Here is a 144,179-nt window from a genome sequence, read left to right on the forward strand (position 1 = left end):
GTGCTTTAAATTGCACACACAAATTTGGGCACAGCTATATGTTGAGGCCTTTATATAGGAATAGCTTGCTGTGGTTTTCAAAACATGAATACTACTACTACTACTACTATTTAGCATTTCTATAGCGCTACAAGGCGTACGCAGCGCTGCACAAACATAGAAGAAAGACAATCCCTGCTCAAAGAGCATACAATCTAATAGACAAAAAAATAAAGTAAGCAAATCAAATCAATTAATGTGTACAGGAAGGAGGAGAGGAGGGTAGGTGGATAGCAGGGTTTTTTTTGTTTGCAGCTGGTTTGTAATGGATGTTATGTTAGCTTGTTTTTTTGTTTTGTATGTTTTTATTATATGTGATTGTTTCTGTAAATCATCTAGGTAATAGATGATGTATACATTTTTAAAATAAATAAATACTAAAAACTTGAATAACAAGCCAATTAGCGCCGTTAATTGGCCCTAACAATTATTGGTGCTAATTAGCATTAATTGACATTTACGTGTGCATATTTATGCACCCAGATCCACCTGTATATTTTACATGTGGCTCTAAAAAGGGAATGTGGCCATGGGAGGGTCATGAGTGGATCAGGGGCATTTCCACAATTTATACGCACTGTTAGAAAATAAGAGGGATCTGTGCCTAATTTTGGTGCAAAATTAGGCTCACACCTAAAAGTAGTCATGGATCCCCCTAAAAGAAGAAGTGGATCCTGGCGCTAAGTAATATTCTACGAACAGCACCTAATTTTGAGTGCCATTTATAGAATAGCACTAAACACTATTTTTTTTCAGCACCATTCATAGAATTTGGTCCTTGGTGCCAATTTATAGATTCCTATTATACCACTGAGACCTAAATGGGATACTGTCATAGCAGGGTGCAAATTACATTGCAGTAATAGGTTGGATCAAATTGGTGGAGGGGTAGTGTTTTATATTAAAGAGGGCAGCTGGTTCAGGAACCAACAAAAGGGAGAACAATTCTAGACCTAGTCCTTTTTGGAGCGCATGAGGCAACAGTGCTGGGACAACAGTGATCATAATATGGTTGGATTTGATTTAATAACTGGATAATAACACAGGAAATTCAATATGTGGAGGGGCATTTTGCAAATGTCCCGCCAAAAACACGCCTCCTTGAGATTTAAATGAACTGCGTTGAAAAACATCTTAAAAATGAGTTTCAAAAATAGTGATTTGGATGTTTTTCCAGAAAAATAAATTCCAGCTACAGCAAGCAGGCTTATTTTCGAAAGAGAAGGGAGCCCATCTTTCGACACAAATCGGAAGATGGCCGTCCTTCTCACAAGTTCGCCTAAATCAGCATAATCGAAAGCCGATTTTGGGTGTCCTCAACTACTTTCCTTCACGAGGATGACCAAAGTTCATGGGGGCGTGTCGGAGGTGTAGCGAAGGCGGGACTGGGGCGTGCTAACACCGGGCGTCCTCGACGATAATGGAAAAAGAAGGGTGTCCCTGACTAACACTTGGATAACTATACCTGGTCCTTTTCTTCTTATGACCAAGCCACAAAAATGTGCCCTAAATTGCCAGATGACCACCAGAGGGAATCGGGGATGACTTCCCATTACTCCCCCAGTGGTCACCAACCCCCTCCCCACCCTCAAAAAAAAATTAAAATATTTTTCCAGCCTCTATGCCAGCCTCAAATATCATACCCAGCTCCATGACAGCAGTATGCAGGTCCCTGGAGCAGTTTTAGTGGGTGCAGTGCACTTCAGGCAGGCGGACCCAGGCCCATCCCCCCCTACCTGTTACACTTGTGGTGGTAAATGTGAGCCCTTCAAAACCCACCCGAAACCCACTGTACCCACATGTAGGTGCCCCCCTTCACCCCTTAGGGCTATGGTGGTGGTGTACAGTTGTGGGGAGTGGGTTTTGGGGGGAGGGGTTGGGAGGCTCAGCACACAAGGTAAGGGAGCTATGCACCTGGGAGCAATTTGTGAAGTCCACTGCAGTGCCCCCTAGGGTACCAGGTTGGTGTCCTGGCATACCAGGGGGACCAGTGCACTACGAATGCTGGCTCCTCCATGACCAAATGGCTTGGAATTTGGTCGTATCTGAGATGGGCGTCCTCGGTTTCCCATTATCGGTGAAAATCGGGGACGACCATCTCTAAGGACGACCATCTCTAAGGTTCAACCTAAATTTCATGATTTGGGGTTCCCCAACTGTATTATCAAAACGAAGATGGACGCCCATCTTGGTTTCGATAATTCAGGTTTCCCCGCCCCTTCGCCAGGACATCCTGTGAGGACGTCCTCAGGAAAATTTGGGCGCCCCTTTCGATTATGCCCCTCTTTGTGCCATTTTTTGGATATTTTTCTGTTTTGAAAATGAGTCTGATTAGTATTTAACTTTCTAAAAGGAAACTATGATAAAGTGAGAATGGTTAAAAAGAAACCCAACAACTTAGAGAGGCAGCTGCAAAGGTCAAAAATTTACACCAGGCATGGATATTGTTAAAAAAAAATTTTTGGAAGCACAGACCAAATATATGCCACGTAATAAAAAAGGTGGAAGGAAGGACAAACAACAGCTGGCATGGTGAAAAAGTGAGGCAAAGGAAACTGTTAGACCTAAAAGAACATCTTTCAGAAAATGGAAAAAGGATCCGACTGAAGATGATAGAAAACAGCATAAGGAATAGCAAATCAAATGCAAAGTGCTGATAAGGAAGACAAAGAGAGACTTTGAAAAGAAGATTGTCTTGGAGGCAAAAACATATAGTAAAAACCTTTTTTAGGTATATTAGAAGCTAGAAGCTGATAAAAGAATCCATTGGACCACTAGAATACCAAGGGGTAAAACGGGAACTAAGGGAAGACAAGGCCATAGTGGAGAGACTATGGGGGTCTTTTACTTAGACGCAATGGTGTTTTTAGCGGACGTTAAAATAGGCACGTGCTAAATGCTAAAGATGCCCATAGGAATACATTGGCATCTTTAGCATTTAGCGCTTGCCTATTTTTAGCGTACGCTAAAAACTCCAGCGCGATTTAGTAAAAGACCCCCTCTATGAATTCTTTGCTTTGGGCTTCATCGAGGAAGATGTAGGGGAGATACTAGTGCCAGAAATGATATTTTATGGTGATGAGTCGAAGAAACTGAAACAAATTTCTGTAAAGTTGGAAGAAGCAATGGGGCAATTTGACAAACTGAAGAGCAGCAAATTGCCTGGACTAGATGGTATACATACAAAGCTTTTATTAGTATTATGTAATTTATCTTTAAAATCAAGTGTGGTACTGCAAGATTGGAGGGTGGCCAATGTAATGCCAGTTTTTAAAAAGGGCTCTACAGGTGACCCGGAAAATTATAGACCAGTGATCCTGATGTTGGTGCTTGGCATAATAAAAGAACAAAATTACTGAGCACATACTTAGGCATGGATTAATTGGGACAAAGCCAGCATGGATTTAGTCCAGGGACCACTAGACAACCGAGGAACACAGGTACAGGCATGAGTGTATGGTGGGGGGAATTATGGAGGTTGGGGGCTTCATTGTGGGTTTGGGACATTCATCAGGAGGGTTGGGGGCTTGGATGAGGGGTGGGGATGTGTTTGGACAGGAGAGAAGCTCAGTGAACAGTCTCCAGCCCCAAAGCATCAGATCACAGATTGTAGTCTGAAGCTCCAGGCCGCTGGAATAATGCTGCTTGCAAAGTGGCTCATAAGCAAAATATTCTAAAATGCATTACAAATTTTATTAAAATGAATGTGTAAAATGAACTGAAGAGATACCTAAAAATCAGGAAAAATAAAAATCCAACCAAAACCAAAACATTTTTGCTCTGTATGCATCTCTGGGAGGTAGGAAGATAGAGCTAAGCAATTTTGGTTTAAGGAATTCTTTCAGTGTTGTCTGAAACCCACTCTTCATCTCCGTGGGCACGGGTCCCCCGGAGGTCTAGAGAGGGGCAATTAAAACATGTCTTAAAAATAAAATGATTTCATAACTATTTCAGCTGCTTGATGTAAATAAATATGTAGACAATTTAGCTGGAATCTATATGAAAGAGGTTAACTCAGCGACTAAACAAACGCTTTGCTTGCAATCACTTAATACATCATATCAGTGAATTGCACCGATTGCTGAGCTTCAGGGTATTAGCAGTTCTTCAGCAAGTCTAAGCTATTAAAACAAGTGCATATTTAATACAGGCTAAACTAGCAGTTCATTAACAGTGATTTTGCAAAGCAAATGGTATGTTCTTAGCATTTTTGCACATGTATGCAAAAAGTAATTGCTATCAAAAAGCCATATCCGTAGATGAAAGTTAGCTGCTTTAGTGAAACAAAATGAGAAAATGAAGCTGTCTGAAGTACATCTGCCTTTCAACAAATTTTTACTTGGTTTATGTTATACTAATTTCTAAATGGGAACTGCAGCTTGCAGGTAGCCCAGTACCTTATACACATTCTGATAAAAAAAAATAATAGGGCAATTTCATTTGGATGCTTCATAGACTTTGTAATGCTGAAGTTTTTGTGCTTAATTTAGGATTGCTATTTGGGTTTTTGATGTGCATACACTGGCTTTTAGATATTAAGGAGCCCTGTGCTAGCAGTGGTGGCTGTTTTTGTCGCACACTGAGGTCCCTTTTACCGCAGCAGGTAAAAAGGCTGAAAAAAAGAAATGACCATGTGGTAAGATTGAGCTTATTGTGTGGCCATGCCGGGGGAGGGGGGAGTACTTACTGCCACCCTCTGAGGTGGTGGTAAGGGCTCCCACATTAACCCTGCAGTAACTGGGCTGCACATGGCACTGCCTGATTACTGCTGGGTAACCCGCTGTGGAAATATATTTCAAATATTTCCACTAGCACCGGATATGACACGCACTGGGGGTGGAACTATCCACATTGGGCCAGCAGTAGTTCTGGACTGGGACATGGAAAGCCCTTGGGCTTTCTGCCATTAATGGGTCCTTTTACTAAGGTATGCTTAAAAATGGCTTGTGGTAGTGAAGGCACGGGATTTGGGTGCATGCCGATCTGTTTTTCAGCACGCCTGTATAAAAAAGGCCTTTTTAACATTTTTGCCAAAATTGGAAGTGCGGCAAAATCAAAATTGCTGTGCATTCATTTTGGGTTTGCGACCTTACCGCCAGCCATTGACCTGGTGGTAAAGACTCACGCAGTAACCGGGCGGTAATGACCTACGTGTGTCAAATGTCACTTGGTACGCGTCCAATGTGAACATTCGAAAATAATTATTTTTCAGATGCGCATATTGGACGCACGCCATAAATGAAAATACCGCAAGAGCCACATGGTAGCCAGGTGGTAACACCATTTGGGCGCGTGTTGGGCGTGCGTAGACGCTTACACGGCTTAGTAAAAGGGCCCCTTATACTGCATAAATGTCTAAATCCAAATTTTACATAGTTGGGATATACATGGTGAAAAAAACGTGCATCTGTTAAGGTAGCATGGTCTGGGTGTGTTACGGGTGGGATGAGGGAAGGCCTAAAAACTATTCCCCCATTTCAGAAGAGGAATGCATGTACATGTCTGAAATGATCATCCTTGGGATTTACACCTGATACCTGAGACATTTAGGTTTCATAAGAGTACTAGTGCTAAACACTATTTTTGTTGGTACCATTTTTTTGCCACCATTTATAGAACTTAGGGGTCCTTTTTACTAAGCTGCGGGAAAAAGGTGTGCATGGGAGAGATACTGGGCCACATTGTAGCCAGTGACTCGCAGTAGAATCCAAACCAGTCACGTTTTTGAGTGCTGTTTCCAATATTACTTCTAGCTTATTCTTGCAGTGGGGGGGTCAGAGTGAATTCCAGGGAGGGGTTGGGGATTTAGGAGCATTGAAAATTGTTTATAGATATGTTGCATTGTCAATGGATACACACTGTTCTTTTTATTGTTTTTGAGTTTGTTCTACAGTAGTGATTTTGTTGATCTGCTAATAAATATGGTTGAAACATAATTTGTTTCTCCATACATTTCGAAAAATTGTGCAGATAGTACTAGGCCTTTTAGATCGCTAAAAAGTCAGATACTATCCGTATAATTATAGGCTGAGTTAGGGACGGGCTGGGGGGCAGCTGTAAAAATGATCCATTTAGCGGTGATTTTCAGCCATGAAACATTTAAGGTATCTGTTTAGATTAAGCCTGCCAAATTGCAGGCCTCTACTAAATAGACATTGCTGGCATGGTCACCCTATTACACATGCATTCATTGCTATTATATATATAGATGATGATTTTACGTATTACTTTAAATGCCAGCACTGGCTCTTAAAGTCATATAGAGGGAGATTTCTATAAATGGCAAACAAAGTTAGGCTGAAAAGGTGGAGTAGTATGGTCAACAGAACACTTCCAGAAGAAAAACACGTGGACGATAATGATGTATCAACACAAGTTTATTACATGAATGGACTCGACGCTGCTAATGTGCCTGCCCTGTCAGTACGACTTACAGAACTTAGATTGCTCCTATTCCAAAGAGTCTTTTTAAAGACTTTTATTTACTAGACGTTCAGAACCACAAGGTTGTTTACCATCTACGATCCAATAAGACTCCTGATGCTAGCACATTAGCTGAAACACAATGCCGTGGCGAGTCTATTCATGCAATAAACTTGTGTTGATACATCATTATCATCCATATGTCTTCTTCTGGAAGTGTTCTGTTGACCACACTATTCTGCCTTTTCAGAATCCTTTCTTCGTAGTATTCTACGTTCCTCCACTTTGTGGTAGCTTTTCAAGTATTCCTTTGGAACAAAGTTAGGCACCAGGAAGATCCACGCTACAACAGTATTCTGTACAGGGTGCTCCCTGCAGCGTGCACTTTGCAGTATAATATTTTAGCACAGATCTCACATCTAACTTTGAGTGTGGCACTTACGCCTGCTAAAACCTGGTGTAAATACTGGTGCCAACTCATGGCAGTTGGGCATGTAAATGACTCTATTATATAACTGCACCTAATTTCTGGGAACAACCCTGACCTGCCCATGCCCCTCCCATGGCCACACCCCCTTTTAAGCTATGCATTATAAAATTTAGGTGCACATTTTACAGAATAGGGAGCAGGGCAGATCTGCGCATAAACCCAAATGAGTCCCAATTAAAACCAATTATTGATTGCTAAAGGCTTATTAACTAATTAGTTTATATGCAAACCTTGGATCATACCCAAATTTGCTCACTCAACTTTGGGTGGCCTATATGGAATCCAGGTGACTGTACTGTATTAATATGTTGTGTTCTTTATTTAACATTCATTCAAAAGTCAGCTTTAAAAGCCTTATATTGGCATTTCAAAACCATTTATCTGAATAACATTTCAAAGCATAAATGAAAAACATCAAACTCAAGCTTTGTACTGTAAACCTGACACTGCTGTGATTTAAAATATACCTGCAGGAGACATGCCACAATTTGCAATTAATGTTGGGAACTATAGCTATGCAGTGGGTTTTATGTTGAAAATTGTAAGTATTTCATGTGTTTTTGTCCAGGTAATTAACAGTGGTATGATAATAAAGCAGAACTCTCTCTGTAGTGATGAACAGTTCTGTTTATTAAAAGCCATCCCATGAAATGCTGCCTTCATATTATAGTCAAACATCGTGAAAGCTTTCTTTTGCCGAGGTGCACAGAAATACTTTCATATCTTCAAAAGTCCTTTAAATGATGCCAGGGAAAATTATTACATGGTTTTCCTTCTTAACCTTATTATATTATTACTACTTTGGGATAAATATAGAATGCAAAAGAAACCACTGCATAGTTTTTATTTAAAGAAAAAAAAAGGTTCAAGCAATTTTGTTGTGGTGTGTTTAATCTTCTTCACTTTTCCCAGCTTGGCTCTCACTGTTATTAACTACAATTAAACATCAGAAAATTCCAGATAGGCATTAGGGGTTGTCATTAAATTTTCTCTCCCTCTCATCATTAGAATAGCTTTACTGTCAATTTACTGTGAGAATGTCTTCCTTTCTCCGTTTGTGGCAATTAGGTTTCAAAGAGATGAGTTTTAATGAAAACCAGTTGCTAGATTGAAAAGAATATGGTAAACCATAAATATCTGCAGTTTGCAGGGTATTTTTCTCAGCAATTATGGCTTTGGTTATATTATAATAGTTTCTTCAGAAACGCTATGAGAGATTTGTTTCTGTGTTTTACTTCTGATAAAATTTCAGAAGGGATATGCTTTATTTTTAAAGATTTTAAGAAGCTAATTCAAACACGGACATAACATTTTTATAATGAGATGTGAACAATATCCAACCCTACACTAACAGCAGTTTTCAGCGCCCTCTCACATAACTTAGAAAATCTAATATGAACATTACTGCAGTCATTCATAACGTTCTTTTGCACCTGTGTATGAATCAGATAAAGCAGATCTGTTTCATGTCACTTCAAATAAAGTGGTGTGGTAGCCGCATTAGTCCACTTTTACAAGGTAATAAATAGAAATAAAACAAAGCATAGAAAAGAAAATCAGATGATGTTAGTCCAATAAAAAGGTAACACATTTTTTTATTAGCTTTCGAAGGTAACTCTTCTTCTTCAGATCAGAAATAAGCAAATATTGACATATGTCAGAATATATAAGTGAAACACAAAAGTGAATTTTCTATAATCAAAAACCTATTTATATATTTAGAAATAGAAGGGCCCTTTTACTAAAAAGCATTAAGAATTGGACTTAGGGGTCCTTTTATTAAGGTGTGCCAAAATGTGGCCTGTGTTGGTGTAGACGCATGTATTGGATGTGCGCAGGTCCATTTTTCAGCGCACCTGCAAAAAAGGCAGAGGTTTTTGGCTGAAAATGGCAGTGCGACAAAATTAAAATTGGTGCTTATCCATTTTGGGCCTGAGACTTTACCACCACCCACTGACCTAGCGGTAAAGTCTCATGCATTAACTGTGTGGTAATGGTCTACGTGCATACAATGCCAATTACCGCCTGGTTAGCGCCACACACTGGAATCTAAAATATATTTTCTGGCATGCTTAGTGGACGCGCGTAAAAAATGAAATTACCGACCTGGCCACGTGGTAGCAGGATGATAGTTCAAAATTGACGCACATAGGATGCTTAGTAAAAGGGCCCCTTAGCTTGTTTTAGCTTGGGGCTTTCTTGCACACTAACCCCCGGATTTAATATATGGTGACTAAAGTTGCACACACAAATTTGGCAGTGCATCCAAATTGCACAGGCAACTTGTTTAACAAGCCAATCAGTGCCGATAATTGGCCAAAACCAAGCAATTGTCAGCACTAATTGGCACTAATTAGAATTTACGCATGCAGATTTATGTGATCTGTAAAGTGGCGCACGAACATTCTAATGTGCAGATCTCAAAAGGGGGCATGGCCATAGGAAGGGTATGGGTGGGTTGTGGGCATGTCTAGAAATTAGACGCACTGTTACAGAATACACCTGATCTATGCCTAAGTTAGACAGGGGCATTTATACCAGGCTTTACTTGGCACAAATGATCGTGCCTAAATTTAGTCACGGGTCTGGGCACTACACGTATTCTGTAAACCATGCCTAACGTTAGATGTGGATTATAGAATAGCTGTAAGCATATTTTTTTTTCACGTCGATTTTTTTGGTACCATTTATAGAATCTAGTCTTAAGCCTATTTATAACGCAGTCCAAAAATAGGGTTTTCTTCTTTTTTTATTTTTTTGCAGGTCTCATGCTAACTTTTCTATTAGTATGCGAGACCTGCAAAAATATTATTGCAGGAGCACTTACCGCAAATTATCATAAAATGTTTTAATGCGTTTTGCATTAAGGGGTCCTACTAGTGGTGTACGGTTGGGAGTAGTGGGTTTTGGGTAGGTTTTGGAGGGCTCAGAGGACAAGGAAGCAATGGTGAGATGTGTATCTGGGAGCATTAATATGACATCTACAGCAGTGCCCCTTAGGGTGCCCCATTGCTCTCCTGGGATGTTTGGGAGACCAGTCTGCTAAAAATGCTGGCCCCTCCTACATCCCAACGGCTTGATTTTCTATGTTTTTCACTTGTACTTTTTTTTTTCAAAATGGCCAGAAAAGATAAATGCACAGAGCACAAAACCTTGTTATAAATGGTATTTTCGGGGGGAAAAAAAGATAGATGTTTTGTGGTTTTGACATGGTCATGTTTTCTATTCATATTTGGGACGTTTAGTGGAAAATATCCAAAGTCCGACTTAGACATCATATCAAAAATGCCCCTCTATAAATCTGGCAATTGCCTTTTTTGTGAGTAAAAGTGCAACATGGATTTACCCTCAGCAACCTTTTACAGATAATCTGTTCTAACCAGATTTAAAAAAAAAAATCCTCTGAAGACTGAAAGGAGAATAAATACAGTGAGTATAAGATACTTTTTTTTTTTTTTTTTTTGCTATTATGATTCTTCCTTTTTTTTATATATAACCACAAAGGTCTTTATTTAAATGTTCTATGTTTAAAGAAGAAGAAACAAGAAGATTCACTTTACATCTTTACATGGCCTGCTGCAGTGTTATATCAACAAATGTCTTCTAGGTTCAGTCTTTCTCTCTGCTGCCATCTATTGTGCATTCAGAAACACTGAGCAAATTGTGGAGAGAACTTTGCATAAGTTAGAGAATTTTTAAAAAGTGCTATAAAGACTTTTAATTCATTGTTGTATTGTGACATAAGTACATAAATATTGCCATACTGGGACAGACCAACGGTCCATTAAGCCCAGCATCCTGTTTCCAACAGTGGCCAATCCAAGTCACAAATACCTGGCAAGATCCCAAAAAAGTACAAAACATTTTATACTGCTTATCCCAGAAATACTGGATTTTTCCCAAGTCCAATTTAATAATGGTCGATGGACTTTTCCTTTAGGAAGCCACCCAAACCTTTTTTAAACTCTGCTAAGCTAACCGCCTTTACCACATTCTCTGGCAACGAATTCCAGAGTTTAATTATACGTTGACCTATCAGGAAATACTTGTTTAATAATTTTCTTTCTTTTTACTTTAATTCATTCCATAAATCTCTATTCACTAGCTTTTCCTTGAATTTCACCACTGTTGTAGGCTTGTAAAAGAAGCCTTGTGTAGTTTGTCTAGGAGGTTTCTTAGGGGGTCCTTTTACAAAGACACGGTAAAAAGTGGCTTGTGGTCGTGCTGGTGCGTCTTTTGGGTACGCACTGGGCCACATTTTACCACAACTGGAAAAAAGGCCATTTTTAATGGGCCGGGAAATGGGCGTGCTCAAAAACTAAAACTAGTGCGTGCCTATTTACGGCCTGAGCCCTTACTGCCAGCCATTGACTTACTGGTAAGGGCTCATGCGGTAACCACGAGCATGTGCCAATGTGGCTGCACTGCTGATTACCACCCGGAATGCCCCTATGGTAAAAAATAGAAAAATATTTTCTACTGCAGGATTCGGCGCGTGCCAAACTCAGAATTACTGCCAGGCGCATGCACTACAACAATGGTAGTGCCGATTTGGCGCAAGCTACCCACGCGTTAGCCCTGCTGTGGCTTTGTAAAAAGGCCTCTTAGTTTACTGCAAAATGTTTCTTGCTTTTTAACAAAGAACAGCTAGAAGACGTTAATTAGTAGACTGAAGAGGTGACGAGTTCATGATTTCTACTTTATGGATGCAAAATCGAGATTTGTTTATGTTGGATATTTTTCTTCCATTTGATATTTTTGGGCTTCTGGTTATCCATTATACTCCCTTGGTTTTTGTTTTTGTTTTGTTTTGTTGTGGTTTTCCTCATTGTTTTTTTCATATTGATCTCTTTGTGAGAAACCTATTCTGCCTTCTACATTTTTCTTCTTTATCCTACTCATAATCTTTCATTCTCCTCTCCGCTCTCTCTCATATTCCCCTCTCCTCTCCTCCCCATACACACCTCTCCTGTCCCAGCACTCACCCTTCTCTACTTCACATACTCTTCTCCTTCTGCTCCCATCCCATATCGTTTACCTCTTTCCCTTACCTCTCTCCGTACCGTTCCTCCAACATTCACCACCCTTCTTCTCTCTTTATCTCTTCTTATCCTCCCTCTTTTGCCATACCTCTACCCCCTATCTCCATCCTCCCCATCACACTCTCAGATATATTTTCCCCCACCTTCAATCTCCCTCATCTTTTTGCCTTTTCTCCTCCATCGTCTCTCCCTTCTTCCTCCTGCACCCTTTCCCATGTTCTCCTTTTCCATTTCTTCCTCTCTCACCTTTATAGCTCACCCTCATTGCTCCTTCTTTATTGATTCTCCTCCCTCATCTGCCTCCCCCAACCCTTTCATCTCTATCTAATCCATCCCCGCCCCATCCCACATTTCTCCCTTTCATACCTTGCACACTTATCCTTGGTCCCTTATTTCTTGTGTCTGCACTCCTCAGCAACATCCCGAGTCTTTCTCCCCCTGATGCTCTTACTGCTTGCTAACCTATCCTCATTCAGCCCCCATGATGCTATGGCCAGCCTTCATACGACATTCTGCATATTTCATGCTCCATGTCTCCCTTCCCGCAAAGCCATCAGGAGGAACGACACCTCATACAGCATCGGTTTACTGAGGCACATGGAGTCAGTCTTGCAATATCATATAATATCTATGTTATTTGTATATTCTTCCATGCTGTCTATTATGGTATTGTTTGTACTGACATCATATTTCCAAGTTTACTTCATGTATTATATTATGTTTATATTTGGTCATTTTACTATTGTTATGATGTTAACAAAATTTTATGTTAAACGAGACCTGCTGTACACCACCTTGGGTGAATCTGTTCATAAAAGATGGTTAATACATTCTAACATATAAATAAATATTGTGTGAATGTGCTCGGCTGTACAAGGGAAGTTAGTGTCCACTTATTATTCTTGATGGAGGAATGGGTCATGGCAATTTGCTGCCTGAGGCAAAGGAAGAGATGAATCCTGCCCCCAAAGTATTCAAAAAAAAGGGATTGGGTCTCTTCAGGAAGCAAAGGGGACCCCTCATCCAGAATAACATAGGACCCCTGCTACTCATGTTAGCATGCCCATAGTAGCAGTTTACTTATGTATGAATTCTAATCTAAAAAAATATTGACCTCAGACAGAGCACACTGGACCATCATGCTGGTAATGCACCTATATATTCTGCATCCACAAAAAAACCCATAGCCCCTCCCCCATGAATGGGTGCAAAGCAGAAAAAAGATATTCCCCAGATAATTCACTATTTTAAAAACAAATCTGAGTTTGATGTAATCTCAGTAACAAAAATATAAATCCTCTCCGTTACCAGGTACATTGTGAAGTACCTTTAATACAAAACCCTACAGAAATCACTCAGGACCTAATGAGCAAACCTACTATACCACAACACCATTAACTTACAGAAATAAATCAACAAAATCCTACCTAGGAAATGCAGCACCATAAATATAGCAGTGGGGCCTAAAATATCAATATGCATGTGAGAGGCTGAACAAACTGGATTACTACAGATCCTTACATAGAAACTTCATGCTAACAGAATACCTGACCTCAGTCAAAATGCTAAATACAAATAGACCCCTGTCAAGTACAAAATATGCGACCACAAACTTAAAATATGAATATGTAGACAAAAATTAAACTTAAACCCCAAGAAGGAACTCTTTGCATGCTGTGTAACACTGGAGAAATAGAAACAGTGAGGTATTTCTCTAAGCTCTCTGCAAATTTTGAAGAAAGCATATACAAATTCTTACTGTACAACTGACATTTTCCATTCAGTAAAGTAAAAAATATATAAATATAAGTACATAAGTACATAAGTAATGCCATACTGGGAAAAGACCAAAGGTCCATCGAGCCCAGCATCCTGTCCCCGACAGCGGCCAATCCAGGTCAAGGGCATCTGGCAAGCTACCCAAACAATACAAGTTATTCCCGAAATTGTGGATTTTTCCCAAGTCCATTTAGTAGCGGTCTATGGACTTGTCCTTTAGGAAATCGTCCAACCCCTTTTAAAACTCTGCCAAGCTAACCGCCTTCACTACTTTCTCCGGCAACAAATTCCAGAGTTTAATTATGCGTTGGGTGAAGAAACATTTTCTCCTATTTGTTTTAAATTTACTACACTGTAGTTTCATCGCATGCCCCTAGTCCTAGTATTTTTGGAAAGCGTGAACAGACACTTCACATCCACCTGTTCCACTCCACTCATTATTTTATATACCTCTATCATGTCTCCCCCCAGCTGTCTCTTCTCCAAGCTGAAAAGCCCTAGCCTCCTTAGTCTTTCTTCATAGGGAAGTCGTCCCATCCCCGCTATCATTTTTGTAGCCCTTCGCTGCACCTTTTCCAGTTCTACTTTATCTTTCTTGAGATGCGGCGACTAGAACTGAACACAATACTCAAGGTGCGGTCGCACCATGGAGCGATACAACGGCATTATAACATCCTCACATCTGTTCTCCATACATATTTGTTTTCCTTTCTATCTCTGTCGTCCTGTCATTTTGTTTTTCTAATCAGCTCAAAAGACCCTATAGAGTTCATAGTATATATCCAGCACTGTTCTTTATTAAGGAAATATTCAACTTCCACCCTCCCATCCCATCTTTATCACATCAAGAATCTTCCAATGTAAATTTGCTATTGTGTGTTTTTTTCAATCCAATGTTGTACTAAGGGTGCCATCAATACTTGACCATTGAACATTTCCTTAATTATAAGGAACAGCACTGGATATATCTGTTAAACTCTATAGTGCCTTTTGGGTCGAATCTTGAAATCGAATGGATGTTGCTGATTTAACAATTAGGAATATGTTTTACATCAGCTGATTGGATCTGAAAGGGTCACATGAAGTTGTTTGACAAAGGGGTCCTTTTACTAAGAATGCACTAACAGATTTAGCATGCGCTAATCATTAGCATGTGCTAAATCTGTTAGCGCACCTTAATTAAAGGACCTCAAAGTTTTTACACACAATTGCCATTTTGAAGTGCACATTTTGAGAAAGCTGAAACAATGTTCTTTAAAGGATTGATAAATGTTTTGTTGTCTGTTGTTTTGCATTTTTTTTATAGGGTGAAGATATGGTTTTGTTGTAGGAGACCAACTTCCCTGTTGAAGTATCAGCGAAACATGACTCGTTTCGGCAGCTGATCCCCTGTTTCCATCAAACATAAGTTTGCTTGTTTAGAAGAAAAATAATTACTATGTTATGTATTATGAATAAAGTATTAACATTTGAAAGATTTCAAAAGCTAAAAGGAATGATGAGGAAGAGTGGTTGGTTTTGAACCAGTGTTCGCGCTCATTAAAAAAAAGTCACTTCTGATGGGCCATTAAAATGTTTTAAATTTGCTGGGATTAGAATGGATAAATAGCAGCAGACAAGTATAATTATTATTGTTTGTATTGGAATTTTTATATTGTGGATATATTGATCAAATAATATGATCTAAAAAAAACATATCAATCTTATAATATGTTACAAGTACCACAATGCTCACGCCACAGAAAAATACATGTGTAATTCTTATGGGTTAAACCTCCAGTTAATTAAGAATTAGAAGTGAGAAAATCCACTGTGTATGGCAGTGGGGGTTCTGTGCTTAATTTGTCAACAGCTGCAGCTTTGTTCACTTCGTCTACCGAAGCTGTTTTGGTTTCATATCTATTAATATCAATAACACCGCAGGACAACTGTGAAACATACTGATTAGCATAAGTTATGAAACTATACCAGGAGAAGATCTTTTTCTACAATGATTTTTGGGTGTACATGGTTCTTAGTTGGTTGAGCCATGTGTAACCCCCTTTGGTGTATGTAGCTAGGCGGATGCCTAGTGTAAGCCTTGTAGAATAGGGGGAAGGGTACAAAAATCACAATTCATGGTTGAGGGACAGGGCCAGGACTGGTTACACCAGCAGGCTGAATAAGCAGATCAGCTCCACACAATGACTCAGCCAACTAAATGTCTCTTATCTGAACCAGAACCTTAACTGAAAACTTGCAAGTTCACAGTATTAGTACTACTACTACTACTACTACTTAACATTTCTAAAGCGCTACTAGGGTTATGCAGCGCTGTACAATTTAACATGGAAGGACAGTCCCTGCTCAAGGAGCTTACAACAAAAGTAACTCGTTCCACAACAGGATATTTCAACTGGAGTTCAACCTTTATACAAAACATTCCTTCCTCCCAAATGGTATTAAGTAGTTACATTTGTATTCATGCAGCTCTCTCATGGGTAGATGATCAAATTCCCCGTGCTGTTCTGAACAGCGCTCTAAAATTAGCACTGGAACACTGCAGGAAAATAAAGCCCTGATGATCAAAACTAATAGCATGCAAATTTACATGCGCTTTTAGTTTTGATCATCAGGGGACTTGTGCGGAAGGATTGTGCCTGGGCATGCACCCAAGGCACAATCGTGCCACAGAAGTTGTTTGACAGATCCAGGCTGTCAAACAGAGTAATACAAGGGGCTGGAGGTCCAGTGGATTTCCAGACCCTCCGCACACAAGGGGCTGGAGGTCCGGGGGACATCCAGCACCCCACTCGGATACAAGGTGCTGGGGGGTCCGGTGGACCTCCAGACCCCCATGTAAAATAGTTTTCCTGGTGGCCCAGTGGGCACCACCCCACCTGCCCTGGAGTTCTTGTGCCCCCCAAACTCCCCTGTACCTTTTGAAGCAGGAGGAGGGAGTAGCATTCCCTCCTCCTGTGAGTGCCGCCTTCAAAATGGTGGCACCCTGCCCTGCTCGGTACATCCTAAGATGCACTGGATGGGGCTTCAGTACTATATAAGGGAGTTTCTCACTTATATGATATTAAAGCCCCACTCTGCGCATCACAGAATGCACCGGGTAGGCAGGGCACTGCCATTTTGAAGGGGGTATCACAGGAGGAGGGAGTGCTACTCCCTCCTCCTGCTTCAAAAGGTACAGGGGAGTTCGGAGGGCACTGCCTGGTTACCACCGGGTTAGCACGGGAGCCCTTACTGCCACCTCCATGGGTGGCAGTAAGTGCTCCTCCCGAAATGGCCATCCGGTAACTGGTTCATTACACACGGCCATTCTTTTTGAAAAAAAAAAAGATTAGCCTTTTACCCACTGCGGTAAAAGGGGGCCTCATCGCATGTCAAAAACATGCACTGATGCTAGCGCAGGCCCCCTTTTTTCTGCAGCTTAGTAGAACCCCTATAGGAGTTAGGCACTCTGCCATATAGAAAACGCACAGCCAGATGCTCATGCAATGTTAATGACTGCCAATTAGCATCAATAATTGGTTGTTGGCACCTAGGATTACCATATGTGCTCTTTTTGGACTTCTTCAGATATGTCCTCTAGGATTTTTAATTTTTAGGGAAATGTCCTCTCTATGACCAACACAGCTATCCACATAATGAGAGAAACCACCTCTGGCCTATAAGTCAAAGGGGGTGCTAACGAGAAGGAAAGGCATTGCTGATTTCCTTCCTGTTTCCCTGCTGGTTGAATCTGTCAAAGGAATTTTGTTTGTGCAGCACAACTTTAAGTATATGTCATGCAAAAGCCAACCAAAATTGTTGAGGGATACGCGCTCTTCTGATAATTATGCATGGGCTCAGACTCAGTCAAACTAAATCCGGAAGTTCTTGAAAAGTACATTGTCTACTGCTGTACTGTAAGTAAGTCACTGTTTGATGTGTGCTCATTAACTAAAGGCTACAATTAAATATTTCTCTAGCAAAGGTAGCAACCGTTTTTATTTTTTCTGTTCTTTTTTTTGTCTCTGCAAATATGGTAACCCTATTGGCACTCAATTCAAAGGTGTAGCTAGGTGGGTCGCCAGGGGAGCAGTTGCTCCTCCGAACGTACTTCCGCCGGCGCCTATCTTTATGCAATCTGTTGCATTTAAAACATAAACTGGCGTTGTCGGCGGTCCACTCTCTGCTCCCCCACATGCTTAAAACAAATTAAAACGTGATACTGCAGGACGCACTAAGGTGTGAATCAATTGTTTACTCTTTCTAAAAATACTAGGACTAGGGAGCACGCAATGACGCTACAAAGTAGTAAATTTAAAACGAATCAGAAAAAAGTTTTCTTCGCTCAACGTGTAATTAAACTCTGGAATTTCTTGCCAGAGAATGTAGTAAAAGCAGTTACCTTAGCAGGGTTTTAAAAAAGAGGTTTGGATGGCTTCCTAAAGGAAAAGTCCATGGACCGTTATTAAAATGGACTTAGGGAAAATCCACTTCTTATGTCTAGGATAAGCAGCATAAAATGTATTCTGATTTTTTGGGATCTTGCCAGATACTTGTAACCTGGATTGGTCACTGTTGGAAACAGGATGCTGGGCTTGATTGACATTCGGTCTGTCCCGGTATGGCAATACTTATGTATTTACATACTTACGTGTCCTGTGGTAAGTTCCAAATTTGCACATGCTATCTGCACACTAAAAAATATTGTTTATTTTTATTGGAAGAAGCATGTCTGGGGATAGAGAGGGGTTGCTCCTGTGCTAACCAGTTAGCATGTACACATCACTACACACTAACCCCTGGATTCTATATAGTGTTACTCAAGTTGTGCGTGCAAATCCAGTCATATTCTGGATTTGCACTCACAACTTAGTTAGCAAGCTAATCAGCGCCAATAATTGACACTTAATTTACGCACAGAATTGTCTAAGAGTATTCTATAATATGACATGTGTAAATTCTAAGTTGCATAGTTGAAAAGGGGGTGTGGCCATGGGTAGCTAATGGGTGTTTCTAAAATCTATGCGCATGGTTATAGAATACACCCGGTCTGAATGTAATTTAGGCGTCAGCATTTACACCAAGTTTTACTTGATGTAACTGCCCGTGACTAAATTTAGTCGCACAGATGGGCGCTCAGTATCCTACTAAATAAATGAGCTGTGACTGATGTGGCACACATGCGTCACTTCACAGGTCTCTCCCGAGCCACCCAGCGATTCTCCCCTCTCCCCCGATTACCTCCGTCGAAGCAGTCGCGTCATTGAAAGCCCTGCCCGTCTCCAGCCTTCCCTTCGAGTTCGTTCCCTCAGAGTCCTGCCTTCTGACATTATTTCCTCTTTCTGCAAGGGCGGAACTCTGAGGGAACGAACTCGAAGGGAAGGCTAGAGACGGGCAGTACTTTCAATAACGCGGCCGCTTCGATGGAGGTAATCAGGGGAGCGAGGAGAATCGCTGGGTGGCTGGGGGGGGGGGGCATGGGAGAGAGGAGAATCACACACACTCTCTCTCACACAGACACACTCGCACCCAGTCTCTCGATCTGTCACACACACACACTCGCACATTCACTCTCTCTCTCTCTCACACAGTCATTCTCACACATACTGTCTCAAACATACACACTCCGAGGAAAACCTTGCTAGTGCCCGTTTCATTTAACGGGCCTTTTTTACTAGTATTCTATAAACCACATGAAAATTTAGTGTATTTCGTTTCGGAGCTGACTTTTTTACGCATGATATGTAGAATCTAGTTCTAACTGGTTAGTGCAAGATTACTGCACGAGTGCTTACTGCCTACAAAGTAGTTGTAAGTGCTCCCGCAGTAATTCATTTTAATGCTCATATGTTAATGGCAACATATCACATGGCCATTAATAGAAAAATGGGAAATCAGCCATTTTCCAGCTGCAGTAGAAATGACCTTAGTGCACAGGAAAAACCCACGTAAGGGTGTGCTAAGGCCATTTTTTACCCTAGCTTAGTAAAAGGACTCAAAAGGTTATTAATAAATCTCAAATAAATAAATTGCTTCATAGCCCATACAGATTTAGGAGGATAAAGCATAACTGTGCCATTCCCTGTACTTTTTTATGCAGGTAAATTTTGTGCTAAAAGTTACTAGCTGAACAGGTTGGAATATTCAAAACCTTGAGGTTTGTCTGGAAACTTTTAAAGTTAAACCTGACAAGCCCTTGGTACATCAACCTCCGTTTTTCCAGGAAATCATTTTAGCAATGCATTGAGGAGAAAACAGTAGAATAGTAACAGTGTTTAATAGTGTAGGCATACACAGAAATTGAGAATTTAGTGCTTTTTTGCTGCCAAACATTCTGTAACCCGATGCATTAAATTATGCTAAATGAAATATATTGTTCCCACAAGCAATGACTTTTCATCCTTTTAAAGTTACAGCATGTCAATCATGAAATATTTTGGGCAAGTTAGAATTATTATACAGTGTATCGCTTTATTTATAATGACAGTGCAATAAATTTTGAAGCTGACAACTACTATATTACTCTCTATATCAATTGGCAATTTTTTTAGGGATGAAGTTTAGCAAACCTAGGGGTCCTTTTTCAAAGGTGCGCTGAAAAATGGCTTGCAGTGGTGTAGGCGTGGGTTTTGGGCACCTGCCAATCCATTTTTCAGTGCACCTGTGAAAAAGACCTTTTCATTTATTTTTGCTGAAAATGGATGTGCGGCAAAATGAAAATTGCTGTGTGTCCATTTTGGGTCTGAGACCTACCACCAGCCATTGACCTAGTGGTAAAGACTCACGTGGTAACCGAGTGGTAATTACCTACGCTCGCCAAATGCCACTTGGCACGCGTCCGTTATGTGCACCCGAAAATAAAAAACATTTTTCAGACGCACACCAAAAATGAAATTACCTCAAGAGCCACGCAATAGTCAAGCGGTAACTCCATTTTGGCACGCGTAGTCGCTTACGCGACTTAGTAAAAGGACCCCCTAATTTTCTTTCCTCAATAAAGGGCTGGCTTATAGACAAGGCTGTCACCTAGTAAGGCAACTGCAGTGCTGCCAAGTAACCCACTTCCAAAAGGGAGACATTTTAGGCCAGTCCTAGATTTTAGGCAACTTTCTCCTGAAGTGATAAGGGAGCTGCAGCATTGATTTTACAGAGGAGAATCAAGGACTACAAAATATCACACTACTATGGCATGGCCAAAAAGGCTCCCACCTGAGATTAGGTAACTTTGAAGCTCTGCAACAGCTGGCCGGGAGGGGGAGGGTAGGGTAGGGGGAAATAAAGAGCAGTTGCATTACAGGGACTCTTTTACTAAGGCACGTAGGCACCTGCACGCGTCCAACGCATGTCAATTTGGAAATACCGCCCAACTTCCACATGCCCCGGGCAGTAATTCCATTAACAGAGGCGTGGCCAGACAGCAAATTTTGGGTGGGCCTAGGCAAGAAGTGGGTGGGAAACAAGTGTTCTCCCCCTCCCCTCAAAAAATATCTAAGCTGGTGGGAAAATGCTTCTCTCCACCTTGGCAGTCTGCAGCAGGCATGCGCTAAAACAGAGCATTCGCAGGTGCCAGTATCATGGAGCACACCATTTTCATTACCATTAGGGGGAAGTCTTCAGCTGGTAGAGCTTGGAATCCCCATCAGCTACTGCTAAACATGTGTTACTGTTGGGTGGGCCTGAGCCCTAACACCCAGGCCCACCTGTGGCTACGTCACTGGTCTGATATACACAGCTGAAAATATTTTTTATTTTCTACCACGTGTCGCTAACCAGGCAGTAATCAGCAGTGCACACTGACAATTACCGCCCGGTTAACGTGTGAGACCTTACCACTAAGTCAATGGATGGCAGTAAGGTCTCAGGCCCAAAATGGACGCGTGCCAATTTTTATTTTGCCGCACGTCCATTTTCAGGCAAAAAAGAAGCGCGCTGAAAAATGGACCTGCACACATCCAATACACACGCCGGCAACAGCACAGACCATTTTTCAGCGCATCTTAGTAAAAGGACCCCACAGTTACACAAACTGAATAAACCATCAGCTGCACTTTTAGGTTTAGGAAAGGTGGGTAGTTTTCAAATACTCTATTTACCCAAGGTAATTGGCTTTTGAGCAAATCTTTTTGAACAGACCCCCAACACAGACCCTCCCCCGGCCCTGACTCCCTCGGGGTTTACCAGGAGGTCTCCCTGTTAGTCTAGTGGCCCAAACATGAACTGTCCCTGAAAACGGTTAAATCAAGTCTCAAACCTCATCTATGCATTGAGGCCTTTAATTGACTCAGGGCCTCCCCTGCCTGAACTTTGGCCTGATGCTGCTGCTCGCTACAAGGATGTATAACTGTTTCTTGTGCGATTGGTTTGCTTTCCTATGAACAAAAGTGGAGCTCTTTTCCTCAGCTTAATTTTTATTGTACATTGCCTTGAATTATTTGGTAAAAAAGGCAATTCAACAAATCTGAATAAATCATAAACCATAACCCACATAAGGAATTATTCTCCTTGTATGGAAGGATGTCCTCTAGCAGAAATACTACTACTACTACTACTATTAAACATTTCTATAGTGCTACTAGACTTACGCAGCGCTGTACAAATTAACATGAAAAGACAGAAATACCTTAAGACTAAACCTGATGAAGTTCCAGGGAAGAAGAAGAGGGGCAACTGCTTTTGCCTTGGGCCACTAGGCTACCAAATACATGCCCAGGTAAGCCCCATGTGGATCAGGGGAGGTGGGGGATGGGGAAAGGTCTATGCTGGGGATTCAGATCAGGAGGTAAGTATGTGCTGGGGGCATTGGATCATAGGCTTGGGTATGTGCTGGGGGAATCAGATTAGAGGGAGTGGGCATGTGCCACCACTAATTTCCACCTGTCAAACTGGGTAGCAACCTTGCTACTGGACTGCTGGTAGCATGGCTACTGCTACTCGCAGTCATGACAGCTAGTGCATGGTAGCAACTGATGTGCCAGCTCTCACAGCTGGCCTTTCTTCTGGCCTACCCTTGTCATGTCCATAACCTGCCCTTACCCACACTAACCCGCTAGCGTGGCTTTTTTTTACCACGTTAGCTGTTTTTAATGTGCGGTAGCTGTTAGTGAGGATCACTAGGTAACACTCACACTAGCTACTTAAAGTAGCTTAGTAATCAGGCTCCTGGTTTGAATTCTGACCATCTTCTGTGTTCTTTAAGTTTAGATTTGTGTACAGGAAGTTTAAAAAAAATTATTGCAATACCATTTTATAAAATGGATAGCATGTGGCTTTTGTTTCTTGGCTGCAGCAACCTAAAGGTCCAGGCCATTATAATTAATTTGTGCATGGTATAAAAACTGAGTTCCCCAGATGGCAATTTGGTCTTCTATACCAATGTGCACTAAAAAGAAGACAGACGGGCTGTTTAAGAGTCTAGGTAAATCACAGCAGTATCCTCACTACTGATCAACAAACAAATCCACTGTGGACATTTGTCAGTCAGTTTTTTTCAATTCCATTCCATTGTGCTTATTCATTTGCTATACCAATCTGTGCATAGCAATAAAGTAGTACACAAATACAAACAAGTACAAATATGGCAAGGATTTTGCATAATTATTTGTGTTGTATATTATTGTAAGTTACATATTTTTATTGTAATTCTTGATTGTGATGTCTATTTTATATATAATTGTAAAGCATGATGGATATTTTATATATAATTTGAGGTATAATAGAAGTCTATATAAGTAAACTAATAGTCTTTGTCATGTTGCTCAAGGGATCTGTGGCCCTGGAGCTTCACAAAAACCCTTTTCTCCACAGTTCAAATCTCTACAACAATCTACACCAGGATTTTCTTCTCCCCAGCAAGTCCCATTTGAAAACCAACTCCCCCCCCCCCCCCAACAAAACCTCCTTTATCTCAATGTCTTTGAAAAAAATGTAGAAGCTAAAAACGTTTCCTAGAGGGCAGTATAATCCCACATATGAATAGCCATACTGGATCAGACCAATGGTCCATCTAGCAGAGAGCTGTCATCTCTTTCTAAAGCAAGTCGCTTCCACACAGGTCGCCAGCAACAGCTGCAATTCTCACACACTGCCTGCTGCTAACCCGAAAGCCTCTACATAGGGGTGGAGGGAAGGGAGAAATGTTAGGCATTAGGGTGGAGGGAAGGGAGAAATGTTGGAGATAATGGTAGAGGGGAGGAAGGGAGAACTGCTGAATTGGAGGGGGAGAAAGATGGTAGACCTGGACCACAAGGGAGGAGGAGAGAGGCAGAATTGTTGGGCATGGCGGTGGAAGGGAGGAAGGAAGAAGAATCCTGTAAGGGGGAAGGGGAAGATATGTTGGACCCACTGCACAAGAGAGGGAGAGAGAGAGAGGGGGGGGGATGGTGGACAATGGGAGAGAGGGGGAGATGTTGGACATTGGGGTGGATGAGACTGAGGGAGAGTTACACAGGAGGTGGAGATGGGAGAAAGAGGGAGATGGTGGATCCAGGAGAGTGATGGAGAGATGCCAGACAATGGGAGTGAGGGAAGAGAGAGCGGAAAATGCTGGACTATGGGGGAGAGGGCAGGAGGGAAGAGAGAAGTGATGGGGAGATGTCAGGCTATGAGGGTGGGGTGGGGAGGAAAGGAAGAAGAATCCGATGCTGGGCTATAAGGGTGGTGGGAGGAATACAATGGGAATGGTGGAACCCTATGGGAGATGCCAGGAGGGGTGGCAAGGAAATGAATAAGAGGATAGTGATTACAGAGAGTAGAAATATGGTAATGGGGAGTAGATTAAAGATGAAAGGGAATGTAAGGCTGGGGGAGGAGTGAAATGGAGAATGGGAGAGCTAATTGGTGAAAGAAGAAGATGGAAATTTGATAGGTAGTTGAAAAGTAAAAAGGAGGAGAAGGATGAGAGAGAGGCAGTAAAGAGCTAAAAAGGAATGATCAATATGTCAGAGGCAGGTGTAGTGAGGGAATAGACAGGAGAAAGGAGAAAAGACATGGACTGCAGCTGCTTGAAGGAGAATTAGTAGATGACAGAGAGGAAAGCATAAAAGAGAAACTGGAACCAGCAAGATGGAAACATAAAATGTCCAGACAACAAAGGTAGAAACAAAGCATTTTATTTTGAATGTTTTAAATGGAATATGTTAGCTTTGCTTTGTCTTTGCATTGTGTTCAGTAGAAAAGGAAATGCATTTCCAGTGCTGCAGTAATGCCAAGTTTAACTTCTTGGGGCTCCCAGTTCAATTTTTGTCTAAATATTTTTATTTCTAGTTTGTGATCCCTTGTTCTATATTTAGTGAGGGTCTGTTAGTGTGATAGTAATGGCAGGTGGGGAAATCAGAGGGGAGGCAGAGAGGAGAGGGAATCGAGGAGGGGAGGCCCTCCTTTATTTTCTGACCTGGGCCCAAGCAGGTCTAACACCAGTCCTGACCCTTGCTGTATATCTGGTGGGGATCCCCAAGCATCCCCAACTAAGGACTTCCTCCAAAGATGGCCAAGACTCCTTTCTACCAAGCTTTGCAGTCGGCACCAGTTGAGCCACCAAGTATGCATGGGATGCCGGCATTGGTGGCTTAGGTAAGAGGGAGTTCTGGCCACCTTTGGAGGAAGTGTTCAGCTGACAGAGCTTGAGGATCCTCATTAGCTAAAAAGTATTTATATTTTGAGGTAGGGGTACGGTTGGGCAGAGAAAATTTTGTGCACACAGCATTGTCATGGGCTGTGTGTGCATCACATCATTAAATAAGAAGGTTCTGAGGTCTTGCTTACATTTCATAAGCAAGCCTTTGGTTCGCAGAGGGGAAGGTAGGGCATTCCATAGGGCGGGACCAATAACACTAAATATTCGGCAACGACCAAAGTTGTTACAGATAGCACAGAGGGAGGGAACAGTGGAGAGATTTTCTGTTGTGGAACAAAGCAGTCCTGCTGGTGAGTACGAAAGCAGCAAGCAGAAGAGGTATAGGGGGCACTGAAGATATGAACCTTAAGAACTAATGTGAGAAGTTTGTAAGTAAACCTGTGAAAGACTGGTGTATATCTACTGTATATAGTTGGCCATCTATTTTGAAATGTTGGAAGCTGTACCCTCATCAACTGATGACAGTAAAAGTTCTGGTTTCAACAACAAACCTAGTGTGGTTTCCATCATAGTTAATCCTAGTCCTGGCTCTAGTCCCAATCAATAAATAATAGTATCACCCCTCTTGTCCAACTATCCTGGGCATAGTCTTGGCGGCTGTCTAGATTACCTTAAGCAAAGGATTATGTAATTACTGTATAACTCTTATTTCATATGTTCATACAAATTGCTTAGAAGTGGCTACTCAAGCCTTCCTTGGATTTGAAAATAGAAACGGCAGAACTCTGGAACAATCTGTGTTTGGTTATCCCAATTATTGTAGGACCCTTAGATGACATTATGCCAAGGATGGACAAATTTCTACAAAACCTTGACATTTCAGATTTAACAAGAATGAATTTACAAAGAACAGTTTTGCTGGGTTCAAGCTATATTTTGTGATGATACTTAGATAATTCCTAAGCCTCCGGGTGAAGCATGAATTCTCCAGTGATACCAGATAAATATCTATGTTATCATTATTATGATTATAGTTATTATTATAATACATGGTGCATAATACCATAAATACATCATAAAATCAATCAAAGAAAGCATAAAAATGCAGCTACATGTGGGTCTCATAAAAATACACACCTTTCCGTAGTGTGTATTTTATCCAAGGCTTTTTCTGCATACAAAACAAGTGTTCATGAATTTCTCCCCCACCCCCCAAAAATGTATAATCTAGGATTTAGCAACAGGAAAAAGAAAAACATGATAAAGGAAAGTGTTTTGGATAACAGAATTGGACCCAGAAGTAAAAAAGTTGAAGGATGCAGAACAAAGCTGAGGAGTAAGGTTAGGATCAGGGTTGATAAAGAGAAAAAAAAAATAAAAAAGCAGAAAGAAACAAAATTGATGGAAGAAAATATACTAAAACGGGAAAGTTTAGTTAAAAGATGAAATGAGGGAGCTGGTGAACCTGTGAGCTGAGATGGAGTCAGGCACTGCAGAGACACATGTGTGTGAAACCCCTACTGATGTCAGCTGGGGGTCCACACCAGAACAGCTAAAGAGCAGCAGCATCCTAGAGTGGGTTGGAGCTGGTGAATGGTTCACCAACTCCAACCCACTCCAGGACGCTGCTGCTCTTTAGCTGTTCCAGTATGGATCCCCCGCTGATGTCAGGGGGGGTCCCACATGCAGGTGTCTGACACCTGTATGTGGGACCCCCCCTGACATCAGCAGGGGGTCCATACTGGAACAGCTAAAGCTCAGTAGTGCAGGTGCACAGCTACAGGGGTGTGGACCAAAGGAGTGTGACCTAAGGGGCATGCCTCTTTGGAGCTTGGAAGAGCCGCAGATTCTCCTTGTGTGTTTTTCTTCAATACCGTGAGTACTTCATTGTTTGAAGTAATTATGGGTAGAAAGTGCAAGGTGAAGAAAAACTGTTCCCACTCTTAAAAATAAGACTCTCATTGGTCCTATGAATAAACATTAACTTGCGCAAGTTTTGCCTCATAGTTCAACAGCCTTTACTTCCACTCCATTGTCTTCCTCTGGAGCCTCACCACCCATTGACTTAGTAATGTCTCACGCATTAATTGTGCAATAATCATCTATGCCTGTAGAATGACAATTGCCGCACGGTTTCAGCCGCGTGCTGGAAAATAAAAGTTATTTTCCAGCATGTGTAGCGGATGTGCGTAAAAAATGAAATTACCATCTGGGCCACACAGTAACCGAGCAGTTACTCCAAACTGATGCATGTTGAATGCTCATGGAAGCCTCTGTGGCTTAGTAAAAACCAATGTTTCCATTAATGTGGGCTTGAATTTACCAATATTGCTTGATAAGGATGCCTTGATTTTATGTAAAATTTCTTGTTTCTTTATTGAAACTGATAAATAAAGAATATAATAATAGTTAAAAAAAATGAAATGAAAGTGGAAGTTGTGACTGGACATAGAAGTGTCAAGTATAGAGAAGACAGAAGGTATTGAAAAATAGAGATGATGGTTCTGGTTCAAAATAAATTAAAGAATTATGGGAAACAGTAAAGCAATCCGTACATGTTAACAAAAATAAAAAAGTATTTTCTGTCTGTTTTTAGTAATTTATGAGGGATATATATCAATTTTTCTTCAGATTTTTTGGCATGCAGAAGGCTGGAGGCATTCAGACTAATCACTTAGAAACCACAAGACTGAATGCTACCTCCTTCTAATTTTCTTTTTAATATCAAGACACCATGCCCGAAGCTTTTACATTTCCAACCAGACAGAAAATCATAAGAACATAAAAATTGCCATACTGGGTCAGACCAAGAGTCCGTCAAGCCCAGTATCCTGATTCTAACAGTGGTTAAGGCAGGCCACAAGAACCTGACAGGATCCCAAAAAGGGATTCATCATTGTAAGGACTTGTGATATTTCTCTATTGTTCAAGTTCTGTTGCCCACAATTGTCCTTGAACTAGGGCAATGTCATGCAATATTCGAAATTATTTTTGTCCTGAAATTATCATCTGTTATCCATGCCTAAAATGTCTAATAGTTTCAGCAAATAGAATATAAAGATTTACCCTATTGCTTACAAATTTTTAGGGCTTCTATTCATAGCTGTGTTTGTCAAACATGTCAGTGCCAAAAGGTTAATCTGAAATGGTTTAAACCTTTAAGAATAATTGACTCTGCTCTAAAAATGAATTCCCTCTCTCTTTTCTTTTCTTTTCTTTCTATCCTTAACGCTAGAAGTAACTATGGGTACAGGTGGGAATGGAATGGATCTTAGCGGGTACTGGTGGGGATGGGATAGATTCCAGTGGGGACAGGTGGGGATGGTTGATATTTCTGTTCCCATGCAACTCTTTAGTGTGTGCTTGACCAGAGACTGTTCAGGAAATACACAGTTAGCCTACAGGAACCCTTCATCATTATTCTGTGTGCATTAGAGGAGACTAGTGGAGGAGAATTTGATATTTAGCCACATACACCAACAAATGACATGTGTACCCACCCCTGGAGTTACCCTCAGCCCTTACAAATTAATAGTAAATTTCAAATTGTTTTTGCCTGTAACTACCAGTTACTTATAAACCTTCTGGAAAACCAGTGTACAATTTCATAGCTACCAGTGCTGAGATAATAATCTTGTTCAAAAATAATTATGGGAAGCAAAACCATGTGTTTCGCAAACCCTTGATCTAGTCCCAAGAATTTTGGCAAGAGACCATGTTTTACAATTAACCTATTGCAAGGAAAAAGATATGTTTATGTTTGTTTTATGATGAACAGTGGCCCATTCTGCAACATAGAAATATAGTAGAAATTGACTCATCCAGTCTTCCCAATTATAAATGTCCACACTGCTAAGGATATATCCTAGTTGCCTGCTACAGGTTGATCATTTGTAGGCTACAGCTCCTTATGTAAGTCAGTTTATACTGTCTTTCTTATTGGTTTCTACCATCCTTAATACAACACTTAGGGGTCCTTTTACTAAGGTGCACCAAAAAATGGCCTACGCTGGTGTAGACACATGTATTGGGCGTGTGCAGGTCCATTTTTTAGCGTGCCTGCAAAACAGGCCCTTTTTTGGGGGGCCAAAAATGGATGTGCGGCAAAATGAAAATTGGCGCGCATCCATTTTAGGCCTGAGACCTTTCCACCAACCACTGACCTAGCGATAAGGTCTCATGCATTAACCGGGTGGTAATCATCAGCACACATACGATGCCGATTACCACCCAGTTAGCACCACACGCCAGAAAATGAAAAATATTTTCCGGCACACGTAGCAGACACGCATCAAAAATGAAATTACCACCTAGGCCACACGGTAGCTTGGCGGTAGTTCAAAATTGACATGCATAGGACACATGCACGCATCTACATGGCTTAGTAAAAGGGCCCCTTAAAGGGTAATTCTGTAACTTGGTACCTACACTTACATGCTTAAATTTTCACCTGATACATTCACAGGTACCATAGAAGTAGTGGTTCCCTGAAGGTAGTCAGACTCTGCCTCATGCTCTATCCCTTGCTCTTCTGCATTACTGTCTCCAAAAGCAATTCCTCAAACCTGAGGAGGGGTCCTATCTGGCAGGTGATTTTTCTGGGTGGTGCTATCTTGTCCATGAAAGTGAGTGTACCGAGCAGCATTGACCATTCCTGTAGATAGACATGAACTCTCAGATTCTGTATAGGTTGCCCAGATTTGGGCATGGATCACAGATCTGCGCTTAAACTAATTAATCAATTAGATGTTAATCAATAATTGGTGTTAACAAGCACTTAATTGGGAGTCACACGTGGATCTGCCCTATGCCCTACATTCCCAGAATTTAAGCACGATATTATAGAAAAGAAGTATAGCCAGACCTCATAATGGGGGGGGGGGGGGGGTCCAGAGCCCAAAGTGAGGGGGCACATTTTGGCCCACCGCTCCCTCCCCTGCCGCAACACCACAAACCTTGGCTGGCGGGGGTCCCCAGCCCCCACCAGCTGAAGCGTTTCTCCAGCGATGCTCTCCTTATATTGCCTGCCCTGCTTCCCCTCACTTTGTGCATGTTCAATTTTAACAAAATTGAGCATGTGCGAAGTGTCACATGTGCTCAGTTTCACTAAAACTGAACATGCACACAATGAGAGGGAAGGAAGACAGGCAATGTAAGGACAGCAGCGCTGGAGAACTGCTTCAGTTGGTGGGGGTTGGGGACCCCCACCAGCCAAAACCATTTTGAGGGACCCAGGCCCCCGTGGCCCCCCATAGCTACACCACTGTTATAGAATACCTGCATTTGTGAACCTAACTACCATCAGTTGGACACAAGCATTTACACCAGCTTTGGCAGGCGTAAATGCTTGCACCCAAAGTTATATTCATATACTAGAACCAGGACGATCAGCTGTAACATAGGCATCAATCGCACAATCCAACTGTCTTCTGAAATTCAATATTAACTATATGTTCTTTAATATTTTAAAGATTTTAAAGAGTGCCCTAAGACAAATAACCACTTTTTCAGGCAATACTGGTTTATGCCAAGTGGTATAGCACTTCTTTCATCGTGCTACTCTTAAAATTTGTTTATATATATAAAGTGCTATTGCCTATATAATGAGTACTAATTGTGCATTAAATAAATCAAAACGTGAACTTAGCTTTAAAGGTGATATCATTAAAAGGCTTCACTCTTCAATGAAAGACTTCACTGTTCACAGGTCTCTATATTCGACCCGTCAGCTGGTTTCCCATGAGAACCAAGCTAGTATTCTGTAAAGAGTGCACTGCGCAGAGCGCCTTTTACAGAATACTATCTTAGCACGGTTCATAACGGCACCTACCTTTGGGCACCTTTTACTGAATCTGGCTAGAAATGTTTGCAGCTGGTCCAAAATACAGCAGTCAGCTCTATGGCTGGCTTAAGTGTATCAGCATTGGCTTCCAACACTATAGCTCCCTAAACTTGGACTTCAGGTCCTCCAGTCCCCTCAGTATGTCAGTCTTCCTATAACACACATCACAGGAGAAGAACTAGAACCCTACAATACATGGAGGCAAGCAAACACAGTAGGGTTAACCAACAAATGAGTAAAGGGAAACCTGATACACAAAGGGGCTCATTTTCAAAAGAGAAAAAGGCTCAAAAGGTGGCATAAATCTGCATTTGGACATTTTTTCTCACAAAAACGGATGGAAGGGAGATAGACGGAAGGCATGCATGGGAATGCAGGTGTCGGTGACTGAAGTATGCCACCAATTTGCTTGCTGAGCAAGCAGCATGGAACTCAGGCCTAGGGCAGTGGACCTCTTTGGCTAACAGGGCTTGGGCATCCCTGTCAGCAAAGGTAGGACCCAACATTGAGAGGAAATGTGTAGCCTAGGTGGGCCATGACCTGAGAAAGTTTGGGAACCACTCGAATAGCACTTAGCGCTATTTCTTTCAGCACTGATGTTTTAGTTGTCATTTATAGAGTTCAGTCCTATAGGTGTAAGTGTACACATACCTGTGAAACTGATAGCAGAGCAACTAAAGGGCTCATTTTTAAATTCAGCTACTATCTCAAACTCCTGAGCTTATTAATTTCAATTTGAGGCTCCAGCATTCGGGTTATGCTGCTTCTTACATACATAAGCATCTCGTAAGTACGTCCCCTGCTATGTGTACAGGATTGCATAAATGTTGGGAGGAAGACATACAACAGTCTATTACAGATAAACTATGGGAGCAGTTATGGAACTCCCTCTTTAGATGCTCTAACTCTTCCTCAACGATCCAGTTCTTATATTTCTTCATGCATAGAACTTTGTGGACGCCGCATAGGCTACATACTATTTCTTCCTCCAATTCTAACTTTTGCTGGTCTTGTCAATCTCATATAGGTAATATTAAGCACCTTATCTTTGACTGTGTGTGTATCTAAAATTATTGGAAAGAAATTTGGGCACAGCTGGTAGACATTTTCCATCTCCCTGGCTCAATAACTTTTCAGTTTGTAATGCTTAAAGATCAATACCTTAAAAACTTATTGACTCCCAATGAATGTATCCTTGTTAACACCATGGTATCTTTAGCTCCAAAAGTAATCTTTACGCACTGGAAGTCCTTACATCAAGTCACTTATCAAGAATGGTGGAACTTGTTGTTTCAAACTTACAAGTATGAAGCATACCTTGCAAAAAAAATCTTTTCGTTTTACCCTGTAAAGGAAAAAATGGCTTCCTCTTGTATCTTACTTTAATGATGTACAATGATGATTATCAAACTTGGTGTATCTTGTGGCTTATGCATGCTTCATGTTCTGTTGTAAAGTTTTTTGGTTTTTCTTTTCTTTTCTCCCACTCTCCCCTTCCTCCTTCTTAATTTTAATTCTGATACTGTTCTCTTTTGTGATTGTGAGCTCATAATTCACCTTGTATTGTGATTTGTTACTTGTTGTCAAGACATGGGCTCTTATTTTCCTGTTCTATTGAAAAACAATAAAAGAAATTAAACTAAAGAGAAAAATGTCCAAAAAGTATCCCAAAACAGCGTTTGGATGCATTTCTTCTCAAAATGTTCAAATTGGTATTTTTGAAACTTATATTGCAGATGTTTATCTATGTATTTTGTTTGCAATACGTCCAAATCACAAAAGGGCATATTGGGGGCATTTCGAAGGCAAGATTAGGGTATGCCTAACACTTGGATGTTTTATAGCCATAATGAAACAAAACAAAAATGTCCAGGGTAAAATATCTAAATGCTTGGAGCTAAACTTGTTTTTATAATGAATAAGGGACAAAAAGGTGCCCTAAATGACCACTGGAGGGAATCAGGGATGACCCCCCTCACACCCTTCAAAAATGTGGATAGAAAAATTACTCACCAGCCTCTATGACAGCCTCAGATGTTATAGTCAGGTCTATCAGAGCAGCATGCAGGTCCCTGGAGCAGTGCACTTTAGGCAGGTGGACCCAGACCCATACCCACCCCTACCTGTTACACTTGTGGTGAAAAGTGTCAGCCGCCCCCCCCCCCCCCGAACTCACCCAAACCCTCCTGTACGCACCTATAGGTGCCCCCTTTACCTATAAGAGCTACTATAGTGGTGTATAGTTGTGGGCAGTAGAATTTGGGTGGGTTTAGGAGGGCTCAGAAGACAAGATAAGGGGTTAACAGTGAGATGTTTACCTGGGAGCATTTATATGAAGTCTCTAGCAGTGCCCCTTAGGGTGCTCCTTTGCTCTCCTAGAATATCTGGGGACAAGTGTACTAAAAATGCTGAACCCCCCCCCCCCCCCCTTCATCCCAATGGCTTGTTTTTATGCATTGTTTTTTCCAAAAATGACCTAAAAAGATAAACACACAAAGATCAAAATCTTGTTTGAAATGGTATTTTTGAAAAAAAGATAGACGTTTTTCTTTTTTCAAAAATGGGTATATTTCTTATTCGGATTTAGTACGTTTAGCACAAAATGTCCAAAGTCTGACTTAGACGCAGTAGTATTGAAAATGCCTAAGTGTTTTCTGTAACAGTAGTGCATAAGTGTCATATCACGTAAATGCAAGGAGTGCATATACATGAGCAGGACATGGACAGGGCTCCCACTTGATACTATCAGGTACACATGTTGCTGCCACAGTTAGGGAACGCAGTTAAGCCAGATCCATGGTTGATGTAAATGTGGGCATGTAAATGTAAGGCGAGCCAATATCGGGTTAAGCTATCATTCTAAGACAGAGACTGGGCACCCAGAGGCTATTTTAGAATAGGATCTCAGTGCAACATTGAGGCACTTAAATGGAGGTGCCCAATTATAGAATTGATTCCAAAGCATATAAGATGGCACTAGATAGCATTCAGGGATACATTAGGCAAGGAAAAAGGGAATTTGATTGTGGTTGCTAACTTGCTTTATTTATTTTAAGGTTGGATTAATTGCCCCCTTTTTTAATTAATGGACCAGTCAGCAAGCAGCTCTTTGATCCCTTGGGCTTGGTGCATAGGTAGCAACTTTTCAAAATGATTAGGGGTGCCAAACGCAATCTAAATCACCCCTCCCTGGACATAGTAAAGGACCCTGCTTAATATTGGGGATGCTGAGCACCCATTGGCACCCTCAGAGATGGTCTATGGCCTTGGTGAAGGGTATGGTGATCAAATATCTTGGAAAGTGAGGGATACAGTGGTGCCAGTTGTTGTCTTTTCTCCAACATCGGAATACCTGGAAATACTAGTGGCCCATATTGAGGGAACGATGTGGACAAATGGACTGTAAGCAGTTGATAGGGACAGCAAAAGGGATTTCGCATAATTTTGTGAATTGTTTAGAGGGGCTGTGCTTTGATGGTCTAATAACCAAGGTACCGTTTAGCAGATCAGAGGAGGTGGACCAAGGTTGTTGCTAAGGTTAATAGACTGATTATTAGTTGGGTAGAGCAGAAGGGTAGTAAGCAAATCATGTACAACTGGGTAGATCATGAGTTTGTTGCCATCTATAGGGAAGATTATTTTCATTTACCAGATGTGGCCCAAGATCATTAGGCTTTTGTTATGATAGACCACAACTTGGATCTGGGAGAAGGGGAACACAGAGGAAGTTTAACGCCTGTGCATCTGTGATGGTTACCCAAGCCAAATTGCATGTTTTAAGGGTAAATTGAGAGGTTAGGGCATGACAGAAGAAGATGTAAGAGATCTACCAGTATCAGAAATGGTTTTCAAGGGCGACAATGCAGAAAAACTGAAATAAATCTCAGTGAACCTGGAAGACATAGTAAGCCAGTAGTAAATCACTTGGACCAGATGGTATGCACCCTAGGGTACTGAAAGAACTCAAACATTAAATTGCTGATCAGCTGTTAGTGACCTGTAATCTGTGGTTAAAAACGTCTGTAGTACCTAAAGATTTAAGGGTGGCCAATTTAATGCCAATTTTTAAAAAGGGTTCCAGGGGTGATCTGGGAAATTGCAGACTTCAGTGCCGGGCAAAATAGTAGAAACTATTATAAAGAATAAAATTACGGAACACGTAGACAAACATGGGTTAATGGGATAGCGTCAGCAATGATTCAGCCATGAGAAGTCTTGCCTCACTGATTTGCTTCATTTTTTTTGAAGGCATGAATAAACATGAGAATAAAGGTGAGTTGGTTGATGTAGTGTATCTAGATTTTCAGAAAGTGTTTAATAAAGTTCCTCATGAGAGACTCCTGAGAAAATTAAAGAGGCATGGGATAGAAGGCAATGTTCTGTTGTGGATTAGAAATTGGTTATTGGACAGAAAACAAATGGTAGGGTGAAATGGCAATTTTTCTCAACTGAGGAGCATGGATGCTGCAGGGAACGGTACTGGGATAGGTGCCATTTAACATATTTATAAATTATATGGGAATTGCAACGACAAGTGAGGTGATAGTTGTTAAAACGCATGCGGATTGTGAAAAATTGCAGGAAGACCTTAGGAAATTGGAAGACTGGGAATCCAACTGGCAGATGAAATTTAATGTGGACAAATGCAAAGTGATGCACATTGGGAAGAACGATCAGAATCATAGTTACCTGATGCTAGGGTCCACTTTGGGGAGTCAGCACCCAAGAAAAAGGCCTAGGTGTTGTTGTAGATAATACATTGAAATCTTTAGCCCAGTGTGCGATGGCAGCGGCCTAGAAAGCAAACAGGATGCTAGGAATTTTTAGGAAAGGGATGGTAAATATATGCAAGAATACTATAATGCCTCTGTATTGCTCCATGATGTGACCTCACCTTAAGTATTGCATTCATTTCTAGTCGCTGTATCTATAAAACGATATAGCGGAATTAGAAAAAGGTTCAAAGAAGAGTGATCAAAATGATAAAGGGGTTAGAACATCTCTCATATGAGAAAAGGCTAAAGAGGTTAGGGCTCTTCAGCTTGGAAAGAGTTGACTGAGGGGAGATATGCTAGAGGTCTACAAAATCCTGAGTGGTGTAGAACGGATAAAGTGAATTGATTTTTACTCTTTCAAAAAGTTCAATGACCAGGGAGCACTCAATGAAGTTACATGGAAATATTTTTAAAAGAAGTAGGAGGAAATATTTTTTCACTCAACGAATTGTTAAGCTCTGGAACTCATTGCTGGAGGATGTGATAACAGCAGTTAGCGTATCTGGGTTTAAAAAAAGGTTTGGACAAATTCCTGGAGGAAAAGTTCATAGTCTGCTATTGAGACAGACATGGGGAAGCCACTGCTTGCCCTGGGATTGGTAGCATGGAGTGTTGCTACTATTTGGGATTCTGCCTGGTACTTGTGACCTGGTCAGCTACTGTTGGAAACAGGATACTGAGCTAGATGGACCATTGGTCAGGCCCAGTATGACTATTCTTAAGTTCTTATGACAGTAGTGTATCATATGATGCTAATGATGCGTGGTTAAGACATGGCAGTCATACTTAGGGGTGAACCCCTGATCCTTATCTGAGGTTGGTATTCTGGTTATGATGGCTCAGGTGTTTGGTGGAGTGACTCCCACTATGTATTGTTAATCAGTGGTCTAATTTGGATCCAAGTTAAATTGCCAGTATTTTTATTTTGGAGAGGAAAGGTATGGAGCACATTATCAATCTCAGCTTAAAAATCAATGTATCTATATTCCAAAATTCAATCTTTTTACTTAGCTCCACATTTTCACTGATTCTAAATTGTGATTACTGTGCTTGACTTTCCCAGCTTGTTTTAGACCGTCTGATTTAATGAAGGAAGAGAGCACATGATAGAATTAGTAGTCATTAGGTAATGAGAGTTCTCTGCACAGAATAATGTAATGTAGCTATCAAATGATTGATATCATTACAATTATATTTTTAACAGGGCATAGTAAGTAACCTTCAATAATGCTTCCTCAACAGCAATAGTTCTTCTATCTTCCACATTATGAAATGAAGGAAACTGACTCAGCTGATAACCTCATACACCACATCTATTTCTTTTACTGGTCTTGCTTCTAGCAACTATATGGCCGATATTCAGCCAGTGATGGACAACGTTGTTTTGTCCATTGCCAGCACTAACAACAGAAATTTAATGTCGGTCCTGGGCAGGCATTGGCATTGAATTTCTGTCTTTTTAACAGCTGGCTAGTGCATGCCCAGTTAAGTCAATATTCAGATTTAACCGGCCATGTGCTAGTATATAAAGTAGGACAGCTATTTATGCAATCCTATTTATGTGCTAAACATGTCTGGTTAGCTCTGATATTGGAAGATAACTAGATTCTGGTCCTGAAACACCCCCGGAATACCCCCTACATAGCCGGTTTCCAATTCGGTGCTAACCAGTCATTTTCAGCATCACTAAGAGGTTAAGTGTCGCTGGTGCATTTTTTCTAGCAAAATGGCAGGCCACCCTTCAGGGGTGAGGTGATCACTGAGGGACCCACCCCACAATAGCCAGGCCTCCTGCAACCAGCCACAGAATCTATGACAAGGCCTGAGCTCTTTTATTAAAACTTGGGGACCATGGGTCAGTTTTAGCAGACAATTGAAAAGATGCCGGTACTCAGTACCCCCAAGTACCCCCTCAAAAAAAGCCCTGAGTGTCGCTGAAAATGACCAACTAGTCACATGCAATTGAGTTAACTGGTCGGTGGCCATTCCCAGCTGGTTAACTTGCTTTGAGTATTGGCCAGTTTATTTTTCACTTCACTTGCAGGAAAGGAGTCCCATGAGGTAGGGGATGAAGAGCAAGTTGTTGGTTCAAAATCTGGCCTGGGGGCCACAAGCTGTCCTCCACTACAGAAAGATATTATATGTACAATAATATTTCACATAATGCCAGCAACAGCACTCTCCAGATTATAAGCAGCATTGAATACCTGGGTAGAGCAGCCACTGTAGCCACTATCGAGAAAATACTGATATTCAAACCATTTTCCGGATAAACTTAGAACATCAAGGGATCTTTTACAAAGGCACACTGAAAAATGAGCTGCGGTAGTGCTGGCAGTAAGGTCTCAGACCCAAAATGGACGCATGCCAATTTTTATTTTGCTGCACGTCCATTTTCGGCCTGAGACCTTACCGCCAGCTATTCACTTAGCGGTAAGGAGTCTCGCGGTAACTGTGTGGTAATTGCCTATGTACATCAAGTCAGAGTTACCGCCCGATTTTCGCCACGCACCAGAAAATTAAATTACCACATGGGCCATGCGGTAGTCGGGCGGTAACTCTGAACTGACACACATTGGGTGCGCATAGGTGCCTATCCTGCTTATAATCGAAAGAGAAAAACGCCTATATTGCGACCCAAATCAGGAGATGGGCATCTTTCTCCCCTGGGCGCCCAAATCGGTATAATCGAAAGCCGATTTTGGACGTTTCCAACTGCAATCCTTCGTGGAAACAGGTAAAGTTGACAGGGGCGTGTCGGAGGCGTGGTGAAGGTGGAACTGGGGCGTGGTTATCGGCCGAGGAGAGATGGGCGTCTTTAGCTGATAATCGAAAAAAAAGGCGTTTTTACCGCGATTTTGGGTCACTTTTTGTGGATCCTTTTTTTTCACGAACAAGTCCCAAAAAAGTGCCCCAACTGACCAGATGACCACTGGAGGGAATCGGAGATGACCTCCCCAGACTCCCCCAATGGTCACTAACCCCCTCCCACAAAAAAAACCCACTGTAAAAACTTTTTTCCAGCCTCTATGCCAGCCTCAAATGCCGTACCCACCTGCATGACAGCAGAATGTGTTCTATCCTCTGACAGCCTTTCCCTGGTTCTGATGTGGCTCTCGGGTGAGTGTGACACCTTTTCTGTTATTAGCACTGCAGAGTCACATCAGCAATGCATTGTGGTGGGTGTAGAGTATTGGGCTCTGTGATTCCACTAGCTTGTGGTAAATGCTCACGATGTTGGTAGTTGGTAGGCTCTACTCCCATGGTGCTTTTCCCCCTTCTTACTGGGTCAGAGTGTGCCCTGTTTTGTTTCCGGTAGTCCATGAGGTAGTGGCCATTTTTGTAAGCCACTTTTAGATCCCTTTCATGTGTTAGCCACGTTACAGAACTTAGTTCTTACCTTGAATGTGGCTGAAAGAGGGCATTATACACCATTCTGCCAGCTCTGACCTACTGCTCATCTCAGTACCAGCGGGACTCGTTGCCAGTGGGGCACAACCTCTGATCTGCAGTTAATTGTGAGTAAGCATGCTTATTCCAATAAAGGATGTTTTCGGAGAGATTAGTCTTCAGGTGTCAACTGGTGTGCCAATGTTATATAGCAGCAACAAGTCCTAGAGGCCTGCGTGTATGCAGGTCCCTGGAGCACTTTTAGTGGGTACCGCAGTGCACTTCAGCCAGATGGACCCAGGCCTATCCCCCCCCCTACCTGTAACACTTGTGCTGGTAAATGGGAGGTCTCCAAAACCCACTGTACCCACATGTAGGTGCCCCCTTCACCCCTAAGAGCTATGGTAGTGTTGTACATTTGTGGGTAGTGGGTTCTGGGGGAGGGGGGTTGGGGGCTCAGCATCCGTGGTAAGGGAGCTATGCATGTGGGAGCGTTGTCTGAAGTCCACTGCACTGACATCTAGGGTGCCCAGTTGGTGTCCTGGCATGTCAGGGGGGCGAGTGTACTACGAATCCTGGCCCCTCCCACGACCAAATGGCTCGGATTAGGATGTTTTTGAGCTGGGCGTTTTTAGTTTCCATTATCGCTAAAAAAAACAAACGCCCAGCTGAAAAACGTCCATTTTTTCGAAAATACGGTCTGTCCCGCCTCTTCACGTACCCGTTTTCGGACATAAACGCCCATGGAGATAGGCGTTCGTGTTCGATTATACCCCTCCACGTGGCTTAGTAAAAGCGCTCCCAAGTTTTTGGTCCTAACATCTTGAAAACCAGACTGGCTTGGTGTGCCTCTAGGACTGGGTTGAGACCTGCAAATCTAGAGAAATGCCTTTAATATTTGGAGTTTAGTTTTCAACTAACAATCTGCATCCCATAGAGCTCTATTCTGTGGTATAAGGGGTCCTTTTACTAAGGTGCGCTGAAAAACGCACCAGTTGACACCTGAAGACTAATCTCTCCAAAAACGTCCATTATTGGAATAAGCACGTTTACTCACAGTTAACTGCAGATCAGAGGTTGTGTAGGCCTGCAGTAGTGTAGGCGCAGGATTTGGGGGCACGCAGGTTCATTTTTCAGTGCATCTGTAAAACTTTTTGCCGAAAATGGACGTGCGGCAAAATCAAAATTGGTGCCCGTCCATTTTGGGTCTGAGACCTTACCGCCAGCCATTGACCTAGCGGTAAAGTCTCATGTGGTAACCGGGCGGTAATGACCTACAAGCGTCAAATGCCACTTGGCGCGCATCCGATAAGTGCATCTGAAAATAAAAATTATTTTTCATATGCACGTATCAGATGCGCGGCAAAAATGAAATTACCACAAGAGCCACACTGTAGCTGGGCAGTAACTCCATTTTGGTGCGCGTTGGGCACGCGTGGACGCTTACGTGGCTTAGTAAAAGGGCCCTTAGTGATGACCAATATATACCAGTAGAAGCATACTAAGTTTATCCCAGAAGAATCTGATTTAATAAACTGCTTGGAAAACAATGAGGCAGTGCTATTATTATTATTAGTCTGAAAGAAACAACACAATAATTCATGTTCTAATGAAGAATGAGGTAGCATATTTCATTTATCCCATTATGCAAAAGTTCCTAATTTAATTTTTCAAAATTTACTACAGTTGAAAAATAATTCAAATGGAATGACATACTCAAGTGCCTTCCACTCTGTGGGGAGGGGTATTAATTATGATATAACCTTGCTCTCATTGGCTGAATGTTCTCTTGAGAGAATCGGTGCAAAGAGAACAAAAGCAAAGCTGATAATGTTATAACAAACAAGACATTATTTATCACACTATCCCTATATTCTGGTTGGATAAGATTTACCACACATGCTGTAATGTGAGATTAGAGGCTCATTCATCTACCTATGCAATCAATTTGCTTGTGGTCCGTCAGTAATTCCTTTCATAAATATCTACAGCCTTTGCTTAATAGTGGAAAGCATTATTCACAAAACAAATGAAAATCCTTTTCATGCCAGTCACTTTGGCAACTGGCTTGCTCATTTTTGTGTCCTATAAACCTGACTAAGAACTTCAACATATTATCAGAGTTTCTGACAACTAACAGACTTGAAATACCAGGGCCGCTCGGCCTGGGGCAGGACTGGACCGCTGGGCCCGGGGCAAGACCGGACCACCCACCAGGCCACCGCCGCACCTTACTGTCTCTGAGTCACTACTGCGCTACTCCCTCACTCTGTCCTTTCCTGCTCCACTGCTCCCGTGTGCTGGGAGGAGATCCAGGACCCGGATGATTGCATTAACGCAATATTGCATTAATGTAATCATCCAGGTCCTGGGCAGCACACAGGAGCAGGAGAGGACAGACCCAGAATCAGGCAGGAAGAAGCTTGCTGGTGCAGGGCCCGAGCCTAGGCCCTCCCTTGGAGGCCAGACCCAGGAAAGTTTGCCTCCCCCGCCCCCCTCTCAGCAGCCCTGTAAATTACCATGCTGTGTATACTTTGATAGTCTTTAGTTTGATGTTTCAGTGATGTTAATAAATATATTTTTGTATAATAAATTGCTATTGTCTGATGTTTAATCTGTTCCCCGCTTAGAACGTTGTGACCCATGGACCACAAATAATTTCAAATACATATATATAGTGGATATTGTAAAAACCTGATAGGCAGTAGGCTCACTAGGATATGTTTGGGAAGCTCTGCTATTGAGGCTTTGGAACTGAAGACTTCGATGATGCAGTCATCCATAGCTAATACTGGGAATACTATTTAGAAAAGGCAAACGCTACATCAAAGAACCAAAGTCAAGCCATAGCAATGACAATCCTTGCAAAATGTACCATCAGATTAAAAGAAGTCCAAAGCTTAGGATATGTTATCAATCAGATCATGCTAAATGCCAAGTGACCAAAGAAGAGGTAATTCAGACCTGGAAAGTAACAAGCAATGACTAAATTTGCGATGAGGTGTTATAGAATATTCATTCCCAATATGTGACAAGTGTAGTGCCATTTATCGAGATGACAAAGATTAGGACACCAGACACTTTAAAATGAACAGAACTGAGGAAGCCCTGAAACATGCAGTACTGTCTGTAAGTATTTGAAGCCTTCAAATTCTTGCAGACAGTACTGCATGTTTCAGGGTCAGATCCTGACTTTAACAGTATATGATTTACATGATAGCCTCTGATATTGGAATAGGTGTCACGTGTCATAGATTTTAAATGGGATATGACACCCAGTGATGTAGCTTAGCAGAAAATTATCCCATAAAGTACAAAAATAAGGGGTGATAGAAAGAGGTCTTGACATAAAAGAGGTAATTCTATAATTGGCTGGTTCCATTGTGTAGTAGGAGTATACTCTATTACAGAACCAAGGTGCCTAGGTTCCAGTAGAGAATCAGCGTGCCTAACATTAAGGCTACCTATACTTACACCAACCATAGATCTGACTTACGTGCAGGCACATAAGTGTGACAGCTACTGCATAACTTAAAGTCCATAGTCTGCTATTTATTTATTGATTCATTCTTTCTTTCTTTCTTTCTTTCTTTCTTTCTTTCTTTCTTGTATCCCACAATTATCCAAAACAAGTTTCGGTTCAATGTGCCTTACAGTTGATAATCAAGGATTGATTCCAGTGTTGCTTTACAGCTACAAACTGGATTGGATCATCAGAGACACATGTTATTAACTATAATCAAAGAGGAATTACAGTTGTTGCATTGCAGTTTCTGATTAGATTGGATCTTCAGTAATACTTGCTATCAACCATAAAATTTCAGTTCTGAAGATAGTCTGTAATGCTTCGTGTGATCTTGGGAATTGAGTTCCACCATTTGGAACCCAGGCAACTAAAACCAGCTGTGTAGATGGTTTTGTAGATTGTGTTTCTGCATTTGGGTAGGTGAAGTAGTAGGCAACCTCTGGCATCTGGGCTTGCATTTCTTGGTGATATTTCGATCAGGTCTAGCATGTAGTCAGCGGCCATGCAGAATAATATTTTAAAAATAAGGATGCAGGTTTTTGAATAGTAGTCTGGCCTTGATCGAGAGCCAGTGTAGTTTTGTGAGCAATGGGGTTGCTCTTTCATACGTTGATTTTTTGAAGATCAGCCTTGCTGCTGTGTTTTGAATGGTTTGCTGCAATTTCAGTATATTTTCATTGCACCCTACATATGCTGCATTGCAATAGTCTAGTTGTGGCAATATTAATGATTGTACTATGAGACAAAATGATTGTCTGGGAAAGTATTCTATAATTCTTCGCAATTTCCATAGAGTTTTAAAACATTTTGATGAGTTTTAAAACTACTAAGACTTGATTTTCGAGAGATAGAGGTGTTTGTCAAGAATGATTCCTAATATTTTTAGTTGTGGCTCGATTTAGTACGTCTGTTGGTCGATTCTGAATTTTTGGTAAGAAGTGGGATTGTGCAGGCTGGTTAAGACCAGGAATTTTATTTTATCTCTAATTAGTTTAAGTTTGAATGTAGTGGCCCAGTTTCTCATAAGGCCCAGTTCTATTTTAAACCTATCCAGTATTTTTGTGACGTTGTTGTTGAAAGGTATATAAATGGTGACATCGTCAGCGTATATGAGTGGGTTAAATCCCATTTTTCTAGTATTGTGTCAAGTGGAGCCATCATAATGTTGAACAGTATTGGTGCTATTAGGGAGCCCCGTGGCACGCTGCATTCAGAGATCCAAGAATTTGAGAGCAGGTTAGACATCTTTACAGTATAGGATCTAGTCCTTAGAAAGCCATTAAACCAGGCTGCTACTGTACCAATGATTCCCATGTTGTCAAGCAGAGTCATTAGTATGGTATGGTCTACTAGATCGAAAGCACTTGACATATCAAAATGTAGTAATAGGATCTTTTAACCTTGTCAAATTAGTCTTCTGAATTTTGTTATCAGGGTGGTAATCACTGTTTCCATGCTGTATAATGGTCTAAAGCCTGATTGAGAGCTATCTAGGATTGAGAAATGATCCCTGGTGGTCCAGTAGACTGCCTCCAGAAACCCCGGTGCTGACCCTCATACATCCTCCCCCCCCCCCCCCCCGGTGACCACTCTCATGAATCCCCCTGACCCCCTGGCACCCACCATGTCTCCTGGCCACCCTGAAACAATTCCCTGGTAGTCCAGTAGACCCCACACCCCCTGTGCCTCCCAACCCCCTCCACAAGAAATTCCCTGGTGGTTTGGTGGACCCCGCAAACCCCTGGACCCTTATAGCAAAATTACTGTGATGGTCTACTGCCTCCCACACCCCAGTCCCAGCCCCCCTGCACCACAGCAAAGATCTATCCTGGTGGCCTAGTGAACCCCTGCCCTCCCCTCATCTCCTCTACCCTGCCCACACCTGTTTTTCTCCTTATATAATGTTTAACCCCCCACCCAGTACATCTCAGAATGCACCAGGCAAGGTCTAGTCACCACCATCTTGAAAACGACAGGGCCTGAGGCAGGAGGGAGGAGGTGTTCCTCTTGCCTCCATCTTTTTAAGGTATGGTCAGGGGAGGGGGATCACTAGACCACCACGGTAGATCTTTGCTGGGGTGTGGAAGGGGGCTGAGGGGTATAGGGATGAGGGGGCCAATGGACCACCAGGGAATTGTTTTGGGGGTACGTGGTGTCAGTGGGGTCCACTGGACCACTAAGGAATCTTCAAAATGGGGGGATCAGGAGGGGAGATGTAGGGAGCACAAGCAGACAACCTTTGCAGCTGTCTGCTTGTGCTTCCATCCTTTCTGACAGCTCCAGAGCAGTCGTAAAATTTGCTCATTAAAGCTAGGTGCTCTGGAACTGTGCATCGCCCAGAATGCTCATTAGATTACTAATGAGCTCATTGTAATACATTTGCATGGGGTTCTCGGTGGCTGCTAACAGCATACATTAGAGCCACTGAACATCCCTTTCTGCATTATTTGCTAAATAGCATTTGCTTTAGAATGGCTACAACCAGTTTAAAGTAAATGTTCCCAGCATGATAAGTTTTGTGCATCAGGGCCATAGGTGCAGATGATCAAAAGCCCTGCGCTGTTCGAAACAGCACTCTCACATTAATGCCAGAACAGCACGGGGCAGTAATACCCCTATGATCAAAGCTAACAGCATGCAAATTTATGCACACTATTAGCTCTGATCATAGGGGTACTTCTGCGGGAGGACTGAGCCTTGGCATGCCCCCAAGGCACAATCCTCACATAGAAGTTGTTTGATAAGTCCAGGCTGTCAAAAAAAAAAGCCAGGACCTGTCAAATATTCCAAGGAGCTGGAGGACCATTGAGGTGGAGGTAAGGCCTGCTGCGCTAACCTGGTGGTGACTGCGCGGCACTACCCGATTACTTCCAGGCAAACACCAGCACTACAAAAATAGAAAATATTTTTGTAGCACCAGAAATGGCGCACACTGGGATGGGTACTACTGCCGGGCTGCTGCGGTAGCCTGACGGTAGTTCCTGTTTGGCATGTGGTAAGCCCACGGTTGTCTTACCACCATTTAGTAAAAGGGTCCCTTAATGCGGCAGCTATGGGAGCTTTCCCAGCATTTGTCCTTACAGATGCCACATTAATTTTGCAGCTATCATGCGGTATTTTACTTGGAGTTAGCGGAAAAGCACTGAGGAGGTCTTTTACGAAGCGGCAGCACTCATTAATCCGTAACACTTAACACAGTTGTATGCAAGCAGTTACTGTCTGGTAAACTCCACCTTAACTCAGTGGCATAGTTATTGGAGGCAACAGCGGCCTGGGCCACCCAAAATTGGCTCTGAGACCCCTGGTTTGACTGGCGGAGTCCCCAACACCCGCCAGCTGAAGTGTTTGCCCAGCGCTGATCTGCAGCTCTCCGCCGCATTGCCTGATCTGCTCTTCCCCTCACATCGCATGCACGCATGCTCGTTTTAGTGAAACTGAGCATGCAGAAGTGTCGCACATGCTCAGTTTCACTAAAACGAGCATTCACGTGATGTGAGGGGAAGAGAAGGGCAGGTAATGCGGCAGAGATCAGCGCTGGACAATTGCTACAGCTGGCGGGGGTTGGGGACCCCCGTCAGCCAAGGTATGTGAGGCGGTGGCGGCGGGGAAAGCAGCGGGGAGGCAGGCCAAAATGCCCCCCTCCACATTGAGTTCTGGACTCCCCCCCCCCCCCCCCCCCCAGTGAAGGTCTGGCTACGCCACTGCTTTAACTGATTAACGCAGCTTAGTAAAATGGCTCCTTAGCTACTAATAACTGGGGTTAACAGTAAAATATCATGTCTTAACATTACCCCATGTTGATAACTTCCCTTTTAAGATGGCATCACAGACTTCAAGGAACGTGGAATTCACTTAAATGCTTTACTGAGCAAATAATAGCACATGAGCTCAGCTTAAATCATCTTTTCTGCCTTGTACATGCATAAGGTGGAAACATTTCTCTACCCGTGGATATGGTACTCTGGCACTATTTTCTTCAAATCCGCCTTCTTTCATAGATACCAATACATTTCTCCATATTTTTGCTCACATAGTCCAGACCTGCCGTGTCAGTGTCTGAAACGAATTGCTGTTTATATTAGAAACTTAGTTTAATAAATTAGGAACTGTCAGAGTTCTCAGTCTGCAATTCATATATAACAGATGCCTTTTCTACAGCTCTTAACAAGAAGTGGTCAGCTTGATTGCTTCCTCTTTGCCATTACCACATTCTGTAGGCTTAGTTGTCTACTGCCTACAGAGAATTAAAAACAATTTAAAGGGCATCTGGTATAAAACACTCTCGGGCAAAAAAATCTTTCCATATACAAGAACTTTCTGTTTAGGTCAGAGAATTATTCAATAATTGGCACAAGTTTAAACAGACCGTTCAGGATCAGTTTGGTTTTTTAAAATGCAGATTAAGTTACTGGACTTTTTCTTTCCAAACAAGCAGCTTTGCAACTCCTAATTTCCAACATATTTGCGGCACCACAGTAATTAAGACGAACTAATTTTTTGTACATGAAACACTTTGTCAAAAGTGCAGTAAATAATTCTGTAATCTTTTTGTCCCAGATTGTTTATGAGTGATCTACTCAGGTTTGTAAAATACTGGGGAAAAGAGAAATCGAACGTCAAAGATTTATAAGTGAAGAATTTAAAACTGAAATATAACAATGTATGCATGTTTATTTCTGCTAAGCCAGTTTCAACACAATCACAGTTCAAACCAAACCTACAGCTCTGTGACAACTCTGTTTCGGTCCAGCAATTCAAAGAGGTCTTTTGTTAGCATTACTAAAACAGAAGCAGCTATTATATAAACATTTAATTGAATTTATATTTTTAAAAAAAGTCACTTGTAATAGTTGCACTTTTGCATTCTTGTAACTCTTACTTATTATAAAATGAATACAATTTCAGGGAATAAAAATAAGATAATGAAACATTACAGTAATATTTTTCTTTTGTTACATTTGTACCCTGCACTTTCCCACTCATGGCAGGCTCAATGCGGCTTACATATTGTATACAGGTACTTATTTGTACCTGGGGCAATGGAGGGTTAAGTGACTTGCCCAGAGTCACAAGGAGCTACCTGTGCCTGAAGTGGGAATGGAACTCAGTTTCCCCAGGACCAAAGTCCACCACCCTAACCACTAGGCCACTCCTCCACTCAGAATCAATGGACTTAGGCACAGATTTCCTATTATCGTTTTTTTATTGCACCTACACTTGGATTTATTTTTCAAATTCAGTAAAAGAGAACCACAAAGCCTTTACATTTCTTCTGATTTCAATTAATGTCTGGGACAGCTGCTCAGTTAAGATTCACAGTTCTTGAGAAATGTTTTCAATTGTGACGCTGTAAATATCTGTAAAAAAACAGGTACAAGGGGTACACATACAGTACAGTGTAATACAATGGCTTATTTCCACCTTCAGTGTAAAAAAACACTGCCATCAATACGTTTGGTACAAAAAGACCTGACACAGCCATGTGTTGCCTACATCAGGAGTCTGTAATCTCTCAAATACACATATGCAATCAACAAATTTCTTTGGTTTCTTTTTTCCCCTTCCTCCATTTGCAAATAGCATGCTGTATGAAGGACTCCAGGGGAGGAGATAGAGTAAAGATTTCTTGCCAGGGTGGTAGTGGCTGTGTGAGAAGGACAGTATTTTATTTTAGTTACATTTGTACCCCACAATTTCCCACTCATGGCAGGCTCAAAGCGACAGGCAATGGAGGGTTAAGTGACTTGCCCAGAGTCACAAGGAGCTGCCTGTGCAGGGAATTGAACTCAGTTCACCACCCTAACCACTAGGCCACTCCTCCAGCATGTCTATGCAGATTGGTGGTATGTGTGGATTGTGTATCCCTGTGACTAGTATGGTGTGTACATGTGTGTCTGAAGATACAATGTAGTATGTGTCTTTGGGGATGAGTGGCAGGTGTGTGGAGATGTAGAGTTGGGATTTGTGTGTGTGTGGGGGGGGGGGAATCTATAGATAGTATATGGATAGGCAAGTGGAGACATGAGGTGGAACAATGAGTGTGAGGGTGTATTATGAGAGTAAACTATTCGGTTGTTTGGAAGTTGGGAGTATATGGTAGGGTGTTAAGATGTTACAGGGTGGGGGATAAATTTCAGGGTTTTTTTACTCCCTTCCTCCTCCCAAATTATTTCCCCCTTCTTTCTGCCTTCCATTCTTCCCTACTCCCTTCCTCATTACCCTACTACACTCACTCACTCACTCACTTTCACTCAATCCCGCTAGTTACCACTGGGCTCCCTCCCATCCATTTTAAGCTCCTCTGTCCATCTCCTTCACTTCCTCACCCATCCCCTGCCATCAATATCTCCTTGCACTCACTCGCTGTCTCAGCCACTCACACTCCCATTCCATCTCCCTCTTCTTCTCCCCTTTCCCCTTTGCACATCCTCACCGTAACCCCCTTCCCTTTCCCTCCTCCCAGCTCTGCTTATGCATAGATTTGTTGGTACATGCAGGCAGACAGACAGACAGACAAGAAAGACTCATCCTACTAGATACTATTACTAGAACAAACTGCCGAAATTTCGAACTATGCATAGAGGGGTCCTTTTACGAAAGGCTCTTTGATGCTCTTACTCCTTGTTTGCCTTGGTCATTTGGAACTTCTCTCACTTCCACCCATGTTGTTTCAATTTAACATTGCAAAACATTGCAAAACATGTGAGCAATAAGTTTGTAAAGCTTTTTCTGTGTATAAAGCCTGTTTTACTCACAGAAATGGGCTTTCATAAACCTGTGTGGCCGCAGCTACATATAAAAAGTGCATGTACTTTTATGCAATCTCTGTATGGGTGTTCCAAGGGGTTTAATTTGGGCAGAGTTGAAATATACATTCACATTTTGTAATAGACATGTACATGCAAAAAGTGTATATTTATATTTACACTTTTGGAGTGGGTGTAAGTTTGTGATTGTGCATTTCTAAATTATTAGGGCTGGTTTGGGGGGACTATTTTATAAAAGGTACATAGGCACCCATGGGGTTTCTATAAAATGAATGCAAACTCAAAATGTGGCTTAAAAATGCTTTCAATTCTTTTGAGAGGAAAACCATGAATACACACTCTACTCACTCTCACTATTAAAAAAAAAACCAGTTTCATTAAAACGAGCATGCATGGCGTGATTGAGACGAGCAGGGCAGGCAATGCGAGACCAGCGTAGGACAAACGCTTCAGCTGGCGGGGGTTGGGGACCCCGCCAGTCAAGGTATGATGATGCGGCAGTGGCAGCAGCGGGGGGGGGGCTGTGGCAGGGAGACAGACCAAAATGTGCCCCTCCCGCTTTGTGCTCTGGCCCCCTCCGTCGAGGTCTGGCTACACCACTAGCTCATGCGCTACTCATGCAGTAATCATGTAGTGCACACCAATGTGGCCATACTGCTGATTATCGCCAGGAACGCCCCCGGCAGTGCATGTCAACTTCAGAATTACCGCCAGGTGCCCGCGCTACCGCATCAGTAGTTCTGATTTGGCGTGTGCTACCATCACCTTAGCCCTCCCACTGCTTAGTAAAAGGACCCCTAAATGAATTGTATATTTATCTTCAAAACTGTTTTTTCAAGACTGTCATTCCAACATAGCGTTATGTTTTGCTTCAGCTGTGTCAGGGAAGATAATTCATATTTCAGTCATCTTAAGGCACTACTACCGCACCTCACTTCAGGACACTCACACATGATGCATTTCGCAGTTACCACAGGATGCCTGAGCGTGTCCCATGGTATGCCATTTTAAGCTGCATTAGGCGTTTGTTAGTGACTAATGCAGATTAGTGAAAGTACCCCTAAGTTTGTATGGTACCCGAGGCAGTAACTTGCCCAAGACCACAAGGAGCAGAAGTAGGATTTGAACTGGATTTCCATGATTGTCAGTCTGGTATTCTAGACCAGGGGTGGGCAACGTCGGTCTTCAAGGGCCGCAACCAGGTCGGGGTTTTTAGGATTTCCCCAGTGACTATGCATAAGATCTATCTACTTACAATGGAGGCAGTGCATATAAATAGGTCTTTGCTGAGGAACAGCAGTCGGCCAGAGGTGTCTGGCAAAATCTAAGGGGGTTCGTCCTTGAAGAAGCAGTTGTGAAACATGGGTCATGTCGGACAAAATTCCCCTGAGCCGACCACAAAGATAAGAGAATAAATTCACTATTCTAAGAACATTTTCACTTATTGATTTACATAGAAGTGAGACATATACAAAGCTAGATATTTAAAAGACCGATAACGATGTTGGTGCGTAAGTCTTGATGGTATCATTCATTTCTACCGAGCAGCACAACTGAGGTCTTTACATTTAACTTTGTAAATGGTTGCGTTTAGCTGGAATGTAACTTTGAAGGATGATGCAGATCTCATGCATATTCATTGGGGAAATCCTGAAAACCCGACTGGGTTGCCACCCTTGAGAACCAAGGTTGACCACCCATGGTCTAGGCACTAGGCTACTCCTACACTCCTTTAGGACTACACAGGGAAGTATTTATATGTGCACATTTACAGTCCACTTCTGTGGCAGATTAGTAATATTCATTGCATTCAGACAGACTGACTTTGGTACTTTCAACACATTTTACTCCTTTTTTATAAATACTCCTGGTTTTTTTTTTTAATCACTGTATAACGTACTGAACATGTATGCTAAATGCATTAGCCTAAAGGTAAAAGAAAGCCATGGAATCATGAATGTTCTAAAAAAAATGCAACTTTTATCCTAACCTTTTTGTTTTCCCTATTCTCTATATCAAATCTCTATAAAACCATTTGAAAAGATGTTTTCTTCTTCTGCCCAGAAGAGTCGTATTTATTCTTGTGACAAATGTTCATTTATTCACACATAATTGTTCCTCCCGAGCACTGCTTGCATCTAACCTTTGGCACTGGTTTACAGAGATTTCAGCACTGGCTCCTATATTTCCTCAGGTCTGTCAAGAAATGACCATATGTGCTCACAGTCAACAGAGACCGCATGCAATCACAAAGGACTGGATTTACTGAAATGTACTTTCGATTTAGAACTTGCTAATCTACATTAATGTGTATAAATTATTGTAAGTCTCATTTTATGCAGTGGAGCCTATTTACTAAGGGAGTCTTTTACTAAAGCTTAGCTAGAGTTATCTACAGCAGGGCCCATAGGAATAAAACGGGCCCTGCTGGAGATAACTCGAGCTAAAAGACCCCCAATAGAGCATGCTAAAATGGTAGCACACTTTAGTAAACCTACTAAGGACCCTTTTACTAAGCCACAGCAAAAAGTGGCCTGTGCCAGTGCAAGCGAGTCTTTTGGACGCGCGCCAGGCCTGTTTTTGCCATGTCCTGGAAAAAGGGCCTTTTTTAAGGGGCCAAAAAATAGACGCGCAGCAAAATAAAAACCAATATGTGTCCATTTTTGGCCTGAGACCTTACTACCACCTGACTTAGCGGTAGGGTCTCACACGCTACCCGGGCAGTAGGCATGCAGCGCACGTCCACTGCCATTTACCACTGGGTAAGCACCATACAGTAGAAAATAGAAAATATTTTCTACTGTGTTTTTTCAGCTGGTGCCAAATTCAGAATTACCACCCGGGGCACATGATGGCTGGACGGTAGTGCTGATTTGGCGCATGCTGGATGCACGTAGGTCCTTACGCGGCTTTGTAAAAGGGCCCCGTAGATACTTTAAATTAGAATTAGTTACTTCTTTAAAATACATGGTATATTTGAACATATGCATGTTGACAAATAACTATCGGGTCCTCATAATGCACTGAAATAGTGTCATTTGCTCATTTTGTCCTGATTCAAGGAAGAGTTTTACCTTCCAAAAGCTAGTCCAGTGAAACAGTATAACCATATATTTTGTTATTCATTAATCTGTATTTCTGTGCATGAAAAAGGGTAGCAGAGTGGTAAAATTAATTGTTTGCAAGGGGAATTCAAATTAGCTTCATGGCTACTTAGCAACTTGAACCTAAATATTTTTCAATTGTTTTAATGTTCTAGTGTCAGGAGTCATGGATTTGATACACCACCTATCGGTTGTACAACCAAAACGATTTATGTATATTATGCAAGAACGTTCTCTGTCCCTATTGGGATCAAAATGAAAGTTTGTTTGTTTGTTTTTGTTTTTTTTTGTACTTGGAGCAATGGAGAGTGACATGATTGCCCAGGGTCACAAGAAGCTGCAATGGGATCCCTTTGTGATCTGGAAAACGTTGTTGGTTCAAAGATTGTAAAGAATGCTTACGGAAGACACATGAAAAATCAAGTAAATGAATCATGTAGGCAGGAGCTATTCCTTGTCGAATCTTGAAAAATAATGCAGTATAATTTAAACAATATTCTGGTCTCTATAGGCAACCAATGGAGCTGAACATACAAAGGAGTCACTCTATCAGATTTCCTACTTGAGTAAATCTGATAGAGTGACCCCTTGAGTAAAGCAGTCTTACCGCAACATTCTGCACTGTCTACAGTTTTTTTTTTAACAGGGCCTTTGTACATTCCCGCGTTGGGAATACTGCTGCTTATTAAAAGGAGCCCTTAATGAATAATAATGAGCACTAATTGACAATAATTACAATTTATGCACACAAATCGCTAAGTATTTTCTGTAATGCAGAGCACCTAAATTTTAATATGTGCAGACAAAAAGGGTTATAGGTGGGGAAATGGGCGTTTCATGGGAATTTCAAAATTTACATGTACTGTATAGAATATGGCCCTCTGCGCCTAAGTCTATGTGCCAGGATTTATGTCATGTTTTCACTGGTGTAAATGGAGGCACGTAAATTTAGGCGCTAAGATACCAACTAAGCATATATTATATACCGCACCTAAATCTAGGCGCTGCTTATAGAATACACTTAGAGAAAATGTTTTTCATGCAGATTTTTCACAGCTTCACATACATAAAGGTTCTCTGCTTCTCCTTTACCATCTCAGCAAAAAAAAAGTAATCAATGAATGATCTGTCCAGACTACTTCAGCAATAATGGGGAGAGGATACCACATGTTGAAGCAACAATCGATGAACAAATATCAAATCCAATACATGTCCAACAATATGGGTTGTTTTTTTCACTAGTTAGTCAAAAGCACAAGATAAAAACATATCAAAAAATAAACGATTTTGCTATAAAAATAAAGCAGACTCTGGATCAAAAGGCAAATTAAAATGTCCCCAAACACACAAGGTTTCTAACTTCACTTCTAATCATCCCTAGTGAGCTGGAAGCAGTCATTTAATGCAATACAGCAGTGGGGTTGGCTGGTATTATTGGTTATGTAATGAAAGATAAACCTTAGTAGTAAGAAGTAGATTATATTACGTCTATACAGGTCTTTAGTGTGCCCATTTCTGTATCTAATTTTGGGTACTACTGGTCTGATATTTAAAATGATTTAACCAGCCAGAGAGGCTCCTTCCTGGTTAGATGGTGAACTGGATTAGGAACTGGTTGACGGACAGATGCCAGAGGGTGGTGGTGAATGGAATTCGCTCGGAGGAGCAAAAGGTAAGTAGTGGAGTGCCTCAAGGATCGGTGCTGGGGCCGATTCTGTTCAATATATTTGTGAGTGACATTGCCGAAGGGTTAGAAGGTAAAGTTTGCCTATTTGCGGATGATGCTAAGATCTGTAACAGAGTGGACACCCCGGAGGGAGTGGAAAACATGAAAAAGGACCTATGGAAGCTAGAAGAATGGTCTAAGGTTTGGCAATTAAAATTCAATGCGAAGAAATGCAAAGTGATGCACTTAGGAAGTAGAAATCCACGGGAGACGTATGTGTTAGGCGGGGAGAGTCTGATAGGTAAGGGCGGAGAGAGGGATATGGGGGTGATAGTATCTGAGGATTTGAAGGCGACGAAACAGTGTGACAAGGCGGTGGCCGTAGCTAGAAGGTTGTTAGGCTGTATAAAGAGAGGTGTGACCAGCAGAAGAAAGGGGGTGTTGATGCCCCTGGATAAGTCATTGGTGAGGCCCCACCTGGAGTATTGTGTTCAGTTTTGGAGGCCGTATCTTGTTAAGGATGTAAAAAGAATTGAAGCGGTGCAAAGAAAAGCTACGAGAATGGTATGGGATTTGCGTTACAAGACGTATGAGGAGAGACTTGCTGAACTAAACATGTATACTCTGGAGGAAAGGAGAAATAGGGGTGATATGATACAGACGTTCAAATATTTGAAAGGTATTAATCCGCAAACGAACCTTTTCCGGAGATGGGAAGGTGGTAGAACGAGAGGACATGAAATGAGATTGAAGGGGGGCAGACTCAAGAAAAATGTCAGGAAGTATTTTTTCACGGAGAGAGTAGTGGATGCTTGGAATGCCCTCCCGCGGGAGGTGGTGGAAATGAAAACGGTAACGGAATTCAAACATGCGTGGGATAAGCATAAAGGAATCCTGTGCTGAAGGAATGGATCCTCAGGAACTTAGTCAAAATCGGGAGGCGGGGCTGGTGGTTGGGAGGCGGGGATAGGGCTGGGCAGACTTATACGGTCTGTGCCAGAGCCGGTGGTGGGAAGCGGGACTGGTGGTTGGGAGGCGGGGATAGTGCTGGACAGACTTGTATGGTGTGTGCCAGAGCCGGTGGTTGGGAGGCAGGGCTGGTGGTTGGGAGGTGAGGATAGTGCTGGGCAGACTTATACGGTCTGTGCCTGTGCCAGAGCCAGTGGTTGGGAGGCGGGGCTGGTGGTTGGGAGGCGGGGATAGTGCTGGGCAGACTTATACAGTCTGCCCTGAAGAGCACAGGTACAAATCAAAGTAGGGTATACACAAAAAGCAGCAAATATGAGTTATCTTGTTGGGCAGACTGGATGGACCATGCAGGTCTCTTTCTGCCGTCATCTACTATGTTACTATGTTACTATCACACTGAGCAGGTCAGGAAGGTATTTTCAGCTGCACTTGACCAGGTAGTGCCACTCAATATCCCCTTTGACTGCCACAGCATTTGCTGATTAATGGCAGGACAGGCCAGGGGCAGAGTCTGAGTGGAGCCAGTAATCTTGAGGTTACTGGTTAATCTACATCCTCAAGTGAATCTCAGAGGAGTTTGAGGTGGGAGGGGGAGGTTGGGATATACCATTGGGGGGGGGTCTACTTTGGAAGGGAGGAACATATTGTGGGGGCAAGTGCTATCATAGGAGGAGGACACTGATTGGGGGAATCAGAAGAGGAGACTACCAGGGGGATTGAGAAAATGTGGAGCATCTGCCACCAATATAATTTTTTTTAACTTTCAGCAGCACTGGAGCCTGAGTTCCATCACTACTCAGCAGGTACCACAGGCGCACTGTGCTATCAGCAGAGATTTGGAATGTGGGCCTATGCAGATGCTAGGCATACTTCCTGCATTTTTCACATCTTAATTTTACTCACCTAAGGTGTGATAAGTGCGAAAACCTACCGCACTCTAGATAAAGGGCCCCTAAAAGCCTTTCATTCAGATACATACAGAGCTAAATGTGTTCTTGCTAGAAGAAGGATAGAATTCACTCCAAAGAAGGAAAGGTGAGTAGTGGAGTGCTTCAGGGAGGTTTCTGATCTCATGTGAATTCTTTAAAAAAGGAGGAAAATAAATCCTAATAAATAAATAAATACACTCTTGATGCTGGTTCTGTTCAACATATTTTTGAGAAATAGTGCTGAAGAGTTAGAAGGAAACGTATGCCTTTTCACAGATGACACGAAGATTGCCAACAAAGTGGACACCCCAGAGGGAGTGGAATGCATACAGGGTCAGACCAATGGTCCATCTAGCCCAGTATCCTGTTTCCAACAGTGGCCAAGCCTGGTCACAAGTACCTGGCAGAAACCCAAATCGTGGCAACATTCCATGCTACAAATCCCAGGGCAAACAGTTGATTCCCCATGTCTGTCTCAATAGCAGACTATGCACTTTTCATCCAGGAACTTGTCCAAACCTTTTTTAAACCAAGATATGCTAACCACTGTTACCACATCCTCTGGGCAAAGAGTTCCAGAGCTTAACTATTCGTTGATTGAAAAATATTTCCTCCTATTTGTTGTAAAAATATTTCCATATAACTTCCTCGAGTGTCCCCTAGTCTTTGTACTTTTGGAAGGGGGAGCCTATTCCGGAATGATGGGCTCCACCTTAACCAGGATGGGACCAGGCTGCTGGAATCGGCATTTAAAAAGGAGATAGAGCAGCTTTTAAACTAGAACTTGGGGGAAGGCCAACAGTCATTCAAAAGTGCATGGTTCAGAACAAGGTATCTTTCAAAGGTATCATCAAAATAGGGGTAGCATTGTATGTTAAGGAGGGCCTTGAATCAAATAGACTGAAAATTCTACAGGAAATAAAACACATTTTTGAATCCCTTTGGATTGAAAAGGATAATGATAGGAGTGTACTACTGTCCACTTGGCCAGGATGAACAGAAGGATGTAGATATGTTATCAGAAATTAGGGAGGCTAACAAACTGGGAAACATAATAATAATGGGTGATTTCAATTATCCCAATATTGGCTGGGTAAATATAACATCAGGGCATGCAAAGGAGGTAAAATTCCTTGATGAAATCAAGGACTGTTTTATGGAGCAGCTGGTAGAGGAGCCAACAAGAGGAGGAAAAATTCTAGACCTAGTCCTTAGTGGAGCACATGATCTGGTGCAGGAGGTAATGGTGATGGGGCCTCTTAATAACAGTGATCATAATATGATCAGATTTGATACCGGACACACAGGAAATCCAATACGTTAGCATTTAACTTTCAAAAAGGAGACTATCAGCCTCATTTTCAAAAGAGATAGAAGTCCAAAAAGTGACATAAGTCAGCATTTGGACGCTTATCTCACAGAAACGTCCAAATCAGTATTATGGAAACCTCTTTTTGGATGTCTTTCTCTGAAGTCCATCAGAAGGACGTCCAAATCTCAAGGGGGTGTACTAGGGGCGTGTTTAAGGTGGAACTTGGGTGTTCCTAAGACATGGACGTCTTTCAGCAATAATGGAACAAAACAAAGCCATCCAAGACTTTAAACTTAGACATCTTGAGCTAGACCTGTTTTTATAGTGACTAGCTGCAGTGGGAATTGAACCCACTTCCCCAGGATCAAAGTCTGCTGCACTAGTGATTAGAGCACCAGTCTTGCAATCCGGGGGTGGCTGGTTCAAATCCTACTGCTGCTCCTTGTGATCTTGGTCAAGTCACTTAACCCTCCATTGCCTCAGGTACAAACTTAGATTGTGAGCCCTCCTGGGACAGAGAAATATCTAGAGTACCTGAATGTAACTCACCTTGAGCTACTACTGAAAAGGTGTGAGCAAATTCTAAATAAATAAATAAAATAAACCACTAGGCTACACCTCTACTCCACACAAGAGGTGCCCCAAATGACCAGATGACCACTGGAGGGACTTGGTGATCACCTCCCTTTACTCCCCCAGTGGTCACTATCCCCCTCCTACCCCCAAAAATGTGATTAAAAATATTACTTGCCAGCCTCAGATGTTATACTCAGGTCAATTAGAATAGCATACAGGTCCCTGGAGTAATCTAGTAGTGGTGCAGTGCACTGCAGACAGGTGGACCCAGGCTTCTACCTCCTTCTACTTGTTACATTTGTGGAGGAAACTGTGAGCCATCCAAAACCCACCAGAAACCCACTGTACCCACATGTTGGTGCTCCCTTCACATGTAAGGGCTATGGTAGTGGTGTATAGTTGGGGGTAGTGGGTTTTGGGTAGGTTTTAGGGGGCTCAGCAGACAAGGTAAGGGAGCAATGGTGAGATGTGTACCTGGGAGCATGTTATAAAGTCCACTGCAGTGCCCCCAATGATGCCCTATTGCTTTCCTGGGATGTCACTTTTCCACTATTCTACCTGATGCCAAGCTTTCTATTTTTTTTTTTTTTTATAACATCTGAGCCTTGTGTCTATTGTTTATCAGTAGATTTGGGCTTTGAATTCAGATCTATAAATGAAAAGGAGGTCTCATTACATATATCTAAATACCAGAGTGCTATTTTTCCATACTTCATAGCAAGAGTGTACATTCCCTAATTACTTGTCCCAATGCAACTGAAGCTTTTACCTCCTCAGTGCATGTAAATGGTTTCATCCCTGTGTGGATTCTCTGATGCCATGTGAGGCTTTCTTTCCAACCAAAGCTTTTACCACACCCAGGACATGTAAATGGTTTCACTCCTGTATGTATTCTCTGGTGCATTGTGAGGTTTACCTTCTGACCAAAGCTTTTTACCAGACTCTATACATGCAAATGGTTTCTGTCCCATGTGGACTTGCTGATTCACTTTGAGATTTACATTACAACCAAAGCTTTTACCACACTTAGAACACGTGAATGGCTTAACTTTATTGTGGATTTTCTTGTGGATTTTGTACATTTTGCATTTGGATATATTTGTTTGAAAATGGGCCAAAAAATAAAACATCCAAATCACAAAACATTTTTCCAAACAGCATTTTCAAAAGGAAAAGAGAGACTTTTTTTGTAGAAAATTACCTTTTCTGTTCTGATTTTGGACGTTTTACAAAAAACGTCCAAATTCAGACTTAGATGTCATATCCAAAAATGCCCCTTGTGCATTTGACTTGCCAAAGTCACAAGGAGCAGCAGTGGGAATTAAACTTATGTTGCCAGGATCAAAGCCCGCAGCACTAACCATTAAGCCACTCCTCCTCTGGCATCTTGCATTTGGACGTCTTTCGTTCAAAAATGGAACAAAAAAAAGGACATCCAAATCCCAAAATGTCCAAGTCACAGGACATCCATCTTTTTTCGAAAATGACCTTCTTTCCTGTTCAGAATTTGGACATCTTTGAAAAACGTCCAAATTCTGATTTAGACGTTTCTTTTGAAATTGCCCCTCCACATAATGCAAGGTTCCACATTAGGAATTGCCAACCAGAAAAGGAATCTTGGTGTCATCGTTGATGACACTTTGAAACCCTCTGCTCAATGTGCGGTGGCGGCTAAGAAAGAAAATAGAATGTTAGATATTATTAGGAAAGTAATGGAAAACAAAATGAGGACGTTATAATGCACTTCGAATATTGTGTGCAATTCTGGTCACTGCATCACAAAAAAGATATAGTAGAATTAGAAAAGGTATAGAGAAGAATGATGAAAATGATAAAGGGGATGGGACAACTTCCCTATGAGGAAAGGCTAAAGCAGCTAAGGCTCTTCAGCTTGGAGAAAAGACGGCTGAGGGGAGATATGATAGAGGTCTATAAAATAATGAGTGGAGTGGAACGGACAGACGTGAATTGTTTGTTTACTCTTTCCAAAAATACTAGGACTAGGGGGCATGCGATGAAGCTACAAAGTAGTAAATTTAAAATTAATCGGAGAAAATGTTTCTTTACTCAACTTGTAATTAAACTCTGGAATTTGTTGCCACAGGATGTGGTAAAGGTGGCTAGCTTAGCGGGGTTTAAAAAAGGTTTGGACAGCTTCCTAAGGGAAAAGTCCACAGACCATTAATAAAATGACTTGGGGAAAATCCACTGCTAATTTCTGGGATAAGCAGCATAAAATGTATTGAACTTTTTTGAGGGGACCTTGCCAGGTATTTGTGACCTGGATTGGCCACTGTTGGAAACAGGATGCTGGGCTTGATGGACCTTTGGTCTGTCCCAGTGTGGCAAAAACTCTCTCTTTAACAAGGCCTACCACGAGAACCCATAACTAAATACAACACAACACCTAAACACCCTCTATCCAGATTGTCTTACTCTACAATTCCTTGACCAAATCCTCTTGCTCTCTCTAATTTCTCTGTAACTCTGTAAGTGGAGGAGTGGCCTAGTGGTTAGGGTGGTGGACTTTGGTCCTGGGGAACTGAGGAACTGAGTTCGATTCCCGGCACAGGCAGCTCCTTGTGACTCTGGGCAAGTCACTTAACCCTTCATTGCCCCATGTAAGCCGCATTGAGCCTGCCATGAGTGGGATAGCGCGGGGTACAAATGTAAAAAAAAAAAAAAAAAAAAAAAAAAACTGTATTATTAGCCCTGTTATGGCAATGCCATAACAGATCTTTGTAAGCCACATTGAGCTTGCAAATAGGTGGGGAAATGTGGGATACAAGTGCAATAAATAAATAAATAAGGACATAAAAAAGACTTAAAGCCATTCAGAGGAAAGTGACCAAAATTTTTTAAGGTCTGCACTGGAAGACATATGAGAAGAGACTTGTAGACTTCAATATGTATACCCTGGAGAAGAGGAGAGAGAAGGAGAGAGAGAGAGGAGAGATAGGATGCAGGCATTTAAATTCATTGAAAGATAGTAAGGAACCTTTTCCAAAAACAGAGAGGCTATAGAAATAGAGGACATGAAAAGAAGTTGCAAGAAGAGAAATTTAAAAGCAACATCAGGAAATACTTTTTCATGGATGGAGTGGTGGATGCCTGGAATACACTTCCACTGGAGTGGTGGGATCAAAAATAGTAATGGAATTTCAAAATATATGGGAAAAACAAAGATGTTTATACGCAAAAAAGGATCAAAAGAGAGATGTATACACCACTCACAAGAAAAATACTCTTCAAACAAACCAAATACTAGTGGTGTGAAAATTAAAGCTTTTATAACCCATTTACAATACTATAATAATAGTAGCCCAAAAATAAATTCTTAAATGGAAGGAAAAAGCCTCAGAGCCTATATATGGCATTACCAGCACACATGTCACAAGATAACTGATCTATTACATCATCGGCATAAAAAAACCTTCCAAACAATTTATTAGGGTTATTTTCTTATACTTCTTTATATTTCAAAGTTATTAAAGAATATTTTATATCTATATAAAATTGCAAAACTTATCTGAACTGCAAAATAATCAACGGTGGCCAGCGTTTCGCTCCACGCTATATCAGGGAGGGGTGGGCCAGGCTAGAATGTAAAAAATATTAAGTCAAACTATTGCAATGCACAAGAAAAACCATGTCTCACACAAGTAGATTACTCACTGTTACAAAAAGGCACATTTAAACTTTGTGCGCCTGCAACCTAAAAAATGACTATGGGATGTCTACAAGATTTATAAAGCATTACATGACATCACTTCCTTACTGGAAGATAAACAGTTCATAGGGCAAAAGTAGATGTTAAAAAAATTATTAAAAAAAATATTTTATATAAAAACCTTCAGTGGGAAAACATTTTTCAGTAGAAAAACTACCAATCAGTCTTTTTTTTCAAACCCTTCAGAGCCTCAGTAGCAAAAGTATATATTCAGGCTGATCTATCGCCCTCAATAGCGATCAAATGATCCAGTACAAAACAACGCAAGATGGAGAAATCATTATCATAATCCAAACAGTGCTGGACAATAGGCTCCTCAATTCTCTTCAGTTTCAAACAACTTTCATGTTCCCCCATATGATGCTTGAATGGATGGGAAATCTGTCCTATATATAATTTAGAATTAAGACACAAAATAGATACATGTTGTTTGATATTTCAGTCATTATTATAGTATTGTAAATGTGTTATAAAAGCTTTGACCTTCACACCTCTAGTATTTGGTTTGTTTGAAGAGTATTTTCCTTGTGATTGATAAACACAGATGTTCCCTATATGGCATGAAGACTGAATAAAGATATAGAGCATTCCTACTCATTAAAAAACTTAACTTTTCTACTTTAAATAATTAAAAAGAAGGCAAAATGTGGTGGGGGAGGGATGTAAGACAGCACTGGGCATCAGCTACAACCTTAGGGGGTCTTTTACTAAAGATTAGCTTGAGTTATCTGCTGCAGGGCCCATTTTAATACTATGGTTCCTGCCTCAGATATCTCGAGCTAATCTTTAGTAAAAGACCCCCTTAAAGACAAAGGTAACCTACCCAGAGTCACAGGTACAACCCTGGTTGCCTTCTGGGTAAACTGAAAGAACCCAGCCACACCTGTTAAAGGGGGGCAGGGCACAAGCAGGCTGACAACCAGTGAGGACTGAGATGGGGAGGGGGGAGGGAAAGGCAGAGAGAGAGGGCAGGGAGTGGAGGTTAGGCAGTTAAAGGGTTAATAGGAAGAAGGGGAGGTGAAGGGCGGAGAGAGAAGAAAAGAAAAGAGGCAAAGAGTAGGAGGAAGTTCCTTTTGAACTGGGACAGCGGGAGGACAGCGGGAGGAGAACACAGTGCTGAAGTACCTCTGATACATCGGAGTCGCATGTGCAGGGCAAAAACGGGAATCACTTGTTTTTGCAATCAAAGCTCCAGCAGAGTCGTACGTGCAGTCGGAACAACGAGGTGCAGTTGTTTTTCCAGTGCAAGGTTTCAACTTCGTAATGAGTAGAAAACAAAGGCACATGCGGGCGATATTGAGTAGGGGACCCTTTGGAATCGAGAGAAGAGCAGTTTGTGTTTGGCGGGGCAATCAAGCAGCCGCGGCATTAACACCAAGCGGGATCGTGGTCGTTTGGGCCACAGTGCTTCTTAAACCAACTAACTAAATAAATAATAATAATAATACCGTTCGTGTAGCACCGCAGCAACAGCGGCGTTAACCACAGGGCCCAACATATGGTGCACATAGTGACGCCAGTAAGGAGGTGGTGTAACGCTGGAGCCCACCCACTATTGCAGAGCACATGCGATTTCCGCCTAGCGTGTCCATGGGGGGTCGGCTCCTACATACCTACTGAAAACAATAAGAGCTCAGAGCAGGGATACCGTTTAGCGAGGACGCGAACGAGGCAGCTATGCGTTCCCAGAAGGTGAATGGGGATACCGCTTAGTTGGGGTGCGAATGATGTTGCCACGTGTTCCCGGAAGGTGAACGAATGCTGGTGACCATGCTTCAGCAGTGCAAGTCAGAGGGATGGGAGGAACGTTTTGGCCCGCTGTTAAGGTGATAAACATGGGAGGCTACAGACGGCGTTGGGTTACAATGGCGCCACACGTTGCAGGTGGTGGTTCTCGCTAATAGCTGTGAAGAGAGGCATGGGATAGGTCGCAGGTTCAGCGCATCTGGTGAGCGCAGAATAGCGGGCACGTCGCAGCCTAGGTCACTAAGAGGCATAGGAGAGCAGTATTAAAAAAAAACTGGGTGGCCATTTACAGCGGGTATAGTGGGGACCCACGTTCGACGGAACATGTGCCTGCTAGTCTTCTTGTTCAAACCCTTCAGAACCTCAGTAGCAAAAGTATATATTCAGAACTACTTCCATTTTAAAAGGGCTGATCTATCGCCCTCAATAGCGATCAAATGATCCAGTACGAAACAACGCAGGATGGAGAAATCATGATCATAATCCAAACAGTGCTGGACAATAGGCTCCTCAATTCTCTTCAGTTTCAAACAACTTTCATGTTCCCCCATTTGATGCTTGAGTGGACGGGAAATCTGTCCTATTTATAATTTAGAATTAAGACACAAAATAGATACATGTTGTTTGATATTTCAGTCATTATTATAGTATTGTAAATGTGTTATAAGCTTTGACCTTCACTAGTATTTGGTTTGTTTGAAGAGTATTTTCCTTGTGATTGATAAACACAGATGTTCCCTATATGGCCATGAAGACTGAATAAAGGTATAGAGCATTCCTACTCACAATAAAACTTAAATAACTTTTATACTTTAAATAATTAAAAAGAAGGCAAAATGTGGTGGGGGGAGGGATGTTAGGCAGCACTGGGCATCAGCTACAACCTTAGGGGGTCTTTTACCAAAGATTAGCTTGAGTTATCTGCTGCAGGGCCCATTTTATTACTATGGGCCCTGCAGCAGATGACGAGTGTCCTAGTGGTTAGGGTGGTGGACTTTGGTCCTGAGGAGCTGAGTTCAATTCCCACTTCAAGCACAGACAGCTCCTTGTGACTCTGGGCAAATCACTTAACCCTCCATTGCCCCATGTAAGCCACATTGAGCCTGCCATGAGTGGGAAAGCACAGGGTACAAATGTAACATAAATAAATAAAATCTCAAGCTAATCTTTAGTAAAAGACCCCCTTAAAGAGAGTCACAGGTACAACCCTGGTTGCCTTCTGGGTAGACTGAATGGGCCATGCTGGTTTTTATCTGCCACCATTTACTGACATATTGACAGAGTTAGCATGTCTGTATCATGAGAACTCAAGGACATAAAGTCATGACAGGAGTGTAAGAGGCTGAAAAGCAATATGAGAAAATACTTTTACAGTGAGAGGTGACTTTCAGCAGAGGCAGCAGCTGCCAAAAGAATAACATTATTTAAATATATTTTAGACACACGTAAAAGAATCTCAGTGGCATGAAAAGTGAAGGAGGTGATCACAGACAAGCAAGGGCCTATTTTCTCTGTTAGTCCTTCATCTACAAACTCCCGAGAAAATCACTGCTCTCATTGCAAGCCTATTGCAAAGTTCAATAACATCAGTTTTAAGAAACTGACTACTTAAAATATGTGCTTTAATTGTCACGTATACATATAATAAGGCTGCATATTTTCATAGTAGTGCCATAAGAATTCCAAAACTTTTTTTAGGGTGGAATGAGATATATAGAGATAATAGTTAATTAGTCAAGAGATAATTCACCATAATCTTGCCTATTTAACAGACAACACATACACTTTTTCTTGGTAAGCATGGTCATTTTGACTCCATCACACCCTTAAATCTTATAACCTGATAGCTTTAGGACACAGTTCTGTCCAGGATCCCATAAACAAGCAGATGTTCTAAATTGCTGCTTCCCACATGATATATTGCTGAATTATCAGAAACTAAGCCTGCTCAGCCTGTACTATTATCTGTATAATGAACTGCATGTATGTTTTTTGACTTATCCATCTGTCTTTGGTCGAAACAAAATATAGGAGTAACTGATACTTTATGTATAGTGCTACTGATCCTAACAAATAAAACTAGCCATTAAACCACACCCAAAGCATTTTCTATTATACAGTACCTACAGACTTTGTCAGGCAACGTAGACTTAATAAATGCATTGGAATATCTTAAATATAACTGTTTGGTAAATTCTACAGTATGATTATAACTGGATTAGAGCAAACTTTTACATGGCCTATCAGTTACCCATAAACTCAAGTACACTGCAGTGAGCAAGATACAGGGCTGTTTTTACTAAGGTGTGCTAATCGATTTAGCACATACAAATGATTAGTATGTGCTAGCCCCCAAATTCTATATAGCTTGCCTAGAGATCCTAGCCAAAATCCAAGCAGATTCTATAACAAAGCATATAACTTAACAAGCTAATGAGCGCCAACAGCACTTAAGAAGCAATAATGAGCATTAATTGGCACCAATTAGAATTTATGTGCACAACTCGCTAAGCATATTGTGTAATGAAGTGTACCAAACTTTTAATGCATGCAGGCAAAACGGGGCTTTGTTATGGGTGGGAAAATGGGTGTTTTGTGGGCATTCCAAAATTTATTCGCATATTTATAGAATATGGCCCAGTGTATGTAAATCTATGTGCTGAGATTTATACCACATTTTCATTGGTGTAAATGGATGCGCATAGATTTAGGTGCTTTGCTGTGAAGATTTCATGTCTGATAGTGGTCGGGACTGAGTCTGCAGCGGAACATTTGTTCACTCATTTGTTGCACATTGATTTTTCATCTGTGAACGCGGTGCTTTTCATCTTTGAAACTCTGTACTGATTGGATACGGGATGTTGTTTATTGGGACATGGTTATGTAACATCACAGCAGATTTACAGATCTGTAATGATCTATTGTGGATTTGATATATCCTGTGAACAAAAGATTTTATATAGTTGAGGTAGATTAAATGTTAGTTACCAATTGTATGGAGTGATATGTGAGATCTACTGGGTTGAGTTGGGATATTTGATGTAATAAATATTTAAAGAGGAAATTAGTTGATATATTGCGAATTTGTATAATTAGTGAAGCTAATGAGTAGATTTAGGTGCTGAGATATCAACAGCATATTCTATATACTGCGCCTAAATCTAGGCGCCACTTTTAGAACATGCTTAGTCGGCCCTGATTTCTGCGCCAATTTTTTCGGCACTGTATATTTAATCTCCCCCTAAATGCTAAGAAGCCCATTTTATTCCTATGGGTGTCTTAACATTTAGCATATGCTAATGATTAGCATGCACTAAGGGTCTCTTTCACTAAACCATGCTAGTGATTCCTGTGTTGGCAAATGCAATGCAATCCATTCAAATTGAATGAGCTGTGGTGCTTTTGCCATGCTGGGAATCGCACCTTAGAAAAAGGAGCCCACTGTTTGTAGCTTGATCTGTAATATTCATATTGTAAAAAAGTTCATATTACTGTGGTGAAATGTCTGAAGGGTATTCAGAAAAAGTTAAGGATCTATTTTAATAATTTTCCTAACATGCTTGTTAGGACACAGCATGCAATCCATCAATATCATTGAGCAGCCGTTCTAGGAAAGAACATTATTTATGTCACAGCTGTCCCTCACATCTGTGTCTTTTAAATCTAATCCAGATGTTACCAACCACAGGATAGAAGTGCCAGAAGACTGAATACCTACTGCTATGTGCTTGTCAGCATATTAGCACCCAAGTCAGCTAATACAGGTGTTTTATTTGGGTTATGCTTTTAAAAGAGCCAAGCACCCCTTAATCCAAATGAAACTCAGCTTCCTATAATTCCAGTGTTTATATTACAAGTGTATATTGGATTGTTTATGGTAGAAATTAATGTTTTTCTTTTTTTTTTTTTAACTTTCCAGCCTTATAAACATTTCCAGCCTTACGAACATACTGGGCACCAATCTCTCTGCCATTTCAGAGCAGTTGTCTATGTCCTGGTACAAAGAGAGATGTGGAAAATTTAAAGCCAGACTAGAACCAGAGCAAATTCAACCTGATTCTACGCCAACATAATTGCTAACTTTCCCCTAGATTCCTAACTCTAATCAAATTTAATACATATTCACCATATATTCATAAGACGTTACACAGAATCTGCCCATTGGGAATTCAGATACAGATCCACTGATTAGAACAATTCACAACAGATACTTTTTAACTTCATTGAAACCATTTGGTAAACTCACAAAGTTCTTTCAAATGATCACTTACCAACTATTCCACATTTATAGGGACGCAAGACCCATCTGTGAGGGAATCTATAGAACGCTGCCCCTCTCCCTTGATAGAACTCCCTCACAATGCTGGAATTACCTTAAAAATTACAGTCCCACCCAGGAGGGAAGTGACATGGAAGGGGCAGAGTCAGAAGGGCTTGGTCCAAGAAGTATAAAATTTCAGGGCACAGCTAGGTGGGGGAAGCCCAGAGAGAAACAGCGACACTCAACTGTATTTGCCTCAACCATCTACATGTGAACAGCAACTGCTACAGTTCAGCTTGAAACCTTACAACTTTGGAGTTTGACCCAAGTAATTGATAGAGACTACATTGGTAACTCTGGGGAACCAGGCCAGACACAAGTAATGTCTACTGCTGTGCTGAGAGATAGTAATGTATATCATTTCCCTATAGGAGCACGCCACTGAAGAACCTTGTTACGTCTAAAGAACATTTTTGTGTTTATTTTCTCTCCCCTACCTGTGAATGGAACAGGACCCCTACCTAATACTTATAATAAATAATATTTTCTTTTACCTGCACTTGTTGTGTGGCTCCAGTTTGTCCTGGATCCAGGCCCACCCTCACTCACGTTACCACAGCATCATAAAGTAGAGCAGACAGCCAAATCTTCTTGGCCTTCCAGGAAGGTCACTGATTGATCAAGGTCTAAAAAAATATATATGTATTTTGATGTTTCACAAGGCATTCACAAGGAAGCTTCACATTCACAATAAAATCTGCACCGATTCAGGTTACTTCTTGGCAGAGCGCCAAACATTTCTTAGGCCTAGCTTGAGTAGCTCAAAAAATAGTATGAAATACATGCATCTTCAAACCCAAAATAAAGCACATCTTTATTGTAGAAAAATAATTTAAGGTTAGCAATCAAATGTATAGGTAAGAATCAAAGCAACTTGGCAAGTCTCCTCCTCATAGGAAGATTTTGGATATTGAAACATAAGTCCAGACTATCAACTGACAAATAGTATCTCTCTGGTTGTCTACCTAAGAGGAAATAAAAGGGTTTGATAATTTATATCCTAGCCTTCTCAGATATCTGGAGTGTCCCACAAAAATATTGCTCAAATATGGTTAGATGAGGAACGAATGAAGACCAGGAAAATACAGAAAATAGAGGGTATCTATATTCAAAGTGATTTAACTGGGCAGGAGAGACTCCTGTCCAGTTAAGTCACGCTCAGTGGACCATCAACTGATATTCAGCAGCACTTAACTGGGTAGTGTCGCTGAATATTGGTGGGAGACCACCACAACTCTGAGGGTGGAGTCAGATAGAACCAGGGGATATATGGACACCAGCTATATTCAGGGCCAGTGCCCACATACCTAACTGGAAAGTTGGACCACATAAAAGGCTGTTCTCACTTTGCCCAGTTAGGTCAGCTGTTACAGCACTGAATATTGGCCATACTTGTGTACCTTCTGTGTGAATGCACTGACCTGGGTATTCAATGCTAGAACTTGGACATTACCTGGCATTGAATATCTGGGTTTGATTCAGCCTGTAGTCGTCGGTGGCTTAAAAACTGCTGACCACTGCCATAGGCCAGATATCGGGACCATAGATTTTTCTTTTCTCCTTTTACTAAGGTGCGTTGAAAAATGGGCTGTGGTAGTGTAGGCACGTGTTATGGACATGCGCAAAATCATTTTTCAGCGCACCTGTAAAAAAGGCCTTTTAAAATATTTTTGCCGAAAAGGGACCTGCGGCAAAATTAAAATTGGTGCGCGTTCATTTGGGGTCTGAGACCTTACCGCCAGCCATTGACTTAGCAGTAAGGTCTCTCGCGTCAACCTTCTGGTAATTGCCTACGTACATCAAGTCAAAGTTACCGCCTGATTTTCACCGCAGTCAGAAAATAAAATATATCTTCTGGCATTTGTAGCAGACGCACATAAAAAATGAAATTGCCGCATGGGCTACATGGTAGCTGGGCAGTAACTCTGAATTGATGCACGCTGGGTGCGCAGAGGCACTTACGTGGCTTACTAATAGGGCCCCATACATTTTAGAGTTTTACAAGAGAAAATCTGAGGTTTTATTTAGGTCTTGTACAGATTCTTATTTGAGAGACCACATCCTTTAAAAGCTCCTTCTCTGAACTGGAATGAACTGGGAGCCCAGAAATATATTTCTCTAAGAAGTCAGTTACCGGTAATCCTTGAAACCATTTGTAAGATTGCCAGTCAAATGTCTGTCAGTAATATTTTCTGGAGAGGGAATACTTGTCTTTTTGCCAAAGACAACACTACTGGGGATATGCTATGTGATTTACTGGAATCCAACTGTAGAAAACATACTTTCAACCATTGTTACTTATTTAAATTTAGTTCATACCATTTTAGTAGTAATTCAGCATGAGTTATATTCAGGTATACAAGGCATTCTCCTATCCGCAAAGGGTTTACAATTTAAGTTTATAGTCGAAGCAATGAAACGTAACATGACTTGCCCAAGATCACAAGGAGAAGCAGCAGGATTTGAACTGGGTTCCCCAGGTTGTCAGCTCAGTGCTATACTAGACTACTCCTTCTCTCTGTTATGAGTACCCAGAAATTCACGTCGCTAACATTTTAACCAAAAGTTGTCCTAGGCAACCTTTCCCGTGAAGAGCTTTCACAAAACCATACTGAGGATTTCACATTGGCCAAGAAGGTCAAGGTCTTTGTGTTACAGCCACTCAGAGTCACAACAAATTTTACATGGAGGAGTTTTTCTAGCGGTTATTACATTGGGTGTGTTATATTTTTTAATTTGCTACCTGCCTCAAGCTTTATTTTGGTGCAGCATGTTATCAAGTTTAGTAAAATATAATAAAGTAAAGCACCCAATCTCCAGTTCTGATAAATCAACTCCCAATTGCATATTGGAGAATATGTCCTGCCCAGTCCAAAAACTTGATACAGTATACAGCCTAGAGATGCACCTTAACTTCCATCTCCCAAAGGAAACCTACATCTCAGCTATGGTAAAGACCTCATTTTTGCTTCTGTGCCAGATTCATCATCTGTGTAATTTGAGAAATGTGATCTAGCTTCCGTCATAAACTCATTGAGCACCAACCACATAGACAATTACAAATCCTTATGCCAAGGTATCTCTCAATATAATCTCAAGCACCTCCAGCTTTTTCAGAACACAGCAGCAAGACTTGGCATGTTCCTAAACTTTTGACCATGTGAAGGCAATTTCACAAAATTTGCACTGGTTCCTTGTTGAAAGCAAAGTAAAATTAAAAACATTTGGGTCAACTGTTCAGTTTTCTACCAAGTGTTGGTTTTGCCAGTGGGAGAGGGGTACACATGCTTCATTACTGCTCTATCTCACAGTATTTCTGGCAGAGTGTATGGTAGAAGCTTAGTAATATTTTTCCACTCGCGGAGGCAATGTATTTTAAAAGTCATTGGGAAATTCTTAGGTTTGACACCACAGACTATTGCAAAACCTCATCAAAAACTTTTTTTATTTATTAAAGGGGCATTTACTAAGCGGCAGTAAGCCCAACGTGGCCTTACCGCTTCGCTAAACCGGTCGTACCACCAGGCTACCGCAGTAGCCCGGCGGTAGCTCCCACCCCCAGCATGTACCATTTCTGGCGAACCATTTCCAGGCGTCCACCAGGTTAATGTGAAAGCCAACTCAATGGGTTAGTGCTATCCCTGAAATGGCTGTGCGGCAAGTGCTTCACTAGCTGCATGGCCATTTCTTTAAAAAAAAAACAGCCGTTTACCTGCTGTGGTAATAGGGGTCTCAGCACTCATCAAAACACACGCTGATGCTAGCACAGGCCCCCTTTTGCTGCAGCTTAGTAAAAGGACCCCTAATTGCTGTAGCCATTCAAATTATCTTGCACATTTGGAAGGATAGTTCTTGCATTGAATACAATGTTTGATGGAATATGGTCTGTCATGTGACTAAATGTGAGGCAGTGGCCACCAAATGCTTCAATCACAAGCAATCCTATCCCAAAATGTTGAAACCCTTGAATATTGTTTAATACGTGGTTGTACCACACCCCCTAATCTATATTCCTATTCTACATACTGTTCCCCTAAAAATGTCCAGGATGTCCGGGGTAGGCCACTAGAGGGCGCTAAGAGAATAGGTGGAGGTCGCTAGGACCGGGGAGAGCCCTGGGAGGTCCACAGGTGTAGGAGGTTATGGGCTGGGTCCTGTGTAGCTAATTAACCACTTTATACCCCACCTGAGTTGTGAAAGGAAGAGAAGTGAGCTGGCAGCAGAAGGAAGAGAATCCCCCTGGAAAGAACTGGCTAAACCCTATGGACTTGTGGTGGACTGTGTGCTCAAGGAAGAAAAACAAGCTGGGGTAAGAAGTCCCTAAAGCATTAGTGTTGGACTGTGTAGCCTCAGTACTTAGAGGAACTGTGTGTTCAAAGAAAGGACTGTGAGTCTAAAGAAAGAAAGGACTGGGTGTCCAAGGAAGGAAGGACTGGGTGTCCAAAGAAGAAGTAGGGCTGTGTGTCCCAGTACTGAGAAGCAGGCTGCAAAGCCTGGGGTTAGAAGTCCCCAAAGTATTGAGGTTAATGCTGAGCCCAAGAATCTGTGTGGGGAGGCTCAGTGTGAAGATATGTAAATGTATAAAGTATTTAAGCTAGAAGAACTGTGCCCAGGGGCTGGAATAAAAAATTGCCTGAATATGCTGTTGGTAAGATCTGTTTAATTTTGCCTCTGGAGAACCAGGTCACCCTGAGCATGAAAGGATAACCTGCTAATCTGCATACAATTTGCATACTGTGAACAAGCTCACCCTGAGTCAGAAAGGGGCCCAGGAGCTTGAGGTTGGATTGCTCAGGATGCTGGGAAGAGATTATTTGGAGTCCTGTTCAGAGGCCACAAGCCAGTGAGGCCTGCTGGAGAGTGGGAGCAGTAGTCTCATCTTCACAATACACACCTTGTGTTACTGTTTTGGTTTTTTTTTAATGTTCAATTTATAGTAACATGTTGAACTTAAAAATAATTTCAGTCCATACTCAGGTGCCATGGACACTGTTGTTTTTATACGTTAGCCATGGTGGCTAAATAAAACATGGATATTCAGCACAGGTGTCTGGATTGTAGCCAGTCATTCTGAGTAGCTTATATCTTCTTTAATATGTTCTTCCATTTCTTTACTTTTTATTGCGTCTACTACTGATAACTAGGATAAGTCAAACTCCCAGGAATTCTACAGATTCCTTATATCCGGCACAAGAATCCTTCAGGAGAATATTTCATGTAAAACTATTTGACATGCTTTCTTTGCTTAGAGTTACAGGAAGTGACTAAATTAACTAATGGGCCTCTACATCAGAGGGCTGTTAGATTTCTATGAAAAGTGTCACCCATATTCTAACATTACAAAGCAGTATAAATTAAGACTCAGAAACTACATGTGACTCCTGCAGGCAGACACTACCTAAAAATGTCTAGTATTCCAATTAATAACAGAAATTGTAATTGATTCACTTGCTAAACATTAATTCAATATTTCATTTGTTCTCTCTCTATAAGGACATTTTTTTGAAGAGTATGCATAAGATGGACTGATGTCAAGATTCTTTCAAAATAAAAGCTTTTCACTACTATTATATTATATTATATATCTCTTTCTGTGAGAGAAGAAGTTAATGGTTAGTGACTGAGATCCTGGAGAACTGGGTTCAATACCTATCGCAGCTCCATGTGACCCTGGGCAAGTCACTTGGAACTAAATTCTACATATAACTCCTGAAAATTCCACTTGGAAAAAAATACCCCTAGACGTATACTCTAAAGCATGCCTATATTTTTTAGAATAGGCATAAATTTCCATGCAGTGTATAGAATACACCAAGTGCCTCTCCATTTGACCAAATTTAATCGTGGCCATTTACTCCATGTTTTACTTGGCGTAAATCCCAGTGCCTAAATTAGGCGCAGAGCAGATGTATTCTGTAACAATGGATATAGATTTTAGAAACACCCACGACCCACCCATGGCCATGCCCCCTTTTCAACTATGCAACTTACAATTTAAGCTCCCCACGTTACAGAATACACTTAGCAAGTTGTGCATGTAAATCTTAATTAATGCCAATTAGTGTTCATAATTGCTTGTTAAAATCCAATTGACAATGCTGATTAGCTAGTTAACCAATTAAATTACGCGCACTCTTATAGAATACAAGCAAAAAAGCCTGTTTCGTGAAAAATGAAACGGGCCCTAGGAAAACTATCATCTAAGCGACTTCTCCTCTCTCCCCTGCCCTCCCCTCCATGTCCAGCGATTCTTCCCTCTCATCCCATCCAATCCATGTCCAGCGATTCTCCTCTGCCCTCCCCTCCCCTCCCATCCATGTCCAGTCACTCTCGTCTAAGCAATTTCTCCTCCTTTCCCTCCCCTCCCATCCATGTCCAGTGATTCTCCTCTGCCCTCCCCTCCCATCCTATCCATGTCCACTGACATGCCCCAGCCCCTACCTGCCCCCCTTTTAAGCACCCAAGGTCGAGTTCAACCCCAGCCCTCACCTGTCCGCCCTCGTCTCCCAAAGCAGCATTCTTTTTCTTCCTGCCGCCCTGCCTTTAAAACTTTCATTTTACCTCAGATCGCAGCGGCAGCAGTGAAAGTGGCAGGCTTGGCTCAAGTCGCCTCCAGCGTACCCTTTCCACCCTCCTCTGACATCATTTCATCTTTCCACGAGGGCAGGACACTGAGAGGGAAGGGAAGTCTGGAGGCGAGCTGACATAAGCTGATTTGCATATGGTTACGAACCCAGCCAGCCAGCCAGGGACACAGATGGACAAATTATTACATAGGATGCTTTGAATTCCACATGGAAATTAAGGCGCCATATATAGTAGTTTTATTGCTCAAGGTACAAAACTTAGGGGTCCTTTTACTAAGGTGCGCTGAAAAATGGCCTGCAGTAATATAGATGCGTGTTTTGAGCATGCGCAGAATCGTTTTTTAACGCACCTGTAAAAAATGCTTTTTTAAAATTTTCACCAAAAATGGACATGCAGCAAAATGAAAATTGTCGCATGACTATTTTGGGTCTGAGACCATACTGCCAGCCATTGACCTATCAGTAAAGTTCTCACACAGTAACCAGTCGGTAATGACCTACGCATGTCAAATGCTACTTGACGCATATAGCTGATGCGCGCCAGAAAAGAAAAAGTATTTTTCGGATGCAAGTTGCGGACGCACGCCAAAAATGAAATTACTGCAAAGGCTACGCAGTAGTCAGGCAGTAACTCGGAATTGGAGCACATTGGGTGCACATAGGCGCTTACGAGGCTTAGTAAAAGGGCCCCTTAGATTGTGAGCCCACCAGAGATGGATTAAGTATCTGCATATAGGACTGAATTCTGCATATGGTACCAATAAACAGCACCAATAAAAATTAGCGCTAAGTGCTATGCTATAAATGGCACTCAGAGTTGGGCACCATTTATAGAATAGTGCTTAGTGCTGGGATCCACATCCAATTTTGTGTAAATTCTCATGCCTGAATTAGGCGCAGATCTCCCTTATTCTATAAAACTGTGTGCAAATTCCAGGAATGCCCCAATCTTCCCCTCCAATGGCCACACCCCTTTTTCCAATCCATGCATAAAATTTATGCATGGATCCCAGTTCGTAAAGACGTGCATGCAAATTTAAATTAATGCCAATTTGTGCCAATAATTGATTGTTAGCGCCTAATTATTGTCAATAATATGCTATTTTGTCAATTAAAGTGAACACGCAAATTGAGCATACAATCAAATTTGTATGCACAATTTTTAGTGCCCATGTTTAGAATTAGGGTAATAATGTGTACAGTACTGCACACATCTCACAGTGCTATAGAAATGGTAGAATGTAGGGTGAGGCTCTGAATTATTTGACATATTTTCCAAATTCTATTGATGGAAGTCTTGCCAAATTGTAGGCATATTTTCATCTAGCAGATGTGTTTTGAAAGCTTCTCTTTTATCTTTGTGTGACAAGACTGTGTATAAATAATACTTCCTACAACATGCTGATACAAAAGACAAAATACATAGCACACATCATACATTTATGAATCTTCATGAATGCCCAAACTGCCAGAATCCACGAACTTCTACTGAGTCAAATATCTATTATAACCTTATTCACTTTGGGGGTAATTTTATACAGGATTTTTTATACATAAAAAATGACTTCATGGGCCGGATTCTATATAAGGTGCAGCTAGTAGCGCACGTCAAATTGTGCACGCAGCCAATTTACGCATGCAACTCAATTGAATAACGAGCCAATTAGTCAAGCTAATTGGCTGATAACAGCCAATTATCATCACTAATTGGCAGCAATTTGAATTTATGTGAGCTTCTTTTTAGGCGTATTCTAAAAAGAGGGCTCGTAAGTTCCGATGCGCATAGCTGAAAAGGGAGCACAAGCTACTCTCCTAAGTAGCCCAACCTGGCCCTCCCCCACCAAGACCCTGCAGCCACACTTAGTACTCACCCAGGGGCAGTGGCGTTCCTAGGGTGGCTGACACCCGGGGCGGATCGCCGATGCGCCCCCCCCCCCGGGTGCAGCGTGACCCCCCCCACCCCCGGCGAAAGGACACCTCCCCCGGTGAAAGGACACCCCCCCGGGTGCATTTTTACCTGCTGGGGGGGGTGCCGCGCGCCTGTCGGCTTCGCTTGTTCTATGCTCCCTCTGCCCCGGAACAGGAAGTAACCTGTTCCAGGGCAGAGGGAGCACGGAATGAGCGGAGCCGACAGGCGCGCGGCACCCCCCCCCCCCCCCAGCGGCGTGCACCCAGGGCGGACTGCCCCCCCCCCTTGGTACGCCACTGCCCAGGGGTCATCCACTGTGGTGTACTGGACCAGGGCAGGGGCCTTGTGTGCACTGTTGCCAGTGTGGGGTGGTGCTTCTATATTATATTTTCAGGCACTAGAGAGAGGCAGGTTTTCTGGAGTACTGAAGAGCTTGCTTGCCCCTCACTATTGAAAATGTGATAATGACAGCACCACCCACTCACAGGACTGTAGGTGGAGGACTCCTGCTCAGCTTAAAGAGAACAGTGCTTGTCTGGCATTGACCCCTGGCAGTGGTCTCATGACACTTCCACTAGGGGTCAACCTGCCAAATAAGAGCCTAATATGAGACTACCAATAGGGATCAGTGCCACCATATGGACATGCTTCAGTTTTAGACATTCATAACCCAGCTTTTTAAAATTGGAATTTGGACATACAGGAAGTAAAAAGTCTAAATGCTAGTTTATAGATATCTAAAATATGAATAGCCTGCTGTCACAGTTTAGATATTATTTGTATGAAAGGTAAAGGACCATCAGAGGTGGTCATCTAGTGTGGCACTTGAATTGGTAAAATAAAAATCACATGACCTAGGCACTTAAATATTTGGAAAACACCGCAGCCATTTTTGAAGGGAAGTAGGTAGCAGCCAGTTGGTATCATGAGAAAAGGTAACAAGGCCTGATGAGATGATCATAAAATAGAAGTATAGTTGTGATGGCAGGAAGAAGAGTAAATGTAGTAACATGATATCATGTCTTACATGCAAAGGGATAACCTTGAAACAGTTAGAGGTGAAACATGACTTTCTGTTGGCACACATTCCCCTGCGTTACACAAGATAAGTAATTGTTTAATGTGAATTACAAAATTGAAAAGAGAGAATAATTATAACATTATAATATTTAAAATGTATTTAAAAGTGTTTAAAAGGTATATGATGAGTTAATGTGAAGATCTAAATGGACTGATGATGATATAAGGCAGTGGTTCCCAAACTTGGTCCTGGAGGCACCCCAGCCACTCAGGTTTTCAGAATGCCCATAATGAATATTCATAAGATTTGCATGCAGTGGAAGCAGTGCATGCAAATCTTTCTCATGAATTTTCATTATAGATATCTTGAAAACCTGTCTGGCTGAAGTGCCTCTAGGACCAGGTTTGGGAACCACTGATATAAACTGATAAAATCCTGGTTTAATCTTGGATTGAATCCCATATAAGCAAAGGAAGCTCACCTCTGATGGTCCTTTATCTTTCATACGAATGTATATGGGTTGTGACAGCAGATGGACTATGTATAATATTTTTGATTCATGAAGCCTATGGTTTAACATTTTTTATAATAGTCAATCAAGTATTTGCTAAAATATAAATAGTGCATCTAAGATAAGCACCATAGGCACCAATGTCTTTATAAAATAGGGTTGAAATAAATGCCTACTTGACCCTCACATAGGTGACCCTTTATAGGGCATTTTAAATAGCCTGCATAGTTTGCCTTTGAAATTTTGTATTCCCACTCTTGTGTTCATTAGAGCTACTTTCATTAGAGTTTGAAGGTACATGTTTCTTATCCAATATACTATATCAGAAATAGAGTAAGAGCTTCTGGGTGGGGAGGGGAACATGATTTTTGGTCCTCGTTTTGAACTTACATCCTAAAGCAATGTGGTATTTGTAGTCCCTGATTCTGCCCTATTGAAATCAGCACTACAGGTCCCATAACGCATATGGATAGGAATGTTAAGAAATCCACGAACCATAGAAAGGTAGAAAAATGAAGGCAGGTAAAGATCATATGGCCTATTTGGTCTGCCCATCCTTGCCATCTACTCTCCCTTTGACTCCCTTGTTTGTCCCAAGCTTTCTTAAATTCAGGTACAGCTTTCGACTCCACCACCTCCACCGGAAGACCATTCCACAAATTCGCCACCCTAGCCATAAAGAAATATTTCCTCAGGTTACTTCTGAGTCTGTTCCCTTTCACCTACATCCTATTCCACCTCATTCCAGAACTTCCTTTTAATTGAAAGAGACTTGCCTCCTGTGCATTTATGCCATGTAGATATTTAAATATATCTTTCATATCTCCTCTCTCCCGCCTTTCTTCCAGAGTATACATATTAAGATCTTTAAGTCTGTCTCCATATGCTTTATAACGAAGACCTCTGACCATTTTAGAGGCCCAAAACTTCTCTCCTGGATCTGGGTAACTTGGCAGCTAGGTAGGTAGTAACAAAGAAATGAATTAACCTTTTTTTTTTTCCCACTGGCAGAATGATAAACCAATATCTTTTAAGTTTTAATTAAAACAAGTGCTAAAAGGAAAAGAATAATTCTGAATTTATTTGAATTTTGAAATATATGAATTGACATTAACAATGGGAATAGACTCTATATCTTGCTAGTAAGTCATTTCCAACTACTTGGAAGATGCATTTGAATTTTATGACTAATTCATATTTTTAGTAGTAACAGATGCTTGTGGTCATTCTACTAGTCTGTGTGCTGTTTATATGCTCATAAATGCAAGAATGGGTGGAGTCCACAAGCACGCTATTCAATACAGACTACAATTATGGTAACAAATATGGTTAAAATATTTTAATTAATAAAAAAAAATTAGTCATATAATGAGATTTCTAGAAAAAAATAAGTTAGCGATTTGGAAACTTTAACCAGTGGCTCATTTTGCTCTTTATTAATGTCTGATTCATTAAAAACCACATTGTTTCTCCATTTTTCCATGCCTGAGTCATGGTGCTATATAACTCTGACCACAAGTGCATTTCTGCAAGCAAAGCCTGCTGAGACATCATGTTGACTTGGCTCAGTGGGTGGGCAGGAAGTAGCAACAGCAGATAGCAGGAGAAAAATCCAGCAGGACAAATCCCATAGTGTTGCTATCAGCACAGACTAGATGGTCAGCAGCTGCAACTGAAATATTGTACATCTTTTTTCTATTTAAAAACAGTAGCAGCTGGTTCTGCAGTCCATAACTAGCAGTACAATGGAATTATTTCTCAGTATTTAGAAAATGAAAAAGTACTGTCCATAAAATGACCCAGGGGAGATGCACAGAACTCTGGTGCTGTTCCCTACAGCACTGGAAAATACCGACTCTCACAATGAGAAACAAATAGCGAACAATGCTCAACAGTAACAGCATGCAGATTATATGCACACTGTCAATGTCCAGCATTGGTCAGTAAAGGGGTTGGAACATTCCTGGCCCACTCCCACAAGGGCTGTGTGGCAGGCACAGCTGTTCTGCACATGTCCAGTGAACCAGGGAAGGGATGCCTCCCAATGCACTTCAGTCATGGGCTTACCTCCTGTTAATCCCTCCCCCCTTCCAAACAGTAGAAAAAGGACTTTTTGCTCTCCAGAAGCAGGGAATCAAAGGCCTTTTCTACCAGACCCATCACAATGCTAAGCCGATGCCTGATCTTTAGGAAGATGTAAAAAAAAAAGAAAGAAAGAAAAAAGAAACAGCCAGAACTATCTCCTTCCCTCCAGCAGTCAGGAGGAGCCTCTGACAGGTGCAGCAGAGCAGCCTTCTGCCTCTCTGTGGCCTTCTTTTCACCCTCCAGCCAGGGGCATAGCCAGAAAACAGATTTTGGGTGGGCCTAGGCAAGAATTGGGTGGGCACCAAGTGTTCTCCCCCCCCCCCCCCCCCTCCAAAAAAAAAAAAAATCTCAGCTGGTGGGAAAGCGCTTCTTTCCACTTTGGCAGCAGGAATGCACTGAAAATTGAGCATGCACAGGTGCCGGTGTTGTGGAGAGTAGCGTTTTCGTTACCATCAGGGGGAAATCTTCAGCTGGTGGAGCTTGGGATTCCTACCAGTTACCACTAAACATGTGCTACTGTTGGGTGGGCCTGAGCCATAAAAGGGTGGGCCCTGGCCCACCCAAGCCCACCTGTGGCTACGCCACTGCCTCCAGCAGAAATCCTAGGCTGTAAAAGTCACCCTGCTGCCCTAACAACTAAAACCTGCCAACAGCTCCGGAGCTGTCAGTACATTTTAGTCATTAGGGCATAGTTTTTCTGTGTGCTGTTTCTCTATGCATTGCACAGAATCACTAGTGGGCTCATTTTAATACTAGCAGGCTTATTAGCATGGGACTTTCGGTCACTGTTTCTGTGCATAGTAAAGCAGTGGTCGAAAGAACCAATATGATGTGTATTGAAAAAACATTCTACAGCGTATCTTAGATCAACAGCAATATACTCACAATGGGGGCAATTCAATAAAATATGCACTATTATTTATGCATTAGTTAAGCATATACATGCATATGTGTCTAAGCATTATTCTGTAACTGCATACATAATTTTGATGGAGGCATAGGGCCTCTTTTACCAATCTGCAGCAAAAGGTGGCTGGTACTGCCATCGGTGTGTGTTTTACACGCGCACCGAGGCCCCCTTTTACCACAGCCAGTAAAAGGGAAGGTCCCACTTTCCTACAGGAAATGGCCGGGCGACAAGTAAAGCACTTGCCGCATGGCCATTTCGGGGGGGGGGGGGGAGCCCTTACCGCTACCCATTGAGGTTGCGGTAAGGGCTCCTGCCCTAACCCGGCAGTAACTGAGCAGCGCACAGCACTGCCCGATTGCCACCAGGTACAATACGGCGCTACAAAAATAAAGACATTTTTGTAGCGCCGGAAATGACAGCACAGTAGGAGTAGGAAGTACCCATGTTGGGCTTACCGCCACTTACTAAAAGGAGCCCATAGTTTGCAGGTGGGCATACATATTGGCAGCATTTGGGCAGAGTGTTGGGATTTTGTGCCGTTTGGTACCTTTAATCCACGAGTGTGCCAGTCTCTCAACAATTATGAGTATATATATTTATTATGGGACTCTTTTATCAAGCCACGCTAGTGGTTTCCACGCAGCAATGCCGACGGAGCCTTTGTCGGCATTACCGCACCAGGAGCTGCTAGCGCAGCTGGATAAAAGAGGCCCTATATTTGTATGAAATATCAATTAAAATATATGTGAGTTTAATTTGACTAATATGCTGTGCAGTATTTTTGTGGTAAAGGTGCTTTACCTTTGGTGAATTGCTGTTATATACCAACTAAAAGCCAAAAACCTTCACAAACTCATGAGGATTTGATGCTCTATTTCAACAGAGTTATGATCTCTCTGGGTTTCTTGAGGATTCTTAATAGCATTGTCTCTGAAGCAACCCTTCAAATTATTTTTGCCTGTGAAAACACAGGTTCTATACTGAAAGACTGAGGGGTCCTTCTACTAAGGTGCACTGAAAAATGACCTGCGCTGGTGTAGATGTGTGTATTGGATGCGCGTGTCACAGTCGTCATCGCCGACGTCCGTGCCTTGCTCGTCTGTGCTGTACTCTTCCTTCTTACCTACTAAAATTACCTGCAGTTCCAATCAGTGACCTGTGGGGTCACTGTAGAGTGGTGGAGGCCAAGCTGGTGATGTCATCAGCACTGAGCACTTCTTAAGCTGGCTTCTGAGCGTGCTCAGTGTTCTGGGAATAACCCTTGATTAGGCCCAGGTGAACCTGGGCCATTGTTGCCAGGGTTGCGGTCTTCCCATAACACTGGGCAGGTTTTCTGCGAGCAGCTGCAGAAAATTTTCGGCGGCTGCGGCGTGCGGGTTTGGCCTTTTTTCCTGTGGCCGCTGTGCACTTTTTTCCGGGGCTTCTATTGGTCCAATTTGGTCCAATAGAAGCTTTCCCGGGGCTTCTATTGGTCCGATGTGGTCCAATAGAAGCTTTTCAGGGGCGTGGTTGATGTCAGGGGCGGGGTTAACGACGTCAGGGGTGACGTCAGGGGGCGGGGTTAATGACGTGGAAGACGGGGCTGGTGACGTGAGAGGCAGGGTTGGTGATGTGGGAGGCGGGGTTAGTGACGTGGGAGGCGGGGTTTGACTTTGGGCGTTTTTTGGGCGGGTTTAGGGCTGATTTTGGGCTGGGAAAATTTTTCCCATCTGGCAACCTTGACCTGGGCCCTACTAGTTCCAACTCTGTTTTGTTGTGAGACTGTGGCCTGAAGCTTTGCTACAGCTTTTCCTTATGCTGTGTTCCTGTGGAAGGCTGCCTTCAAGCCAGGGAGTCCTGAGGAGTAAAGCTTTGCCTACAGCTTTCACCTATTGCTTTGTTCCTGTGAAGCCTGCTTTCAAGCTTGGTAGTTCTGAGGAGTAACCGCGCTACCTTCAGCTTTCTCCTTTGCTTGGGTCCAGTGAAGCCTGCTGCCAGGCCTGTGAGTCCAGAACCTCCCGTGCCTCAGTTGAGATTCCAGTTGCCCACTCTCGGCGGCCATTTTGAATCCCGAGACCGTCACAGCAACAGGATGCAGTGCTCTTTCCTGCCCCTAAGAGGTCACTAGACCACCAGGGCAGTAGATAGTAAGTAAGGGGAGGGGAGGTGACGGGGGGGGCAGGGAAGGGGAATATGTGCCCCGGGGGGAGGGGAATATGTGAAAGGGACATGGGTGGGGCAAGGGGCGGGGCATGTGTCATCTTTTTCAGAGGACAAAATATGATAACCCTAGTCCTCAGATACTTTCTTTTCTCTTTGTTTTGCTTCTGCTCCACTCTGGGTTTGAGGGAGCTTGCCGCGGTTATTCCATAGCTCTTCTGACTGTACTGACAGAATGAACCCTTTCCTGAACCACTAGTGGTGTTTCCTCTGTCAGCCAAGTATTACCTGTTTGTCTTTGGCCCGCTAGGGCGAGTCCTTTGCCTAGTCTATTGTGTTCTACTGTATGCCATATGTTTGCATTGCTCTGTTAGTATTGAGTTGCGCAGCTAGGCTGCTTCTGATACAGCTGGGCTGTTCTGCTTTACCTTATTCTATGTTTTATGTTTGCCTTGCTTCAGCTAGGTTAGGCTGTATAGCTAGGCTGCCTGTTTTCCTTTCTGTGCCATTTGGCTACCCTTTTAGCCCTGTGTTTTCTGCTATTAAAGCTGCCTCAGTTCATCTCCACTTGTGGTCCAGTTCTTGGGAGCACTCTTGGTTCTGAGGGGACTCGGTCTACCTAGAGGTGGTTTGGTGATTCTTACGCTGCCACCTCTGGGCCAAAGGCTCACAAACATTACAGTGCACAGGTCCATTTTTCAGCACACCTGCAAAAAAGGCCTTTTTTGGGGCCCAAAATGGACGTGCGGCAAAATAAAAATTGGTGTGCAACTGTTTTGGGCTTGAGACCTTACCACCACTCATTGACTTAGCGGTAAGGTCTCATGTGTTAACTGGGCAATAATGGTCTACACTCATAGAATGACGATTACCGCCCAGTTTCCGCCGCACGCTGGAAAATAAAATGTATTTTCTGGCGCATGTAGCGGATGCATGTAAACATCAAAATCAATGCTGGGTCATGTGGTAGCAGGGTGTGCGTAGGTGCCTACGCAGCTTAGTGAAAGGGCCCCTGTGAGTTTTAAAATAAATAAATAAATAAGGGACCTGATATTCAAAGGATTTATGATCCTCTCTTTGAGAGTTTTGCTCATAAATTGACCCCTTTGAAAATTTACTAGAACAGAGTACATACGTTTTACAAAATTTCACCAAACTCTAAGGGGTAAATATTCAGTTTCCAGTGGTCAGCGGTTTTGTGGCAGCTGATGGCTGGCTGTGGTCAGCAATCTTTTAGCCACAACCAGTGTTATGCCCAGATATTCAATGCCAGGCCATGTCCGGACACCAGCATTGAATATCTGAAAATTTATGAGCAGCTATCACTTACCCGGTTAAGTGTGATATTCAGCATTTAACCACATAAGTTAACCTGGACAAAGATAGGTCTGTGTTTTCTTAAATCTTCATTTAATTAAAAAGGAGGGAAATGGCATCAGTAACCACAAAGGACCCCATGCAAGGCACTCTTGAGGGCCCTTTTTCAAAGCACCTGCTCGTTAAAAAGGAAGTACCATCAGGCTACCACAACAGCCCAGCAGTAGTTCCCAACCCCAACGCGCCATCATATCTGATGCTACAAAAATATATTTATTTTTATAGTGCTGGTGTGTACCCAGCAGTAACTGGGCAGTGCCACATGCTGCCCGGTCACTGGACATTTTCCTCAAAAAAAAGAAAGACCTACCTTTTACCTGCTGCAGTAAAAGGGGGCCTCGGCACACGTTGAAAACACGTGCCAACACCAGCACAGGCCCCCTTTTGCTGCAGCTTGGTAAAAGGGGCCCTTAATCATTTGTCGATGGAAAACCTAACCTAAAAAGCGTTGTTATAAAATATGGGCCAGTGCATATAAATCTACACGCAGGGATTTACACCAGCTTTTCATTGGCGTAAATGGATGTAAGTATTTTTAGTCGCATGAACTACACCTAAGCCTATTCTAAATACTATGCATAGATTTACACACAGTATTTAGAGTAGGCTTAGGTGTGATTGCCTACCGCACGTTAATTTTAGGCACCATATATAGAATCAGGCCCTAAGCACTTAAAATAAGGCACCAGTTTATAGAATTGACCATGATTGGGCAGTAATTCCATCTTTTCTGCTAGCTTTATATATCAAGCTCCAGCAATCTGGAATTCACTTCCAGTTTATCTAGAATTCAGGACATTAGTAAAAACTTTCCTTTTTAAGGCATTTTAATGGATCCTTCAGTTTAGTTAATTACTAATCTTGACATTATTAAGATTCTATATGCAAGTCTGTTATTAGTTGAGGGGGCCCTTTTACTAAGCTGTGGTAGAAAATGGCCTGCGGTAGTGTAGGCGCGTGTATTGGGCACACCCCGGGCCAGTTTTTACCTCATCTGCAAAAAAGGGCTTTTTTTAAAAATGGGACAGGAAAAGGGCCTACAGTAAAACTGAAACCAGCGTTCACCCCAAGCCAGCCTGAGCCGTTAACACCACCCATGGATCTAGCGGTAAGGGCTCACTGCTATCCACTTGGTGACCAGTCCAGCACGTGCCAATTACCGTAGAAAACGGCGCATGTGGGAGGAAATAAATCATTCTTCCAGGCGTTATAGGCATGCGCCAAATCTGAAATTACCAGCAGGAGGGCGCGCTGGCCTGGCGGTAGTCTCATTCGGACACGCACTGCACGTGCGTAGAGCATAACTCAGCTTAGTAAAAGGGCCCCTCATTGTTTTGTTCAACATTGTAAATTCTCAGTTTGCCTGCTTACTCTTCTTTGTGATCCACTCAGAACTCTATGGGTAGTTGAGAAATATAAGAATCAGTGTAATGTAATGCCATAGTGCAACCATTCGAGAGTATCAAAGCTTGAACCACTAGAAGAAAAAGGTATGTAGTAGCAGGTGTTAAATACCCTGAGTCCATTTCAGAAATGCTGATTAAATTCTTCAAGCAGCATTGTGTGCGTGCATCCTGCCCACCCCCACAAATCAATTGTTTGAGTCTGTGTCTACAGCATTAGCTCCAAAGATCCCCTTCTGCAAGCCTGTACTTATTAGGTTTTCTACACTACACTCTGTGTATTTAATGGAAGTCAAAAGAGGAAAATGATTTTCCAAATATAGATACATTTTCCAATTACAAAGTTCTTGACATTTCGAATCGATTATAAATCAAGGCATAGGTGCAATGGAAAAACAAAATTAAAATAAAAACATTTGTGGACAGAGAGAGGCTCTTTTTCAAAACAAAGTCCAAAAAACTCCATAAGGTGGCAGAATGATGTTTTTCTCTCAAACATCCAAGTTGCAATTTTCGACACCCTGATTTTAGACGTTTTGCTCCATAGTTCATCCAAATTTCAAAGGGACGTGTTGGGGGAATGTTTGAACAGGACATGGACTGCACCAAAAGATAGACGTTTTCTGCAATAATGGAACAAAATGAAAATATCTAGGGCCAAAATTAAGACATTTTTGGCTAGACCTGTTTCAATCATGACTAGATTGCCAAATGGTGCCCTAAATGACCAAATGGCCACTAAAGAGATTGACATGACCTCTCTTACTCCCCTGGTGGCCACTAATCCCCTCCCATCCCAAAGCTGTGAAAGAAACAGTACATATCAGCCTCTATGAGAGCTTTAGATGTTATGACCAATCTTATTAGAGCACCAAGCAGGTCCCTGGAGTTGCCTTGTGGTCAGTGCAGTGGACTTTGAGAAGGGGACCAAGACCCATGTCCAACTCTGGTACACTTGCAATGGAAAGTGTTAGCCCTCCAAAACCCACCAAAAACCTACTGTACCTACATATAGGTGATACCTGCAGGCATCAGGGCCAGTGTTAGACATGCTGGGGCCCAGGGCAGAAATTAAGGAGGGGATCCCATATTCCCTGATCTCCCTAACCAACTTTACTACCACACATAACAAAACTTTAAAACACAGACAGACCTTCACCAAATACAGAACAAGGGATCACAAATTAGAAATAGAAACACCAAAATTGAACTGGGAACCTCAAGAAGTTAAACTCAAAAAGTACTGTAACACTGGAGAAATAAAAACAGAAATGAACTTCATTTTGTACTGAACACAATCGGTGACATAACCACAAGGGGAGGGGATGGGCCCCCCACTTTCGGCTTAGGACCCCCACAAAATTAACATCTCCCTTCCTGTAGCTGATGGGGATCCAAAGCCTCAACAGCTGATGACCATTTCCTTAGTTCCAGTGACCAGAACTCTCCAAACTCTGCAGCCGTCAGCAGTATTTCAGAGCTCCCCCCCCACCAGAGCCTGCTCTGCTTTCACAAATGGAGGGGGGGCAGCAGTGGCGTAGGAAGGGGGGGCGGTGGGGCGGTCCACCCCGGGTGCATGTGCCTGGGGGGGTGTCGGCTCGCTGGTTCCCTGCTCTTTCTGCCCCGGAACAGGTTACTTCCTGTTCTGGGGCAGAGAAAGCAGGGAAGCAGCAGAGCCGACGCAGCTCCCAGTGACGTGCACTGGGGACGGATCGGCCCTCCCGCCTGCTCCCCGCTGAAAGGTAGGGTGTGTTTCGGGGGGGTGCGCTCCGGAGGGGGGGCACCGTGCACTGCAACCGGGGGGGGTGCGCAGCGGCGACCCGCCCCGGGTGTCAGGCACCCTCGCTACGGCACTGGGGGGCAGTAGTGGCAGCTCAGGGTTACTGCCACCAGCTGCAGAGCTTGGGGATTTCTGGCTGCCAAACCTGAGGAAGAGATCTTTAGTTGTGGGGCTTGGAGAACCCTATCAGCTCAGGTATGTGTATTTTACATTCGGGTGGGGAGAAAATTTGGTGCCCACCCATTTTGGACTCAAGCCCTTCTCCCATCAGCAATCTGTCTGTCACTGACATTTGTGATGTACTTATGCTAGTTAATAAATTCAAAATAAATACTTTTTAGAAAAAATCTTTGTTGTCTGGATATTTTGTTTTTACATCATCTTGGTCCCAGTTTCTGTTTTCTTCTTTCTTATCTGTTTCCTGCTAATTTTCTTTCCAGTGTTTGCTCTCCATTTTTCTTTTCTCCTCTCTTCTCTCTTGTTCCATTCCCTCACTACGCCCATCTCTATCATATTGATATTTTCCTTTCAGCCCTTTCCTCCCTTTTTTTTTCTGCCTCTGTCCACTCAAATTTCATCCTCTCTTACCCTTCTCCTTTTTAATTTTTGGCTGCCATCTCTTCTCAGTCCCTAGCTCTTCATTTCTCATCTCACTCCTTTCCCATCCTCCTATTTCCTTCCATTACCCTTCTTCCTCCCCATTACCACATTTTCTGTACTAATTATTCTCCTCTCACTCATCTTCTTGCCACCCCATTTTTGATCTCTCCCACATAGTTCCACCATTTTCAGAATCCCCTCCCCACTCTCTACTCTTATAGCCCACCCTACTCTCATTGCTTGACATCTCCCTGTCCCTTTCCCTCCACCCCTATAGAAAATGTAAAAATAATAATAATACAATATTATATTATCTTCTATATTCTATTCTCCACCAATTAAATATAAGGTAATATGATAAGAATAAGAATATGTAAGAAAAGGGGGAATTAAATACTATATTTGTTATATTACATTAACCTGCACTGTAAGGTTTAAGGACATGTGCTCAGAACATAAAGACCATATATTTAACTTTAAAATGTTTATTTACAATACAGGTAATGTAAGACCATAGGCTGAAGTCAGGTGGGGTGTACTCGATCCAATGAAAACTCAGGGATAGCTGAAAGCTGGTGTCATCTAGTTTTGAGATGGAGCATGGTAACTGATCACATGTTTAATGACATCATAAGACCTTCTGATTGGACATCTGCTGTGATATACATCCAGAAGGCATCTGACAGGATTAAAAGAGTCTTTGTCTGAGAGTATTAGATAGGTAGATGGGCTTTTCAGTCTGAGTCATTGTCTGAGAATAGGTGGAGTTTCACTGTCTTTGGTTAGCTCCAGTCTTTGTGATTGCTGTCCATCTTCAGAGTTTTGTTCTTTGGAGGTGTGTTGATGAACTTTAAGTATCCACCTGGCTAGCTTTTGTTATCAGTAGTTTCCAGGGGGAAGGGGGAAGGTGAAAGTAAAGTCTTTACATCTGTATATATTTTATATATACATTTGTATCTGATCCAGCAAAATCAATAACTCTGATAATTAAACTCATATCATGCTACATATTTCAATAACTCTGACAATTAAACTCATATTATGCTACACTATCAGCTTCCTGCCCCTCCTATCAGTCTTTCTCTCTTGCTCTCTCTCCCCATTCCCATGGTCCAATATTACTCACCCTATTTTCAGTTCTTCTTCTTTCCTCCCCTCCATCCCATTGTTCAGCATCTCTCCCTCACTTCCACCCCCAGACCCAAATTCTCTCTCTTACTTCCAGACTGCCCTTCCATCCAGCATCCTCCCCACTATCCCCAGGTTCACCATCTCTCCCTTTCTCTTCCCTCCCTTTATCCCATTGCCCATTATATATCTCTCTCTCTCCCTCTATTCTATATCCAGTCCCATCATTTCTTCCACTTTACATCCCCACCATACCAGTTCAGCATTTCTCTCTCTTTTTGAACCCTCTCCCCAGTCTACTTTAAAAACAGCTGCTCCATTGGGCCCCCATGGCCTGGCATGTCGTTCCCTTCTCTCCACCCCTATCCAGTGTCTCACTTCTTGGACTACCTTTAAAATGCATTGTTCTTCACATGGGGTCACCAGTGCAACAGCCTCCTCAGTGTCCGCGGCCTCCTCAGTGATTTCCCTCTGCCTAGGTGTAAACAGGAAGCTGTGTCAGAGAGGGATGGACTGCTGCAGAGGAAAAGCGCCGAGGAGGCCATGGACAGTATATCAGAATCACTACCACACTAGGGACCCCCTGTGAAGAACAATGTATTTTAAAGGTAGCCTGGGAAAGTGAGGGAAATGTCAGACAGAGATGGCGAGAAGGGGAAGATATGTCAGCCCACAAGGGGCCCCCTGTAGCTGTGGAGCACAAGGTAGCTTTCCTGTTCGAGAGAAACATAATTGAGTCAAAAAAATCTCCTTGATTTAAACTAGCACAAACTACTGGAGTGATCATGTTTTACAAAATAAACCCCCAGTTCACTGACTAGCTTTCTTTTTGGTTTTTAAGATTCTTACCATAATAAATAACTGGGGATAATCAGGTTTAATACCACATTTTCTTTGTTTACTGTTGTTAATTGATCTCCTTGTCTTGTTTCACTCTCCCTATTTTGTGGTCTAAGGAAGAGTTTATAATTACCTGATCGAAATAATTCTTGTATTATTTTGTCTGTATTTCTGGCAAGTTATTTTAGTGCTTGTAAAATTAAATTCTTATAAATAAAATTAAAAAAAAAAGATTCCTACCATTATCAGGGCTCTTAAAAGATATAGGGGCAGCTACATTACTGCACACTACCAATTAGCACAGGGTTAGCGCATGAGTCCTTAGCACCTACAAAATAGGCAGTGGTAGGGCTCACATGCTATAGAGAAAATGAGTGCGTGGCCATTAATACAGAAAATAGGATTTTTGGCCTTTTTATCGCTGAGGTACAAACGGCCTTAGCATGTGGGGAAAAACCCATATAAGGGCACACTGAGGCCATCTTTTACCATGGTTTGGTAAAAGGGTCCCATAGATTATTCAGGCTTTTATATTCATATGGACTTTTACTGGGACTAGAAATGCAGCGATACACTTCAGATACTCTTCATCGAGTGGCAGAAGGCTCCAGTACTGTATAATTTACGGACACCACTCAGTATACTGCTATGTTTTTATGAACTAGTTTCAAAGAAAATGTCTATGTGGGATTTTACATATCTCAGACTTGGCAATGTGGTTCTTGCAGTTAGCTATCTGGTTAGCTTAAAAGAAATCTGGTAGCCAAACAGCAGAAGAAAACAAATTATCAAGATTATCAGTTATATCATACAGAAACATTCTTCTCAGCATAGTAACAATTTATACAATGTGGATAATCCCCCAAAACCTGTTTTTAACTAGAAAAGATTCTCATAAGAAGCTTTATTTTTGTTATTTTTTTAAACATTTCTTGCAAAGGTATAATAGCTTAATACACTTCTCTGATGTGCAACAAAATTTGTGCTGCTCTATATTTATTTATTAGGATTTATTTACCGCCTTTTTAAAGGAATTCATTCAAGGCGGTGTATAGCAAGAACAAGTCAAACATAAGCAGTAGACAATTACAGCAGTAAAAATATTTAAATAACAATACAAGTATGGCATAGCATGCTACATTACAATGTCAACACACTACAAAATAAAGCATTTTAATGGACAACAGGGTGTAAGCAAAGATAGAACATATAGATAGATAGGTAAGAGAGAGTAACAGGAGTAAGAAAATAAGGGACTTATTTAAAGAAAGTTGCAAAAGAGGTCAGAAAGGTGCTTGAACATTACTTAGCAGGGCAGGAGTGGATAAGGGCCTTGAAGGTCAAATATATAGCTCTACATTTGGCCCTGTATTGTACTGGTAGCCAGTGAAGTTCTTGAAAAAATTGTGTGACGTGGTCACATTGCTTACAACTTTCTATTAGTCTTGCTGCAGCATTCTGAATCAATTGGAGCTGGTGCAGACCCTTTGTAGTCAGACCAATGTAGAGTGCATTACAGCAATCCAGTCTTGATGTTATCATGGCATGCATAACTGAGACAAGGCTTCAAAGTTACAAGTAGGTCAGAGCTGGCAGAATGCTGTACAATGCCCTCTTTCAGCCACATTTAAGGTAAGAACTAAGTTGTCTAACGTGGCTAACACAGGAAAGGGAACTAAAACTGGCTTACAAAAATGGCCACTACCGCATGGACTACAACAGGGCACACTCTGACCCAGTAGGCAGGGGGGAAAGCACCATGGGAGAAGAGCCTACCAACTACCAACATCGTGAGACTGTAACACAAGCTAATGAAATCACGGAGCCCAATACCCTACACCCACCACAATGCAATGCTGATGTGACCCTGTAGTGCACCCGAGAGCCACATCTGACCCAGGGAAAGACTGTGAGAGGATCGAACACATTCTGCTGTCATGGAGGTGGGTACGGCATTTGAGGCTGGCATACAGGCTGGGAAAAAAGTTTTTAAAGTGGGTTTTGTTTTTGGTGGGAGGGGGTTAGTGACCACTGGGGGAGTCCAGGGACGTCATCCCCAATTCCCTCCAGTGCTCATCTGGGCAGTTGGGGCACTTTTTTGGGACTTCGTGAAAAAAAAAGGGTCCAAAAAAAGTGACCCCAAAATCGCGGTAAAAACGCCTTTTTTTTCCCATTATCAGCTACAGACGCCCATCTCTCCTCGGCTGATAACCACGCCCCAGTCCTGCCTCTGACTCGCCCCATCAACTTTATTCATTTCTGCGACAGAGTGCAGTTGGAAACGCCCAAAATCGGCTTTCGATTATACCGATTTGGGCACCTTTGCGAGAAAAACGCCCATCTCCCGATTTGGGTCGAAATATAGGCGTTTTTCTCTTTCGATTATAAGCTGGATAGTATTTTTATAAAATTGGCTCCCTTAAATCGACCAACCCCCCACCACCAGGCGCAAATCACTGCAAAATCGCAAAAAGGGAGATTACTTGGCACCTCAAACCTTGATGCTGATAAAACAGCAACCCCCCACTCTCCTTGGAAGGTAAGGGTTTTTTTTAAATCAGTCTTCCACGTGGTAGGTAAAGGGTGTTCAGGTCAGTCTTTCTTTCTCTTTTTAGCTCCTCTGCCTGCCGCTGCCCACTCGTAGTGACCCCTCCCTACCTGTTAGGCTCCCCTTTATGCTTTCCCTCCCCCTCCTCCCCCCCTTGCCTTTCCTTAACCCTTTCCTTACCCTGGCCTACAGCCCAGTTGTGTCCAGCCTCCCTAGTTGGATTGGCCTCTTTCTTAACATTAATGTTAATGCTGAATAACACGTAGGTACTGTAAGGTTAATACAGCATTATTGTATGTTCATGCTGCGAAGAGCTACCAGGCTCAAAACTTCAAAATTAGCCCTAGAGTTGGGGGTGTCTTAATTCAGGATTGGTTGTAATATGTGTTTCATATATATGATTTGGGGAATCCTATTTTTTTATTATATTCTTGGCCCAGCAGTTCCCTCCTATCCCTTTGAGCTTACAGCATCTATTGAGCTATGGTACCATAAGCCTTCATTCATACCTGCTTGAGAACTTCTGCACTACTTTCACTTCCCTTCACAACTCATGCAACAGACAATCTTCTGCTGGGCATCACACACTGGGGCTCACTCTGGAGTCCTCCATATGAAGACCCTAAATCTGGCCATTTTGGGTCGCCATTGTGCACTGACTGGGAATCCCTTCCCTAAGGGAGTGTGAACACTACTCTTCTCCATCTCCAGCCTTAGTTCATAGCACTTCCACTAAGTCACTGGTCCATTTGCCATTGATAGCCCAAGACAGTTGTCCAACAAAGGAAGAAAGCCTACAAGACTGTAATTCAAATTGTTCTCTTACACTTCTGTGGTTTGTTCATGGTTCTTACAGCAAGATGGATGAAATATTGGTCATTCAAACTCAGACGCAGCACCACCGGACAGCTGCAAGAACTTATAATTCAAATAATTGCCCATGCAGACCTATTAGCAGCATGAAAGGAGCAGTACTTTATTCTCGGTATTATACAATATAAAAAAAATCTTGTATCAGTATAAACAAAAGGAACATAATTATTATTCCTTAAATAGCTCAGGAATGCCCCCTACTGTTCTTGTCAATTAAAACACAAGTAGAAGGAAAGTAGACTAAAATTTCAAATATCCAGATTACTTCTGATAAAAGAGGAAAGATGGTTAACCAAAAGAGCCTATTACAAATATTATTCAGGAAAACATGCTTCTGTGTCTGTTCTACTTCAGCAACAGGCTCAGGAAATAGCTGTCCTTGGACATAGACTAAGGAGGGTGTTGACCAGCCCACAGAGCCAAAAAAGCAGTGGGACATTCAAGGATAGGGTCTCATCTTGCAGAAGTTATGCAGAGGAAAATTTCAGCTAAGCTGCCAGTGTGGTTGTCCACATCTGCTCAACAGCTTCAACTAGTTTTTTAATGATGCGACTGCTAGACTGCTAGAGTGGCCAAGCCGACTGTGAAATCTCTGTATTGTTCAAGACATTACGCCAATGTACTGATGATGCTACAATGTCGAGATCTATCTAATTGGGCATGAGCTCAATTTTTTTGTAGTTGATCAATTTATGAATTCTTTTTGAAACAAAATAAGATGTTTCATTTCATTTTGCTTTGTTGGAAGAGAGTACTATTAATTTTGTAGCGCCGGTGAGTACCCAGCGGTAATTGCGCAATGCCACACGCTATCCGGTTACCGCTGGGTTAGCGCAGGAGCCCTTACTGCCACCTCAATGTGCACGGCATTACAGAATAGTGGGGATTTGCACCCAACTTGCGTGCCAAGATTTACACCAGGTTTCAGCTGACATAAGTCCTCATACCCAAAGTTAAGAACATAAGTGTTGCCATACTGGGACAGACCGAAGGTCCATTAAGCCCAGTATCCTGTCTCCAACAGTGACCAATCCAGATCACAAGTATCTGGCAAGATCCCAAAACAGTAAAATAGATTTTATGCTACTTATCCTATAAATAAGCAGTGAATTTTCCCCAAGTCCATCTTAATAATGGCTTATGGACTTTTCTTTTAGGAAGCTATCCAAACCTTTTTAAAACCCAGCTAAGCTAACTGTTTTTACCACATTCTCTGGCAATGAATTCCAGAGTTTAATTACACTTTGAGTGAAGAAATATTTTCTCCGATTTGTTTGAAATTTACTACTTATTAGCTTCTATTGCATACGCCCTAGTCCTAATATTTTTGGAAAGAGTAAACAAGCGATTCACATCTACCTCTTCTACTCCACTCTTTATTTTATAGACCTCGGTCATCTCTTCTCCAAGCTGAAGAGCCCTAGCCATTTTAGCCTTTCCTCATAGGGAAGTCATCCCATCCCCTTTATTATTTTCATCACCCTTTTCTGTACCTTTTCTAATTCCACTATATCTTTTTTGAGATGCGTTGACCAGAATTGAATACAGTATTCGAGGTGCAGTCGCACCATGGAGTGATATAAAGGCATTTTCACATTCTCAGTTTTGTTTTCCATTCCTTTCCTAATAATTCCTAACATTCTATTTGCTTTCTTAGTTGCCAGTACACACTGAGAGAGGGTTTCAAAGTATCATCAACGATGAAACCTATATCCTTTTCCTGGTCGGTGACTCCTAATGTGGAACCTTGCATCATGTAACTATAGTTCGGGTTCTTCTATCCCACTTATAAAAGTTTAGTGCAGAATTTCGTGTTCAATGCTATTCTATGAAGAGCGCTCACTGTGGATCATTTGTTATAGAACAACGTTGAGCACTGATTTTTATTCACACCTAGTTTTCGTCACCATTTATAGATTTTCCCCCTACTGAAGATGGCAGTGTATTTTCGTAGTTTCGGTACTTCAGAGGGTTTTATGTCTGATTCAGCTAGACACATGGGGCTAGAAACAGTGGAGGAGTAGCCTAATGGTTAGTGCAGTGGACTTTGATCCTGGGGAACTGAGTTTGATTCCCCCTGCAGCTCCTTGTGACTCTGGGCAAGTCACTTAACCCTCCATTGCCCCTGGTACAAAATAAGTACCTGAATATATGTAAACCACTTTGAATGTAGTTGCAAAAACCTCAGAAAGGAGGTATATCAAGTCCAATTTCCCCTTTCCCTAAATTCAGTAAATGGCACCCAAATTTGGCTGCCCAAAAAAAATGAGCGCTAGGTGCTATTCTATAAATGACACTCCGAGTTGGGTGCTGTTTATAGAATAGCGCTTAGAACTAGATTATATATATGATGCCTGAAATCTGCACGGAAAAAGAAGCAGCACCTAGATTTAGGCACGATATGTAGAATATGCTTAGTTGATATCCCAGCGACTAGGGCTATGTGCATCCATTTACACCAAGGGAAAGGTGGCGTAAATAATGATGTGTAGATTTAGACGTGCAGAGGGCCATATTCTATAACAGTGTGCAGAAATGTTGGAATGCCCACAAAATACCCATTTCCCCACCCATAACCACGCCCCCCCTTTTGGCTCCACGCATTAGAATTTAGGTACTCTGCATTACAGAATATGCTTAGTGAGTTATGCACTTAAATTCTAATTATTGCCAGTTAGTGCTTATTATTGCTTCTTAAGTGCTGTTAAAAATGCTGATTGGCTTGTTAAGCTAATTAAGATATGCACATTGTTATAGAATAAACTTGGATTTTGGCACAAAATGCTACACACAATATATAGATTCCCTAGGTTAGCACTCGGATCTACCTAAATGAGGCACGGATGTACCTTATTCTATAACATTGCATACAAATTGTAGGAATGCCCCAGACCAACCCATGCCCTACCCATGGCCATGCCCCCTTTTCTGATCTGCATTTAAAAATTTATAAGCACATCTTTATAGAATACTGACTAGAAAAATACATGCATAATTCAAACTGGTGTCAATTAGCACCAATAATTGGCGCTAATTGGCTTGTTATTCAATTAAATTGCACGTGCTAGTTGGGCACACACGATTTTGAGCGCTGTATATAGAATTTAGGGAATGACCCATTGAATGAAAGGTAGCAACTTGGAGGTCTGGTGACTTAGACAAATTTGCAATGGTGTGGTGACTTAGGCAAAATTTCATGGCCATGTAGCATTGCCTATGAAAAACCTAGAAAAGAGCTCTAGACCAGTTAATAGTTTCTGAAATTACTGACTTGCAAATAGATCATCTGGTAGAGTTTATACTGCTGTGTGTTCTCTCTTAGTGGCCCTTTTACTAAGAAGCATAGGCGCCTACAACTACCACCCAAGGCGGTAATTCTAATTTTGATGCGCTCCAGACAGCCCAGAACACCGCAGCTAGACTCATATTCGGTAAAACAAAATATGAAAGCGCTAAACCCCTACGAGAAAAGCTACACTGGCTCCCTCTTAAAGAACGCATCACATTCAAAATATGTACCTTAGTTCAAAAAATCATTCACGGAGATGCCCCAGCCTACATGTCAGACCTGATAGACTTACCACCCAGGAATGCTAAAAAATCATCCCGCATATTCCTCAATCTTCACTTCCCTAACTGCAAAGGTCTAAAATACAAACTAATGCATGCGTCAACCTTCTCCTATTTGAGCACACAATTCTGCAACGCACTGCCATGCAACTTGAAAACGATATATGAACTAAACTTCCGCTGACTACTGAAGACCCATCTCTTTAACAAGGCATACCACAAAGATCAACAAATGTGAACTCCTCCACATATATCCAGAATTGTCTTATAATACTTGCTTGTTATACTATTATCATGCTTTATCATTATCATTTACCCCAAATCCTTCTGTAATACTAAATGTCTATTTTCTTATATATTTACACCATCCATGAAGTATTGTAAGCCACATTGAGCCTGCAAAGAGGTGGGAAAATATGGGATACAAATGCAATAAATAAATAAATCCAAAATGTGCAGTAGAAAATAATTTCTATTTTCTACCATGTGGCGCTAACCGGGTGGTAATTGGCGGTGTACATGCGCTGATGATTAACGTGTGAGACCTTACCGTTAAGTCAATGGGTGGCAGTAAAATCTCAGGCCCAAAATGAATGCGCGCTGATTTTTATTTTGCCGCATGTCCATTTTCAGCAAAAAAATCAAAAAAGGCCTTTTTGCTGGCATGCTAAAAATGTACCTGCGCAAATCCAATACACATGCCTACACCAGCGCGGGCCATTTTTCAGTGCGCCTTAGTAAAAGGGCCCCTTAGCTCTTCATTTTCTACCCTGCTATCCCTTAAAATAGCACACACTTCCTCTTTCTACCCCTTTCCTATTTTTCCATGCTACTTTTACGTTAGTATTATTAAACCAGCTGCATTTAACTTTCCAGGATCTCTCCCTCACCCTAAAGTTATGTTCCATTGCCGTTCTTTCCTCTGCTTGATTTCTTCCTCATCAGTTAACAAACTTGAAAATTTATAGTTTTGGAAAGCAACTTAATTCACGCATGTTTATAAAATCTACCCATATCTCTGAGAGAGTAGAGGGACCAATCAAATTGCTGTTTACAAGCCATCTTTGAATTTCATATTACTGTTCTGAGTTTTCACACAGAGCTATGGGTTTGTAATTAATGTGCTTCAAATTTTGCTCAGTCAGAGTTGCAGAGCAGCAGACAAATTATTGTACAAAGATAAAAATTGTTTTATATATTGTAAAAGGGATAGGATAGGTTTGCAAAACAACAAAAAGGCAATTTAAGTGATTACAAAGAATGAAACCAAGCAAAAAAGAGTATTAGGCACAGTTGTTAGTCAGTAAGAATATGCACAGAGAAAAAAATTGGTTCATTTTCAGTTTGACTTTTTTTCCTGATTTTTCCAAGATTTTTGGGTTTACTTCACTTGTTTATGTTAAAGAATTTAAAGATTGTAACATAAGAAAATCAACTTTGCGAACATTAAACAATTTGTAGGCTACGAATGCACATCCATTCTAGACAGTGCAGGTGACAGAGCTAGCAGGAGTCAGAATTTATATTTCCAAGGGCATCATAATTGAAACATAGGCTAGATATTTAGAGGCCCTTTTACTAAGGCACCTATGTGCTTCTAACATGTGTCAATTTGGAACTACTGGCCAGCTACCGCGTGCCCCTAGCGGTAATTCCATTTTTACACGCATCTGAAATGTGTGTCCAAAATGCGCAGCAGAAGATAATTTCTATTTTCTAGCACATGACACTAACCGGGCGATAATCGGCAGTGTACACATGCTGACGATTACCGTCCGGTTAACGCATGAGACCTTACCGCTAAGTCGGTGGGTGACGGTAAGGTCTCAGGCCCAAAATGAAGGTGTGTCAATTTTTATTTTGCCGCACATCTATTTTCGGTCAAAAAAAAAGAGGCCTTTCTTGCAGGCGCTAAAAAATGGACCTGCACGTATCCAATACACGCACCTACAACTGCGCAAGCCATTTTTTGGCGCACCTTAGTAAAAAGACCCTTAAAGATAATTTTAGGAAAATACAGTTTCTTGGTGTGGCTTTTTGTGAGCTATCCTGTAAGATCCATCTGTAGCTCCTTTTTGACCTATATGTTCTCATATAATAAAACATAAGAGTATAAGGTGTGCTACGCTGGTCAGATGTAAGGTCCTCCAAGCTTAGCATCCTGTTTTCAGCAGTGGCCAATCCATGTCACAAATGCAGGATCTCGGAATGTAGATCTATTCCTTGTCACTCCCAGAGACAAGTTGTGTCATCCCACGTCTATATGACCAGTGTAAACCCTTTTTGAACCCACCACATCCTCTGACAACAAAGTCCACAGTTGGATTGTGTATTAAGTAAAATAATTTCTTTGATTTGTTTTAGATCTGCTGTAGGGAAATAGCTCCATTTCCACATCATTTTAACTGCCCTTCTCTGTATCTTTTCTGGTTCTGTAATGTGTGTTGCAAAATAGAGATGTGCATGGTCTTATTTTCAGTTGCTCTCAATTAATTTCTTTCTTTTGGGGAGAGGAGGCTCATGTTGTTTTGATTTATTTGTTTTCGACATCACATTCACTATTTGTCAAATAACCCATGGTATTTCTAAATAATGTTCAGAAGAATCCGCAATACAACGGAGAACTCGAACGCCCCACGGGAAAACACAAGTGCAGGTAAAAGTGGGATGTTTGACCACGGAAAAAGAAATCCTGGAGACAGTGATCTTGGAAATGCTCATTTATTTGTTATTCACATTTCTAAATAATGCACATTATTTCCAAACAAAATGAATTTCATTTCACCTTTCTAGCATGTGTTGGAACAAAATGAAACCAAGCAAGGCTGCTTTTATGTCTTATCCTTCTACCTATTGGTGGACTTCTCTTCCTTTAGATATTACACATGAATTTAATTACATGAAGTTCCAGAAGAAACTAAGGGGTCCTTTTACTAAGGTGCGTTGAAAAATGGCCTGTGGTAGCCTAGGTGTGGGTTTTGGCCGCATGCAGAATCATTTTTCAGTGCATCTGTAAAAAAGGCCTTTTTTTATTTTTGCCGAAAATGGACGTGTGGCAAAATGAAAATTGCTGCACGTCCATTTTGGGTCTGAGACCTTACTGCCAGCCATTGACCTAGTGGTAAAGTCTCACACGGTAACCGAGCGGTAATGACCTACGCATGCCAAATGCCACTTGGTGCATGTCATATATGTGTGGCAGAAAATAAAATGTATTTTTTGGCCGCGCATATCGGACGTGCGGCAAAAATGAAATTATCACAAGAGCCGCCATGTGATAACTCTATTTTGGTATGTGTTGGGCGCGTGTAGACGCTTACGTGGCTTAGTAAAAAGGCCCCCTAAAAACTTATCTGTTTCAGAAATTTGTTTGAACGATTTTAAAATTCTCATGTTAAACTGTATTGTTGATTGCTTTTTAATAACTTGAGTTGGTTTTAATGCTTGATGTTTCTGTTTCCTAGTATTGTACTAGCTTCTGTCCTGTAACCTGCAAAGAACAGATGATACTTGGTAACATCAATCTGTAAGAACCACATATAGTATTTATTTATTGCATATTTCATCTCATCGCAAAACAAATGCAAATCCTTATGAATATTGTTTTAAAGGTATTTTAACACACATTAGAACTTTTTAAGGTGTATTAATTGATGTAATCAGGGGGACAGGGTTTCGCTGTCAAAGCAATTGGGTTGTGGGGGATCTAGAGGGGGTTTTAATCTGCAAAGGAGGTGTTGTGGGAAGGGGATCAGACCTTGGGGAAGGAGGGTGTTCAGAAGATGTGGTGTATCATCATGGCTTGCTATTATTTGCTTTTTTATTTATACACTGTGCCCACACCATGTTATACGCAGTACCTGCATGCTGGCTGGCACTGTATGTAATAAGGTGCTGTGTGGTAAATTTCTGTCCTGTGCATTAAGGACTAGATTCAGTACATGGGTGCCAAAAAAATGAGCTCTTATCGCTATTCTATAAACAGTGCTCCAAGTTGGGTGTTGTTTATAGGACAGTGATTAGCGCCGGTATCTGCACCCAATTTTGGGCACGAGGTGTAAATACTCATGCAACGCAGAGCCCCAGATTCTGTAATAGTAGGCACACCTTTAGTGAATGCCCCTGACTTGCTCATGCCCCTCCCATGGCCATGCCCCCTTTTCAGTTGTGTGCTAAAAAATGTATGCAAGTATCTATAGAATACTGCCTAGAATGATGCGCACGTAAATTCAAATTATTGCCAGTTCGCACCAATAATTGATTATTAGCACCCAATTATTGGAGCTAATTGGCTCATTATTCAATTGAATTGCACATGTAAATTGAGTGCGTACCCAAATTTGTGCACCTAAATTTGAGCACCATTAATAGAATTTTGTGGGTAAATGCCAGCAGATGCTAGGCACCCCCACCCCACCCCACCCCACCCCACCCCACCCCACCCCACCCCTGTATTTGCTGCACTTACTATGTGCTAGTTTTAGGCACATTCATTTGCAGCATGTTTCAGTTGGTGCAAATTGGCTATGCCTAAAGTTAGGTGCAATTCCCCGGGCATAAGTGCTATTCTATAAACCACACCTAACTTTAAGCACGGCTTATAGAATAGTGCTTTTTCTGGCAATGATTTTTTTGGCGCCATATATAGAATTCACTCCTTAGGGCCAGATTCTATGTATGGCACCTAGAATCTGCGTGGAGATACGTGTGTAACTTAATTGGCGTAACAAGGTAATTAGCGTTTTAATAGCACAAAACAAGCAATAATGGACATTAATTGGCAATTATCACAATTTATGCAAAGCACACAGTTCAAAATAAATGTGCATAGCTGAAAAGGGGTTTGTTTATGGGCGTATTTATGGGCATTTTGTGGGTGTTCCAAAATTTTGCATGCATAATTACAGAATATGGGTCAGTGCGCCTAAATCTACACACAAGGATTTACACCAGGTCTTTATTGGCGTAAATGGATGCATGTAGATTTAGGCGCTACGGAATTGACTAAGAATATTCTATACACTGTGCCAAAATCTTATAGAATATGCTTAGTTCCACGCTGATTTTTTGGGCGCCATATATAGAATCCGGGAGTTAGTGTGCTCTAAATATTCTTAATAAACCAAATGCAAGCCCATGAATGCATATCCCTAATCTATGTAGAAGCATTAGGATACTCACCTTTTAATTCTCTATTCCAGTTCAAGTGCATCCAGCACATACATATCTTCTCTATGTATTTCCATATCCTAAATTTAGTGTGTCCAATAACTTATTTTGCAAAATAAATGAACAGCCTCTACTTCATGAAATGAGAAAGCAGAGACTGTCTCCTTTGAAAACAGGTTTGCAAAGCCTGCTAGGGCTACAGCTCCATGCCTGATTTTGTCACTGCCAAGCTTCAGTTTTCAGTGCCACTGCACATGCTTGGTCTGTGGGATCTTTGCATGCCAAGATGAGCAAAATCAATTTCAAGCCCCACAAGACAAAGCTGCTGGAGCAGAATGCCACTAAGTACTGCCAGCTGCTCTATGGCAATGGAATTTTAGAGGAGGTTCTCAAAGAAATAGACACGCGCCCAACACAATCTTACCTTAAAATACACTCATAATAGGAAGCACAGAGAAGAGAGAGATTTTACTGTGACATGGCCCACTATGTAGTTGGAGTAAATTTTCAAATGCTCAGCTAGGATCTACGTAGGTAACAATGGAAGTTACACAGCCAGAATGGTAGAATCATCCACTAAAGTGGATTTCCAGTCAGCTAAACACATATTTTCACAGTGTACCTATTTTTTGTTATAGTAAAAAGTGATGTTCTGGGGAGGGATGTAACTTTGTCAAGGGAAGAAATGTATGTATGTATGTACCTGAAGATTTCTACCACATGTTTAACTGTGGTACATACTGCCAAGGTCTCACTTTACTTATTTTCACCTTCTATTTTACTCTAGTTTTCTGCCTATGCGGCCTACCCAGAGTGAGCCTTCATTTGATTCCTCCTCATCAGACATTTCACTCTCGGTCAGGAATATCCTACCATCCCTTTCTATTGGCCATGTGGGTACATGTGGGGCACTCCAAAAGTTCAAGATATCTGCTCAGAGTTACAAATAATAAATGTGTCTCATCTGAATGTCCAAGTCAACTTGTTCTTTATCAGTAGCACCACCATCCCCTCCTTGTCCAATCAACATCAAGCTTACAAACAGCAAACTGGATCATATCACTCTTCTCTTGGGGAAACATCATTGGCTACCCATTAGAGAGTTGCACGGGGACAGAAGTCTTACCCATCCACGCCCGTCCCTGCTGGAATCTTACCCGTCCCCACCCATCCCCACAAACATTTAACCCTTCCCAACCCGTCCCCACCCGTCCCCGTAAGAATTTAACCCATCTCCGTAAGAATTTAATGGTACATAAAAGAAAATTCCGGTCAGCTCCCTCAGTCTCTCTCGAGATTTGAGCCACAGCACTGTAGGCAAGGAAGGAATGGAAGTTGAAACTCGGAACACTCTGCTGTGCACATGTAAGATTTGTCTCTGATTTACTGGCACTGTGTGCTGAGAGGTCACCACATGCATGTGCCAGTAGGTCAGGTGACATCCAGTGCTCATGCCTGTGTCAGAGCTGAGGTCTGCGCATCAGCCCGGGAGCAAAGAGAATTAATTGCAACATAGTAAGTGACATCAAATAAAGACCTGAACAGTCCATCCCGTCTGCCCAATAGTCACACTCATTATCAATTCATGATTAAATCAACGAGTGTGATATTATATACTTGATTATGGTCTTTCTTTCGTGTTTCTGGAACATAGACCATAGAAGTCTATCTGGCCCTATCCTTATGTTCCAACTGCTGGAGTTGCCGTTGAAGCCCACTCCAGTCTATTTGTCTTCTCATTTGCGGGACACAGACCGTAAAAATCTGTCCAGCACTGTCCTTATGTTCCTGCCACTGAAGTTGCTGTCTAAGCCCTTTCTAGCCCATCCTAAACCAGATTCCCATGTATGAGACACAGACCATACAAGTCTGCCCGGTATCAGCCCTAGTTCATCACAGCCAGAGTTGTCATCTAAGCGTCACTTGACACATCCACACACATGCAGCCTTTTAAGGTTAGGTTTTTTATAACTTCCATTTTTTAATTAGAGATCCTCTGTGTTCATCCCATGCCTTTTTTAAATTCTGTCATCATTTGTGTCTCTACCACCTCCTTAATGGAAGACTTTCCACATTTGTGCTGTTAAATCAAGGAAGAAGAGGAGGAGGAGGAGACAGCACTCAAAGAACTTGGTACTCAGTAGATGAGAGGCTGGTGCAGGTGCAGCTTACACTTCCACAGGAACCCCGCAGAACTGCTTCCATCCCCGTGGGAACCCCGCAGGAACTGCTTCTGTCCCCGCGGGAACCCCACAGAACTGCTTCCATCCCTGCGGGAATCCTGCGGGTTCCGCGGGATTCCCACGAACTCCGTTCCCATGCAGCTCTCTACTACCCATTCAACCTTAAATGCAAGATACATATGGTCCGGAGGTTAGTTGTCTGCCATTTTTGCTACCTTCCTTTTATATTTTGATATGGCATTCTTCTCCTATCTTCTTACATACTGATTTATAAACTGCACTGTTGTGTCCTCAAGAAGGACGATATATTAAGTTGAATAAACCATAATACATAAAACAAATATCCCTGGATTCTATATATGCAAGTAAAGTTGTATGTGCAAATCAGCTCACATTGCTGATTTGTGTGTACAACTTAATTCATGAGCCAATCAATGCCAATAATGGACTACTAACAACCAATTATTGCCATTAATTGGCCGTAAGATTTACATGCAGATCATATTCTATAATAATCTGTACATAAATCCTATGACACATACGTTTTGAGGCATGTTTAGAGGGCATGTCAGGAACGTTCTTATGAATTACATGAATTATAGAATATGCCCAATCCACGACTAATGTAGGCACCATAAGGCGAGTCAAGTTAGGTGTGGATTAGATGCTTAGCGCTATTCTATAAAGTGCAGATACCCTCTATAGAATACTGCTCAATGCATAATTTTTTTCAAACCGATTTACTGAATCTAGTGCACAAGGTTGCACAGTGGTGGCTGTGGGGATGGGTGGAGCTGTTCCCTGGGGTCAGGTGGCGTGGCCTTCTTTGGTTCTAGGTGTCCTATCTGGAGGTACTACAAATCATACTGTATTATATTTTTATGGATATTGTGAATCAACATTTTACATGTATTTGTTAAACATATATTTTTTACTAAATATTATAAATGTATTCTTTGGCCTGTTGGATTACCTTGAAAATATGTATTTTATATCGGTATAGAGATGAATATTTGTTTTTATGATTGTCTATGTTCATCAATGAGAACATGTAATATCTTTAATATTTATATTTTCCATCTTTTTATGTATTTATACACTCGACTTGTTACATTAGTTCCCATCATGGTGTTATTATGTCATCAGCTGAGTTTTGTTCTTTCAATTTTTGGTCACTATATTTGTATTTACTTATTTATTATTCACCTAACATAATGATTTATTCATGTGTTTTATTTGTTTCCTTATAGCCCCTGACACAGCCCTATTGGGCGAAACACAGCCTGTGTTGGGCTTTTTATTATTTCATTAATAAAGTTCATGTTGATTTTCCACTGATCTGCTTAAATGCACGCAAGTCCATGTTTCCACACACCTGCAAAAAAGGCCTTTTTAGCTGAAAATGGATGTGCAGCTAAATAAAAATTGGCGCGCGTCCATTTTGGGCCTGAGACCTTACCGCCACCCATCGACTTAGTGGTAGGGTCTCACGCATTAACCAGGCAGTAATCGTCAGCACACATACAATGCCGATTACCGCCACATTCTGGAAAATAAAATATATTTTCCAGCGCACATAGTGAACGCATGTAAAAAATGAAATTACCGCCCTGGCCACGTGGTAACCAGGCATTAGTTCCAAATTGGCACTTGTTGGGTGCTCGTAGGCGCCCACGTGGCTTAGTAAAAGGGCCCCTAAGTGTTTTGAAAATGAGCCCCATATTATCCTATAGAGCTTTGTAAGTCTAAGTGCGCGCTAATGATTAGGACACATTAAATGCTAGAGATGCCCATAGGAATATATGGGCACCTCTAGCATTAAGCGCATCCTAATCATTAGTACTTGCTAAAAACACTAGCGCACCTTAGTAAAAGACCTCCTGAAAGTACAAACCGAAAGCAGAGCCATAGTGGATATATGAGAACTAACTCTTTATGGGTTAGGGGTCAGTTTGTAAGCAGTGGAAGAGCTTTTCTTCCATAGCTGCAAAGTCTAACCACCCCTACACTCTTCGACTGTCACTTTCCATGGTTCAAGAAAACAGGTGCAACAGGTGTCAGTGCTAAGCAGGTCAAACTTCCCACCAACCATCACAAAAAGTTTCCCTTCTTGCTCACTCTCCCTTGCCTGGTTCATTTTGGTCCATTAGTTTTCAAGCCTTTTAGACTTCCTTTTATCAGGCCTAATCCATACAGTTAAAGGCTTACCCCCGGATTCTATATATCGCACCTAGTGTTTTGCGTCAAAATCCTAGCGTATTCTATGACAATGTGTGCAACTTAATTGGCTTAACAAGCTAATCAGCATTGATAACTGCACTTAACAAGCAATAAAGAGCACTAATTGGCAATAATTAGAATTTACGGGCACAACTCACTAAGGGGGGTCTTTTACAAAGGCGAACTAGCAGTTTTAGTGCACGCTAAATGCTAGAGACGCCCATAGAAATATATGGGCATCTCTAATGTTTAGTGTATGCTTATTTTTAGATCGCGCTAAAAATGCTAGCTCGCTACTAATGCTAGCATTTGTAAAAGGACCCCAAGTGTATTCTGTAACACAGAGCACCTAAATTCTAATGCGCGCAGCCCAAAAGGGGTGTTTTTTAGGTATTCCAAAATGTATGCACACTGTTATAAAATGTGCCCCTCTGCATATAAATCTATGCACCGGTATTTACGCCACCTTTCCCTTGGTGTAAATGGAAGCAGATAGTTCTAGGCTCTGGTATATCAACTAAGCGCATTCTATATACCGTGTCTAAATCTAGGCACCGCTAATAGAATACACTTAGGCAGAAATTTGTTCTGCACAGATTTCTCAGGCACCATATATAGAATCTGGCCCTCATTGCCTTTTCGGAAAAGTAAATTTGCAATGGAGGGTTAAGTGAATTGCCCGAAGTCGCAAGGAGTGTTAGGGGGATTTGAACCCTGGTTTCTCTGGCTCTCAGCATGCTCTTTAATTTACTAGGCTATTCCTCTTTATATAAGCAGAGTGTTGAAGCATGTTTTCTTGCATGGTAAATCCTTTGTAACTCAGTCATTGAGGGTCCCTTTTACTAAGGTGTGTAGATGTCTACGCGTATCCAGTGCATGTCAAATTGGAACTACGGCCCAGCTACCGGGTGGTAATTCCATTTTTGAAGTGCGTCCACAATACGCGGTAGAAAATATTTTCTATTTTCTACCACGTGGCACTTACCCAGCGGTAATCGGCAGTTTATTTCTGCTGACGCTTATCGCCCAGTTAGCGCATGAGACCTTACCACCAAGTCAATGGGTGGTGATAAGGTCTCAGGCTGAAAATGGACGTGAGCTGGTTGTAATTTTACCGCACATCCATTTTCGGCAACAAAAAAAGGCCTTTTTCCCAGGGTTTCCCAGGGACACTGAAAATGGACCTACGTGCGTCCAAAATACGTGTCTACACCAGCACAGGCCATTTTTCGAAGTGCCTTAGTAAAAGGGCACCTGAGTATCCAATAGAGTCGTGTCTTTGGTTTCAGGAAGTCAGAACATAGGGAGTTAATCATGGGGATTTGGGGGGCAGATGGGGAGGGGAATGAACAATCAGAATCAGCACTTTGCATTATTTTAAAAATGAATGTTGAGAATCAGCAATTTTCTTTGTGTGTGTGTTTTTTTTAAGAACTTGAGGGTTTTTTTTTTTTATTTAAAGTAGAAAACTACATTAAATGCAAGGCACCAAAGAAGCAGCCATAAAGCCTAAGCATTCTAAGAGTTATAAAATATGTCCATTGTAGCAATTCCACTGCCAACAATGAAGTTTTAAGCATTAATATGCCTTCATTGCAGTTTTAATGCCTTAATATTGACTCTATAGCTCTTTTGGGTAATTCTGCTTTCTCTGGTACTTGAAAGGTGATGATGTCAGCGTTCTTCATACTGATTCATATGCAGGTTCATGAAGCTGAGTTATTTATTGAGTTCCATTATATTTTCTATAAACATTAGTTCTCAATAAACAGAGACATTTAGCCGAGGGTTTATTTATTAAATAGGTACTGTACAGATGGTTTTGCCACACATGATGTGCTACAGAGGATATTACTCAGGAATAATCAGCTGTGTTATAGCTTGGCTAAATTAATAAGATGATAATGATGAAATTGATGCTTTTGAGCTAGGCTTGGTAAATGGTTTTTGCATAAACAAACTGATAAATTTGAGAAGCAATTACTTGCTTGTCAAAGATAAAAACACAACAGGGCCCATTTATAGTTAGGTCCTATTTATTTTTAAAGATTGTACCAGATTTTATGTTTAATACACTGCAATTAAAAAAATAATACTTAAAAAGAATAATTTTAAAAAGCCCCTTTAACTTTCTTCATTCTCCTTCAGATCTGAAGACGCAGTGCTGTTTGTCAGCCATTGCTCTAACTTTCCCAAGTGCTTTTTCCGCACTGTGTCTGGAGAAATAAACATTCATGGAATTTAATGGCTAGATAAGCAAAGTATATTGCATGTAAATTTCAGCTGCAGTGCAACAGCATCCCAAATTAGGCCAATTAAAATAAACTAGTAAGTGTTAAAAGTACAAAAATTCATTGTAATGACCCCATAAGAACCTTGGTTGCAGATCCCACTACTGTATGTGTTCCATTAACTCTTTGAAGAACAGAATCAAGGTTTTCATCTCTAATCCTTCTCAGGCAGACATTCAGGGGCCCTTTTACTAAGCCACATAAGTGTCTACGCACTCCCGTGTGCCAAAATGGAGTTACCACAAGGCTACCATGTGGATCTTGCGGTAATTTAATTTTTGGTGCATGGCCAATACACACGGCCCAAAAATATTTTTTTATTTTCTGGTGCACATATCAGACACGCGCCAAGTGATATTTGGCGCACGTAGGTCATTACTTCCCAGTTACCGCATGAGACTTTACCGCTAGGTCAATGGCTGAGGGTTAAGTCTCAGACCCAAAATGGACGCGTAGCAATTTTTATTTTGCCACACGCCCATTTTCGGCAAAAAATTTTTAAAAAGGCCTTTTTTACAGATGTGTTGAAAAATGATTCTGTGCACACCCAAAACCCATGCCTACACTACTGCAGGCCATTTTTCAGCGAACCGTAGTAAAAGGACTCAAAGAGGTGGGAAAATGTGGAATACAAATACAATAAATAAATAAAACAAATAAAACAAGGAGATACCAGAGTTTAAGGTCATGCATTATCAAGAAATAGGCTGCATTAGAAATAACAGGATCCCCAGTAAATAACAAGCAACATACCCCCATAAAGGTAAAGACAATTCTATAAACTAGGTGCTCACCTTTATGCATGTATTAGGTACATAAATGTTTAGAATAAAATACACATATGTGTAAACATAATCCCCCTGATTCTATAAAGGTCGTCAAATATTGCACACGCAAATTTAGGCATGTTCCCGATTTGCACATGTAATTTAATAGAATAATGAGCCAATTAGTGCCAATAATTGGCTTAACAAGCGACCATTAACAAAATTTAATTGGGACATATCCACGTAAAGTTAGGCACCAGATTCACTCCTAAAATTTACGTGCGGTCCAAAAAAGGGGGTGCAAAAATGGGAGGGTCATAGGCATTTTGGGGTAAATCGGGGGGGCACAGTTTTGAGTTACATGTGTAATTATAAAATAATGGTGCTCCATATATAAATTTAGGCATACGTTTTCATTGTGGCAAATGGCCGTGCCTAAATTTACACGTTACCTCTCCGCTTAAGCGATAATTCTATAAATCATGCCAAATTTTAGGCAAAGCTTATAGAATACCACTTATATGAGGAGTTTTCAGCCCAGATTTTTTAGGTGCCATATATAGAATCTAACCCAATATGCATAAATGCCAATATTCTGCCTAAACACTCTTCTGCAAATACCCACTTAATTTTCATAGCATATATTTGCAAGGGAGCATACACAGGGGCTGAATATGGGCAGGATGTAGGCAGGCTCCCACTTATGCACATCAGACCAGATTCTATAAATGGTGCCAAAATCTGGGTAGATCAACATTAAGCGCGATTCTATAAAGGGCACACAGCTTTTACGGAATAGTTCTTAGCGCCAATTTCTGAACCTAACTCTGGGCACCGTGGTGTAATTCCCGGAGCTCAACTTGAGCGTAGCACTGCACCAATTTTCTTGGAATGCCCCTGACTCTGCCATGGCCATGCCCCCTTTTGGGTTACACACTATGGGATTGAAGTATTTATCATTTATTAGATTTTCTATACCAGCTCTATTTTCAAAGCAAGCCAGAATGGTTTACAGTATATAATATAAGACAAAATACAGTATTAAAGAACTCCATAAAATTATAGGAAAGAAACCAACTACTCCATTCATGCAAGAAATAAAATCAAATACTCACATTCAACCATCAAACAATATAAAAACAAATTCTTATAGTCACCTGTTACAGAATATTGCCCAAACCATAAATAAACATTGAGAATTATAAAAAATCAAATGCTAACTGAAAAAATGTGCTTTTAAAGCAGTGGGAAAGAGTTCAGTGTTATAGAATAGCAGGCAAGTGAAGCACTTGCTGCACAGCCTTTTCAGGGGGGAGCCCTTACCGCCACCCATTGAGGTGGTGGTAAGGAATCTCACATTAACCCAGCAGCAACTGAGCAGTCTGGCACTGCCCAATTACTGACGGATACACATTGGCACTACAGCACTGGATATGACGTGCACTGGGGGATGGGAACTACCGCCGGGCTGTCAGCGGTACTTCATTTTTAGCAAGCGGTAAGCCTTTTTGAGCTTCTGTTTGGAGTTTGCTTTTCACTAATTTCTGTTTCAAATTAGGTGGCTGTCGGAAGACCATCACTGGTGGGGCCGGGAGTAGTTCAGTACTTCATCCTCCTGGAGTAGTGGCTGTAGATCTTTTATAATTTTTTTAGCTCTGGATTGTATGTCACACAAGGGAGATTCCCTCTGTGGCTTTCTTCTCTTTGTACTGCAGTAGGTTTTCTCTAGGTGTTTTAAGGGAAGAAGCAATATTCTTGGAAATTATTTTGGGGCTGTAGCCTTTTTGTTTGAAGGAATCAGGCAGGATTTTGAGGTGTTTATCTCTGTCTCTTGGGTCAGAGCAGGGACAGTGGTATCATGTGGCTTGGCTGTGTATAATGGATTTTTTTGTATGTGAATGGTAGAAGCTGAGGTTGTGGAGGTAGCTGCATCTGTCTGTAGGTTTCTTGTATATCGATGTTTGTTTGTAGCCATTGCTGATGGAAACTGTGGTATCTAGAAAGTTAAATTTTTCTGGGGAGCAGTCAATTTTCAATTTTATTGTAGAGTGGTGTGTAATGAAGGAACTGTAAAGTTGTTTGTCTCTTTTCCCTCAGTCCAAATCATGAAAATGTCATCAATATATCAGTAGTATTTTAAGGGTTTAGTCTGAAATATATTTAAAAACATTTCTTCCAGTTCTGCCATGAACAGGCTAGCATATTGGGATGTGGTATTATATATCATTCAATGTAAAAAGTGTGAAAAAGGGTGCTATATTGGAGAAACAAGCCAGATGCTAAAGACACGGCTCGGTTTACGTAAAGGGGCATAATCGAACCGGGCGCCCAAGTTTTCATGAGGGCGTCCTCGCAGGGTGTCCCCGCAAAGGGGCGGGGAAACCCGTATTATCGAAACAAGATGGGCGTCCATCTTTCGTTTCGATAATACGGTCGGGGACACCCAAATCTCAACATTTAGGTCGACCTTAGAGATGGTCGTCCCCGGTTTTCAGCGATAATGGAAACAGAGGATGCCCTTCTCAGAAACGACCAAATCCAAGCCATTTGGTCATGGGAGAAGCCAGCATTCGTAGTGCACTGGTCCCCCTCACATGCCAGGAGCAAACCGGGCACCCTAGGGGGCACTGCAGTGGACTTCAGAAATTGTTCCCAGGTGCATAGCTCCCTTACCTTAGGTGCTGAGCCCCCCAAAACCCACTCCCCAGAACTGTACAACACTACCATAGCCCTAAGGGGCGAAGGGGGGCACCTAGATGTGGGTACGGTGGGTGTCTGGTGGGTTTTGAAGGGCTCACATTTACCACCACAAGTGTAACAGGTAGAGGGGGATGGGCCTGGGTCTGCCTGCCTGAAGTGCACCCACTAAAACTGTTCCAGGGACCTGCATACATTTAAGACTGGGAAAAATATTTTTAAAGTTTTTTTTTAAGGGTGGGAGGGGGTTAGTGACCACTGGGGGAGTAAGGGGAGGTCACCCCCAATTCCCTCCGGTGGTCATCTGGTCAGTTCGGACACCTTTTGAGGCTTGGTTGCAAGAAAAAATGGACCAAAGTCGGCCAAGTGCTCGTCAGGGATGCCCTTCTTTTTTTCCATTATCGGCCGGGATGCCCATGTGTTAAGCATGCCCCTGTTCCGCCTTCGCTATGCTTCCGACACACCCCCGGGAACTTTGGTTGTCCCCGCGACGGAAAGCAGTTGAGTATGCCCAAAATCGGCTTTCATTTATGCTGATTTTAGTGACCCTGGGAGAAGGATGCCCATCTCCCGATTTGTGTCGAAAGATGGGCGCCCTTCTCTTTCGAAAATAAGCCTGATAGTCACAATATTAAACACCATCTCCGTGGGACAGCACTTTACAAAACCAGAATATTGCATCAAAGATCTTATGGTAAGAACACTAAAAGGAAATTTTAAGGCAATCCAGGAACGTAAGACCTTTGAAGTCAAAATGTTGAAATATTTTGACACCCACCAGACAGGACTTAACAAAGATCTGGTATTTCTATCCCACTATAAACCATAAAATTCTACTGCTTTGTCACTGTAATCTGCCATACATTTCTCTCTGTCTCTCATCCTCCCAGCTCTCCCTGTTTCTCACCCAACCTACCCCTTCCCTTTCCTGTGAGACTGTCATTGGAATGTCTCTGTGTTTCACTTTATATTCTGATATTTGTCAACATTTGTTTATTTCCGATCTGAAGAAGAAGGGTTACCTTCGAAAGCTAATCAAAACATGTATTAAGTTAGTCCAATAAAAAAGGTGACAGCTTATTTTCTTTTCTATGTTTTAATTTATTTCTATTTATTACCAAAAAAAAAAACCCAACAACCTGAATGTGGCCCTTTTACTGCCAAGTTAAAAGTGGCCACAGCACATGGAAAACCTACGTGCTGACAGCAGTGCCAGACACTTTTTAGCATGGCTTAGTAAAAGGACCCCTAAATCTGTTAGTGTACCTTAATAAAAGGACCCCTTAGTTAGTAATAGCCTCTTCTCTTGATGTGGGCTAGTTGGATGTTTGTAATAGTGGACTTTTTCTTTATTTATGTAATTCCATTTCTGTACTTGTTTTTGTGAAAATAGATGTGTAGAATAAAAATTTTGGAAAAAAAAGAAAAGTTTAGCAAAATGACCACAGTAGCCCTGTGAAAAGAAGGCTTTACTGATACTATATGCCAAAGATGTCTTGCAAAAACAGCGTTTAACTGGGTAAAGGTTCATCAAATGGGAATGTAAAATAAGTTTCAGAATATTGCCATTTAATGACTCCTCTTTTCTTTGTAGGATTCTAACAGGCAGTAAATTGAACAGACATGATAGGTTATCGTATTCTCTATTATATATTTCTGTGTGGATATTTTAGGCGCCATATGTAGAATCTGGCCCCCAATATGGAAATTCTTATTAGGGGGTGTGCTATAGCGAGAAATTATTATTACTGAGCTTTGCAGTTAATGCAGAGGTCATTATCATGTTTTTACTGCTATTGTGTCAAATAAGAAGGTGCAGTTAGCAAAACCTCCATATCTATAGCTTACTGCATTCCATATTATAGACCATGCTGTTAACACACTGTAGTGATCATTGCGCTGTATTAACTTCCATGAAGTGCTGGGGAATGTTCTGGTAACTGAGGTTTTGCACTTAACATGCCTTAACGTTACCTTTTCACGTTTGTTAAGGGGATAATTCTGTCACAAAGCTCTTATATATAGTGCCTAGAGGGTGCCCATATGGCTCCTACTCTATAAAGGAAAGTAGGTACCTACTTTTCTTTATAGAATACTAGTGTAACAGGTTAGATACGTGCTTATAAATCAGATACGAACACTATCACCAACCACAGAGCAGGTGTTATTGCTCATCCTTAAATGCCAGAGATGTAACTTATAATATTCTATAAGTTTGTGCTTATAAATGTGAGTCTTACCCATGCTCCATCTAGATTCCACCTATGTGTGCACCTCCTTATAAAATATGTACGATGTAAGATATGCATGTATTTACAGACTAGCACTTAGACGATCTGGGCATTTACGCACATATGTACATATATATACAGTGATACCTCGGTTTTCATCGATAATCCGTCCGAAAACAATCGGCGAAATCCAAAACCGACAAAAACCAAGGCAACACCGCACTGAGCAGGAGAACACGTGGGTCACCCTTTCTTTTTGCAAAATTAGCAGCGAGGTCACGTGGGCACGCCGACGAAATCCAAGACAAATTTTTTGCAGAAAAAATTGACGAAATGCAAAACCGACAATAACCGAAGTCAACGAAAACCGAGATACTACTGTACCTGTATGTACCGTTATTCTAACCATTTACATGTATAGAAGTAAATTCTTTAAATGATGCCTAAAAAAGATCAGCATTGAAAAAAAAATGCTTAAGCGGTATTCTAGAAGCTGTGCCTAAAGTTCAGTGTGGTTTATAGACTTCACGCTTAAGCAGAAAGTCGCACATAAATTTAGGCACGACCATTTGCACCAACGACAATGTGGGGCAAATGCCTGCAACTAAATTTACACGTGAAGCACCATTATTCTGTAACTACGCACGTAACTCAAAGCTATGGCCCTGCTCTGCACCAAATTGCTCATAACCCTCCTGTTTCCGTGACCTTTTTTTCGGACCGTGTGTAACTTTTAGGCTGAGATCCCACACCTAACTTTATATGTATTACACCCAATTAAATCTAATTAGTGCCAATAATTGTTTGTTAAAAAGCCAATTATTGGCACTAATTGGCTTATTATTCAATTAGATTGCATGGGCAAATCAGGAATGTGCCTAAATTTACACGCAAACCTTTTTGGCGACCTTTACAGAATCAGGGGGTTAATCACTGCATAAATGTTAGTGCCCATGTAATAGAATTTCCCTCTAAGTTCAAAACTTTAAGTAAGTAGCCCCATTAGTGCCATTTTACTATGCTTATTAAATAACTGAGTTGATGCTAAAAAAAATTAGGGCAAATTTTAGTGCCTAGGTCCCTTAAGATTTGTACTCGGCAAACCAAAAAATAATATACTTTGAGATAAGACATTTGTTGAAGTTTACTGGATTTTCTCTAGAGTGTCATGAGCTCTGTAAGGCCTGACATATTTATTGCAAGTGAAATTCTGCCAAAGTAGCCTTCAGTGGCTCATTGGAAGGCACACATCTTCTTGAAGTAATAATGTCTTGCCATTAGTTATTTTTAATAGACTTACTCATCTTTTTTGTCTCTATGAAAACAAATAGGGACACTTTTTATGGGGAACCTGTAAGGAAATATAAAGCAATGTACAATACAATTTAGAAAGCATTCCTAAATGCCTATAACTTGCAAATGGAAACAAGTATGTATATATGTCTACTGCAAGAAAATCAAATTTATAGATATCTCAGGATTCCTAACCCCTAGGCTAAAAAAGCATGGGATGGCATGAATGTAGCACATTCCCAACCTTAAGAAATTGTGATATATGCATAGAATTGTCAGAATTCTAAGACAATTACATTTAATATTAATGACAGACCTAGAAGTAAGCCTCTATTGTGGCTATGGTGCTTATTTTCAAAAGAGAAAAATGTCTGAAAAACGTCATAAAGTGGCAGAAGGATGTTTTTCTCACAAAAAAGTATAACTTTGCAGCTTTCAAAATTCTGATTTCAGATGTTTTTCTCCACAGTTCATCAAAATTTCAAGGGTGTTTTGAGTGGGACTTGGGCATTCCAAAAAGTTAGATGTTTTTCTACCATAATGGCAGTGTTGTATAGTAACTAATCCACCTCTTTACTAAGCCGTGCTAGCAGCTGCCGTACACTAATTCACTTTGAATGGGCTGTGTCGGCATTGCCGCGTTGTTTACTAAACAGGGAGATAAGTAAATGTAACTAGGTACTGTACTTAAATAAAAGTTTTGTAAAAATAATTTTACCAATTTTTACTACTTTCACCTAGTTACTATTGATGCTTACAGTTAAAAGTAAAAATGTCAGAGATCTAAATGATGATTCCTCAGTAAACCAAATGAAACAGCAAAACCTGGAACAGGATTTTGCAATTGCAAACTTCGTCACACAGACAGGTGGATCATCTCATCTTAAATTTTGGTATTCAGGGAATACAGTCAATGAGAACAGTAGAGTTGCCTGTGCTTGTTGAACTGATTACTAGTCTCCAGCCAAACAGAACAGTGATGAATTCAGTCACGTTGAAGCGGAGATGAAGCTGAAGCTGGTTGCAAATCTTGGTGAACAGACATGTGTCTCTATAACAACAGTCTGCTGGACATCCCATGGGAAATTTTACATTGAGGTGACAGTCCACTGAATTGATAGTCTGCTTGTCTGGCCTTAAGTCTGAAAAGTTCCATACATTTGACATTCTTGCATCGGTTCTTGAAGATATTCAGAGTTTGCCATCAGACAAAAAATAGGACAACAACAATTTTGTGAAAGCCTTCTCTGTGATTGGACAGCATGATGGTGATAACAAAGATGAAGATGCAAGTGATGAATTAGCACTACTACTAATGCAGATGATAATGACAACAGTGATGATAAAGCATTCTTCGCTATAAGGAAGTCAAGTGTTTTAGACTGAGATTCCTTTGATCAGTACCTGCAGACCCAGTTAAAAGGCATCAGTAATATAGCGGCCTGGCCTAATTTGAAGGAACTTTTTTTATCAGACTGAACAATCCACTTCCTGATAGTGCAGTTGTTGAACACTTTTTTTAGTTGTGGTGGATTAAAGATTCACAAATGCACTCACATGAGTGACAGTCATTTTCCAAATTTAGTTTTACTAAACGCAAAGTAGATAGAATTGTAGAACAATAAAATTGCTGGGATAAAAATGTTAACAATAGTTGCATTCACTGTAGTTACGGTACTTTTACTTTTTTCTCAAAAAAGTATTATATTAGTCAGTAACGTTTTTACTTTTACTTAAGTACATTTTTTAATGTGTTCTTCATTGTACTTTTACTTTCACTTAAGTATTAAAATATACATTTATTTTTACTTTTACTTAAGTACTTTGACCTAGTATTTTGAACAACACTGCAACATATCCGAAAAACCAGTGAACACCTACCCTTCCGAAAGCTGCTGAAGACTTACCTATTCAAACAAGCCTACCCAAACGACCCTACAAAGTCTCGTACCTAACCCACACCACAACCTAAACCCACACTCTAATTCCTTCCCCAAATCTCATACTATTGTCCACTCTTTTTAACTGTGTTATCTCCATGATACTTTGTACCATACTTCGTATTATCTCCATGATACCATGTACCATACTTTGTATTATCTCTGTGATACTATGTACCATACTTTGTAAGCCGCACTGAACCTGCTATTGAGCGGGAAAGAGCGGGGTATAAATGCCACAAATAATAATAATAATAATAAAATGGAAGAAAACCAGCATTTGGGGCAAAAATTAAAATGTTTTTGGCTAGTCCTGTTTCAAGCAAAGGTGCCCTAAATGACCAGATAACCACTGAAGAAATTAAGGCACAACCCCTCCTTTAATCCCCCAGTGGTCACTGACCCCTCAAAGATGTGACAGTGACAATACATACCACACTCTATGACAGCTTCAGATATGATGGCCATTCCTATTAGAGCAGCTAGCTGGTCTCAGGAGTAGGCTACTGGTCAGTGCAGTGAACTGTAGAGAAAAGGACACAGGGCCTTTTCCCACTCTGTTACACTTGTGGTGGAAAGTGTGCCCCCTCTAAATAAAAACACTAAATACCTGCTTTAACCTACATGTAGGTGACACATGCTGGCTTGAGGGCTATTGTAGTGATGCACAGTGATATATAGTTTTGTTTTGTTTTTCTGTTCCTGGAGGGCTTAAAATACAATATATAGTTTTGAAAATCAATATGATGTAAAGAAAAACTCGCAAAAAAACTCCAAACCACCCAAAACACAGCTGCCAGGCTGATATTTGGTAAAACACGCTTCAAAAGTGCTAAACCCCTCCAAGAAAAGCTGCACTGGCTCCCAATTAAAGAACAGATCATCTTCAAAATCTGCACCTTGGTTCACAAACTCATCTACGGCGAAGTCCCAGGATACATGACAGACCTCATAGATCTACCAACCAGAAACAGAATCAGATCATCATGATCATACCTAAACTTACATTACCCAAATTGCAAAGGACTCAAATACAAAAGAACGTACGCATCCAGCTTTTCCTACATAAGCGCACAACTATGGAATGGACTCCCGAAAACTGTGAAAATAATCCATGACCATCTAAACTTCAGGAAATCACTAAAAACCAACCTCTTCAAAAAGGCTTACCCCACTGATCCAATGTAAATCCCCACACCCAGCAACACAGCATAACCAATGATCATACTGGACAATACACAATCTTCACTCCCTCCGACCTTCATGGTACCTGATACACAACTACCTAATTCAACCACAACATAACCTTGTATTTGTTATCAACTGACTGGCGAATGCCTTTACGGTATTATGTAAGCCACACTGAGCCTGCAAATAGGTGGGAAAATGTGAGGTACAAATGTAACAAATAAATAAAATAAATAAATATAAGGAGATTATGATGAAAGTTATACCTGGGGCCTTTTATGTGAAGTGCACTGCAGTGCCCCCTAGGTTGCTCCACTGCTCAGCTGGAATGTCTGTTGGCCAGTCTACTACAAATACTGGCCTCCAGACATCCCAATGGCTTGTTTTTGTGTGGGTTTTTTTTTTTTTTTTTTTCGAAAATAGTACCTATAGAAAGATGCACTGAGCACAAAAACATCTAGAAAATGGTGATTTTCAAAACAAAAATAGTAGATATTTTTCTGGTTTGAAAATTGCACTATTCATCACTTGATTTTTGAATGTTTTTCACAAAATGTCCCAAATCTGAATTAGGCATCATATCAAAAATGCTTCTCTATGTGAAAATTAAATAGTGACTGTGACAAGCAGTGGATTTTTAAGCCTGTGATAATTGTTTTGATATTTACCTGCAATGTATTTCTCTAGTTTGGCCAGCAGGTGGTGTATGTTATGTTTTAAGCTGTTGCAGAAAAGTGAATGATTCCTCCTTTAGTTTAAGCAAAAGAGGAAGTGCCTGCAGCAATGTAGCCATCTATTTTCAAATGATGTTGTTCTGGGCTCTGATTGGCCTGGAGTTTGAAGTTACCCAGGAGTTATTGGTTTTGCCCCCAATTTCAGCCAGGCAGAAGAGAGAGAGAGAGAGAGATCTTTGCTGAAGCCCTGTAAACAGTTATATTTGATAACTTGTGAGCAGCTATATGTCCTGATCTCCCCAGGTACTATTTAGATAGTATACAAATGTTTAGTTAGTTTTATAATTGATACATTTTTCAGTTACTTGTTACTATTTGCTGATAGCACTTTTTCTGTTTCACTGTTCAAGTTCTGTGACAATAAACATTTTCAGTTTATTGTCTCTGCTTGTCTGGACTGATTAAGAATCCTGGTGGTTCATGTGTTGGGTTTATGAGTGCTTTCCAGGAACTGTGAGGCCACTGGGAGTGTGGCCTCCAGTAACCTAGAAATCACTGGGGATAATTTGAGAATGGGAGACTAGCCCAGAGGTGGTTGTGACCCAGTCAGTGGGAGGAGGGTGCTAGTGTAGAGCACAAGCGGCAGGTGAAAGCAGACCTGAGCTGTGCTGGGGATAGACCTTCTAAGTGGCCACAGCGTAACCCCAGGCAGGTGGTTAGGCATTTCATGACAGTGACCCTATGAGGGAAAGAGGGGATGGTATGATATCAATTGGAAAAGTGTAAGCAGTTCATCATCAAACTTGTTCCTGGCAGTTTCCCATCCAACTGCTACATGTAAAGGGCCATTGTTGAGTCATAGCCCTTTCTTTTAAGAATCACTTTGCCATACTTTAATGAAGATAATCTCATCTACATCATGCAGAATATCTCTTTATCATAATCTAAACCTACTTTTCCAGACATTCATGTCTTTGCTCCCTTTTCTCACAAAATCATTCACAGGTTGTGTCAAAACACAGCCTTGGCAGATAAAATTATCAAGAAATTTGGATACTACAGTGGACATGAGTTCTTTGTTCATCTCCTGACATCACCTCTCCCTTGTGGTGGTTTTTGTAGGATATGAGGCAACATCACTTCACCAATGGTAGATTATACTAAACTAACCTGATTATTTCTTTGACTGGGTGACAAAAGAAATGGATTCAGAACATGCACTGGATGTGGTCTACTTAGATTTCAGCAAAGCCTTTGATACTGTTCTTCATGGGAGGCACATGAATAAATTGAGCAGCTTAAGGATGGGTTCCAAAGTGGTTAATTAGATCAGAAATTAGGCTGACTGACAGAGTGGTGGTAAATGGAATTCTCTAGGAAAGAAAAAAGATAAGTAGTGGAATGCCCAGGCATTTGTCCTGGGGCCGATTCTGTTCAATATTTTTTGAGTGATATTGCCAAAGAATTAGAAGGAAAAGTATGCCTTTTGTGTATGACATGAAAATTAGCAACAGAGTGGACACCTCCGAGGGAATGGAAAACATGAGAAGTGAGCTTCAAAATTTAGAGGCCATATCTTCGCAAAGATTCAAAGTGATTCAGAGGAAAGTGACCAAAATAGTATGGAGTCTCCAACAGAAGATGTATGAGAAGATACTCCATTGGATTCAGATAACATAAAAGAAAACAGAGGGTATGGGTTGGCTTCCAAAATTTTCCATTGGAAGAGGGTGATACAGTTTCTCTCCCAATATGAAATAACGGGAATTCTGCAGGCAAACTGAAGGCCTCCTCAGAGCAGGAGTACATCTCTTTGAAGCAGCAAAAATGATAGAGGCTGTCAGGACTTTACAAATCAATTTGTTGAAGCATGAGTTTTCAAGACCAAGAACCCACTTCGCCAGATGGAAGAAGCTGAGGTCTCAGGGAGGTGATTAAAAGCCATGCGTCTAAATGGGTGAATATCTTTTTGAGATAGGAGCCAAAAGCTGAGTTGAATCTGATAGAGCATAAAAAGACCACCTCCTGCCCTCTCAGAACATCTTTTTCTAGCCTGTTTTTAATACTGTATAAATAAATAGCAGAATATAGCTCTATTATGACAATAGATATTCACAGAGACTCAATATTTAGTCATTCTCTAACTTGTGGAAGCCAGAACTATCATGCCCAATGTGTAGCTTTAATTTCTATATGGTACTCTGTGTGGGGCTGTTCCAAGGCCTGTGAGTACATCCTGTCTCAATACTCTCCCATGATTTATGTACTATTGCTTGATACTGTTACCTAAGATTCACCAGGGACACAACAGTGTCCCTTTCCTTATATTTCTTGGATCTTTGAGGGGACACTCCTGCTCATGAGATTATCCAAGGATGCCATGTATGGCAGTATCACTGTGGCTTGCCCTCTCCAGACCTAGTTTGCCTTTCCTGCTGTTCCCTCAAATATTTCTGTCTAGAGATGATACTACAACCTTCGAAAGCTAATCAAGAAATGTATTAAGTTATGTCCAATAAAAAGGTATCATCTTATTTTCTTTTCCATGTTTTATTTTGTTTGATTTCTATTGATAACCTTAAGAGTGGACTAACACGGCTACCACACCTCTCTACTTATATGGTATTCTTTTAAACTTCCTCCTACTTATGACAGCATTTTTTTCCACCAAGAATGGAATATTGTTTTTAATTCATTGTCCCTTTTTCTCAACTGATTTCTATGGCGTTGGACCATAGCAGTGGTTTGTAGCAATTCATATTAGGCAATGTGGTGATTAACATGTGCTCATGCATTTTTAGCTATTTACCCTTGGCGACAGCTGACATCACATTTGCAGCAGGCTCACGGTGCTTCCTCTACAAATTTCCAGATGTTAGCAACATCAGGAGAATAGATCTGCTTGTATGGCACAGGATAAGGGCCACACATAATTTAAGGAAATTGATAAAGTATTATATCATGCCACATGGGGGTTGGTCTACAAAGGATTTGGATTTGAAGTTTATTACTTGCATTTTCAAAATCTGAGCAGTTACAAGCAGGTACTCAAGTCATTACCTTGTCCATGTGGATATAAAGGGTTAATGAAGCAGATGTGAACTCTTAAAAGTGCTGCTGCTACTATAACCTAGGGAAGGAGTTTAAAGAAAGAAAATAATACAACATTGGTTTCACCTACTCCTCTGGTTGGCTTCATTCTACCAGACTGCTGCTACCCCTCTGGCTGATCAGGTCTGGAGGATGGCAGGCAGACACTGAGGAGGAGCAAGGAATGTGGTGTGGTGGGAGTTTTGGGGTGGGGTGGGGTAAAGAGAACGATGAGAGAGAATTTTGTGATATTAAGTAGTCTTTTGGGGGGGGATAAGGAGAATGCAAGGAGATGCTTGGCTAGGGGTGGGTGTCAAGTATATGGGGAGAGAAAAACTGTGGAGAGAGCTTTAAGTGGTCGTAGGGAGAAGCTTTTAGGGTGGGAAGGGAGCAGAGGATGGGGGAGAAGTTTTGGGGCTGCAGAATGCTGGAAGAACTTTCTGGAGATTGAAGACTGATCCTGGGGCAAGAATACAGGATGAAAAACATGAAAGAGGACCCAAGATGGGTACAGAGTTTGGTGGGGGGGAGGTATGGGGCGAGAGAGAAGGGAAGAGAGTGTGCTAGATAAGAGGAAAGGGAACCAACTATTGGGTGAAAGGAGAGGAGGAAGGGCCCATAGTGAGGGAGAGAGGATGAGCTAGTGGAAGAGGACAGAAGAGAGAGAGAGAGAATACCCTAGACCCTGGTTTTAAGGGTGGTAGGATCCATGAAAATTATTTTGGAGGAAAGGGACGAAAAATGAAGAACAGAGAAAGAGGGCAAAGAAGGAGAAAGAATGGGGAAAGGCAGGTAGGAACCTAGAGACAAGAAGGAAATGGCAAGAAGCAATAGGCAAGCAGAAAGAAGAAAGGAAAAGAACGTGTTAACGCATCTATTCTGAAGAAAAAGTCAAAAGGGAGAGAGAAAACTAAAATGAAAATTAAGGACATCAGAGAAGAAAAGACAAAAAAAGAAAGATGAAAGAATGAGGAAAAAAGACACATTGAGCTACAAAGTCAAACCAGAGACACCCAGGGTTGCGAACTGTGGGATACTTTTGCTAGAGGGTGCTAAGCCCTTAATGCAGGGTTATCGTGTGAGAACAGGCTACACAAAACTATTAGTGTTTTGTGGTATTTTGCCTATTAGCATGCGGTAACCTGTTACTTATGTTTTAAAAATATTTTTTGTAGAGGGCATGTCATGGGGGAGAGCAGGTGTACCTACGCAACCCTTTTCTATTAGGGGTCACATTTTATGTTTTGTAACATTCGGAGGGCCAAATCACACATGCATACATTTGCTCCCTGGAAAATAAGGTGATACCATTTAATTAGACTAACTTATTACATTTTTAACTATTTTTTGGAGACCAAAGCCTCCTTCCTTAAGTCAGGACAAGTATACTATAACAACACTTTACTGAAGGAGAAGGTTTTGGCTTCTAAAAGCTAGACAAAAATGTATTTGGTCCTATAAAAAGGTGTCACCTTATTTTCCATTTTTTTTCTTTCATTTATTAACGTTTAAAGTAGATTAACACAGCTACCACATTTGTTCATCCTAACTTCAAAATAAAATTCTTTTTTCTACCTTTACGTCTGGCCATTTAATTTTTTTTTTTCTAACTTAGTTGACCCCAGGGTCAGTCTCTCTTTCTGTCCCTGGCTTGCAGTATTTCTCTCTCTCTCTCTCTCTCTCTCTCTCTCTCTCTCTCTCTCTCTCTCTCCCCCTCCCTCCTCTTCCCCTGCATCATTCACCATTATTTTGTCTCTCCCCACACCCAACGTTACTCCTGTCTCTCTCTCCCCCCTATGCACTACCTCTACTTCTTCCCCCTTGCCATCCAGTATCTCCTCTCTATCTCTCTCCATCCATCTCCTCTGTTTCTCCTCCGCTCCCCCATCATCCAGCATTGCCTGTCTCTCTTTCTGTCTTCCCCTCCTCCAGCATGTGGCACTGCCTCTGTCTTTCAACCCCCCTACACCATTCAGCATTGCCCCTGCCTATCTCTCTTCCTCCCATCCAGCATTATCTATCTCTTTATCTCCCTCCTTCTATGCAGTATGTCTCCTCTCTGCTTTATCTCCAGCCCATTCAGCATTGGCTTTCTTTCTTCCCCACTATTGCTCTCTCTCTCTCTCTCGCTCGCTCTCTTCCTCCCTCCCTCTATCCTAAGCTAGCATTAATATTGCCCTCTTTTCTCTCCTCCCATCCAGTCTTGCCCTGTTTCTCTTTTCCTTTCCACCCATCCAGTCTTGCCCCATTTATCTCTCTCTCTTCCCCTCTCTTCCCATCCACTTTCTTCATGCAGCACAATTTTCCTCCTTTCCATTGCACCTCCCCTGTGTCCATGCTAATAAACATTTTTTTTTCTTGCATTGGTACATAAATTTTAAACACTTCTGTTTCCCCACTTGCCTTTTTCCCAGTAACGCACTGATTCTCTCTCTCTCTCTCTCTCTCTCTCTCTCTCTCTCTCTCTCTCTCTCTCTCTCTCTCTCTCTCTCTTTCTCTCTTCCCTCATGTCTGCCCCAGCCTTCATCCATTCTCTCTCTCTCTTTTATATGTACCCCCCACTGCATTCATCCTGTCTCTTTCCCCTCACGTGGTTTCAGTGAAATAATATCCTAGTGGTTAGTGCAGTGGCTTAAAAACCAGGGGAAAAGGGCTTGATTCCTACTGCAGCTCCCTGTGACTCTGGGCAAGTTACTTAACCCTCTCTTGCCCCAGGTACAAAATAAGTACCTATATATAATATGTAAACTGCTTTGATTGTAACCACAAAAAGGTGTTATATATCAAATCCCAGACCCCTTCCCTTCCCTCTGAGGGGATCCCTGCTTCCCTGGTGTGACTGGTCTAACCATCGAGGTTGTGCCAGAAGTTGAGGTTGGTCATGTGGTATCGAGTCTGGTGAAACTGTGGGAAAAGCCTCAATTTCTAGCACCATGTGGATCAAGTTCATAGTTAAACCAGTAGTTACAGGGAAGCAGATATCCCCTCAGAGGACTTCACAGAGTTTCTGCAGGCCAGGAAAATGAAGTTGGCGGGCCAAGCTGTAGGTTGGACAAGCATGATATAGAGTCTGTAGCTCTGAAAGTGTAAGTATTTTGTTACCAGTAGAGACTTCTTTGTCACTAGGAGAATTCACCCTCCCTCCCCCCCCCCCCCCCCCCCCCCCCCCCCCACCAGCCAGGTAGCTTTCCCATGGAGAGGTTTACACCTTCTAATGAAGAGGGTGGTGCGCCCTCCTCTGGGTTTGTTGCTAAAGTGGGTGATGTATCTGGAGCTGCTGCAGGAGGAAATAGCCCTGCTAGGGCTTCTCTTCCTGTAGTGGTTCAGATGGAATCCAGTTTAATTTTGCAACCTGATACTGGGGCAGCTTTACAAGATAATCTCCTATATAATAATTTGTCAATCTGTGTCCCTGGATGGCTGGCTGGCTGGGTTCGTAACCGTATGCAAATGAGGTACTACGTAATCGGCTCACCTCCAGCCTTCCCTTCCCTCTCAGTGTCCTGCCCTCATGGAAAGAGGAAATTACATCAGAGGAGGCTGGAAGCGAGCCGAGCCTGCCGCTTTCACTGACACCGCTGCGACTTCAGGTAAAATAAAAGTTTTAAAGGAAGGGCGGCAGGAAGGAAAGGAGGGCTGTTGTGGTAGAAGAGGGTGGGCAGGTGAGGGCTGGGGTTGAACTGGAACTCGGGTGCTTAAAAGGGGGGGCAGGTGGGGGCTGGGGTGAGTCACTGGACATGGAGGGGAGGGGAGAATCGCTGGACATGGATGGGAGAGGAGGGGAGAGGAGAATCACTGGACATGGATGGGATGGGATGAGATGAGATGGGAGAATAGGGTAGGGTAGGGCAGAATCGCTGAACATGGATGGGATGGGATGGGATGGGATAGGAGGTGAGGGCAGGGCAGGGGAGAATCGCTGGACGTGGAGGGCCCATTTCATTTTGGGAGAAACGGGCTTTTTTGCTTGTGTTATTATGTTTGTATTGACATTTGTTTCTTTGGTTTTATTATGTATGTAATTGTGTAACCAATTCTGGGCGTTGTCAGGAATGGGGACTAAATATTGAAATAAACAAATAAATAACTTTGCAAGATATATGGCAGCTTGTTTCCTGTACTGAAAATGCTAAACAGGGAATATTGAATCAACAATGTAAATTTTCTCAATATACTGCAATAAAGCTCTCAGAATAGGATGGGAGATACCCATGTTCAAAAACTAGACTCTTCTATTGCTATGTTGCAGTCTACTCTTGCTTCTAATGTAAAAGACAGTTTAATGATTCATGCTCATTTGGAAATTCTAGGGAACCTTTCTTTTATTAAAAATGTACTGTGCAAAATGTGGGTTAGCGAATGCCCACCTAGGCCATATGTTTTGGTCGTGCCAAAAGGTACATAAATTCTGGAAAACCCTGGCAGAACAGGTGTCAGACATGTGGAAAGTAAAGTGGTACCACTCCCCGAGACAATTATTTCACAGATTTACAATACTAAGTCATAAACCGGCTGGCATGGAAACCTTTTTACAGAGGTCAGTCTTAATGGGGAAAAAGGTGATCTTGCAAGTTTGGCTGTCTGCTGAAAGTCCAACGATAGCACAGTGGAGAGCACTTATGATCCACATGTGTTCCCTAGAGCGGAGAAGAATTACAGACTTAGCTTCCCAAAAGGGAGATGACTATTGTAAGATATGGGCCCCATTTTGGGAGACTTTGACTGCAACGACAAAAAGTAGAATATTAAACTCTTGAAATAAGGGAAGGGAGGGAGGAGAGGGTGGGATAGAGGGAGGGGAGATATTAAAGGGGGGAAGAGGGGGAATAAAAATGAAAACAAGGGGAACAGTTTTGGTTGTAAGGAATGTTATCAATACTGTAATTTACACGTATGTTCCGAGTTTCCTTGTGCACTGATGTGAATAAACAAGATTTTTTTAAAAAAATGTACCTGATCCCCTTGGAACTTTTAAATATGTATTGAGGGGGGATCTAGCAGTATGTTTAAAGTAAATATTCTCTACATTCCCAAAGGCTCTAGAATGACTAAAGAGGAAGGAGAATTGGATCAGATTTCATCCCTGGATAGCTCAGATATTTCCCAATTTTTATAATCCTCTCAAGATTCTAAAAATTCTAAACGTTATTGGTTACATTCCAAACTGACACAGATAAATATTATATATATATATATATATTATACATTACTAAACATGCTCCTTTTTATTGCCAGGGGATGAGTATTTTTCCTGTTGTGACTAGAAAACCCCAGTTGAGAATACATGTGTCCCAGATTGCATACATTCCTTGCGCCAAATAAAAATCTTGTTATTAACGGAGTGAAGCTCAGTCTCGTATAAGATGAAAAATCTGTTCCTCTCACAATTGAAGAAAAAATGACAATAATAACAATTGGAAAAATGCTGAACAGCTTGTAGTGTGGGATCTAGAATGAATTTCCATGTAATGTGGATTGGGGCTGGGTTCCAATAACGTTTTTCATTGGAGCATCAGAAAAGAACGCTGGAAGAAATGGGTATAATTAAAGAGATATTGGAAGTATTTTCAAGTGGAAGACACATGTTTATAAAAATTTCTTTATAGTCTTTTCCCAGCAACTTGATTGCTTGACAATAGCAGCATAGAAGGGTTAGTTGAGAGGAGAGATGTCTAGTAACACCCCTTCTCTCCCTCCAACCCAATCACCCTGCCCTAGACCAGTGGCATACCAAGGGGGGGCGGTGGGGGCGGTCCACCCCGGGTGCACGCCGCTGGGGGGGTGCCGCAGCACGCACCTGTCTGCTCCCAGTTCGCTACACTCGCTAAATTCTCTCGTTCGCTGCAGCAGCTCCCTCCTTCTGCCCTGGGACAGGTTACTTCCTGTTCCGGGGCAGAGGGAGGGAGCTGCAGCGAATGAGAGAATTTAGCGAGCGTAGCGAACTGGGAGCAGACAGGTGCGTGCTGCAGCACCCCCCACAGCGGTGTGCACCCGGGGGGGTGTCATTTGGTGGGGGGGGCACGCTGCACCCAGGGGGGGGGGGGCGCATCGGCAATCCGCCCCGGGTGCCGTCGGGCTAGGAACACCACTGCCCTAGACTCAGCTTAAAATCTAGCCCCCTTTCCAACCCGATGTGACTCAACCCCTCCTTTTCACATTACAGAAATGCCCTGGTGGCCTAATGGACCTCCAGCCCCCCCCCCCCCCCCCATTCTCTCAGCCCGTCCGTCCCCCAAGCCCTAAAAAATTCCTGATAGTCTAGTGGAACCTCCATCCACCACAAGCCTAGCCCCCTAAGCCCCCATACCTCAAAGGAGGCAGGAGTGATGCCCATTCTCACCTGCCTCAAGGCACATCATCTGAAAAATGGTGAGACAACCCCATAGGCGGTCGGTGGCCCAACTGCTTGGGGAGGCTAAAGGGGGCGGGGTTAGGGGTGGAGCAGGGGCAGAGCTTATATACATAATTGTCTGATAACGCACAGAAAAAATAAATAAATAAAAATAAAATAATCAAAATTAATACCTTTTATTAAATTTAGATATTAGATATGTATCATATGTCAAAGAATAAAGTGGTTGCTCAAAGCATATTCTAAGCATAATTGCTCAACTGCAAAACACTATGCACAACTTTGTGCAAAAACACACTCAGAACCTTACTGTACCATAAATATTACACTGGGCAGAACCTAGTACACCAATATACCACCCATACGGAAAATGCAGACCATCAACAATATGGAACAAGGGATCATATCATCACAATTCTCATGTAGAGCCACAAAACACCCTAATTCATGTTTAATGTGGGATAAAATGCCATAAATCTAATATAATAAAACGCACCGTGAACGTTCTGAAGACAATGTTCTGAAGTCACTCAAACACTCCCTGTAGGGTTCGTGGATTCATGGTGTGAAGCCAGCCAGCCGTCTCTGCCCCGCCCTCGCGTCAAACGTCATGACATTGAGGGCGGAAAAAAAAAAAAAACAAACGGATCGCACCCACGCACGGTGCGTTTTATTATATTAGATTTACCTCCGTGGTGGCGGTTCCGGCAGCGCAGCGTCAGGGAAGGAGGCGGCGCTCCCGACATCTCTAGCCTTCCCTTCGCTGTGTTCCGCCTTCTTCTGACGTCAAGGATGACGTCAGAAGAAGGCAGAACACAGCGAAGGGAAGGCTAGACGTAGGGAGCGCCTCCTCCTTCCCTGACGCTGCGCTGCTGGAACCGCCACGGAGGTAAATTTAAAAAGAAAAAAAAAAGGGATGTTGGGGGGAGAGAAGAGGGTGGGCAGTAAAGTTGAACAATGGGAGCGGGAGGGCAGGGGAGAAACAACAGCATGGATGCGAAGGGGGGGCATGGATGCGAAGGGGGGGGAAGAGGGCGGGCCAGGCTGGGCCATGGGAGAGAGAGGAGCATGGATGCGAGGGGGGGTCATGGAAGGGAGAGAGGGGAATTGCTGGAAAAGGATGAATGGAGGGGGCAAGGGAAAAAAGGAGCATGGATGGCCATGGATTGGGAGGGCAGGGCTCAGGGAGAGAGGGGAATTGCTGGAAAGGGATGAATGGAGGGGACAGATGGGCATGGATGGATATGGATTGCAGGGCAGGGAGAGAGGGGAATTGCTGGATAGGGATGAATGGAAGGGGCAGGTGACAGAGGAGCATGGATGGGCATGGATTGGGAGGGCAGGGCTCAGGGAGAGAGGGGAATTGCTGGATAGGGATGAATGGAGGGGACAGATGGGCATGGATGGATATGGATTGCAGGCCAGGGCTCAGGGAGAGAGGGGAATTGCTGGATAGGGATGAATGGAGGGGGCAGGTGACAGAGGAGCATGGATGGGCATGGATTGGGAGGGCAGGGCTCAGGGAGAGAGGGGAATTGCTGGAAAAGGATGAATGGAGGGGGCAGGGGACAGATGGGCATGGATTGGGAGGGCAGGGCTCACACTCCCTCTCTCATATACAATGTCTTTCTGACTCTCACTCTCACACACTCTGTCTCACACTGTATCACATTCACTCTCTATGTGCCACACAGTCACTCACACACTTGCTTGGTCTCATACACTCACTCTCACAGAGAATCTGTGTCTCACACACACTCTCTCTCTCGCACACACACACACACACACACACTCACTCTCTCTCTCTCACACTGTGTCTCACATACACACTTGCACACACTCTCATTCTCACACACACACTCTCTCACAAACACACTCACACCCAGACTCACTCTCTCTCTCACACACACACACTCACACTTTCACTGTCTCTCACACAGTCACTCTCACATACACTCTCCCAAACATACACACTCCGAGGAAAACCTTGCTAGCGCCCGTTTCATTTGTGTCAGAAACGGGCCTTTTTTACTAGTAAGTAAATAAATATAAACTTTTAATGTTGAGCACCTGATTCTCAAAGTGGACATATTCCAAACACTATAATGAAAATAAAATGATCTTTTCTACCTTTGTTGTCTAGTGAGTTTTTCTGATCATGCTGGCCCAGTATGATTCTGCTGCTATCTGTCTTCAGTGCAGGTCAGGAAGTCATCCTTGTTAAATATCTCCCTGGCAACCCAGGACACCTCCAGCCAACCCCACCCCCCTCCCTCGCTCTCCCAGCAGTAGTTTACAATACTGCTAAACAAACCATAAACCAATTTCTACAACTGGACAAGGGTAGAGGGCTTTCACTGCAGCTCCTGCTGTGAGGATGGAGGTAAATCAACAATTTAAACCCCTCAGAGCACAGCAAGGGAGGCTTAGCCTGTCCAAGCCTCTTATACCGGGCGCCTATGGACAACCCCACCCTGCCAGTGCATATGGGAAACACTGAGTGTGCCTTATGTAGGGTTACCATATTTGGTCCCCCCAAAAAGAGGACACATGCCCCACCCCCACCACACCACACCACACCCCCTTTCACACCCTCACTCTGCCCCCTTTCACAACCTCGCTTCGCCCCCTGTCACATATTCCCCTCCCCCCTTTCACACACCCCGTCACCCCCCTCCACTCCCCTCCCCGTCACCTTCTTCCCTTGCCTTACTCTACTGCCCTGGTGGTCTAGTGACCTCTTCGGGGCAGGAAAGAGCCCCCTCTATACTGGCAGGAGCACTGCCCTGCATCCTGTTGCTGATCTCGGCGCAGATTCAAAATGGCCACCGAGAGTTGAAGTCTCGCGAGGTCGCTTCAACTCTCTGCAGCCGTTTTGAATCAGCGCTAAGATTAGCAACAGGATGCAGGGCAGCGCTCCAGGCAGGAAAGAGGGGGCTCTTTCCTGCCCCAAAGGTGGAAGAGGTCACTAGACCACCAGGGCAGTATAGTAGTAAGTAAGGGGAGGGGAGGGCCGGGAGGCTAGCATAGGACAGCCCGCCTTCCCACCCGCCTGCCCGTTTGAACACAAATCCGGACAAATGGGCAGATTGGCAAAACCCGCCCAGTTGCCCAGACATGTCCTCAAAAAGAGGACATGTCCGGGTAAATCTGGACATATGGTAACCCTAGCCTTATGTACTGTATAAGTGAGAAACTCATTTATAAGGTAGATAGGCCCTGCCTAGTACTTCCCAGTATGCACCGCATGGGGCAAGGCACCAGCATTTGAAGATTTTGGAACCTGGAGGCAGGAGCGAGTGGGCATCATTCTTGCCTCCTTCAAGTTACAGAGTGGGGGGGGGGGGCTAGGCCTGGGGTAAGTAGGAGTCCTGCTAGACTACCAGGGATCTTTGGAACAGGGGAGGGGGCTGTGAAAGTGGGGAGCCAGGGTCCAGTAGACTTTTTTTTAACATGGGAGGTCAGGGCACAGGGCACCACTGGACCACCAGGGCAATATTTTAAAGGTTTGGGGATCAAGGAGGGGGGTCAGGTATGTGAGGTGGATGCCACAGACACTATGGATATGTTTGGATGCGGCAGGAAGAGGTGTCTGGTTGGGATGGAAGTAAGGAGGTTATGCATGCTGTGACATACTTGTCAGTTTTCCTGTTAGTGCCTGAGCCAATCGCCACTGAACACTGAGAGGAAAGTTGACATTTAACACTGAGCAGCAGATTACTCAGCAATTTTTCTGTGCTAGTTTCGTGGTACAGTTTCACTCTACCATGAACCTTTGGGCATCAGCACTGAGGAGGCAATTGAATAATAGGGCACCTCCATTTAGGCACCCCAGTGGATGCCCTGATTCCGTTATAGAATGCTAGCAGAAACCCAAATTGGCATACCCAAAACTTAGGCGTGACCATTTATGACTGTTCAATATCAGGCGTAAATGTGTGCATCTAAGTGCTCCATGCAATGCACATAATTTATAGCATTCTCTAAGTTGCTTGCATAAGTTGGAGATAAACCCATGCCCCCTCCCACGCTCTGCCCATGTGAATGCCCCCTGTAGTTACATACTATAACACTTATGCAATCCCCCTATAGAATAGCATGTAGTAGACTTACACATAAGTGCCGCTTTTCTATGAACTTACCCACCAAGGGGTCCTTTTACCAAGCTGCTGAAAAAGGACCCTGTGGTAGTGGTGAAAAATCATTTTTTCCCACACTACAGGGCCCTTTTTACTGCAGGAAAACTCTTATTGCGTGGCCATGCGGCAGGGAGCCCTTACCACCACCCACTGAGGTGGTGGTAAGGGCTCCCACAGTAACCCGGCAGTAACTGGGCAATGCACGGTGATGCCTGATTACCGCCGGGTTAGCGCTGCGCAAACCATTTCTGGGGGTTTTTTCCCTCTGAAATGGTGCACACTTGACCCAGAACTACTTTCGGCAGCTACGCTGGGACAGCGGTATTCCCAGAATAGCGAGCGGTAAGCCTGCGTTGGGCTTACCACCGCTCTGTAAAAGCCCCCCCCCCCCCCCCCCCCCCCCCCCCCAGTTATAGAATAACCTTTTACACTCTCCATTCCCTCATGCAATGGAGCAGTGTAAATCCTAATGTTGATATACTGAGACATACATAAGCATTCTGTTTCTAAAATGGGGAATTCATGGTACATATAGATTTTAATTCCTCCCATGCCACACCTAACCACACACCTTGCAACCTACATGTTCTGCAGATTTACACATGTAATTATTGCCTCTCAAATGCCTGTATTTAAATGTGTAAATTGCAACTAACATAGTAACATAGTAGATGACGGCAGAAAAAGACCTGCACGGTCCATCCAGTCTGCCCAACAAGACAACTCATGTGTGCTACTTTTGTGTATATAAGTCTGCCCAGCACTAGCCCCACCTCCCAACCACCGGCTCTGGCATAGACCATATAAGTCTGCCCAGCACTATCCCCGCCTCCCACCACCGGCTCTGGCACAGACCGTATAAGTCTGCCCAGCGCTATCCCTGCCTCCCAACCTCCAGTCCCGCCTCCCACCACTGGCTCTGGCACAGACCGTATAAGTCTGCCCCGCACTATCCCCGCCTCCCAACCTCCATCCCCGCCTCCCACTACCGGCTCTGCTATCCAAACTCGGTTAAGCTCCTGAGGATCCTTTCCTTCTGAACAGGATTCCTTTATGTTTATCCCACGCATGTTTGAATTCTGTTACCGTTTTCCTCTCCACCACCTCCCGCGGGAGGGCATTCCAAGCATCCACCACTCTCTCCATAAAGAAATACTTCCTGACATTTTTCTTGAGTCTGCCCCCCTTCAATCTCATTTCATGTCCTCTCGTTCTACCGCCTTCGTATCTCCGGAAAAGGTTCGTTTGCGGATTAATACCTTTCAAATATTTGAACGTCTGTATCATATCACCCCTGTTTCTCCTTTCCTCCAGGGTATACATGTTCAGGTCAGCAAGTCTCTCCTCATACGTCTTGTTACGCAAATCCCATACCATTCTCGTAGCTTTTCTTTGCACTGCTTCGATTCTTTTTACATCCTTAGCAAGATACGGCCTCCAAAACTGAACACAATACTCTAGATGGGGCCTCACCAACGACTTATACAGAGGCATCAACACCCCCTTTCTTCTGCTGGTCACACCTCTCTCTATACAGCCCAACAACCTTCTAGATACAGCCACCGCCTTGTCACACTGTTTCGTCACCTTCAAATCCTCAGATTTTATCACCCCAAGGTCCCTCTCCCCGTCTGAACCTATCAGACTCTCGCCACCTAACACATACGTCTCCCGTGGATTTCTATTCCCTAAGTGCATCACTTTGCATTTCTTCGCATTGAATTTTAATTGCCAGACCTTAGACCATTGTTCTAGCTTCTTCAAATCCTTTTTCATGTTTTCCACTCCCTCCGGGGTGTCCACTCTGTTACAGATCTTAGTATCATCCGCAAATAGGCAAACTTTACCTTCTAACCCTTCGGCAAGGTCACTCACAAATATATTGAACAGAATCGGCCCCAGCACCGATCCTTGAGGCACTCCACTACTCACCTTTCCCTCCTCCGAGCTAACTCCATTCACCACCACCCTCTGGCGTCTGTCCGTCAACCAGTTCCTAATCCAGTTCACCACTTGAGGTCCTATCTTCAGCCCATCCAGTTTATTTAAAAGCCTCCTGTGGGGAACCGTGTCAAAAGCTTTGCTGAAATCTAAGTAGATTACGTCCATAGCTCGTCCCTGATTCAATTCTCCTGTCACCCAATCAAAAAACTCAATGAGATTCGTTTGGCACGATTTCCCTTTGGTAAAACCATGTTGTCTCGGATCTTGCAACTTATTGGCTTCCAGGAAATTCACTATCCTTTCCTTCAGCATCGCTTCCATTACTTTTCCAATAACCGAAGTGAGGCTTACCGGCCTGTAGTTTCCAGCTACTTCCCTATCACCACTTTTGTGAAGAGGGACCACCTCCGCCATTCTCCAATCCCTCGGAACATCTCCCGTCTCCAAGGATTTATTAAACAAATCTTTAAGAGGACCCGCCAGGACCTCTCTGAGCTCCCTTAATATCCTGGGGTGGATCCCGTCCGGTCCCATGGCTTTGTCCACCTTTAGCTTTACAAGTTGTTCATACACACTCTCTTCTGTAAATGATGCTGTATCCACTCCACTATCATTTGTACTTTTTCCAGTCCATCGCGGTCCTGCTCCAGGATTTTCTTCTGTGAAAACAGAACAAAAGTATCTATTTAGCAAATTTGCTTTTCCTTCATCACTATCTACATAGCGGTTCACAGTATCTTTTAGTCTCACAATTCCCTTTTTAGTCATTCTCCTTTCACTAATATACCTGAAGAAACTTTTGTCACCCCTCCTTACATTTCTAGCCATTTGTTCTTCCGCTTGCGCTTTTGCTAGACGTATCTCTCTCTTGGCTTCTTTCAGTTTCCTCCGGTATTCCTTCCCATGTTCCTGTTCTTGAGTTTTTGTGTATTTCTGGAACTAGGGCTTCTAAAATAAGTACTTTGAGTATCTATTTGTCTTTGTAAAATAGGCAACCAATTTTAAAATTACCCCCTGAGTTGCTGCGTCTTGTTCCTTCTGTGGTTATGTTCAGACCCAGTTTTAAGACCCACCTCTGTGAGATTGCTTTTAAATACAAAGACTTTGGCTCTTCCTGCTGTTGTCTTTTTTTTAGTTTAATATCTTTTATTGGATTTCAATACAATACAATAGAAGCAAGAGCTCACCACAGTACAACAAGCAACATTTACAAATCATGGCAAAACTGGAGCTCACAAGTAAGAAGCAACTATCCACAACTAGAATCACATTAAGAAAGAGGGGAAGAAAGAGGAGGTGGAGAAGAAGAGAGAAAAAAAGGAGAGGGAGGGCTGGAGGATACAAATCCAGACATGGAGCATGCATAGGCCACAAAATACATCAAACTCAGTGCTTATCTCTGTACTGAAGCAAAATAAGATACCAGTGGCAGCCATTTTTCCCTATAGGATGCGAAGCGGGAAGATTTCTTCGCCAGATGTAATTCAAATTTGTTTTCTTTTTTTATGCACTTGAGCATTATAAGATGTAGTATCTGTCAAGCGCCACTGCTGAGTCCGAACCTACATTGACGATATTGGTATCCTGCATCCCCTAAAGAAGCCCTTTGGTGAAACGGGTCCATCGGGTTTGGATGCCTTTTGTGACTACCACATGCAGTCAAACTCAGCCAGTTAAGTCAAGTTGAACTCTCACATTAATATATTAACTACAGTCTGGAAGTGGGGAGCGCTGGTTGTTTACATACAATTTCTTTTTTTCTTTTATTCTCGGCACAATTTCTGGCATTTATACAACGCAATAAGAAAAAAAAAAAAAAAAAGAGATATAAACAGTTTTGCACAACCATTTTGGTTGGCTGGGGGGGTTTTGACCGATAATTATATAGAAACGAACCAGGACCGGGACGATTCAGTCACTTCAGTTTTGGAGTGGAAGGTTACCACTTTCTGAGGTCTTTTCCCTCTTTTTTGACTTTTTACTTTTCAATTGTATGGTGTTAATTCATGTCAAGGTTCACGCTCGCTTTTGGTTGCATTACTTTTTTTTATGTTAGGCATGTTTTACTCTAATAGCTAAAAGAAAATGATCTGTCTTGTTTGTCTGAGTATCTCAACTAGACTAAGGTCCATGAAGCATGGCCTGCCTTTTTTATGTATTTATACAGCATACACCTGGAAGCACTATAGAAATAGTGCCAACCTTAATCATAATGGTTAAGTAAGTGTATCCCACAGAAATACCCCAACGCATGCATGCTTGCATCTTTCTGCAGTATATTGGGTCCTTTTTTTTCCTGTTCCTTAATATTGCTCATGTAAGCACAGTCCCGTGGAGAAAAAGCATGCAAACTATGATGCATTCTTACAAGTATTATGCTGATATAGAAGTATGATCAGAAGTGGTCTACATTAAATCATCCAAAGTATAATAGCATAACAGGTCTTCTCAAAATGCGCTAGCTGAAAAATCTAAAACTCAGTCATTCTTTTAAGTAAAGAAAAAAAAACAAAAGTGAAAAACAGTATCTATTAGAAATTCCACCTGGTACTTTTCTTGTGTTAATGATGCTTTTTAAATTGCATGTGAGTAAATGGTAATTTTGTCTCACACCATTAAAAACTAATGGAACCCTTGATGATAAGAAATGCCACAGCTAGCTTGTTGGAAGACGTTTAATTAATAAAGTAATAAAATTATTGTAAACTAGTGCAGTTTCACAGAGAATTCTATGGGATATAAAACAGATGAAACTTGCTGCCATTAAAACATCCCAGAGAATTGGTACAGGACATAAATGCTGCGTTATAAAAAGAGTGAACGCAAAGTTAAGCGATAATTGCCACCTAAGTATAATCAGCCAGTATGTTAATGGAGTGCAATTCCTATCCTGCCACCAAAACGTTTAAAAGTAGACTGAACCCCAAAGCAATTTTCCCATTAGCTGAGAAAATGCTTACAGGACTGCATGGGGTTCTCTGATGAAAAGAAGATACATTTTATTGTAGAAGGAGACCAAATATTGTATTATGATCAAGAGAATTGCTAAGCCTTACACTGAAACTTGACAGAAATCATGGACATAGATAACGTGAGGCATATGAGACTAGATTATATTTATAGCGCCGAAAAAAGTTGATGTGGAAAAGAAACGCACTTAGAGGCCCTTTTACTAAAGGTTTATGTGCAGCAACAGGCTTGCAGGAGCCCAGCAGTATGTCCCATCTCCAGCATGAACCATTTCTATTTTTGTAGCACCAGTGCTTACCTGGCAGTAATCGGTGCTGCCCGGTTACTGCCAGATTAGTGCAGGAGCCCTTACCGCCACCTCAATGGGTGGTGGTAAGTGCGTTCCCCTGAAATGGCCGCACGGGAAGTGGTTCACTTACTGCAAGGCCATTTCTTTTTGGGAAAAAAGACGGCCCTTTACCAGCTGCAGGAAAAGGGGACCTCAGTACGCCTCAAAAATTCGCACTGACGCTAGTGCAGGCCCCCTTTTACCACAGCTTAGTAAAAGAACCACTTAGTGCTATTCTATAAATGTCGTGGGTGGTTTATAGAATACACGTAGCACCCGGACCAGCGACTAATTTTAGACATGATCATTTTCACCAACTGAAACCTGGTGTAAATGCCTGCACCTAAGTTAGGCGTGGATTGGGCGTATTCTATAACAGTACGCGTAGTTTCTGGGAACAGTCATGACCTGCCCATGCCCCTCCCATGGCCATGTCTTCTTTTGAGATCTGCGCATTAGAAGTTATACGCATCACTTTACAGAATATGCTTAGAAAGTTGTGCATGTAAATTCTAATTAGTAACAATCAGTACCAATAATTGCTTGTCATTGGCCAATTATCAGCGCTGATTGGCTTGTTAAGAAGTTAAGTTGTATGCACAATTTGGCTGCACTGCCAAATTTGTGCATGCAAATTTAGTCGCCATATATAGAACCTAGGGGATGGCGGGTAATTCTATATGTAGGTTTCTATTCTATAAAGGAAATTAGGGGGCCCTTTTACTAAAAGGTGGTAAGCCCAATGCAGCCTTACCGCTCAACAATCCAGAACTACCGCTAGCCCAACGCGGGCACCAGCAGTAGTTTCACCCCCAGCACGTGGCATTTCCAGCGCTAGCGGAAATATTCAAAAAATATTTCTGCAGGGGGTTACCCAACAGTAATCAGGCAGCGCCCCGCGCTACCCAGTTATTTCTGGGTTAGCACAGTAGCCCTTATCACCACCTCAAGGGATAGTGGTAAGTGCTCCCTCCCCCCTGGCATGGCCGTGCAGTAAGAGAAATCTTAAGACATGGCCATGTCATTTTTCAACCTTTTAACCCGCTGCAGAATAAAGGGCCTAAGCGCATGGCAAAACACAGGCTCCACTGCTCACGCAGGGCCCTTTTTACTGCACCTTAGTAAAAGGGTCCCTAGGTGCCTGACGGTACTTCCGTTATAGTGAGCGGTAAGCCTGCGTTGGGCTTACTGCCACTTAGTAAAAGGAGCCCTTAGACTCTTGTGATGAGAAGATATATTACAAGTTAATAACGAAACGAGAGAGGAAAAAAAAAAGAAAACTGGAAATAAAAATTGCAAAATAAGGGGAGGTTTTTTAAAGCCGGTGATGTGTGTTTGAACACCCTGAAAAAAGTACAAGAGTTGCTTGGAGAACTGAGGGGCCCTTTTACTAAGCCGTGGTAAAAAGTGGCCGGCGCTAGTATGGATGTATGAAATTAGCGCGCACTGGGCCATTTTATACCATAATACTGGACAAAAATTCAGCGAAAGAGGAGTTAACTGTAGTACTGGTAATAAGCTGAAATGAGCTTAACTGACCCAATCAATAAAGAGTGTGTGGTATCAAGTACGTAACTTTCTTTTATCTGTTTAAAGTGGAGAAAAGGACCTCAGTAGTCACCACATGGCAGCAGTGTACTAAATGCACTTAAATGCCAGCGTTGTTTTGACTCCGTTTTTATAACTGGTCAAAAAATTTCACTTTTGTGTGAATAAGGGCTACATATAGGGTTAACTATACCCTGTGAGCAATGATCTGAATCGTGATGCTAAACAGTTGCTGAAACAAATGGTAATGTTACTTAGCTTTTTCAATCTTGCCCAACGGGACTCACCGTTTCACTATACAATGTAAGCTTCCTCAGGGGGCCAAGTAACTGGTGGCAAATCACGATGCCTTACAAAATGACGTCCACTATTCCTGTGACACCGGCAGTGAAAGCTACGTACTTGATACCACACACTCTTTAATGATTGGGTCAGTTAAGCTCATTTCAGCTTATTACCAGTACCATTTTATACCATGACAGGTAAAAAGGCCTTTTTTAATGGGACGGTAAATGGCTATACACCAATATTAAAAGTAGCACATGGCAATTTACTGCCTGAGCCCTTAATGCCACCTATTTACTAGGCAATAAGGGCTCACACGCTACTCCTGTTATAATTAGACAGCGCACGTTAATCTGGCTGCGTTGCTGATTACCACAGAGAGCACCCCCTGCAGTAGAAAATAGAAAATTATTTTCTAGCTGGGGAAACAGCACATGCTAACTTCAAAACTACCGTAGGATGCCTGTGATACCCCGGCGGTAGTGTCGATTTAGCGCACGCTACCCGGGTGTTAGCCCTACCGTGACTTAGTAAAAGGGCTCCTGAGGTTTTTTCCTACTCCCATTAATGGTTGTTTTGAAATTGAATTCAATAAGAAATCTATATTATAATGATTCAGCCAGAATGAATATTCTTGCGGTGGATTTTGTGTAGTTTTGATATCTAAAATTTATGCACATAAATCTGTGCCCCTGCTCACACTCCTTCCAGACTCCGCCCATGTGTACGCGCAACTTCAAAATTATGCACCATCACATTTCGGTGTCACATTATAGACTAATGTGTAGCCAGTATTTATGCACATATTCTAGGGAATTCTATAAATGATGCTTAAAGTTAGGCGCTTATTCCTCATCCAACATTTGACACGGATTACATTCTAATAGATGTATGGCACCGAACAGGGCTGAAACAGCAGATCAGCACAGAAATACACTTACATATCCAGTTGTAGGTTAATGCCTAAGGGCCCCTTTTACAATGGTGCGCTAACATTTTTATTGCATGCTAAAAATAAGTACGCACTAAAAGTGCTAGTGTCGCATTGTAAAAGACCCCCTAAGTGTATCCACATGCAATTGCAAAGAGGGAGTTCCCATGTGAGGGACATGCGTGGGTCAAGGTCCTTCTAGAAAATTGTGCATAGTATTATACAGTGTGTTTTTACTAGCAAAAAACGTGCCGGTACTCTAATGATAGGCCACCCTTCAGGGGTAAGGTGATCACTGATAGGCCCACCCCACAATAGCCAGGCCCCCTACAACCAGTCACAGAATCTATGACAAATCAGAATTGTTGTGTAGAGCCCGAGATCTTTTATTAAAACTTGGGGTCCATAGGTCAATTTTAGCAGACAATGGAAAAGGTGCCGGTACTCAGTACCCCCAAGTACCCCCTCAAAAAAAGCCCTGGCATTATAGAAAACTGCAAACGCAAGCCCAACTTGCGTGCCAGGATTTACACCTGGTTTCACTTGTTATTACTTGTTGACAGCTGTTAACAACGCTGATTGGCTTGTTAAGCCAATTAAAATGCATACATTGTTGTAGAATCCATTCTGATATTGGCACCTAACTTTAGGCGCTGATTATAGAATCCAGGGGCGTGCTGTACAGAATAGCGTGCAGATTTTAATGAGTGCCAATTAACATCAATAACTAGTTGTTAGCACCCAATTATTGATGTTAACTAGCTTGTTAATTAATTGCACACATACAAGTTTGGGTGTGCAGTTCTGGGCACCATATATAGAATCCACGGGATTGTCCATATTTTCTAGGGCAGTTAATTTACACAATAAAGCATGCCTGCTTCTGCACCATTGTACAAGCTTTGTCACAGAAGTGTGTTTCTTAAAGTAGCGTTATTGTTGGCTTTTCTTATAATACTTATTATATTAAACTGTAACTTCTTTCCCTATCTGATGTTCCTGTTTATAGTGGATGTAAAGGAACTTCACTCATTTCTTGCTGAAACCCATGGTTCCAGCTAATAAATTAGGATGTTTTATTGCACAATCTAAAACATGTTCGGTTAACAATCAATCAACAAAGCATAAATATTCGTGACAAAAACCATACAATACCCTTCATATTTCACATCACCATGGAAAATCTCAGAGGCAAAACATTAGGCTGTAGTGATTAGTGCTGACTAGCAATCACTCCATAATTTATTTATGCAATATTTCTGTATAAATATTACAAACATCAAATTCAAGATGCTGTTCAATCTTGAATCAAAGCAACCCCCATCTACTTGTCTTAATTGAATGTCTAAGGTTGAAATCATAAGACAGCTCTCATGTCCATTTTATTTTCTTTTAATTTTGATACGATCTAGTCTTGCCAAACCATCCATTACTTATTTTTTCTTTTTTTTTTATTTCTGGATAGTCTCTAATCCAGCCCCTCCCCCCACCCCATACAAGCCTCCCAAAGCTGAAGAAGCCCTTATATGGAAATATGACTCTTAGTGGTAGTACTGAGAGACTACGGCACCATTTTTAAAACATATTTTTATTGTTTTAAATCCACCATACCGTGACACTTAAAATGTACTTTATACTCATATTATTGTCATTTGTGCAAAGCTTATAAAAACAGAGAAAAGGCAAAAATACAAAGAAAAGAAACTTTGCTCATTTCTACCAGTGCCTCAAAGATATTTATGTGTTAAACTTAGTTGCAAAGATCTCCACGTTGTGTAAGGGTCCCATATCTTGTGAAAGGCTATTACATGTCCACTGTTTTTGTACTGTAAGCATTGATATTACACAAATAGGGGGAGATTCTAAATATGATACCTAAACAATTGGCAAGGAATTCAATGCCAACTAAGCATATTTTATAAGTGGTGCCTAGATTTAGGCCTGGTATGTAGACTAGGCTTAGCTGATACATCAGCACCTAAATCTACATTCCTCCATTTACACCAATGAAAACATGGCGCAAATCCCAGCATGTAGACTTAGGTGCACTGGGCCATATTCTATAACTACATGCATAAATTTTGGAATGCCTATGAAATGCCCACTTCCCTGCCCATAAACATGCCCCTTTTTGTCTGCGTGCATTAGAACTGTGTTACAGAATGCACTTAGCGAGTTGTGTGTGTAAATTCAAATTATTGCCGATTAGCACTCATTATTGCTCGTTAAGAGCTGTTATCAACACTGATTAGCTTGTTAAGCCAATTAAGGGGCCCTTTTACAAAGGCGTGCAGAAAAATGGCCTGCGGTAGTGTAGAAAAGTGTTTTGGGTATGCACAGAATCATTTTTCAGCATACCTGTAAAAATGCCTTTTTTTTTTTTTTTTGCTGAAAATGGACAAGCAGCAAAATGAAAATTGCCGTTCGTCCATTTTGGGTCTGAGACCTTACCGCCAGCCATTGACCTAGCGGTAAGGTCTCAAGCGGTAACGGGGCAGTAATGGTCTACGTATGTGAAATGACAATTACCGCCCGATTATGCCCACACGCCAGAAAATAAAAATATTTTCCAGCGTGTCTAGCGGACACACGCCAAAAATGAAATTACCGCAAGGACCACGCGGTAGCTGGGTGGTAACTCAAAATCAATGCACATTGGGCGCACATAAGTTCCTACG

Source organism: Microcaecilia unicolor, chromosome 7, assembly GCF_901765095.1.
Source record: "Microcaecilia unicolor chromosome 7, aMicUni1.1, whole genome shotgun sequence".
In the NCBI taxonomy this organism is placed as follows: domain Eukaryota; kingdom Metazoa; phylum Chordata; class Amphibia; order Gymnophiona; family Siphonopidae; genus Microcaecilia; species Microcaecilia unicolor.